The sequence below is a fragment of the Grampus griseus genome, assembly GCF_964374135.1.
Source record: "Grampus griseus genome assembly, chromosome: 14".
Classification (NCBI taxonomy): Eukaryota; Metazoa; Chordata; class Mammalia; order Artiodactyla; family Delphinidae; genus Grampus; species Grampus griseus.
The window spans coordinates 65,065,757-65,187,652 of record NC_139008.1 but is presented as its reverse complement, the minus strand read 5'-3'; the positions used below and the strand labels follow the sequence as shown (position 1 = coordinate 65,187,652).

Here is a 121,896-nt window from a genome sequence, read left to right as displayed (position 1 = left end):
TGGTTCCTCTAAGCTTCCAGAATGACTCATGAGCTCTAAACCCCAAGCAACTGGTTTATACCTCGGCTTATTCTGTGGCTTATAATTATTTCTGAGTCTGCCTTCCCCACTAAACTGAGTTCCTCCAAGGCACAGACTAAGTCTTACTCATCTTTGGGACCACAGTGCTGGCCTACAGTAAGCATTAAATATATGTTGGGTGGACTGAATGGGCAGAGGGAGAGGGGATGGGGAGGGAGACGTGGCTGGATCAATAATGTTGGGGGCTTAAGAGATCAATGGCTAATATGTCTTCTTCCCCTCCCAAGTCCAGAATGAACTGAAAAATAAGAGACAGACACATGGACATCAAAATGGGGGCTTTACCAGTATTTCTGATAAAGCGGATTGGAGAATGTAGCTTTTGCTTTTGGGCCAAATGGACTTAATAATATCCTCCCCCAAATAAACATCACGCCCCCCGCCCCCCAAAAAGGGGCAGACCTCTCTCCCTGGCAGGGACAGAACCTCCTGTGGAATTTTACAGTGTAGATCAATGGAGAATATGCTACTTCTGCCTACAGCAGAACCAAGAGTGAGAGAGAGAGAGAGAGAGAGAGAGAGAGAGAGAGACCCAGAAATATTTGAGCTCAGCTCCTTCCCTAAGCCACTAATCAGCTAAGCCATTCCCCTCCTCTGGGGAGGATGAAGCCTGTGAGGATTTAGGGAGTGGTCCTCTCACCCTTCCCCTCCAGGAGAGTGGAGTGGGAATTCTCTCCCCTTATGGAAACATGGGGAGTGGGGACAGGTCTCCCACTGTGGGATGGAATACGGTGGACGGATGGGTAGAGGGGGTGGAGGGAAGGACGTGGGGGAAAGGGTGAGACCCCATCGTTACAGTGTTACAGTGTAGACGCAGACACAGTCACCTTTCCAAAGCAGAATTCCAAAATCCTTATTCCTTGTGATCGTACTTGCCCAGTGCTCGTCTGTGTATGCAGAGTGGAGAGAGGACCTTGACTCCTGGGAGCTGGGATGAGAGGCCAAGTCTCAGAGCCACACTCCCCTGACATGGCCCAGGGCCATGTTCACCTTCAGGGCTGGCCTTTGGTCTGGAAGAGGCCAGAGACGGACCCGAAGGAGCTTCCATGGTGCTGCTTCGTTTGCCGTCAGGCCTTCACTGAGCCCCTGCCCCTTCATGGCTGGAGAAGCTCTAGATTCAGCAGGTACTGAGCTCCTCGTCCTCTCAGTCAGGCACTTGACACAGAGTAGTCCACGTGTTCCTCACAACCACCTGGTGAAGGAGGTGGTGTTGGTCCCATTTTACAGATTACGCCACCGTGACTCAGAGTTGTGATTGTTTGGCTCACCCATTAAGTTCCAGAGCCAGTGTGGCCTCCTGAAGGCCTGTGTGGCGCTCAAGAACAGCAAACCACACCACCTGGGTTGTTTCTGGGACTCCTGCTTTGGGCCACTCTGCCCGCGGGGGCCTGCTTCCTAAGTTATCCTAAAATACCGCTCGACGGTCTTGCCAACCTCTGGGCCTCAGCAAGGCCCTCTTCAGGGTGTGGCTCCAGACGGCTTTTCCGGCAGTCCTTTCCCTGCACTGCTGCTTGCAACACCTTCAGGAGGCAGGCCCCTGCCCCTCTAGTCCTCCAGCCTGGAACGCCCAGCCCTCCACCCTGCACGTCTCAAAATCTGTCTCATCCTTTAATACCCAGCTCGAGCCAGTCTCTGGGAATCCTCACGACTTGTGCCTGTGTCAGGCTCTTAGGTCACTTTGCCTTCATTCAAGGGATTTAGGCACACTCTGGCGCCCCTACTAGCCCTGGCTGCTCCTCCCAGGAATCCTGTCTCCCCTGACCCAGAGGTGCCACAGTAAAGGTGTGTGGCAGTGTTGGCATCAGAGCAGCCTGAAACTGAAGGGCTGCAGCCCAGCCTCTGCTCCCACCAGCCCCACACGACATTCACCTGCCCAGGTGCCACTCAGCTTCTAAGAAAGAACAGACAAGGCTAAATGGCCCCTAGGATAGCAGAATGATGCCAGGCAGGCGCCTGACACACCCCCTGGACAGGAAAATAATTTTCTTCCTCTTAATAACAGTTATTAAGGGGGCTGTGCCCGACCCACTGCATCCAGGGTCTGGGCTTAGCTATCTGTATGGCTCTCGTTACCCTGGGTCCCCACCCCTAGACTCAGCCCCAAGGCTAGGATATACTTGTCTGCCCTCCCATTGCCCTTTACCCACTCAGCCCATAGGACGGGTGGACAGTCCTGCAGCCCTGGGGGATTTCATTTGATTTATACGCTTTTATTATCAGGGTATCCAGGATCCCTCGGAGCCCTTTTCAACTCAGTCTTCCCATCCTTGCCCCTCTCAGCTGAGCTCCCTTGTACAGACACTTAGTACCACAGTCCAATGTTAGGGTCAAAGACCACCCCTGCCGCGCAGACATTCATGCATACAGATATGCACCCAGACACATACACGAGAACATACACAGATGCACATGCAGGTAAATATACACTGATGTGCAGCTAGATACTTGAAGACAGCCAAGCAGACACACAAACGTCACAAATAGACAGTATGTAATGTACACACGTGCCCAGGTATATAGTAATGCATAGGTATAGTGTACAGGCATACCTCATTTTATTGTACTTCACTATACAGTGCTTTGCAGATACTGCATTTTTTTTTTTTTACCAACTGAAGGTTTGTAGCAACCCTGAGTTCTCAGATGATGGCTAGCATTTTTTAGCAATAAAGTATTTTTTCATTATGGTATGTACATTGTTTTTTTAGACATAGTTCTATTGCACACTTAATAGACTATAGTATAGTGTAAACGTAACTTCTGTATGCACTGGGAAACCAAAAAAATTGTGTGATTCACTTTACTGAGATATCAATATTTGCTTTATTGCAGTGGTCTGGAACTGAACCCATAATATCTCTGAGGTGTTCCTGTCTATGCTGAGTTGAGCCACATGAAATTGTCAATATTCAGTGTTTTTTTTACTTAAAAAAATGGAATCTAATACAAATGTGGGCATGGACGGAAATATTAAAAAATACAGAGCCAACTTTGTACACCCATGTTCAGGCAGTATTATTCACAATAGCCAAAAGGTGGAAACAATCCAAGTGACTATCAGTGAGTGAATGGATAAACAATGTGGTATGTACACACAATGGAATATTATTCAGCCTTAAAAAGGAGGGAAATCCTGTCACATGCTTCAACATGAGTGAACCTGTATGCTAGGTGAAATATGCCAGTCACAAAAAAGACAAAGACTGTATGATTCCACTTACATGAGGTACCCAGAGTAGTCAAATTCACACTCAGAAAGTACAGTGGTGGCTATCAGGGGGTGAGGAGGGTACTTAGCCTTTCATAGGTACAGAGTTTCAGTTGGGAAAGATGAAAAAGTTCTGGGGATGGATGGTGGTGACGGTTGCACAGCAATATGAGTGTACTTAATACCACTGAACTGCACAGTTAAAAATGGTTAAGATGGTAAACTTTATGTTAATTAAAAATAATTTTTTAAAAGATCCAAAAATATGTACTGTCAGGTAGACATATACACACTGAGGGATAAACACAGGAACTCAGCAACACAGAAACATGACTCCTCCCCTCCCAGGAGTGCTTCTCTGACCCAGATATGGCTCTGTTCTCCCCCTAAACAAATCCAGAGATAAGGCCCTGACACCTCGGCTACCCCCGTGGCTTGTTACCCTCCCACAGACTGGCTCCACTTACTCCTCCCCCTGCCCCTCACGCAGCCTCCCCACGCCCAGGGAAGGGCCTCCTTAGAGTACCCGGGGCTCTGATCTCTGCCCCTGCCCCTCCTTGGCCCCTCTAGGATCCTCAGAGACAAAGCCCCATTCGTCTTTAGTCCCAGGGCCCAGCTTGACGCAGGGAGCCCCTAAATCCCCTCGCCAGCACCAGCCCCGCTGTGCATGCATTGGGCCCCAAGTGAAGCTTTGTGGGCATAGAGGAACCTGTGTCTGATCTGGACATGATCACAGATCAGTTAAAGCAAGTGCAGCCAGTACTAAACGGGGTCGTTGAGACATGGCATTAGGTCTTCTGCTGTCCCGGCCACCCTCATGGGACCTCGTCCCTCCACAGAGAGGTGGGGCTGGCACCCTTGTGACCACTTCTGCCCGGCCTGCCTTCCCAGCTAGCTGCCATCTGCTGAGCCCCCTTCTCCAGCGCAAAGCCTCACCCTGCTCCTGAGGACTCCGGGACTAAGGCCCTTGATGGGGGCAGAGAACGGAAACTGGCCTGCTGTTTGCCTCCGGACCATGCAGTGTGTCCCCCGATCCTCTCAACCAACTTTCTCACTAACCATTTACTACTCAGCCCCCGAGGAGGGGAGAAAGGCTGGGGTCTGGCGCCACCAGGTCAAGAGCTTCCCCAGAGCTGAGGGTGGTGGAAACGCAGACATCCGGAACAGAATTTTTCAGGGGTGGGACAGCATTTTTCACTGGGACTCCGGAAGGGCAGGGTTTGGAGGAAACTTGCTGGGAGCCTGGTGGGGATGCAGCAGGTGACGCTGCGGTGGCGGAGGGAGTGTGTGCTGAGTAAGGACCTTCCCTTTCCCCAGGCGGCGGGCGGGCGAGTCCCAACAGCAGGCGGACATGTGAGGCTGACCCAACAGGTTCCCGAGGCCGGGGGCAGCGGGGTGGAGCGTGGCTCTGACAAAGGGCAGGCGGGTGGGAGGCAGTTTCTGCTGGTATCTTCCTCCTGCTGCGGCCAGCCCGGGGTGCAGGCCATGGAGCCTGCTGGAGGGTGAGGGTAGCCGGTGGGCAGGCGTGTTCGGAGGCGCTGGGAGCTCAGGGCATGGCGGGGCCCCTGCGGTGCCGGGTGGAGGAGCTGAAGCAGCAGCGGTGGCGGGAGAGCTCATCGCGGGTGCTCCAGCACAGCGAGGCAGCCCGGCTGGCGGCCGATGCCCTCCTGGAGCGGGGAGAGGCTGCCTACCTGCGGGTCCTCTCCGAGGAACGGGAGCTGCCCTTCCTGAGCCCTCTGGATGTGGACTACATGACCAGCCATGCGCGCGGGGGCTCTGAGCTAGGCGAGGCCGTGGGGCCAGGGGCTGCCGGGCCTGACCCCCTCAGCCTGCTCTCCGAAGTCACCTCCGGCACTTACTTCCCCCTGGCCTCCGACGTAGACCCCCCGGACCTGGACTTGGGCTGGCCCGAGGTGCCACGGGCCACGGGCTTCAGGCCCACGCAGGCTGTGATCCACTTCCAGCGGAACAAAGCCAAGAGCATCAAGAACCTTCTGCATTTCCTCTTCAGCCAGGCCCGCACGGTAAGGGCCTTGTCTCTTCAGACATTCATTTCACAGATGTGGAAACTGAGGCCCAGGGAGGGGAAGTGTGGCCACACAGCAGCTTGGGGGCAGCATTGGGACGAGAACCTCTGCCCCCTATCACATCACAAGCTCCTAGAGTGTGGGCGTGTTTTATTTACCTTGGTAACCTCTTGGCACTCGAGGACATTATGAACACGCTTAGAACAGGGGATGGGTCTCAGGGACTCCACAAACACCCTGAAAACGCGTGCAAAGTGGTGTTCATTGCAGAGGGGGATCCTCTCTCTTTTGGGGGAGAGGGCCTATGGCCTTCATCAGATTCTCGAAAAGGTCTGTGATCCCCAAACTAAGAACCCCAACCTTGGTGAGCATCTGAGCCACCCCCTTGAGTTACAGAGGAGGAAACTGAGGCCAGAAAGGGACTGGGACTTACTCAGGAGTTCCAGTCAGTTGGTGAAATGGAACCCGGGGCTCAGGGAGAGGGAAAGGGCTCTAGACTCAGGCCCCGGGCCCCAGGCACAGCCCTGCCTCCTGACAAATGGTCCCAACCGCACCTCACTTTGTGCACTGTATCTCCACTGGCCTGAAGCAGGGGAAGGGGCACTGGTGCCTGGGCCTCAGCATGGCCTTGAGGGCTGGGCTTTTAGCTCTGCACCCAAAGGAAAGAGGAGCGGAAGCTGCTGGGCTCAAGGATGGGGAGCAGGGCTCAGGAGAAAGGGAAGCGGCAGAGCAGGTGGGGTGTTGGTACCTGGGAAGCCTTCAGCTACAGACTAGCACAGCCTCACTCCTGGAGGCCTGGCATCTGACTCAGGAGGCAGGGAGATGGATCAGATGACCCTAGGCAGAGTTTGGGGTGGCTTAGACTCAGTGCTCTTGCTAGGGGAGCAGCCCTGAGGGTACCTGCTGCAGATGTTAGGAGCCAGGATGCTGGCATCCTGCTGGTACCTCCAGAGCCTCCCTGGCAAGTCTACCTATGTCCCAGGCAGGGGAGGGCCAGACCCGACTGGCACAGGGAATGGGGTTATTAGTGAGATGGCTGCTGTCATCACCCCTGCCCTTTGATCTTTCTTGCTTGTCCTGTTCCCCTCACCTGTGGCCAGGCCTGTGCCATGGACTAGGGCATCCCTCAATGCTTTGGTTTCTCATCCTCCCGTCTAGACCCTCCACCTCTGGGTCAGGAGCCAAGCTTCCACTCTGGGCTGTCACTGACTCTCAGAGTGATCTTGGGAAGTGCTTCCTCCCCCTGTGGCCCAATGGCTTTGTTTGTTAAGGAGGCAGCAGGAGAGGAACATTTACTGAGCTTCTGTTGTGTGTTGAGTATTTTCACATTAAATTCCCCATAACTCTTGAGAGGTAGCTATCACTATCTCCATTTAGCAGATGAGGAAGTTGAGGCTCCCAGGGGTGAAGGAATTCGTCTAAGGTCATAGCACTAGGAAGTAGCAGAGTGCAGGTTCGAACCCAGCTCTGTCTGGCTCCAGAGCTGGAGTGCTTTGCTCCGCACCTCCTGCCTCTCAGCCTGGACTGGGAGAGGAGGTTCTCTTGGCAGATATTGCAAGCCCCGCCTCTCCACCGAGCAGAAAACTTGGTCCCAGTTGTAAGAGGTCACAGCAGATCTCTGCAGCTTCTCAGGGAAACAGGTGGGTCTAGCAAAGGGCACTGAAGACCCCAGTAACTGGCCTGCAGCTCTGATCCGTGAGAAGGGAGCCTCAGACAGACAGCCAGAGCTACAGCTTGAGCTAGTGGGGGGAGTGTGAGGTGCTAGCCTGGGAAGTGGGGTCTGGGTTTTGCTTCTGACTCTTTCCCCCTCTGGGCCTCAGTCTTCCCATCTGTAGAGTAGACCTTTAGACTGGTACAGCTGATCCACAGACCTCTTTGAGAATCAGATGACAGATAAACAAACCGTCCTTAGAAAAATGCACACAAAAACTTTCAAACAGCCTTCTGGGCTTCAAGACAGTGAAACCCCCCAGCTTCCAAGTCAGGAACCCCCAGGCTGGGTCACCACTAAAAGCCCTCCCAGTTCAGGTGTTCTCATGGGCTCTGGCCTCCTGCTTTTCAGTCCAGTGCTGTCTCCGGGGATCTAGCCTCTACCCCTGGCCTCGGCAGTGCCCCGGGCAGGGCTGAGCTCCCCCCCCCCCCCGCCAGGTGGTGGCTGTGGTAATGGACATCTTCACCGACATGGAGCTTCTGTGTGACCTCATGGAGGCCTCGGGCTGGCGTGGTGTCCCCGTCTACCTGCTTCTGGCCGAGGAACACCTGAGGCACTTCCTGGAGATGTGCTACAAGATGGACCTCAATGGAGGGCACCTACGGGTCAGCAAGGGACGGGGGCAGGAACTGAGGTGTGGAGTCAGGGAGGGCAGGAGAGTCAGTCGGGTGGTTCGTGAGCATGGGGGGTCAATGGGAGTGGGAGGCCGGGCTCTCCTATAGCTATTTTGGGTCAGAGACCCCAGGGGATTTAGACATGGCTTGAGCCCTGTCCTCTAAAGGTGATTCCCAACCTCCCTCCCTCCTTGGCCCAGAACATGCGTGTGCGGAGCACGTGTGGGAACACATACTGCAGCAAGGCAGGCCGCCGCTTCACGGGGCAGGCCCTGGAGAAGTTCGCCATCATTGACGGTGAGCAGGTGGTGGCAGGCAGCTACAGGTGAGCAAGTGGATGGCAGGGAGGGTGCCTGGGGCTGAGCCACCAGCTTGCGAGGGTGCCTGGGACCTGGCAGCTTTGAACTTTCCTTTCTTCATCCATCGCTTCCACCATGAACTGAGCAGCCGCCATGTGGCAGGCATGGTGCAGGGCCCAGGGGCCAGTGTGGGGAGCAAGACAGCCCTGGGCTGGGCCCTGGAGGAGCTCACTCTGTGGAAGGACTACTTTAATGCCCTTGGCATAGAAAATAACTCTTGCACCTCGGAATTGGAGGGACTTCAGGGAACCTGGCCCTTGGTCCATTTTACAGATGGGGAAGTTGAGGCTGAGATGTGAAACCACATGCCGAAGTCCACTAAGCTGAGCCAGGGCTAGAACAGACTCTGGAGTCAGAGCTCTGCCCCTCACTTGGGCCCTAGGGGTGCTGGTGGTTTTATCTTGCTCCCCTGTTTGTGACTCCTGCCTGGCCCCAAGGTCCTGCACTTTGCCTCCTGACCCTGACCCTCTGCCCCCAGCTTCACCTGGCTTTGCAGCCAGGCCCACACGAGCATGGTGCTGCAGCTGAGGGGCCGCATCGTGGAAGACTTTGACCGGGAGTTCCGCTGTCTTTATGCCGAGTCCCGGCCCGTGGAGGGCTTCTGCGGAGGTGAAGATCCCCTGTCTCCCAGGGTGCCGTGCCCTCCCCCAGTGGCCCGGTCCTTCGGGCCCAGCATCCCCAGCACCACGTCCTTGTCGTGCTCCAGCACCAGCCTCAGCAGCATCAAGTGCTCACCTCGCATGGGTCACTCCTCCTACCCAGCTCAGCCAAGAGGCGGCGGCTGCAGTGACATGGCTATGGGGTCCTCCTCCCCGGGCCCTGCCCGCTGTGAGGCCGATGGCCAGCCCTCCCTGCAGTGCCAGCTCTCAGACCCTAACCACGGCCCCCTGCTTGGGCCCTACAGGGCCAACCTGAGCAAGCTGGGGGCGTCCCCCTGGTCCCAGTCCTCCCCTGCCCTCAACCCCAATAGCACCAGCCCTGTGACCCTGGGAGGGGGGTCACCTCTGCTTGCTCACCCTCGCCCCCTCCTCTCCTTTCCCCGGGGCGTCTCAGCTCTGTCCCGGCTCCCAGAGAATGGTGTCACAGGAAGCCAGGAGCCTAGCCCCCCACGAGGCCGCTGGGTACCCGGCACAGCCCTGGAGGCAGTGGAGGAGAATAAGGTGTCTCTGAGTCAGAGCCATGGCCAGCTGGATCTCCTCGTCCCCTTCCCCAGGGCACGAGAAGCAGGGGGCCCTGATTCTGGGGTGACCCCCATCTCAGGCTCCCTTTGGCCTAGTGAGCAGGCCCCAGAGGACAGGAGGTTGGCCTCAAATCAGAGATACAACCAGCTGGATCTCCTGCCCCAGGCCCAGGATGCCAGGGGTCCCCCTGAGTCAGGTTCCCCCAGGCCTGGCAATCGGACCCCAGAGGACAAGAGGCTGTCCCCAAACCACAGCCATGGCCAACTGGACCTCCAGGTACAGTCCCCCAAGGCTGGGGGCTCCAGAGTGCCCCCTGAAGCCAACTCCTTGGCCAGGCCTGGCAAGCAGGGTAAAGAAGAACAACGGCAGACCCTGGGACACAGCCAGCTGGACCTCATCATGAAGTTTGGCCCATTCCGGGGTGAGGGGCCTGGGTCCAATGATCTCCCCAGACCGAGCCCTGGAAGAAAGCCTGGAGTGGACTCTGGGGATGAGAAGCGGCTGACTCTGGGCCACAGCCAGCTGGACCTCATCACCAAGTATCATCAGTTACAGGGCACCAGGCAGGGACCTGAGCCTGGCCTCCCCAGGGGCCCCACAGGTGGCCAGCGCAATGGCAGTAGCAGTGGCCTGTCTGGGGATGAGAAATGGCTGACCCTGGGCCACAGCAAACTGGACCTCATTATTCAGTACAACAAGTCCAAGTCCAAGCTGCTCCAAAGCCGCTTTCAGTTGTAGTCCTGCTCCCAGAAAGGACATGTCCATCCTCCATCCACTGTGACTCTAGATTGGCTCAGGTCCCAGACTCTGGGGTGGGAGCTCGAGCAGGGGCCTTATAGGGAGGAGAGGGAGTCTAGAGGTCCAGGTTAGACACTCCTTGGGCTTGGGATTCTTGCTCACACACGTACATGCACACATGTGGGGAAATGGAACCCACGGTTACTGGGAACCTGCCGTTTGTCACTGTGCTGAGCCCTTCTCACCAGTTACTTCTCATCCTTCATCCTCACAATACCCTACGAGATAGAGCTCTAGTAGGTGTACAGTTCTAGGATCATAGATATTATCTTCCCTATAATATAAATTTAGAAGCTGGGACCCAGCGAGTTTGATGACTTGCTTGGAATCAGGTCCGAGTAAGTGACAGGGGCTCAAATCTGTGTCTCTGACTCTTAATTTCTTAAGATCGTGTTTTTGCACAGACAGGACACAAAATATCAACAGTTCCCATGTCCCCATGCACACAAAATCCACATAATAAGAGAGATGCTCCAAATGCCTGCACAATATACACTGCACACTGACAGGTTTCACACCCACAAACTACACCCACAGATGCAGTCCATGTGATAAACGAAAACACTCAGGATTCTAGTTATAGGTACTCAATAAATGTCATTTGGGTAAATGAATCGTTACATTCGGTGCACACCGTAGACCCCTTAGGATCCACAGACCATAAATATGCACACAACCACACACACACACACACACACACACACACACACACACAGAGGCATGCATGCACCAACCAGTATCTTTTTGTACCTAAGCTGTGTACCCAGTCCTGTGCTGGACATGCCATAGGGTTGAGAAATGAATCAGACTCAGTCCCTGGGAGACAAGGATTCAATGCACAAACGACTGGTGTATCTAATTAAAGGCTAACCAGTGACAGAAGGTGGTAGAGAATGAAGGCCAGCAAATGGTGGTGATGATGGAGTGGTGAGAAAAGTTTCTTAGAGGAGGCAGCCTTTGAGCCAAGCCTTGAAGGGTGGGAAGGACTTGGATAGATGGAGGCGAGGGTTAGAGGAATTCCTGGTAGAGGGAACCAGCTGAAGAGAGACCATGGAGAGGACTGAATGAGTGGGTCTGAGATGAATCTGGGAGGATGGAGAGGACGTGGATACACACACACACACATACCAGCCTCATTTTGCTGAGTGTCCCTAGAAGTATAGGCTCTGTCAGATGTAGGTCCTTTTCCTGAGCTTGCGACCTGCCTGGGACAGTATACGTGATACAAATCAATAAAAGCAGACATGCTATGACCCAGCAGCAGCCTGGTGTATCCTGGAGAAGGCAGAGTTATGAAACTGCAGGTTGGGGACAGGGGAAGGGCACCATTCAGGCAAACTATGGAGAGGTCCTTGAAGGAGAGTGGACGGCTGCAGGAGGGCTGGGGGGTGGGGAGGAAAGGGGCTCCAAGCTTCCCTCTGTCCTCGCTGAAAGTGACATTCTGCGAGACCCTGGGGCTTTTGTACAAAATGGGGGCCAAGTTCATCCGTCCACCAGAGCAGGTCTCTTGACTGCCACCATCTGCGGGCGGGGCGGGGTCGGGGGTGGGGGAGGGAGGCAGAAAGTGGTTGCCCATCAGCCCCTACACCCTTGCCCACTCTGGACCCTCCCTGACACCCGGCTTCGTCCATCCTCTCCTCTCCAATACCTTCTTCAGCATGGTTTCCTTTCATCCTCTGGCCGCGCCTCCTTCTCCAGCCTCTGTCGTGGTCTTACTTCTCCGTGATGGACACCTTCTCCGTGGGTGACTTCATCCACCCCAGGCTTCAGCTCCACATCTCAGCCCTTCAGTCTCCCCTGGGCTCCAGATCCGGCCTGGGCATCTGTCCGACACCTCACTCTGTCCCTCACCTCTCCCACACCTGCTCTTCCTCCTCGGGCTTTACTTCAAGGTATAACTCCGTCTGGGACTTCCCTGACGGTCCAGTGGTTAAGACTTCCCGCTTCCAATGCAGGAGGCGCGGGTTCGATGCCTGGTGGGGGAACTAAGATATAACTCCATCATCAACCCATCTTCTGCGAGACATCCCTGGCTCCTCCATTCTGATGCCTCACATCCAACCAGCACAGGTCTGGGTCGATATTATCTCCTACAAAGCTCCTGACTGAATGAATAAATGAATGAATGCGAGCCTGCTGGAGGCGGGGCCAGGCGGGGTAGAGACAGGACCACTTGCAGCCATAGAGTGCTCCCAGAGGCTGGCGCTAGAGTGGTCGCATGCGCGGCAGCGTGCGCCGCGTTCTCTCGGAAGTCTCCCAGGGAGGAGGCGGAAACGGAAACCTACCGAGGGCCGAGGAGGCCTCTTGCGCGTGCGGAGGTTTCGTTTACGTGGTGAGCGGTTGTGGCGAGACACCGGCAGGGTTAGCTCCGGACGCCCTGGGTCGTGAGGGTTGGGGGCCGAAGGATTCGGGGCTGTCGTGTTTGGAGGGGCTAGGTGGGCGGGCCCCGAGGGCTGGGGGCCGAGAGGGGCGGGGTTGCGGCGGGGCCTGAGGCGCGGAGGCCGCGGGACCCGGACCCGGACCCAGGGTCGAAGCCGAAGCACCCTGTTCCGGGAGAGGATCCGCCGGCCCTGAGCTCCCTGTCCCGCAGCCCCTAGGCCTCATGGCGGTCCGAGCGTCGTTCGAGAACAACTGTGAGATCGGCTGCTTTGCTAAACTTACCAACACCTACTGCCTGGTGGCCATCGGAGGATCGGAGAACTTCTACAGGTGCGGCGGGAGCCCGGGGCCCGTGGGCAGTGTGTGGGTGGGTGGCTGGGAGGGGTACTTGGGAGTCTGGGGCTCGGGCAGAGGGAGGGTTCAGGCCCCCCAGCCCCGTGACCACCGAGTCCTTGTCCCTGCAGTGTGTTCGAGGGTGAGCTTGCTGATACCATCCCTGTGGTGCACGCCTCCATCGCCGGCTGCCGCATCATCGGGCGCATGTGTGTGGGTAAGCTAGCTGGAAGTCGCCGAGGGAGGAAATGGAGCCTCCCAGCGCCTTTAATTATACCCCTAGAAGGGACCCCGGGTGACCCAGGGATTTCTGGGCTTTCATCCATTATTTCCAGGGACTACAGAATCTCTCAGGCCTGTGCTGGACCCTAAGTGTCAACAGATCAGGGACAACCTCTGGCAAAGGCTTCTGGATCATTGTAATCACAAATAACATTAAGGGCTTTCACTTTTACCCTTGTTTCAGTCCTTGTTCACGAAGACCCTGGGAGGTCGGAATTATTGGCCTAATTTGACTGATGAGGAAGCTGAGACTCAAAGAACCCAAGTGACTCGCCCAGTTCCACACCTGGTGTGAGGGAAGATTGGATTGTCATCTCTCCCCGGCCACTGACTCTGGGCAAATTGCTTCCACTTTCGGAGCGTCTGTTTCTGCCTCTAAAAAATGACAAGCTGGGCTTCCCTGGTGGCGCAGTGGTTGAGAGTCCGCCTGCCGATGCAGGGGACACGGGTTCGTACCCCGGCCCGGGAAGATCCCACATGCCGCGGAGCGGCTGGGCCCGTGAGCCATGGCCGCTGAGCCTGTGCGTCCAGAGCCTGTGCTCCGCAACGGGAGAGGCCACAACAGTGAGAGGCCTGTGTACCACCAAAAAAAAAAAAATAATAATAATAATGACAAGCTAAGATTCTGGGGTGTACTGTTCAGTTACCCATTTTAATCTTCAGTTCCCTTTACCATGTGCCCCTATAGCCCTCAGCACGGTTGACTCTGGCCATTTGTCTTTTCTTTGAGCTGGATCTGTCTGCCTTTACTGCCTCCCCTTCTTTCTAGTTTTGCTCAAATAGGAGTTTGTTCCTTTATTTTTCATAAGCCTGATGATTTTGGACTCTTGAGTATTTTCTTATTCAGGCCGAACATTCTTATCCCTAACCATGACCTTTGGACTTGAAGCTAGTTCTTAGGTAACAAGGGAGATCTTAACCTGATCTTTGGTGGATTTTTTTTTTATGATGGGAGAAACTTATAGTTGAGAAGTTCAGAGTTGTGACCTTGCAGAATTAGGCAGAGGTTTAGTCATTGTTGTCACAAGATAACTGTGGTTCATTCATGTTGCCGTGTACTGTGTTTTGTGTAGGTATACCACGGTGTATTCATTCATTCTCTTGATAGTGGGTATTTGGGTAGTTTTCAGTTTGGTATGAGTATTGCTGCTATGTTTCTTAGTGAACAAATGTATGTATTTCTATTGGATATATAATACCTAGGAGAGGAATGGCTGGGTATTCAATGTAGTAGATGATGCCACATAATTATCTGAAGTGGTTGCCCAGTTTATACTCCTATTGGTTGCTCCATATATCTTTGCCAACACTTGGTATTGACATTCTTTTAAAAAATTTAGCCATTCTGGTAGGTGTGGAGTGTTACTTCAGTTTCTTAAAATGCAACTAATGCCCAAGAGCGCTTCCTGTTAGTCCTGGTTCCTCCTGGCTGATGATGGCGAATTGGGCAGGATGTGTTGGGACAAACTCCTAGGTCATCTCTGGCCTGCCCAGTGGCACTCCTGGTCCCCCGGGTGTTGTGTGGATCAGTGGTTTGGAGGACTGGGGTCTGGGTCTGAAGCTTTGCTGGGGAAGCTAATTGGGCTGGATTGTATCCCCAGCCCCCAGGGCTCAGCAGGCATCTTGTGTATTCATGGTCCGTCCTTGTCCCACCTTCCCTAATTTGGGTCTCCCCAGGGAACAGGCATGGTCTCCTGGTGCCCAGCAACGCCACCGACCAGGAGCTGCAGCACATTCGCAACTGCCTCCCAGACTCAGTGCAGATCCGGCGGGTGGAGGAGCGGCTCTCGGCCCTGGGCAATGTCACCACCTGCAATGACTACGTGGCCTTAGTCCACCCAGACCTGGACAGGGTGAGGCGGCCCAGGAGTCACAGGATATTAGCCGAGTCAGCGGTTAGCCACCATTCTTGCCCATCAGACAGGAATTAGGGGTATCTCTTGTGGTTTCTCTTTATACCTGGGCTCCTGCAGTTCAGACGTTGGTTGGAATAGTGAACAGAGGCCTTCCATGGTGTGATCAGTGTCAGAAAGAAGCTAGGGAGTGTATTAGTCCTTCAGAATCAGGGAGATTGACCCATCTGGTCTTGAAGCCAGGGCTAGGAGAGAAGATTGACAGGTGAACTCTTGCCTGTGGGTTAGAGGAAAGGAGGGTAATGTGGAGACCAGCCTCTGGCTCTTCAGGGCATGCATGGATATTAGGGGCTCCATAGCTGGTCTAGACTCTGCTCCAAGCTGTATTCCCTCCTTTTTCTGGGTGAAGCTTCCATATGCAGCTACATAGCAGAGGAGTGAGCTTAGGGAGTCATGCCCTGGGTGGGTCTGGTGTGGAGGCCCTGGGTTCTTTGATCTGCTTGTTCTGGGCGCTGAGCACAGTACCTTTGGCTGACAGGAAACAGAAGAAATCCTGGCTGATGTGCTAAAGGTGGAAGTCTTCAGACAGACAATAGCTGACCAGGTGCTGGTAGGAAGCTACTGTGTCTTCAGCAATCAGGGAGGGCTGGTGCATCCCAAGACTTCAATTGAAGACCAGGATGAGCTGTCCTCTCTCCTTCAGGTCCCCCTTGTGGTAAGCAGTCTTATTCTCTGAGCTCTGTCTCCTGCTGGAGCAGATCCCTTTGCCCAGTATTCGGGAATCTAGATTGTTACCTGTCACAGTTTGGGTTTGGGCTGAGGGTCAGGGAGAAGGGTTTGGGGAGAGTCCTCATGACTTTGGCTGTTGGTGCCATGATCCACACCGAGCCGTCCCTTGGCAGGCGGGCACTGTGAACCGAGGCAGCGAGGTGGTCGCCGCTGGGATGGTAGTGAACGACTGGTGTGCCTTCTGTGGCCTGGACACGACCAGCACAGAGCTGTCAGTGGTGGAGAGTGTTTTCAAGCTGAATGAAGCCCAGCCTAGCACCATTGCTACCAGCATGCGGGATTCCCTCATTGACAGGTATCTGGGCCTCTCTTCTTTGGAGGGGAGGGGAGGGGAGAGGAGGGAGATGCCACCTGTAATGGGAGCCACACTGTATTCATACTGGTAGGTTCTCCTTGCGTGTGAGGCCACATCTGCACACTGCTGAGCAAGCACAGGGTACAGTCCACAAGCCTTTCCTGAGTATCTGCCCACTGCCGTCTTTGAAGACACTGGCTCAGTATATCCCTTCTGTAGTCTGTCTTTTATTTTATCACTGACCACATTCTTTTGCAGTTTGTATTTGCCTGTGTGTCAGTGTCCCCAGCCAGTAGCCTGAGACAGGAAAGAGCTTTTTAATTGAAGGAAGGAGGGAAGGCTGCTTTTAGGAACTGAGGAGACCCAGGTGCCTAAGGGACTCGGGGGTATGGGGAATGCATCAGAATCGCCATCATCTGGACTTCGTGGGTTTAAAACAAGAGTGGGTTCTTGGGCCCTAACCCTGGAAGGTTCTGGGGTGTTAGGCTCTAGAATCTCTTCCTTTGGAAGAGCAGCAGGTGCTGGATATTTAGTGCCTCCCCCCCACCCCCCCATTTAGGATCCTTCTCAAGGCACGCCATACCCAGCTAGCACAGGAGTCTTTATGAGGATAGAAACCCCAAAGTAGAGCAGGTGTCCAGTAGCAGACTCCCTACTTAGCAGGGGCAGAATTTCCCTTCATTTTCCCTCCTTCATTCATTCAATTGCTTGATGTTCATTGAACCCTATGGACAAGACCCCATGTGGGATAGTCCGGCAGCTTAGTGCTACATCCTGCCTCTGAGAGGGACTTAGATTGTAGCAGGGGAGAGAAGATGTAGTGGCCATATATAAGTTAGCTACCTTCAAAGAAGAAGTAAAAGGTGCCTTCTGTGGTTTTGGAAGCTCCTGTGATACACTTTTCTGGAATCCAGGAAGGTTTTGGGGAGGACAGATCATTTAGTCTGGGCTTCAGGGAAATGAGTAGGTAATTGGAAATGCGAAGATAGGGTGGGGAAGCACTTCAAACAGAACCAGGGATGGGGAAGTGTGGAAGGTGTGAAGGGGAAAGGTTTTATTCCCAGTGTTGAGGACTCCGAATGCCCATGTCAAGAAGTTTTGACTGTAGGTGTTTTGACCTTTGTTTTATGTTCGGATACTTGTAACGTAGTTTCTTGCCTTCACCCCTCAGATACTGATTCCCTCAGTTTGGCGTGGGACCCAACCATGTGTGGCTGTTTTAATAATCTTTCCTAGGTGATTCTGATGAGGGCAGTTTGGAGACCACACTGACAAGCTCTGCTGTCAGCACTGGAGAGCAGTTGAAAGGGTCTGAATAGGAAAGTGGTACCAGTGGTTTTGTTATTTGTTCAACAACTTTTTTTGGAGCACCTACTATGTGCCAGACAGTAGTGATGGGGTGATGAATAGAATATACCCTTCCTCCCCTTTTGGAACATTGAACCTCATAAAGAAAACAGTACTTCCACAATTAACCATTTAATTAAAGAACAAAACAAAAAAAACTTCTTAGCAACCTAAGAACAGAAAGAAATTTCTGTAACCTGATAATTGTTACCTACTAAACTACAGCAAATGTATTTAATGGTGAAACTTCATAAACTGCCAGGCAGAGCTGCCTGCAGTCAGCAGCCCTGGTCAGCATTGCAGTTAAGATAAAGACGTGGGTGTTGGAAAAGAAGAGACAAAACTCATTAGCCTCCTTTGGTTTTGAACCTGTTTGAGTTTGAGGTGCCCATGAGACCTCACAAGGAAGGTGTCAGGTCGGGGATTAGAAATATGTACCTCAACTTCCCCAAAGTTCTTTCATTTCTTCTACTTAAGATTTTATGAGGAAAAGCCAATCCTAGGAAAACTAAGATAGAATCCAACTTTTTTAGTACTTTAAAGAGAAATAAAAACTTCAGATAACAAAAGAAAAACAAAGAAGAAATATGTACTTAAGGGAATTTCCCTGGTGGTCCGGTGGTTAGGACTTGGTGCTTTCACTGCCAAGGGCCTGTGTTCAGTCCCTGTTCGGGGAGCTAAGATCCCACAAGCCGTGAGGGGCAGCCGTAAAAAAGAAATACGTACTTCATGTTTATAATCGTGCACATGATTATCACCTCCAGGAAGAATGTTCTGGCCGCAGCCCTGCCACTAGAGGATTTGGGGCCTGGACCTGTCCCTTACCCTCTCTGAGCCACCTTGTTTCCTTGTCTAATGTCTGTTGGTCTTGACCTGTGAGGCTCTGATTTATGATCAGTAACGATTTGAATAAGTTATTGAGTTCACCCACCCGAGTGGAGGAGTTACTTTTAGTTTTTAAGCACTGAGAGTGCTAGACTGGATTTGTGACTTGTGGGAGCAGTGGAATCTGGAGGGGCCTCTGTGTGTGGCTCTTCGGGGCTGAGCTGGAACAGAGGTCCTGGGGTAAGGGTGGAGGCAAGCACCTTGAGAGTGGAGGGTGAGCTGTGCTCTGTGAAGTACCTACTGACAATGCTCCTTCTCTCTCTAGCCTCACCTGAGTCACCTTCCATACTCTTCATGGGCTCCTGGCTCTGGACTTTGGCTCCGTCTCCACGCCCCACCCAGTCTGTCCTGGATGCTGGCAGGGCCGTGGCAGAGAGCTCACCTGGACTCAGTGGCTGGACGCCCAGCCCTTCTTCTCCTGTGCCCATCTCCTGAATCTATAGTTACTGCAAAAACCTGCCACAGGTCCTATGGCTTCTGGCTGAGAGCTCTGTTGTCTGTGCCAACCCATTAAAGGGCAGCTTCTTCCGGCCATTCTGAATGTGTTATTTGGGGACCTCAGCCTGCACTCAGCCCCCCACCATTGTTCCGGGGGGAGGTGGGGTAGGATGCACACACACCTCTTAGTTCTACAGTCTCCCACTCCTCTCCCCCCATCACCAGATGGGCGGTTTCATCCCAGGACAAGAGGAGGCAGCACTCTCCACTGTACTTCTCCCATTTTCCACACAACTTCAGCCTCATACTTTTGGCTTCAAAGATGAGTCTGTTTCAACTCTCTCCTAGGCCAGTGTGAGGATCCTGAAGTGCTCTGGGGCACCTGGCTACAGGGCAGTCTTGTCCTCTTTCACCCAGGGTGGATGGAGGTTTGCTGGCCTGGCTGCTAGGTGCCCAGGACCGCCTCAGACCAATCTCGGTAGGCCCTTTCCTTTAGGGCCTTGGGTGGGTGCGGAGCCGGGCTGGAGAGGCGAGGGTAGCTGGGGCGGCTCCAAGCGTCTCAGAGTTGCTCGCGGGGCGGAGCCCCGGGGCTTCGGGCGGGTGTGGCCGGTTGCTGGTGGGTGGGTCGGGTTTGCTGGGCCCCGCCCCTGTGCCCTGAAACCTTCCTCGCTGGCGGTCAGAGGGCGGGGTTCGTGCGCCGTGGCGTCACAACGCCAGTCCTTGCTGACGGTGCTGCGCAGGCGAGCCGGAAGCGGAGGCCGGCTCTGGGATTCTCCTGACCGGCGGCTCGGGCGGTGCGAGGTGAGGGTCGGGCCCTGCCGGGGCGGGGGTGGCGTGCGGCCTGTCCCGTACCTGACGGGCCTCTCGTCCTGCAGAACATGGGAGCTCAGCTGAGCGGTGGCCAGGGCGCCGCGCAGCCGGTGCAGCCCGCGCAGCCGGTGCAGCCCGCGCAGCCCCAGCCCCAGCCCCAACCTCAGACCCACCCCCAACCCCAGCCCGCGGCGCCCGAGGGCCCTGTGCGGCCCTGGCCAGAGCCCGGAGCCTGGGGGCCGCTGGACGACGTGCGCTTCCTTATCGTCTGCACCTCCTGGTACTGACTCGTCGCTCTCCGCCCTTACCGCCCGCCGCCTCCCGTCATCCTGTACGCCTCTCCTGCTCGGGTCCTTGTCGTCTCTCCCCACCTTCCGCCACCCTGGAGACGCGCGGAGAGTCGGGGAGCTCGCTGGGGACTGGAAGGAAGCCTCCTCCGCAGCCTCGCCTTGGGACACCGTCTTGCCTCTGGCCCCTCCCGCTACCCCAGATTCGTTGGCTTCTCAGCCTGCACCCAGCCCAGCTCAGACCTTCGTGTTCATCCCCACCCCACAGTTTCTCCAGCCGTCTGGGTGCTGGGGCAGCCTTTCCTGTCACTGGCTTCCAGAACCAGGCCAGGGCTCTTGGTAAGAAGACCCCAAGGCTGCTGACCTAATCTCACCTCATTTTTCCCTGTTGCCAAGAACTGGGCTCTTGCTTTTGTCCTTGGTCATGGCACCATGTGCCTTGACTTGAGAAAAGACCTTGCCACAGTGAACCTGCCCATACCTCTCCTGGGAGGGGTTGCTCCGCCATCCTGGGTGCCACCCTGGCATTATCTGGCTGTTTTCCTGAGACCCCAGTAACCGAGGGCCTCCAGGGCCAGCCTTTTGGAGAGAGGGGGCATCTGATTTTGGGGCCGGCAGATGAGATGCATGGGGCACCTCCCAGACACCGCAAAGCACCCTGTCTCCCAGAAGCTTCTTAAGGCCACCCAGAACCTGATCCTTGTTCCCACATCCCAGGGAAATGACACACTCTGTATTTTTGTTTTATTTAGAAATGATTTAAAAAACATTATACAAAGGCTGATCAGTTTAAAATGTGACTGACACTGAAATGCTGTGATGTTCCCCAGGCTGAGGGGAAGCTGGGCTCTGGGGCTTCCAGTGCTTTGCCCCTCTGTCTGCCCTGTCCTGGGATGATGGACAAACGGATGACCACAAGGCAGGAGAATCCATGATTGGAAGGCTCCAGGCTGAGCCCTCTCTGGGCCTGGCCCTGCATCCCTCACATCTGCAGCCTGGGCTGCCTGCCTCCATCTCCTGCTCTTTCTCAGCTGACCTCGGTAGTACCAGGAGCCAGTGGGGAGCCTGGGGGGCCTAGAGCTTTCAAGAAGTGAGAGCACCAACCTGAGGAGTGGAGAGGGACCCGGAAGGGGAGAAGGGAGGCCAAGAAAAGATGGATAAAAGAGACACTTCTGATCTCATCTTGGACCCTAGAGGGGTCTAGCAAGCCCACTGGGTGGCCTGGGCAAGTAACAGCCTCTCTGTGCTTCATTTGCGGGCACAGTGAGAGTTACCCTTGGCCTCCCAGGGCCTGCATGAGTTACATGTGAGCGGACAGGGGTGAGCTAATAAAGTGCTTTGCAAAGTATAAAACACTGTACAAACCTATGAATCACTAATATCTCTGCAGTTGTTCCCCACCCGCCCCAGGGAGCCCGCCCTTGGCCAAAATGAGAAAAAACAGGATGATGACAGGGAACACAGTGGACCCATATAGGTGTCTCTGGGATGAGAGATTTTGCTCAAGACAGCTCCCAGAGTCCCTGTCTGCTACAGGTTAAGCAGACTCAAAGCCCAGAGGCCACGGGGTGGGGGCAAGGCCCATGCAGGCTCAGAGGCCCTGCCAGCACCCTGGAGACTGACGCCTCTGCTTGGATTTGGCAGGGAGCCGGTGGACATAGTTGAACCCATTGGTTTTGCCTCCGGCTCCGTAGTGACAAGCAGGGCTGCCTCTTACTGGGTTGGAGTGAGGCAAGCAGAGCCCTAGGAATTCCTGCCAGAGACAGTGAGGGGCGGGCCCCTAGGCTTGGGGTTGTTACCAGTTGTGGCTGCCCCTTTCCGAAGAGCAATGCAGGGTGATGGGCCCAGAGAGCTGGGTTAGCAGGGGCCAAGCTCATGGTATAAACACTGCTTCTGGGCTGAGAGATTGAAGTGGTCTCAGGGTAGCTAGGGGTGTGGGCTCTGAGCACTTCAGAAGGCTGCCCTGGGCCCCTTAACCCAAGGCCGTGAGAATGTTGGCCCAGAGCTATTTCCGTCTCACCTCACTAGTCAGGCTGAGTCCTCAGGCCACAACCGACAGGCTGGAGCAGGGCCAGGGACTTGGGGGATGGGGAGAGGAACGGGAGAGTGGAGGACAGCTACAAACTCAGATCAGCCTCCGAGATGGGGTCAGCTCCTGCTCCAGCCCTTCAGCCTCATTAGCGGGGCCCAGCTCCTGGCGTGTCTGGGCACTAGAGTGGCCTTAACAGCACCTTGGTCCTTATCGCTGGGGGGAGGGCTGGCCTCATCACCAAGACAGTCACCTCTAATTCACCTAAAGCCTCAAGCAGCCTTTGCAGAATGGGACTTTAAACAATAGTGACAGGACATTGAAATATTCACGACATGACAGCTGGGTCCTTGTCAGACCCAGCTGGGCCACAGCCCTGCCTGCAGCATGTGACCCTAAATCCTGGGTCTCGGGAGACCCTGACGTGTGGAGCAGGTTTCCTGAGGGATCTGCTGTTGCCAGCAGAGGAAACCTAGGCTTGTTGCCCACTGTGTCGGCAGCAGGGGTCCTGTAGCCTTGGAGGACGGTGGGGTAGGGGTGGGGGGACATCTGACCAGCAGGTGTTGGCAATGGGGGACCAGGACTGGTGGCATCTCCCAGATGGGGCTGAGACCGCTAGCGCTGGCTTCCCACAGAAGGTGCTGGGTCCAGCCAGGTACAGATGGCGCTGTGGTGCCTCGTGGACGCCACAGGGCGCAGTGACCACGGGCCTCCTCCTGGCATGGTCCCTGCCTCCTGATGGGGCCTGGCCTATTCCCTTGAGTAGGGAGCAGTTTACCCAGGACAGAAGGCTGGCAGCTGGGTGCCAGACACCCACCCTGGGGCACAGCTGCCATCACTCCCTGCCCCATGCTCAGCCTAGGCCAATGCACCACCACTTCGGCTACATGACCCCTGGCCTAGGGCCATGCTGGCCCCGGTGGGCAGTGGCCAGAGCTGCCCCTCAGACCCTGGTGAGGAAGGGCCTGGCTGGCCAGACCGAGTGGACAGAGAGGGCTCTGGGCTGCTCACACCCACTCCTGGACTGGCCGCTTATAGTAGGTGACAGGCTGAGGGCCTGCCTTGTTCTTGAACTGGAAGATGGTGTAGACCAGCACCAGGATGCAGAGGGACAGGATGCAGGGGATGACCACGGCCACTGCATTCACAGAGCCTGGCACGTCGTTGATGGTCACCATGATGTCCACATCGTCCTGGGGCAGCCGCCGCTCCTTGCGCCTCTCCACCTCCTTCTGGTTGCAGCCCATCCAGTCACGCAGGATGTTGCGCGGGTAGCCTGGCTCCACGCTTAGTTTCTGGTTGTCGAATTTCCAGTAGTCCCGGCCCTTGTAGAAGTAGGTGTAATCTGCAGAAACACGGCCCATCATCACCATCCCAGACACTTCCCTGCACCTGTTCTGCACCAGCGTGAGGGCCCAGGGTGCTGTGGCAGCGTGGAGGAGGGGCGCCTCTCCCACCTGGGAGGAGCCCAAGGGGAGCTCTGAAAGGCGGGTGGGCACGTGACGTGGTGGGGGCGTGTTGGAACTCTTGGAGGTAGGCATGCGGTGCCTTGCACACCCTGCAAGTGGTGTGGCTGGTCGTGGACGACCTGCCCAGCTGCAGAGAGGCACCTGGGACCTGGAGCAGCCCACCCTGTCATCTCAAAGGTGCTGGGAAGCCACTGAGGGGCTGGAAGTAGCATTGGTAAGCTCATTTTGTGCTTCCCAGACAGGACTCTTCTCAGCCCTGGGTCTCAGCTCTGCCATCCTGTGCCCATAGCCTCGCCCTTCCCCCATGTGAGTCAGATCAAGCCCCCAACTTAAGGCTTGGATGGCACTGTCTCCGTAGCTCTAGGGCTGAGCCAGCTCCTGCCTGAGCCAAGGGAGGCAGGGAGAAAGATTTCTCCCGTTGACGGAGGGCACCACCTCTTCGCAGTTATCATGGACTTTTTTTGGCTTGGCACACGTGACTGTGCAACACAGATTGCAGGGTCGCTGGGACCCTGCTGGGGGAGGGGCTGGAAGGAAAAGAGGCAGCAGGGCTTGGCAACCACCACAAGGCTTCCTGCAGCCACCTTATCGCCCCGCCAGTCCACAGACCCAGAGCAACTCACACTCTCCTATTGGCCGGCTCCCCACCTTGGCTGGGATTTTCATTGGCTGAAGTTCTTGATGTCACCTGTCTCTGAGGCTCCCCAGAAAGTGAGACCATGTGTGTAAAGCATCAGGTACACAGGAGAGCCACCAAATAGCAGCTCTGCCCCTGTGGCTGCTGGCTTTCTTACCGGTGACGTCTCCTTGGCGAGCCCTTCCTGACGACCCTCTCTCACATGGCCCTCTCCCTAGATGCTCTCTGGCAAATGCTTTCCCTTATTGCATTTGTTGCCACTTTGTTTTTTGCCTCTAGACTGCGAACCAGGGATGCAAGGCAAGTCTTGTTCTAAGCTCCATCCCCAGCCCTCCCACACAACCTGGCTCTCAGCAATTATTGTGGAGTAAATGAATGACACCTGACATTCCATAAAAACTAAAACACCCCAACAAGATAATAATGATGATAACAGCTAAAACTTAGTAAGCAGTGGAGGTGGGATATGAAACCAGCCAGGCTGGCTCCAGGGTCTGTGCTTTTGACCAGATGAGCAGAGATGGATTCAACAAATAGCCATGGATAGCCACTCTGCACCTGGTAAGTCCCAGCCCCTCTTCTTGAGAAGCTTCTAGTCCGGAGCAGGGAGAGGCTGTGAGTCAGCCTGGCCTCCAGGAGGAGCTTAGGAAATGTCTCATAATTAGAAAATGCTTCTCTCTTATCTTTAAGCCCTGTGAAAAAGCACCTTTGAACCACCACATCCATCATTTCAGATCTGTTACCTTGAGGGACTCCTAGAGTACACCTGAGGACCACTGTTTGAGAAATGCTGTCTGAGGGAATGAAGTCAGTCTATGAAAACATCTCTCAATTGCGAATGATCCCTACAGATGAGAAATTGTGACTTGGCCGCTGGTAAGAGAGGATTAATTTACTGTGTAAACATGGGTCGATATGAGGCACTTGTCTTTACCACCAGGCGGTGTTTCTCAAACCTGGATACCTTGAGAGTATGCCCGTGGGCCCCGGTGAGACCCACGTAAAATCAGACTCCCCCTCACAAAACCCAGCCGGTTTCTTACGTACATCCTTCCTTGCTGATGAAGGCCCCTTGGGGAGCCTGGGGGATGCCCTTCCACACGGTGATGGGCTTGGGATAGCCAGGGTCCGTGGCCCGCCGCTCCTCGCTGTAGCGCCAGTACCGCTCGCCTTTGAAAAAGTAGGTCTTGCCCACAGGTTCCCAGCGCAGAGCTGTGTCAATGCCTTCTCGGGGCAGACAGCTGCCCAGCTCCCCCAGGCTGTGGGGGTACCCAGGCTCCACCGTCACCTCCTTAAACACCCAGTACTTGTCACCTGTGGCCAAGAGGAACCCAGGATTAGCCTTCCTCAGTCATTCATGCTGGAGGTTGTGGATAGAGCCACTTGCCCATCATCCACTGGGACCAAAGTCACTCATGGAGCCAGTGTCAGGGGGAGACGGCCCTGGTCCTGCTTGATCCCTGTGGCGGAGGAGGCTGAGGCCTCTTGGCTCAGGCAGAGCTTAGGGGGCAAGAAGCCAGAATCCAGTCTCAGATCCTGGGCAGCTCGCCCCACGCTGCCCAGGCTCCGTGCCCCACCCTCTTTTCCTTTCGTGTGACTTGCTCCTTTTTCCTTTCCAGGTGACCTCAGCCTCTCACGGCTTCACACACACACTAGTACTCCCCCAACCTTCTACCAGTGACACCCAACTCTGAGGCTGCCGCTCTCCCAGTGGACCTGGGCACCAGGCCCAGGACCCTGATTGCCCACCGTCCTCTGGGCATTTCCAGGTCGGCTTCCGGAGTTCCTCCTCTCCACCCCAGGGGCTCCCTCCCTCACCACCTGTCTGCCTCCCAGTGTCCCCAAGAAGGTGGCATCACCCTCTCTTTCCTTCTCCTCTCAGCACTTAGCCTCTCACAAGGCCTTGTCAGCCTCCTAGCCTCACTGCTCCTCCCTGGTACAGGCCTTACAGACATCGCTCTCCTCAACTCCAGCAGCCGTCTCAGAAACGGCCTCCTGCCTCTGCCTGGATTGCCGCCTGCCCTCTGGCTCTCTGCTGCTCAGAAACAAACAGTGAACTTCCAGCATTGCCCTGATGGGTTAAGACCACAGTCCGGCCGGGCAGCCAGGGCTCCTCAGGACTCTCCCCTAAACTACCTTTCCAGGCCACTTCTCACAGCTCTCCGGTGGGGCTCCAGGGCTGTCTGGTGGGTCTTCTAAAGCCCTTTGAACTACTCCTTTGCCCATGCTGTTCCTTCCCCTTGGAATGCTTTTCTCACTCCTCACTATCTGAATCTTACTCTTCTGAGGCCTGGCCCAAGTCAAGATAATCGAAGTGAAACAACCTAGCACAGGGTGGGCCTGCCATACAGCTAGTTCCCCTCCTCCCCTGGCCTCTGCAGCCTGCGTGACCTCCCCCCCTCCAGGCTCTTACAGAACTCACAGGGTGGCCTTCCATGGAGCACTGGATGGTCTTCAGTTGTCTGCACCTCCCTATACTTTGTGGGGGTGAGGCTTGTCACCCCACCAACTTCGGCACATACAGACCCTCAGCAGTCACTCCCTGACTTAATTTCTCTGCCTGCAGGGATCTGTCCTGTCAGATGGCAGTGTTTCTGTTAGGGCTAGAAGGACCCTTGCAGCTCATCTGCCTCCCACCCTGCCTCTTCCAGTTTACAGGTGGAAAAAGGGGGTCCCGAGAAGGGCAGGAAAGCGTGCCAGGTCCTTCTGCACAGGCCACGTTACCTTTGAAGAAGACGAATCTTCCATCAGCCCTTTCATAGGCTGCGTCTATGCGGGCGGGCAGGCCTTTCCAGAACTGCTCGATCTGCATGGGGTAGCCCTCCTGTACCCGGTTATTGCGCAGGCGCCAGAACCAGCGATCCTGGGGGTTAAGGCAAGGAAAGAAAGGGGCATAGCCTTTGAACCCAGTGATCTCGGCCCTGGGGCTCAGGCCCCAACAAGCCAACACGTTCCCCTGGGCCCAGCCTTGCAACCCTCCCTGATGTCTGCTTCTATCTTTCAAAGCCCAATGAGGAAGATAAAATGCCCATCAACTCTCTTCACATAAGGGTCCTGATGGCTCTTGCTGCCCAAGGGGCCATGAGACAGAGCCAGCAGGCAGGCCTGGTGGGCAGAGGAGGCGTCGCGGGGAGCTGGAAGGGATGATGCAGGGCCCGGGATGACCACATGAGGGCAGCAGAGAGTCACCGACGTCAGCGGGGCCCCTCCCCAGGCTGGTGGGAAGCAGGGGTTGGTCACTGAGCCCGGGCAGAGTGCCCTCCTCACGGCTGGCTCCAGCCAGCAGGGTAAGGTCTGTGGGAAGCAAGCCGTGGAAATTCCCCCAAGCCCCGGGTGTGAATTCAGTTTCCTCCTCTTACAGTTGCGTGACCTGGGGCTCAGTACTTAAAGAGCCTCACCTGCAAACGGGGGTAATAGTGGGGGTCAGATGAGAGATTATAGGTGAAGTGCCTAGAACAGTACAGGGCACATAGTCAATGTTAAGTAAATAGCAGCTCAATAGGCCAAGAATGTGAAAAAAGCCCTCCTCCTCAAATTGGTGCCTGGTCCCACTGCAGCCCTGGTTGGTAGGCAGTCTGGGCGAGGCCTGTAACCTCCTAGGACCTCGGTTTTCTTATGTGTGAATGGGAATGATAAAACCCAGACTTGCTTAGGAACCGTTCAGTTGGAGGATCCAAGGGTGCAGAAGAATGAACATGATTCATAAAAATGGTACAGGGGCTTCCCTGGTGGCACAGTGGTTAAGAATCCGCCTGCCAATGCAGGGAACACGGGTTCAAGCCCTGGTCCGGGAAGATTCCACAGGCTGCGGAGCAACTAAGCCTGTGCACCACAACTACTGAGCCTACGCTCTAGAGCCCACGAGCCACAACTACTGAGCCCGCATGCCACAACTAGTGAAGCCCACGTGCCTAGAGCCCGTGCTCTGCAACAAGAGAAGCCACCACAATGAGAAGCCCGCGCATCGCAACAAAGAGTAGCCCCCGCTCACCGCAACTAGAGAAAGCTTGCGCGCAGCAACAAAGACCCAACGCAGCCAAAAAAAAAAAAGGTACAAAAGCTAGAAAAGTTTTTTTTAAGGTGTTTTACGAAGCACTTTCACATCCAGTTTTTTAAACCTTATTTTGACTTTCACAACTCCTGTTAAGTAGATCTGAGATACACAGAGTCTTAGGGAAGGCCAAGTGACTCTCCTTGAGCCACGCAGTGAGAGCAGGACTGGGGCTGACCCCTGTCGCCTGATTCTTGGTCAGAGCTCAAAGCTTGCTGGCGAGAATTCCACAAGGTGAGTGGGGCAGCTCTCCACAACCAGCCAGTGTGACAGAGACACGCTGTCAGCGGAGGGCCTCTTGTGCTGGTGGCCAGGAGTGTGGTCAGCAGGCAGTTTTCAACTGTCAACCTCGCTGGGGATGGCCTAGCTCCAGAGAGCTCCCCCAAGGTCATGCCCCCTCACCCACTGACTGAATAAAGTTTCAGCCATTTGGGGCCCAACACGGGACAACTCTGACGGGCCATTCTAGCTCCGGAACTCGCTGTGGGCGTGGCTGGGTCTGCAGTGGGTCTAGTTGCTGCTTATCTTCTCCTGCCCCATCGTGCTTCCCTCCCCTCCTTCCCACAGATGTGGATCCCAGAGGTGCTCCCTGGTCAAAATCTTGCATCCCAAACACTGTCCCAGAGCCTGCTTCCCTGAGAACCCAACTGCAACACACTGAGCAGGCTGCCACCCTGCAACCCATGGCTAGAGGGACAGGAACAGACCAGGGGACAAGATGTAGCCTGGCCAGCTTCCTGTCAGGCAGTCCTCTGAACCAGCCCTGGCAGGATCCGGAGACAGATGCAGCCACTGCTGTGCCAGCCCCTACTCCAAGCCAACATCTTCACAGCCATGACTCCTTTGATCTGCACACACCCTTCATTAGAGAAATGACCCTCCCAGCCCTCAGATGGAGAAACTGAGGTCCAGACAAGGGAGGTGACTTTCTCAGAGTCACAGAGTGGAGGCCGGTCTCCAGCACTTTTCCCCCACCGTTAACCCTCAGGAAGGGGCAGGGTCACCGCTTCCCGCCTCCCTCTTGGAAACAAGTCCATTCACCCAGCAGCACCAGGAAGAGACCTCATGACATGGCCACTGGGCTAGCTCCCCTCCAGGCCCCACAGCAGGCCTAATCCCAGAGCAGCAGCTCTCTCCCGCCCCAGGTGGGGGAAGGAGTGGAAGGGGAGCCCCGAGGTCCTACCTTAAACACAAACATCTCGCCCCGGAAGAGGGCCACCGTGTTGAAGTTGCCGTCACAGATGTTGGGTTTGGCGCCTGGTGTGGCTGGCCGGTCCCCCAGGGGCGGCCGAGGGGGCCTGGGCTGGCGCTCATGCTTCCTCTCAGACGGTGAGTGGATCCTGCGGACGGGGAGTGTGGGGAGGGGCCTTGTGGGCTCCAGGGGCTCTGCGGGGGGTCCTGGAGAGAGGGGCTGCATCTTAGAGAAGGGCCAGGCGTGCCCTGCCCCCTGCTGCCATTGCCTCATCCTCACCCGGGCAGCTCTGAGACAAGCCTGTCACACTCCAGCCTCCTGTCCCCCCCCCCCATTGTTTACTCCCCCAGTCTTTGAGAAAATCCATGAAAAGAGCCATTAAATGGGAACTCCCATCTTTCCACCCCCAAATCTGGTATCTTCTCTTTCTTCTCTCCTGTTACGAGAGAGGACATGTCCCTTCTTAGGCTCAGTGTCCCCTACCCTCTCTGTCTGCTCCCCCCATTCTTCATCCTGCTCCAGCATGGCCTCTGCCTCGTCACCCATTGAAACTGCTGTCAAGATCACCAATGACCTCCATGTTGCCAAATCCAACATTACTTGACCCAAACTTTGACGTCCATATGAATCATTCAGGGATCTTGATAAAATGCAGATTGTGACTCAGAGGGTCTGGGGTGGGGCCTTAGATTCTGTGTTTTTTCAAGCTCTCAGGTGATGCCAGAGTTACTGGTCTGAGGCCCACACTTTGAGTAGCAAGATCATACAAACACTTGCCTTGAAACACTCTTCTCTCTTTTCCAGAACCCTGCACTCTCTTGGTTTTCCTCCTACCTCGTGTACTGTTCCTTCTCAGCCTGCTTTGCTGGCGGCCTTTCCTCATCCACCCGGCTCTAAAGGTCGGCATGCCCCTGGGTCCTCTCCTCTCCCCTCCCCTCCCCTTCTCTGTCTGTCTGTCTGTCTCTGTCTCTCTCTGTCTTTCTCTCTCTATTTTGGTCCTAGGTCAGTGCTTCTCAACTTGGGCTGCATATTAGGATCACCTGGGGAACTTTTAAAACACCCTGAGGTTCAGAAGTCACCCCAGACCAATTAAAACCAAATTTCTGGGGGTGAAGGCTGGGTATCAGTATTTTTTTGTGTTTTTTTTGCGGTACGCGGGCCTCTCACTGTTGTGGCCTCGCCCGTTGCGGAGCACAGGCTCCGGACGCGCAGGCTCAGTGGCCATGACTCACGGGCCCAGCCGCTCCGCGGCATGTGGGATCCTCCCGGACCGGGGCACGAACCTGTGTCCCCTGCATCGGCAGGCGGACTCTCAACCACTGCGCCACCAGGGAAGCCCCAGTATTTTTTTTAAATTGAAATCCCAAGGTGATTCCAATGCACTGCCAAGTTGAGAATCACTACCCGAAGGGATCTCTTCCAGGTTCATGGCTTTAAAGACCTCCGTTCAAGCCGTCCCACAGAACGTTCTGTGATGACATACATGTCCTATGTACCTGCACTGTCCAATACAGGAGCCTCTAGCCACGCGTGGCTATTGAGCACTTGAAATGAGCGACTAGTTATTAGTGCGGCAGAAGAACTGAAGTTTTAATTTTATTTAATTCTAATTAATATAAATTTAAATAGCCACATGTGGCTAGTGGCTACCGTATTGAACACCAAAGATCCCAGATCAATATTCCAGCCCACATCTCTGAGCTACAGAGGTCAATCTATTGCTCCACAGTTACAAAAGCCAGAAACCTCACCCCTGTGTCTAATCTATCAGCAAATAGCGTCCATTTTATTTTCAAAAGACCTCCTAGTCCCCACTACCTGTCCAGTCCTCTGCTGCCTCACCTGTGGAGATCCTGCCCATCCTCCAGGCTTTGGGTGGGGCGACCTCCTCTGTGAGGTCCTCAGGGCCTCCAAGAAGAGCCCTCCTCCCGTACTCCACAGCCTGGGGGCTGTAGGGGCCGTGCCACATGGACATGCGTTTGCCGTAATAAACTGGTCTTCCCATCTCCACCGACTTGACGAGAACAAGAACTTCCCACACCGGTGTGAACAGAGAGTGGGGTGGCATGGTAGCAGGCCCCTCAAATCTTATCAAGATATCAGCCTAGTTTGTCTTTTTCTTGCTTAAGAAAAAAGCTCTGGTAATAATACTTATCCTATTGTATCACCATTACTTGGGCAGATGGGTGACTCTCTTGGCTAGAGGTGGGACCCCTTGAGAGGGAACCACAGGAGGTGAGAGGGAGGTGTGTGGAGGGGGGAGGCGGGTAGAGTAGGGGGAGTGGGAGGCTCTCTGTTCACTTTTGTCCCTCCCAGTTGCAGCTCAGACCCTCCCCTGGGTTTCCCAAGTGTGCAGGGAAGGAGGGGGGTGGGGGAGGAGCCTTGCAGACAGCAGTCAGAGGCCCAGGTCCCCAGCCGCCCCCCAACCCTCCGCCCCGACAGGCAGGCAGTCATGGCCCAGCCCAAGGAAGGAACGGTGGCCCCTCCCCCCTGCCACACACCGTAGATCTTCTGGATGCCCTGGAGATCATCCTGAGGCAGCTTGAAGTTGTGTGTCTCCATGTACTGGTAGAAGGGTGCCATGATGGCGCTGGGGTCGTTGGAGTGCTCCAGTCCCAGCGCGTGGCCCAGCTCATGCACGGCCACCAGGAAGAGGTCGTTCCCTGTGGAGGGGGAGATGGGGAGGTGCCCGGGGCACCCGCTCAGGTGTCAGTCAGTCCATCCATTACTTCAGCAAACACCTAGCATAAGCTTTGTGCCAGGCCCTGTCCCGGACACTGGGACATACACACCCCTACCTTCCAGAACTCTCCGTATAGTGGTGGATAGGGACAGAGAAACAAAATAAGTGAAATTAGTGTTCCAGGTGCTTCTACAGCTGTCTATAAGGGTCGAGTGAGGATTCCGAGGAAGGAGGAGTCATTTACGCTTGAAGGAAGATGTTCAGGGAAAGCTTCATGAAGGTGAAGCTTAAGGTGAGTCTAGAAAGATAAGAAGTTGGTCAGCAGAAAGGATTCAGTGGGAAGGAGAGGGAGAGGGGCGGAGGTGGCATTGCTGGCTGAGAGAAGGCTATGAACAACGTCCAGGGACAAGCAGTTTCATTCCACTTGGCTCCGGAACAAAGCAGGGGGGGAGGGCCAGAGGGAGATGAGGTCAGCCAGGCTGGCACGCAGGGCTTGTGATGCCATGCAAAGGAATTTGGATTGGCTTCTTGGCCAGTGGGGGGTTTAAGCAGGTTGGTGTCGGGGACGGGGGGGCTGGTGGTGACATGATGAAATCACTCTGGCTGCAGTTGGAAGAAGGATTAGGGGGTGATGAGACCAGAGGCAGGGGAATCAGTGGGGTTGGTCTGGAAGCCAGTATGAGGGTCCCGGTGAGAGATGAAAAGAGCCTGAGCTAAGGCAGAGGGGGTGTGACGGGCAGAGGGGAGTCCTGGGGGCGGCAGGCTGGCGGTCATCTTCAGAGACCCGGGGGCAGGAGGAGCCTTGGTCGTGCAGCAGCTCTCGGTCCTGAAAGGACTGAGCTATGGCCAAGATCAACGCAGGGATTCAAATGCGAGTGAAAACGAAAGGTCCAGGTACTGAAAGTGGGACACGGGATCCCGAGGGTGAAGCTGAGGCAGCAACACAGCAGAGTGGTCGTGAGCCTGGGCCCCTGAATAGGACAGGTCTCGTTCATTTCCAGCTCTACCCCAGTGAGCTTTGTGAATTCGGTCAGGTCTACCCTCTGAGCCCCAATTTCCTTATTTGCACAATGCGGAGGTCGTACCTACATCAGAGGGTTGTGTGAGGACCGGATAGGATAAGATGTGTGAAGGGCATGATGCTGCATGGCACCTGTTGTTACCATGCATAAGACAGGAGCTTGGTCCCTGGAACAAGCCCGTTGACCAAAAAGGAAGCACGAGGCACTTGGGGTCCCAGCAACCAGATCCTCTTAAAGCCAACTCCCCTGAACTTCTGGGTCAGGCCTGGGACAGGGCAAGGCCTGACTTCGAGGGGATTAAGCAGCCCTGGCTTTGGGGAAGAAATGAAGGGGCAGGGAGCTGAGCAGGCCGTCGAATCAACAGTCCTGACTCGTATTACGTCCAGTTATAGACTCCTGCTTGCCTTGACCTGTGGCATCTGAATGCCCCTTGAGCCCTGCCTCTGCTGCCCAGCGCTAATGCATGTCACAGTCCAGTCCTGCCACCTTGAAGTGCAGGGGGTGCTGCCAAGAGCCCAGGAGGTGGTCAGGAGTCCTCGTGCTCACTCTGGCCCCAGTGGCACTGGCCAAGCTGCCGTACCCCAGCCCGGCTGAGGGCCCCACGAGGGTCAGATGAGCCTGGGGATTGTGTCTGGCCTTCCTGGCTAAGGTCTTGGGAAGAGAGAATAGCCCTATGGGGCAGACTCAGTCACACACACATGCATGCCGGCCGCTCCGCGGACACCACCAGTACCTTCAGCGAAGGGTGGCTGGGCAAGATCAGGGGAAGTTTGGCCAAGAGCCTGGGGCTGGCCTTCTGCTGGGGCAGGGCAGGCTGGCATGAGGAGGCCAGGCCTCCCCCAGTTCCTTCCTCAGGTCCTGGCCCCTCTGGCAGCGGGGAAGGGTGAGCTCATCTCTGAGCTCCATCCCAAACAAAGGCGGCTGCTCGCGCCAATGGAAGGCAGCCCTGCTTCCTGGGGTCCGGTCCTGGCTCTGCTCCTGGCCCGTTCTGTGACCCGAGACAAGCTGTTTGGGCCTCTGTCTCCTGACTAGGCTCTTCCTCAGGGAGCATCCGCAGGGATTTCAGCTGAGAACCAGGGAGCAGGGCTCTGAGCGCCTGGCTAGACTCTAAACCTTTGTCCTCAGCCTGTGTCTATTACTCTGTAAGCCTCTGTGCTGGGTCTCTGCAGAGAACAGGAGTAAGCCCTTGAAGGAAAGGGGTCTGTGGGTTTGTTCCAGGGACCAAAAGGCAGAGGAGAGCTGGGGAGCTGGCATCCTACTGCACAGAAACCCAAGAGACCTGTTAAGTGGGGGCTGCTCTGGGGAGATGGAAGGAGAGTGTGGAGGGGCAGGAGAACTCCAGAAAAAGCAGAGGGATGGAGAAGACCCACATGCTTAATGGGCAGGAGGCTGGTAAGGGCTTCACCACCCAAGAGGATGAAAGGCAGAGAAGCAGAGTGGTCAGAAGTGTAGTCCCTGGGGGTCTGACTGCCGTGACTCCCAGCTCTGCCGTGTCCTAGCAGTGTGACATTTTAAATCTCTTCCTCTGTAAAATAAAGGGATTGATGCTACCTTCGTCATAAGAATGGGGTGAAGATTAATGAGGCAAGGTACAGAAAGCACTCACACCACCTCCAGGCACAGAACTATCACGGTTAATTAGCAAGTTCACGTTAAGCTATGTATGAAGGACCAGCATCCTCAACAGGGAGAGTTCCCTTGAGCTGGGAGCTCAAGTCCTTGGGCTTCCTAGCAAGCACCCAACAGTCTACTTGGCTACTCCAGTGTATCTTGCCTCTGCTTCATTTCCTTCTCTGGGGACCTCCATCTTTGGTGAGTCCCATCTCATTGACTCCTGAAACCCTCCCAAAGTTTACAACATTTCCTTTTGCCTCTATTCTTTTGCCAATGCTGTCCCCTCTACCTGGAATAACCTTACTCCTTCAAAGTTCAGCTGAATGCCACATCCTCCAGGGAGCCTTCCTCGATTTCCCTAACCAGCAATGACTGCTTCCTCCTATACACTTTCCCAGCAGTGTATCTGTATCATCTTTATGGCCCTGACCACTTTCCACCCTACATCATAGCCAGGAGCACACACTGTCTTCTGCTCCAGGACTATGAGCTCCTTGAGGGAAAGCTCTGTGCTGGACAAGCCAGGATGGAACAGTGCCAAATGTTCAGTATTTTTTCCAGGTGTTGTCTTTGGACCATCTGCAGCAGAACCAACTGGGGTGATTGTTAAAAATTCAGAGTCCTGGGTTTGACACAAGTAATGTCTTCTTTGGATGAGAGTCAGGACTTTGCTCTGGAAAACCAAGCATGAACTATCCAGACGCAGTTCATAACCCCAGCAATAGATTGCTAGGAACTGGGACGCAGCCATTGCCCTAGGATGGTTTTTGGAAGGACAGCAAAGGAACCAAGATCGATTGAGCACCTGTACATTATCTCGTTTAATTTCCACATAAACTCAGCGAGGGCGTGATGCAGCCTCCCGGGAATTTTTGTTTGTTGGCTTTCTTCTCTGTTCTTCTGCCGCTTACTGTGTGAACGTCTCAACCACTCAGAACTTTCCTTTCCTCACCACCCTGCCCAGTCTAGCTCCCAGGGTGGGGAGGAACCACTGTAGTAACTGTGGAAGGACTGTCCCCTGTGAAGGGCTGGTCCCCATGACGCTTCCCGTCTTGTCACCTTCCCCAGGGCTGGGCTCCCTCCCCAGCAGAGCTTAGTGAATTCTGCTGACTTCACTGCTTGACCCATTGGAAACGGATGAGGACACAGGGTGCCTGGGAGACTCCCCGAAATCAGCTTAAAGGTGTGGTGGGCCAGATCGCCCTTCTCACAGACTCCAAAGAAGTGGAGAATCAGAATCCCCTTTACATTCTAGTGGTTCTCCAGGAGAGCCTTTTCAACACACAGGTGGAGGGGATTCTGATTCAGGAGTTTGCGGTTAGGGCTTAGGCAACCTTTTTAAAATAAAGTCCCCCGAGGGAATTTTATAGTGGTTGGGTCAGGCTGACACACCTGAAGCAACTGCTCAAACTTCACGTCGCTAAGAGGGGGACGGCCTGTGTCACAAGTGCTTCCTAATGTGATGCAACAGGGGGGACCAGCACCACCTGGGAAGCATCCTCGCCAAAAAAGTCAATCCAGTCAGGCCTGTAGATCTACTCAGGCTACATGCAGAAGAGAGACATGGTAAAAGTGAACCTAAGTCAGACAGAGAAAGACAAATATCATATGATATTGCTTATATGTGGAATCTTAAAAAAAGCGTACAAATGAACTTATCTACAAAACAGACATAGTTATAGATGTAGAAAATAAACTTATGGTTACCATGCAGTAAGAAGGGGCGAGGGATAAATTGGAAGATTGGGATCGACATATACGCACTGCTATATATAAAATAGATAACTAATTTCTTCAACAGATATAGGGAGAAAAGAGAAGCAAGGTGACTGCTGTAAATGAAAAGGGCCTTAAGAAACGATGATGTGTGGATGCTCTCTGGATCCTGTTGCAAGCAAACAACCGTTTAAGACATTTTTGAGGTAATTTGGGAAAATGAACACTGGGTATTGGATTTTAAGAAATTATTGCTAATTTTGTCGCGTTGGTCATGATTTTGTGGTTGTGTTAAAGATAATCTGTTAGAGGTATGTAATGGACTATTTAGAGGTGAGACCTGAGATCTTCCTTAAAATACATCACCAAAAAACAAAGAGGGTCGGGGAGGGTAGATGAAACAGCACTGACGTAATGTTGATAACTGCTGAAGCAGGGTGATGGGTGCCTGGGGGCGTTCACATTATCATTCTCCCTACTTGGTAAGTTTAAAATTTTCTGTAATGGAAATTTAGAATAGAGAAGAAAGCTAATAAACAAAAAATTCCTGGGAGGCTGCGCTCACGCCCTCGCTGAGTTTATGTGGAAATTAAACGAGATAACATATAGGTGCTCAATCAATCTTGGTTCCTTTCCTCTCCTTCCAAAGGCCGTCCTATGGCAATGGCTGCCTTCCGGTTCCTAGCAGTCTATTGCTGGGGTTATGAGCTGCAACTGGATAGTTCTGCTTGGTTTTCCAGAGCAAAGTCCTGACTCTTTTTTTTCTTTTTCTTTTTTTTTTTTTCTAAAGTCCTGACTCTTGTCCAAAGAAGACATTAGCTATCTTGGAATTTCTATCTGAATTCTTGGTCATTCGTCAGGATGGGGTGGGACAGATGAGAGGGTGCTGGGATGGAGCCCATCCACAGGTCCCAGCTCCTTCCCACACACACCACCAGAAGTTCTCAGGATTTTGAGACTGGTCCAAGGTCTCCACCAGCAAGGAGCAGTTGTGGGAAGTGCACACCCAGGGCTGGGAAAGGCAGGGTAGAGGAGGAATGTCCTTAATAATTCATGTATCTCTATCAGGGCTATGACTGTTATCAGCTAACAGTGCCTGGCACATAACAGTGGCTCAAAAATGTTAGTTCTCCTCTCGTCACACTTTATCAGTTAGCACAGACAACCATTGGTTGACACTGATCCAAGAATAAGAACAAGATAAAGAATAGGTGTTCAGAAAACCAGGAAACACATCCAAGACATAAGGGAGAGGATTCCTGGGCTGAGGAAATGGAGCTAGATAGGAAAGAAGCCCAAAGAAGAGGGTGGGGGACAAAGAAAAATGGAGCAGTTTCATAACTTTGCCTAGGCTGAGCCTTCGCCACATCACCTCCTGAACCACCCTTTGACAGACAGGACAAGAGTCGTGATCCCTGATCCATGCAATGATATGAAATGCTTTTAAGGAGGCAGTCCCCACCTACAGACAGCAGACACAGCCTCAGAGGAAATGGGCCTTTAAAGGCTGCTCTCAGCCTGAAGCATCTCCAAGGAAAAAGAAGGCCTAGTGTTTCCCCAACTTGCCTAAGCTTAAGAATTGGAATTTCCAGGGGAAGGGCCTGGGAATCCATGTTTATAACAAGAACCTGGTTGATTCTTATGATCAGGCAAGTCAGGGAAACTCTGGGGATTAAGACAGTGTTTCTCAAGGTAATGGACGCCGGCCTCAGAAGCACTTGGGGAATTTATGAGACCATGTGCAGATTCCCAGACCTGAACCCAGAACCAGAGAATCAGAATAGCAAGAGGTTAGGGGCCTGGAGCCTGGAATCTGAATTCTTAAAAAAGGTTTCTAGGTGATTCTGTCGTGCCCTGCAGTTGGAGAGCCATGGAAACAGCATGGTAGCAAAGAGTATGGGCTCTGGAATCATCATGTCCGGGTTTGAAAACGTATTTCCCCATTCACCAACTGTGGGACCTTAGTAGGTTACTTACCGTTTCTCTACACCTCAGTTTACCTATCTGTAAAATGGGGATGATAATAACATATACATATTATACAGTATGTGGAAAACACTTGACATGGGCCTTAGAATATTAACATACTAATTCTAATCTATTATAATCTAAAATAGAATTGAATCGAATCCTCTGTCCCTCTTTCCTCCAGAGCCCTACTGCATTTTCTTGGTACTTCTGCTGTGTCCTTCAGTACAGTCTGCCTTGCGACAGGGTGACTTATGTATACATCTGTCTCCCCGACTCGACTCTGGACTTCCAAAGGGCAGAGACTGTGTCTTTTTTAAATGTTCAAACACGTGCATCATGTTCCATTAGAGTCGGAAGGGACTTTAGAAGTCACCTAATCCAGCCCCTCATCTGACAGATGAGGAGACTGAGGGTGAATGATGCGCCCCTCATCACATGGCCAGTGGTTGAACCACAGTCTGAGCCCTGGCACTGCTGCCTACCAGCTATGCCATCTGAGCCTCAAACTCTTCATCTTAAAAAAGGGCATAATGATGTGCAGTTGCCTACTTACTAAACAGTTGCCTTGCAAGTAAGTACTGATGAAGAGCTCTTGCAACCTGAGGAGTATTGTTACGATTACTGCAGACAGGATGCTAGAGTAATTACGGGGCCTATTATTCACTTGTGAGGTTGACATAAGGGAGAGAGTCTGTCATGTTTTCCCACAGCATGGCCTTTGAAGCCCTCATCAGTCAGGCCAGAGCCTACCACTTTCAGCTTTAAGCCTTTTAACCTTTTCCTCCAGCCTCTGATCCATTACTTTACCGTCTTATTCATGGCCTAGACTTTCCTCCTAACTCAGTCCAATTAGACCATTTACTAAGTGATCTGACCCATCTCCCTGGCCCTGGCCCTGATGGATCAACTGTTGAATATTATCAGAGACCACAGTTCCCACCCTCTTAGGGTCTTAGTTCTTGGACAAGAAGCTCTAGAAACCAGGAAACTCAACTGTGGTATCCTCCAAGCTCTTCCTCAGGGCTTCTTTCCCTGACAGCCAAGTAACCCCCTGTCCCCTCATGACCTTACCATCGTGGTTGGCATTTCCTAATGTCCATGGCTCGTCTGAATCAAAGTGAGTGTCTCCACCAATCCCTGGGCCAGGGAAGTAGGCATGAGCCAGGAATCCCCCTTCGCCATCAAACGGGGAGCTGTCTCCATGGAAGCCAGAAGCAAAGAAGATCATGATGTCGGCCTCCTTCCGGTCACTTTTGATTTCATGGTAGGGCACCTCTTCAAAGGTCAGCGGGGTCACCTTCTGCCACACATCGAAAGCCTGGCGAATAGCTTTCCGCGTGTCTAACTCACCCACCTTTGGGGTGTAGTTGTGAATGCTGGTGAGAGAGGGGAGGATTGATAGGGAGGAACAGACCAAGAATCAGAGACCAGCAGAGCTAAAAGGAACACCAGAGGCCATGTGGGCCTAGAATTCTGCTGAGGTACCTCAGGGGTTGATGAAGAGGTTGCGTGGGCAGGGCTCTGGGTCCCCACCCCTGCCTTTTTACTTAGTGTTTTTATATTTGATCTCTGAAAAAGCTTGTGTTGAATTTGTAGAAAAAAGATTAAGTTGTGCATGGCATTTCCTAAATTTTAAGTTTTTCTCCCAATACATAAAAATGTACATTTATAAAATTTATAAAAACACTTAAACAGGGACTTTCCTGGTGGTGCAGTGGTTAAGACTCCATGCTTCCAATGCAGGGTGCCCAGGTTTGATCCTTGGTCAGGGAACTAGATCTCACATGTCGCAACTAAGAGTTCACATGCCACAACTAAGGAGTCCGCCTGCCGCAACTAAGGAGCCCGCGAGCTGCAGCTAAGACCCAGCACAACCAAATAAATAAATTAAATAAATAAATATTTTTTAAAAACCCACTTAAACAGTGGAGAGTTTAAGTCAAATATCCTGTAAAAAAATCTTTGGCACCAACTACTACTGTTTGTGTACATAGAAGCTGGCATAGGGTGGCATGTGATTAAATCAGTTATAGGTTTAACTATGTAAGGTTACTGTATCCATATTGCATGGTTCTCCACGATGGCGCATCACTACTTCTGGCTGCTCTGCCCCAAGAACACCTGGGGCAAAGACTATTCACCCATTCTACAGGCAAGGAAACTGAAGCCCAGAGAGGTTGCGTGGTAGAAGTTCAGGTTAGAATTGGGTTAGAAGCCACTTCTAACTCTACTCTTGAGGAGACTCTAAGTCTATGCAGTTACTAACCCAGATTCTTCTTAAGTTTCCTCCTCTTGTCAGATTTCTGAAAACATCCTGTTCTGGTCTCTACAGCTTGTGAGCAGGAGAGTCCTTAGCTCAACCCAAAGGATCTTTGTCTCAGATCATACTCCTGAACCCAGGGATCCACCTGAGATGGAATCAGAGACTTGAGAGGTGCCAAAGAGGGCCCAGCTGAGCCTGCCCTATGCCTGGCCCCGACCCCACCCCCTCTGAATCCTGATGTCTGCGTCTGCTGTGATGGGTTCCTTCATCCCTGCCCTTGGTCACTGGGCTGACTTGGAGGCTGATCCTGCTTTGCCCAGACAGTCAAGGGATGATAACTGTTGCAATTCAGTTCCCAGCTCTTTATGCTCCTTAAGAAACAACTGGAACTCTGTGCTGGGAATCTCGGCTGAAGTCCATCAATCAGGCTAAGTGGGGAAGGGATCCAGGTCAGAGGGAGTGGGGTTTGGCAAGCAGCGGTAGGGAGGATGGGTTCAGCCATGGTTCTTTATCCCAGGTGAAAGTTACCGAACATACCCCACTTCCCGTAACTAAAAACTCTAGGAATCTGAACAGAGCATAACTCATGAGCCCCTAAAGGACCAAAGAAACCTGAAGCTGGAGACGTCGCATCCTCTGGACGCGACAAGGAGAACAAAGTCATGGGGTCTCAGAGCCTGGCCCTGATCGCAGACCCACCTACAGTGTGAGCCTCAGAAACTCAGGCCGGGGAAAATCAGAGTGAGGGTGGAGCCAAAGCCAAGGAGGAGGAGAGGGAGTTGAGGCACCTGTAGGTGATGTGCTTCTGCCGCCACTTCTGTCCTGTCAGGGCATAGCGCTTGTTTCTCCGCCTGCGGCTCAAGTGCGGGTGATCAGGGACGCCACATCGGGGTTTCTTCATCCACCTGGGCAGAGAGAGGACACACACACACACACACACACCAACACTGTGGTCCCTGGACACTCTAGGAAGGCACTGCAGCTCCCTGGTCCCAGGCTGAATGGCAACATGCACACTCCACCCAGACTCTGGGCCCCTGGCTCTGATGGGGTCCCCGAAAGGAACACGATCGACTGCTCGATTCATCACTTCATTCACTCCTAACTGCATAGGAAGAAGCGCTGCTGCATGAGAGACTGGGAGTCAGAAGACACGGGCTTGCTAGTTCCAGCTCCGTCACTAATCATAGGAGCCCGGGCAAGCGACTGAGTCAATGTGAGCCTCAGTTTCCTCATCGGCAACGTGAGAATTCTAGTTCTCGCTGGTCTTAGCTTGTGGGGAGCCTCCAAGGAGGGAATGCACGCGGAAATGCTCTGTAAGTGAAATTAGATCACATCACTCCCTGCTTTAAAACCTCCCAATGATCTCCCCAATCACCTAGAATAAAACTCAAACTCCTCACATTGGCCCACAGCCCCTGCGTGATCCGCGATCTAACCCCCACCTACGCGTGATGACACCGGCACCCCCTGCTTCCCCACAGGCACTCTGCTCCAGCTCCAGTGGCCTCCCTACTGTGCCTTGAACATGCTAAGATCATTCAGCTCAGGGTTTTGCATTTGCTGTGTCCTCTGCTTGCCATGCCCTTCTTCTTCACATGGTTTGTTCCCTTACTTCATGAAGGTCTCTGCTCAAATGTCACCCTCCAAGAGGACTTCCCTGCCACCCTCTCTAAAATAATTTCCCCCTCCCCGTCCCACCTCTGTCTGTTTATCCTGCTTAATTTTTCTTGATATTCTTTATCATTGCCTGAAATTACATCATATCTTAGCTTTTTGTTTATTCTTTGTCTCTCTTACCAGGTTCTAACTCCATAAGGACAGGAACCTTGCCTGTATCCCCAGTGCCAGCACAGTGCCTGACTCAGAAGGTGTTCAAGAATGATTTGTTGAATGAATGAATGAGAACTTTCCCATGGTAGAAAGGAATAGCTTGGAAGACAGTAAAGTCTCTTTCACTCCAGGTGTTCAAAAAGTGGCTGAACAGGACTTCCCTGGTGGCGCAGTGGTTAAGGGTCCACCTGCCAACGCAGGGGACACGGGTTCGAGCCCTAGTCTGGGAAGATCCCACATGCCGCGGAGCAACTGAGCCCATGTGCCACAACTACTGAAGCCCGTGCTCCTCAACAAGAGAAACCACCACAATGAGAAGCCCGCGCACCACAATAAAGAGCAGCTTCTGCTCACCGCAACTAGAGAAAGCCTGCGTGCAGCAACGAAGACCCAACACAGCCAAAAATAAAAATAAAGAAATAAAAAAGTGGCTGAACAACTGTAGGACTTGGAGTGTAATTATCCGCAGCACTTAACTACACTGTATTGTGATTTGAAATCTATTAGTCTGTTGTTTCTAGTAAATAGTAAATTCTTTGAGGACAGGAACTGTTTTGTATTCATCGTGTCCTTAGAAGCTAGCCCTGTGCTTGGAACTAAGTAAATCCTGATAACTGTTTGTTGTCAGGTTAAGTTGCATTAGGGAACAGTGAGCCTGGGACTTCATTGGGGATATAAAATAGGGGCCAGGATAGGAGATTTAAAAGATCACGGCTGATTGGAAGGGCCATCCTTGCATTTCATGTCTCTGTGCTGCCCTAATGACCAGCTCACGGAACTATAGATTGAGATCGCTGGGGGAAAAACAGTCTGGCCTTATTTGCAGTTGTTGAAAGCAGTTGCCTTTGGCAATAGAGAGAAAAGGAGACAGAGACTATTTTAACCAAATATTAAGGGACTTGAGGGACTTAACCAGGTCTTACACATTTTGTATGCTTTACATCACCTAGAATGTGCACACTCGGAAATCAATAACAAAAGACAAAATAATAACAATAACATGCATGGGTATAAATGTTTATCATTTTCACAGTGCTCACTTACTTTTTAAAAAAAAAATAAATTTGATTCTCAAAACAGCTCTGTGAGGTAATCAGAAATGATTGATCCCAATTTTACAGACGAGGGAAAAGGTACAGAGATAAATCGTGTAACTTGCAAACTATAGCAAACTGTGAGGCAGGACTGGGACTTCGTTGAATGAATGAATGAACTATTAATTAATGCAATTTGAGAAACAAAAGTTGGGGCTTTTCTTCTTTATTTTTCTTTTCTGTGCTTAGCACAAGTTTGGGTTAGAGGAACTATGTTTGTTGAATGAATGAAGGAGTGAATAATGTGTGACATTTCCCAAGGTAGGCACTCAAAAATAATATTTTAAAGCGCTAATCTAGCTTCCTTTCACTGACAGTCCCTGGGAAGAGACCCAGGAGGCACCTCCAGGAGGCTGAACTAGACCTGGAAGGGCCCCCAGGGAGGAAACAGGCCCAGAGAGAGGCAGCGATTGCCCAAGGTCACAGAGCTGGAGCCAAAACTAAGGTCTACAAGTTCTACCCGCAAACACCCTCCGCATCAGGTCTGGGATTAAGTGCAAGCACCTTCCTCCTTCCCAAGCCTCCAAAACAGCGTTCCCCGCCTTCCTACGAAGAGCTGGGGGGCAGAGCGGCAAGTGGGAAATGCCATCTTCCTCCCTCAGATCTTTCCCTCTGCCTCCTTCTCTTGCTGCCACCTGCCACTCTCTGAAGCCTGTCCAACAGGCCTGCGGCTTCTGGAACAGAGCGAAACCCAAGGCCAGGTGGTGCCTCAGCAGACACACCAGTGCTCCTGCCCCGGGATGCGCTGCCATGAGCCCTGCACAAAGCCCTCAAAATAACCTCCGCTTTGAAAGGCGGTCAGGCTCTCTTTGACCAGCTGGCTCTTGAGGCCACAGGGCCAAGGAGTCCACTGTACTCACAGTATCATAGGAGCGGTCAAATGTATTATCTCAGAATTTCACAATCTCACAATCAGAGAATTTGAGGAATAGAAAATGTTCATACAGAATTTTAGTATCATAAAACCCCAGACTCAGACTTCCCTGGTGGCACAGTGGTTAAGAATCTGCCTGCCAATGCAGGGGACACGGATTCGAGCCCTGGTCTGGGAAGATCCCACATGCCGTGGAGCAACTAAGCCCGTGCACCACAACTACTGAGCCTGCGCTCTAGAGCCTGCGAGCCACAGCTACTGAGCCTGTGTTCCACAACTACCGAAGCCCGCGTGCCTAGACCCTGTGCTCCACAACAAGAGAAGCCACCACAATGAGAAGCCCACACACCGCAACGAAGAGTAGCCCCCGCTCGCCACAACTAGAGAGAGCCCGCGCACAGCTACAACGAAGACCCAATGCAGCCAAAAAATAAATTAAAAAAAAAAAAAAAAAAAGAATCCGCCTTCCAATGCAGGGGATGCGGGTTCGATCCCTGGTCGGGGAACTAAGACCCCAAATATCGTGAGGCAACTAAGCCCACGCACCACAACTACTGCGCCCGCGCACCACAACGAAAAATCCCGTATGCTGCAACTAAGACCCGACACAAGCAAAAAACAAAACAAAACAAAAAACCCCCAGACTCACTAAATTTTAAAAGCTTAGAATAATGGAATCTAGAATTTAAGAGTCAAAAATCCAACACTTCCCCCACCCACCCCCGTGTAAATGAACAAGATGAGGCCCAGAGAGATGCTTATCTCAAGGAGTGACTCACCCAAGGGATGGATTGATCCTGGATCCACAATTGGCTAGATTTCCTGTTCTCCACCCACTGACTTCCCTGCATCCTCCCCCAGCCCCGCTCCTTCTTTCCACCTGAGCTCGGGCTCTTGCCCCTCCCCCACTGCTTGGGAAACTCACTCCAGCTCTTGGTCGTGCCTTCGTGGCAGCTATGGCTTTTCTTAAACAGCTTTAATAACTTTCATGGCTATTCCTTAAAAATATGTATAATATACTCAACTCTCTCCCATCTTAAACAAACAAAAATTCATCCCTCTCTAGCTCCAACCAGGGATTGAACCCCGGCCATGGCAGTGGATGCCCAGAATCCTAACCACTGGGCCATCAGGAAACTCCCACTGACCAGCTTCTTGAAAGTTGTCCCTACCTTTGTCATCTCCACTCCTCACCTCCCCTTCTCCCCACCGCAATCTGACTTTCCTGCCACCACTCCAGGGAGGTTTCAACGGCCAACCTCTTTGTTACTAAACTCAGCAGACACCTTTCAGTCTCCTGTTTGACCACCATGGCAGCCGACCCTGCTGACCATCCCCCTTCACGGCCATGGCATCCCCGCCCTGGGCTTCCTTCACCTCTCAGGCTGCTCCTTCTCGGCTTTTTTTTTTTTTGCGGTACGCGGGCCTCTCACTGCTGTGGCCTCTCCCGTTGCGGAGCACAGGCTCCGGACGCGCAGGCTCAGCGGCCATGGCTCACGGGCCCAGCCGCTCCACGGCACGTGGGATCTTCCCGGACCGGGGCACGAACCCGTGCGCCCTGCATCGGCAGGCGGACTCTCAACCACTGCGCCACCAGGGAAGCCCTCTCGGCTTATTTTGTGAGTTCCATCCCCAGCACTCTTCTCTCCCTCCTCTTTATCCTCTCCCTGAGTATAAAAACCATCCCTGTAGCTTGGCTTACTTGTCATTACCTCCTAAGTATCTCCCTGAACCTCAGTGTTTCCTTCTGAGTTCTAGACCAGGGTAGCTAGATGGTGTTTTTCACTAAATGGGGAGCCTCTGGAGGGCAGGGATCAAAGGACCAAGCCCAGTGCCTGGCACACGCAGGCATTCAGCAAATACTTGATAAATGTGAATAGTGGAATAAGACTTGCCAACTCATTATTATTCTAGAGTCTCTGTATCAAGTGAGATGTGGACATCTCAGGAATGCCAGAGGGGTGACTCACAGACCCACAAGTTATTAGTGTCAGAAGAGATTTAAGACCATCTATAACCAAACCCTTTATTGTGCTGATAAGGAAACTGAGACCCAGAAGGGTTAAGAGTCTTGTCCAAGGTCACACAGCAAGTTTACGGCAGAGCACATCCCCAGCTCACATAGGAAAGGGCACCTCGGGGTACTCCCTCCCAGGATGACACTGCAGGGGTAAAAGATAGGAAGGTAGGATGGGCATGGTATACAGATGAGGCCATGACAAATGTGAACCCAAATGTAAGTCTGGAAAGTTCAAAGGCACAATGTCCTATGCAAATCTTACTCGATTGTTGTCTGATCCAACACACCGGTGACTGGGATCCCGTAAAACTGCTGCATAGTGGCGACTGCTGACTGTAAGGCCTTCCCTGAGTGCAACGCAGATGCCCGTGAGTCATAGGGCAGCAGATAGCCGTATGACTTTAACCAGTTCTGAAAGACATGTGAAAAGAAAAGGATGCATTACGCGAGAGAAGGCTCTGTTCTACCTGGGCAGAGATTTGCCCTTGAAACCAGGGATCGTTTTACCTGAGGGACTTATGGACTCAGCCTCTGATTCCTGCCTCCTTCATTCCCTCCTGCAGACACTGTCAAATTAACCTCCAGAAAACCCAGCTCTTGTTGGCTGACTCTTCTGCTATAAAACTTTCACTGGATCTCTACTGACTGCAGAATAAAGATTAAATTGCATTCCAGGCTTTCCAGTACCCTGCCTCTTTACCATGTAGGTGTTTTCCACTGATATATGACTACACATGCAAGAGCACCAGAACAGTTCATTCTCGGAAGCAGTTGGCCTGATAAAACGCTGTGCCACCCAGAAACCCACTGTGTCCAAAGGCACAGTCTGCTGAAGAATCATGTTGTAGAATATTAATAGGCATGAGATTATCTGTGGTCTTTATTGCTAATCCCTCCAAATGAGCAAGCCATTATAAATAAATATAAACAAAATAAGCAAAACAATGTATTATTTAATTTAAATACGAGTACACAGATATATGCACAGAAAAAAGCCTAGAAGGGCGCACATAACATAATAATAGTGTGGTTATGTAAGAGAATTCTTTGTTTTTAGGGAATACATGCTGAAGTATTTCAGCTTACATAACGGTGCACAATGTCTGCAACTTTTTCTTCAACAGAATCAGGGGAAAAATAGAGAGAAAGAGGGAGAGGAGAGAGAGGGAGAAAAAACCCCACAAATATAGTTAAATGTTAGGAGTTGGGGAATGTGGGTGAAACGTATTCAGGAATTCTTTGTCCTATTCTTGAAAACTTTTCTGGAAGTCTAAAATAATGTCAAAATTTTTTTCAGTAAAAAAAGAATTAATTTGAATATCCTTTGTTATAATATCTTGGGGGACTTTTTTCTGTGCTTTTCTAAGTTTTATGCATGGAGTCATTTTTTTTAAAGAAGGAGAAAAACTTTAAAAGGGCAAAAGAGTCTGAAAGTAGCTTGGATGAAGAAGATCAAACAAACAATGAATCTGAAGGACAGCAAAGTAAAGATGATTATTTCCACCAACAAGCACGAGGGATGGAAATGGAAGAAATCACAGCACCAGGAAATATCTGTGGCACCAATTGGAAAATGGGGGAAATATCCACATATCTATGGAATCCGCAAGCATGTCCTATAAGGAGCACACCTACACACTGGTCTCTAAACCACACAGGACCTGCTGCTCTTCCTCAGAGGATTATCTTGAACATCAAGTAAGCTAATGAAGCAGACAGATCTTAGGAAGCTGGCTTATATCCTTCCCATCTATAGTTTTGTTTCTTGTTTCTATATGAACAGTCTTATTGTGGACGCATCTGTTACAAGTCAAATCAAACCATTTTGGGAAGGAGGCAGACCAGAAACTATAAACAAGTTGTTATTTATTTCATCCCAGGTGGCTATCACGTCTTTACTGCCTTGTGATGAAATCCATCTGACTGAGTAAAAACAGAAGAGTCATGGGACTTCCCTGGTGGTACAGTGGTTAAGACTCCACGCTCCCAATGCAGGGGGCCTGGGTTCAATCCCTGGCCTGGGAAATAGATCCCACATGCATGTCACAACTAAGAGTTTGCATGCCACAACTAAGGAGCCTGCCTGCTGCAGCTAAGGAGCCCATGAGCCACAACTAAGAAGCTTGCCTGCCACAACTAAGACTCAACCAACCAAATACATAAATAAATAAATATTTTTTAAAAACCCCAAAACAAAAGTCAGAATAATAAAGTCTTAAAACTTCCACAAGAGAGTGACAACCTTACATCTTTCATGTTTGAGATCCAAAACCTGTTTTTCATTCTAAATTTTGGCACAGGATTTCAATACTTCTTGCACTTTCCCAAACTTTGAATCTCTTTCATGCCTTTGTATGTTTCCCCCATCTGCCTGGCATATTTCTTTTTTTTTTTTTCCTAAAATTGACCATTGTAACCATTTTATTTAGTTTTTAGAAATGCTTTATTTATTTATTTATGGCTGTGTTGGGTCTTCGTTGCTGCACGCAGGCTTTCTCTAGTTGCGGCGAGCAGGGGCTACTCTTCATTGCAGTGCGCATGCTTCTCATTGCAGTGGCTTCTCTTGTGGAGCACGGGCTCTAGGCACGCGGGCTTCAGTAGTTGTGGCATGTGGGCTCAGTAGTTGTGTCTCTCAGGCTCTAGAGCACGGGCTCAGTAGTTGTGGCGCACATACTTAGTTGCTCTGCGGCATGTGGGATCTTCCCGGACCAGGGCTTGCACCCTTGTCCCCTGCATTGGCAGGCGGATTCTTAACCACTGTGCCATCAGGGAAGTCCCTATGCCTGGCATATTTCTAAGTTTGGCAAAAATCTTTCATTATTTTAAGGTTCAGTCCATAAATTACTCCCTCTGAAAGACTTGTCTCACTCCTCAGCCTGTTATTTTCTTCCTCTTCTGTGCTCCCTAAATCCCCTGTTACAGATGGTATAGCTCTTATAATATTAGGCTCTAATCATTACTTTATGTATCAGACTCTGAGCTCTGAGTTCCTCCAGGGAAGGGTCTGTGTTTTAATCATCTCTCTATATCCGGTGCCCAGGAAGTGCCTGACAAAGTAGCTGATCATTGTCTCCATTCAACAAACATTACTGGGCACTGACCACCTGCTGGGCACTGTGCATGGCTCTGGGGATACAACGATGAATAAGGAGCTCACAGACAAACAAGTAAACCCACCATGAAACTACAGCACTAACAATCAGGTGTGTAGAGGGTTCCATGGGAGAATGAAGGTGGGGGGCCTTATCCACATGGAGGGGTGGAGATCGGGAGCAAGGGGGAACTCAGGGGAGGCTTCCAGGTGGAGCTAAGTCTTGAAGGATTGCACAGCATGTGCAATTGCCTGGAGGTGTTGGGATGCATAGCACATTCTGAGCGGTATTTAAAATGGCTGGAACTTGCGGGAGAGGAGTGTGGTGATGAGTGGAGAGGATTGGAAAGGAGGAGAGTGGGGAGAGATGATTTGCCATTAATTATCTGTTCACAAAGTGGGCAACTTACAGAGAATCACTTGTGACTTGACTGTGGTCTCAGATCAGCCAAAAAGCTCATTTAAAGCATCTGGAAATGGACATGATAGGGCAACTGACAAGGTACCTGTCTATTCATCCAGCTCCAGTTCCTATTCCCAGGTCAGTTATGTCATCAAAGCATTAAGTTCCTGCACAGTATTCCTCAGCCCCTCCCAGCCAGCATGCCACATTCCGTTCTTTCTTTACAGAAACTTCAATGAAGAATTGTTGGGTTGAATAAACAGAGCGGTATAGTGGGAAAGAGGCACACAGTCCTGAGATGGAATCCCGACTTCACCACTTGCCAGCTGTGTGACTTTGGACAAACTGAGCTTCAGTTTCCTTCTTTGTAAAATGGAAACAATGACCTTCCTCCACAGGATTGCCGTTAAGGTGAAATGATCAAATGTACCTGACATATAATTACTCGAAAGTGATTCGTTTGTTATTCCTTTGGACGGTGTCTCTGTTACCTTTTGTAAAATCAACGTGGAAAACATGGCCTTTGACTCCTTCCCTGCCTTTTGAAATCTAGTCATCCTGCCCTCCCCCTGGACCAAGAGCCAGTCCTCGTGGGTCCTATGGAGGGTAGTGCATCTGTCACAGTCAAGCCTACCTGCTCTCGGGTGACCTATGGGCATGAACATCTCTCACACGGCACTGGGAACACTGCATTCAGAGAGATGACAGCTGACTTGAATTGTTCTCTTCGCCCTGTCGCTCAGCTTTATTGGGACCAAACACAATCACTTTCTATCAAGCTTTAGCTTGAGGAAAATGGTTTCCCTACAGGAGATTCTGCATACTTTCTGGTTTCAGAAAATGCACACTGGGTAACCCAGTGGTTTTCCATTTTTGGCCTTTCTGCCAGAAATCTTTCAGTCAAATTTATAGCATAAGTGTTGAACACGGTGATGCTTGGAAGTAGCTATTACTTTTTTCATCTTTCCAACCACCAAGTTATGTTTCATCCTTAAAAAATCTTACTTAAAAACATTGCTTCACTCTGTAAACTGCCTCAAACCCTTCCAAAAAGAGGTGTGGTACAAACTAAAATCCAATACCTCCCTATCTGTGGACTCAGTTCTCTTGAAATCCAATTAGGATGAATTACAGCATTTGGGAAATGGCTGGGGAAATTTCGACAGATAATTCTGACAAACCAGTCAACGGACCGAGTATTTTTTGAGCACCTACCTCCAAGCTAGTATGGAATTTAAGGATCTTCTTCCCTCCTGCCCTCATTACTACATATGGTAGGAGATAGGGAACAGGGAATTTTTGGCATAAACTCTCTTCAGCCTTCTAAAACTTTGGGGAATTGAAAGCAGCTCTTCCTCTGTAAAGGGCAACCTGGTTTACCCAGCTCCTTTTTTTGGATACTCAAGCAAGGAGCATCTCAAAGCCAATCAGGATCCATTACGAAGTTCTCAGCAGTGTCAGGAGTTAGGATCTAAGGACTCAGGTCTTAGGCAAATGTCTAGTTCAGGGCCAAACATTGGAATGCATCAGCCTTCTCTGGGTTCTGCTTCCCTCCCAAGTTCACTGGGAGCTCAGGGGCAGAGCCTTAAGAGGGGAAATGGGAGGGGGAGGAACTGGTCAAAGGACAGCTCTAAGCCAGGGAACAGGGCATTGAGACTGGACCTGGGCTGTGCGTGAGTGCGTGTGTGTGTGCGTGCGTGCGTGCGTGCGTGCGTGTGTGTGTGTTACAGGGTGGGAGGCTAAGGACTATGCATTAGGGACCAGACAGTTCCAACTTCTGCTGCTTAACCCTGTCTCTGCCATTCACCTGCTCTGTGACCCAGGCAATCCTCTGACTTCTCTGAGCAGAAGCTCCTAATGTTGAAGGAAGTCTTCTACACTCCAGTAGTCCCCAGTCCAGAACATTCCCTGCCCTTTCACACTTCCAGGCTGTTCCTGCTGCCAACAGAGCCCATTCTCTTTATGCATGTTAGCAAACTTATCCTTCAAAATCTAGCTGAAATGTCATCTCCTTTGGAAAACCTTCCTTAACTCTCCCTGGCAGAGCTAGGGGGCACCCTCTTTACTCCTGCAGTGCTTACTTCTCTAAACATTGCTCTAAACGTAACTACCATGGTGTATCACACCTGTTGGTTGATATGTTTTCCCCACTAGATTGAGTTCCCAAGGAGCAGAGACTGTCATATTTATTTTTATATCTGCTACAGTACTTAGCACAGTGTCTGGCATAATAAATAATCACTGAATGAATGAGTGAGTGAAGGAAGGAAGGAATGAGTGAACAAACAGTTGGTCTAGGAGGTACTGTCTGGGTACCAACGAAGGGATTTCATCTTGGGAAGGTTTAATGAGTCATACACATGAAAGTACCAAACACAATCCTTGGTATCTATTAGGGACTGAAAAAACCGTTTTTGCTGAAATTAAGTGTTTTGTGGTTTGACTTCTTTGCCTGATGAGGCAAGAGGCTCCATTGTCCCATTTGAAAAAAGATAAAATCCACTAAAGGTAAAAAAAAAAAGCCCCATTCAGTTTTAAACAGAATGACCTACCTTTCGTCTTTTTACACCTGGATCCATTAATCAATCACCAGCCGTGTCAGAATTCTAACCTTTACAGATCAGTTAACCAACTCTAAGATGTCTGTCACCCTTTAAGTGCTGAAAAAGGTGTAAACCCAGAGGAAAGTGAGAAAGATCTCAGAGTGCGAGCAGGGACCAAAATAGCTGGGCTGAACCGAAGATGGAGAGACTACCAACAACACCGCGTGATTGGTCCGCTGGCCAGAAGGCGGGATTTTGGTTCCCGAGAAGCCGAAGCTGAGATGTTTAGCTGCAGTGGCAGGCAAAGGAGAGAGCGGAGAATAACAAGGAGAAAAAAAGTGGCCCGAAGAGGGAAGAGAGCGGCAGACAGCAGAGGCGGTGGTGAGATTAGAAGTGTCAATGGAGGCGGCAAGTAGCAGATCAACTGGTGTGCTGCCGTTTGCTCTTGGAAAACAGATATGGCCATGGGGGAGGAGAGAGATGGATCGGTCAAAACAGCGTCTCCTGGGGCTGTTCAGGAGCATTGCATCTGGTTGGATGTGAACCCAAACCATACTGTAGAGGCCTGGAGAAGGAGCAGGGGAATGATTAGGATCTGGTGTTTGGTCAGGAATCCAGTGGGTCTGAAGGTAATGTCAGAAAGGCCAGAGGCAAGTCTACAAAGAAGGGACAGGCAGGAAGGTGTTAAATTTGGAAGCATGGGCTGGAATGAGAAAGAAAGAATCAAAGATCTTGATCAAAGAGTCTGGGCAGCTGAGGTCATAATCTAGGGTGACAATGTGAGTAACAGGAACAAGGCATCGACCTCAACATGCATGGGAAGTCCAAGTCCAGTTCTAGAGGGACAGCGACAAGCTAGAGCATGACTAAGGGAGAGTGGCCAGGAGAGGGAGGGAGTCATTCATAGGAACCATAGCCCACAAGGAAAGATGAGGGATGTTTAGGCTGGAGAAGGGAGGACTGCAGGGGACGTGACTGTCTTCAAAAAGCCAAATGGCTGTGGATGAAGGAGACTGGCAGACGGCCAAGCTAAGACCAGCACAGGAGATCACAGGACATAGATCTTGACTCACTCAAATAAACAGCTTTTTAACAGAGATGTTCTAATTATAGTAACAAGGATATAGCTACTATTATTAGAACTCCTACTATATACCTGGCACTGTGCCAGGCAGTCTAGACTGCAACGACCCCACAAGGTAGGAATTATGATCCCCCGTTTGCAGTTGAAGAAACTGAGGTTCAGAAAGTTTAAATAATCATCCAGAGCCACAAAGCTAGTAAGTAGCAGGATTCAAACCCAGTTGTCTCTGAAACCAGAGACCAGTGTCAGACCACTGGACAGGCATCCCTTTCCCCTCGCAGGACTTTCTATAGCTCACACTCCTTTCTGTACCTTATCTCAGATCACCGTGAGCTCAATACCCTTCTGCTGTGATTCCTACGCCAGGCTTCGGCACCACCCCCCACCCAGTTATCAAACCAGAGGCTTCATATGACACACGTCTCCCCGCTCTCCTTGGTCCACATTGTCTTTTACCAAAGAACTATAGGCTCTACCTCCTAAACATCGAATCTGTTTCTGTCTATTCATTCAATAAGTATTTATTGAGGACCTACTATGATGTCCAGGCACTGTGGGCTAGGCTCTGGGATAGAACATCGAACAAAAACACTCTCCTTACTTTCTAGTTACAGTCTAATGGACGAACCATTTTGCAATAAGTGCTATGAAAAATAAAGTAGGGTAAGGAGATGGAGAGTGATGGGACAACTTTTTTATTGAGAATGGTCAGGGGATGTCTCTGAGGAAGTCATATCTGAGCAAGAGACCTGAAGGAGGCGAGAGAGTTCCAGGAAGAGGGAACAGAAAGTGTAAATACCCTGAGGCAGCTTCAAAGTCTTCCCGTCAAGAGCATTTGAGGGAGGGGGAAACCGGAGGTATTAGTCATAGGGTACAAAATTTCAGTTACACGAGATTAATAAGTCCTGGAGAGCTACTGTATGGCATAGTGCCCATAGTCAACAATACTGTATTATACACTTAAAACATTTGCTAAAAGGGCAGGCATTAAGTTCTTAGCACAAGGTGATGATGATGGTGGTGGTGGTGATGATGAAGATAGAAATAAAGAGGGCAGGAGGAAACTTTTGGTGGGGATGGATTTGTTTATGATATAGATTGTGGTGATGGTTTCACAGGTGTAGACTTAGCTCCAAACTCATTACGTTGTACGCAGTAAATATGTGCAGCTTTTTGTATGTCAATTATACCTCAATAAAGTAGTTTTAAAAAAACCAAGAGGCTTTATGATATGGTCCCTGACTACCTCTGCAGCCTCCTTTACCACTCCCCACCTAGCACTCTGTGTTCTAATTCTTCCAGACCCTGACATACATAGTTCCTTCTGTCTAGATCACGCTCCTCTCTCTTTCTCTGGGGAAGCCTTCCTTGACCCCTTAACTCAGGAGTTCCTTCTACATCCCTGGTCAGTACCCATCCTTCTCCTTATCACAATTCTTATCACACAGCGTTGAAGTGGAATTGCTTGTCTCCTCTGCTTGACTACACAATGCCCGAGGGCGGGGCCCATAGTCTTGTCTTCTTCACTATTGTATCCCCACACCTAGCACAGGGCCAGCATAGATACCTCTTTATTGAATAAAACAAGTTGAAGTGCTCAGGGAGAGGATGAGTCATTGCTGGTCAAAATTTGCTATAGAACAGAGTTTCTCAATCCCGGCACTACTGGTATTTTGGGCCAGATAATTCTGTTGTACAGGGCTGTCCGGTGCATCGTAGGACATTTAGCAGCGTCCCTGGCTTCTACAACAAGATGCCAACAGCACCACCCCCTCAGCTGTGACAACCAGAAATGTCTCCATTGGCCAAAGAGTTCCCTCGACGGTGGGCAAAATTATCCTATGTTGAGAACCACTATTATAAAGGGATTCCCATATAGGGCTGCCTTGAATATTCTCTAAGGGTCCTTTCAACCCTGAATTCTGCACTAGGCATTTAGGGAAAGCACTAGGCATTCAGTCGATAGCCTCCTAGGATGGGGCTCAGAAAGAGAGCTGGTTTCCTTATCTGAGCAGGTGGACATGAATGGTAGTGAGGTGTGGAGAGCAGTGAGGAGCGAGGCAGCTTGAGAGGACATTTAGGGTATGGATAAGAGTACACGCTCTGGAGACACACCGTGCTGGGCTCAAATCCTAACTCTCCCATTTACTTGTTACACAACCCTCAGCAAATTATTCAGCCTGGCTACTGCTCACATCAAGCTCCATCTGCATGATGTCCTTAGCATGTGCCCCGTGGAGTGGTTGCAAAGATTAAATAACATAATACGTGGTATTGAGTGCTCAGTAAAAGATAGCAATAATAATGGCTGTTATTTTCCTGATAGGTGACAAACAACTCTAAAGCCCTCACTGCACTGCAGCCCCAAACACTGAGGCTGTGTTTCTCACTGGGCAGTCCTTGTGCATCATGGGCTGTCAGCATCACCTCATCCAATGAACTTGTTAAAAGTACGTATTCCCAAACGTGAATTTAGACCTACAAAATCAGACCCTCTGAGGTTGGGAACTGGGAATCTGCATTTTGGGGGGATTTTTTTTTTTTTTTTTTTTGCGGTACACGGGCCTCTCACTGTTGTGGCCTCTCCCGTTGTGGAGCACAGGCTCCGGACGCGCAGGCTCAGCGGCCATGGCTCACGGGCCAGCCGCTCCGCGGCATGTGGGATCTTCCTGAACAGGGCCACGAACCGGTGTCCCCTGCTTCGGCAGGCGGACTCTCAATCACTGCGCCACCAGGGAAGCCTGGAATCTGCGTTTTTAAAAAGAGAGCACCTAAAGTGATTCTGTTGCCTACTAAAGTTTGAGAACCACCGCAGTAAGGACAGCTGGGAGTTGATGACCCTGTGCCACGAAGAATGGGCATGTTGTGTTCAGTATCACCTCTGATTTGCTAGGCCAGGAAGCATGTTGCCATTTAGGAAAGCCTTCTATTAAAGTTGGCTCAAAAGCCAGCCCCTGCCCTCTGTGCCTCGGCTCTGCTCTCATCCCTGGGTCCTTCACCTGCCTGTCTCCTCAGCCAGCCCTTACAAGTGGGTTTTGGCCTCAGTTTCCCTGGCTGGCACTCAGGTCCTAAACTGAGATTGTAAGGACACTAATCTGTTTCTCAGGACCTCAGGTTCCCTGCCTGGTTCTCAGTGTCCTCCGGAGAGTGAGACTCTAGTCCCTACACACCTGGGAGCTGAGTGAGGTTGTATCTGAAAAGACAGGTCACTTGGGACCCAGATGCCACCACATGCCAAATATTACTTAACTCTGCTCCTTCCAGCTGAGTGTCCTTGGGCAAATGACCTAACTTCTTTAAGCCATCATTTTTATTCATCCGTTACATAGAGGATATTAAAAGAAGGGTTGTTAGGAGGATTCAGTAAGATGATGATTCAGTAAGATTCAGTACTAGCTGAAATTATGGCCCTTCAAAGATGTCCACATCCTAATTCCTGAAACCTGCTATGTTGCCTTACATGGCAAAGGAGACTTTACAGGTATGATTAAATTAAGGATCTTCAGGTGGGGAGATTAGCCTGGCTCATCCAGGTGGTCTCAGTGTAATCACAACGGTCCTTATAAGAGGGAGGCAGGACATCAGAGTCAGAGATGGAGACGTCAAGACAGAAGCAGATGTCAGAGTAATGCCATTGTCGAAAGGGGGCCACAAGCCAAGGAATGCGGGCGGCCTCTAGAAGCTGGAAAAGGCAAGGTACGAATTCTCCCCTGCAGCCTCAAGAAATAATGCAGCCCTGCTGACACCTTGATTTTAGTCCCTTTAGTCCCATTTCAAACTTCAGACTGTAAGATAATATTAAATAAGAACTAATAAATTTCAGAACTGTAAGAAAATAAATTTTTTATTGTTATAGGCCCCAAAGCTTGTGGTAATTTGTTTCAGTAGCAGTAAGAAGCTAACAGATGAATGTAAAGCATTTAGCAGATCCTGGCACATAGTAAGCATTCTCACAATGTTATTGTCTGTATTTTTCTCCCACACTCTTCAGCAGTACATGGACCACCACCTTTGGTCATTACTGCTGGACCAAATCACTGTGTCCTTTGGTGACTCCTCAGAAATCAGCCTTATCACTGTGGCAGTTCCCTCCAACTCCTGTCCCACCAACACCCCACTTCCTCCTCCACCCACCGAACTGAGGTCTCAGCCTTGCTGCTGAACCCACCTGAGTTATAACTAATTTTTTAAAACTTCAAACGTGAAGGCCTAACCATGGAGGTATCTAGAAAATGCACTCATCAACAAATACTTAGGGATCATCTAATTTAACACGCTTATTTTGCGGAAGAGAAAAATAAAACTCAGGGAGAAATGACTTATCCAAAGTCACAGAGCAAGTTAGTGGAGGAGCTGAAAACGGAGGCTAGTGTCCCTGCCTCCCAGGGAGGGTTCTCTCTGCCGTGCTACACCCTCCACGCTAGCTCTGGTTTGCCTCCAAAGGCTGTGTCTTTTTAAATTTTTCGTCTTTTCCCACTCACAGCCAGTCTAAAAAGGGCCCTCAGGATCGCCCACAAATCCCAACTTAGCTTCTTGACAAACACCTTAATGGCACGGCATTGCCTCTTGGCTGCCACCATCTCTCGAGTGGGTGGAAAGTGCACCAGCGGGAATTCCCTGGCGCTCTGCACAGTGTCCTTGGCCCACTCCCAGGAGGCCACCACAAGCCAGACAATCACCATGCCCAGGGAGGTGGTACATTTGGGGTTTTGGATCAGCCAGAAAGTGGGATGTCTGAGTTTCCCAATTCTGGGGAGGCTTCCTCCCATGGCCAGGAGGGTAGCCATGCGCACATTCACTCTCTGAGAAGCGAGGCGCCTTAGTCTTCCTTGCCCTTTCCGGTGCCTTCCTGCAAATCTGCCATCATTTTCTGTCCGACGGGGCTTAACTTATTGATGAGTTTTAGAAGAGGGAAGAAGGAAGACAGAGACCGTGGTCAGGCCTTAGTTTCTCAACTGAAATATGCAGATGGCTGAAGTAGACAACCTCTCAGTAATTATATAAAGTTCTATTACTTTAGCTTAATTGGATTGAGCGTGGAGCTGATCCTCACGGCCAGTCTTAGAGTCTAAGCTCCTCAGCATAGCGCTCGGCAAGCCTCACGGTCTGACGCCAATGCACCTTTCTAGTCTTTCCCTCCGACGTGTATGCCCCACCCTTCTATTCCCTACCCCAAGTGCCCCCTCCTCTAGCTACTGATCTGCTTCTGTTGCCTGAAAACAGCCTGCAAGTTCCTTCCTCTCTGCCTTTTTTCATTCCCTCTCCCTAGAAGGCCTTTCCCACATGGATACTGGCCTCTCCCTGATGAACTAATAGATAAATTTCCTCTGAAATGCAACTGGAATGTCACCTCACCTGGGAGGACTATCTCAAGGTTAAATGGACTTCCTCTGTGCTCCCATATGCACCCCTTACTTACAGCATCTTTCATAGTACATTATCAATAGTGGTTTCCATGCCTGTCTCTCCTACTGAGCTCTTCCTCGTGGAGCTTACAGCCTGGAGGGGAAGGGAAACATGGAAAGACAAAATGTTTCATTCGAACGGTGATAAGCAAAGGAAAAGGAGAAGGTGCTGGGAAAGAAAGTGTGTGACAGGAGATCTAGGCTGTGACGTCAGGGATGGCCTCCCAGAGGATGTGACATCTCAGCTGAGACCTGTGTATGAGCAGAAGAGGTGAAGGTGAAGGTCAGATAATGAGTGTCCCAGGAAAAGAATAGCTTATTGAATTCCTGAGATGGGAAGGAGCCTACTTATTAAGAAAAGACAAAGAAGGCCAGGGCAGCTGGAGTTGACTGAGAAGCTGGTATAAAAGGGAGCAGAGAGGTGGGGAGGACTCGGTGATGCAGGGGCTCAGAGGCCTGATTAAGCAGCCTGGGGGGTTGCTGGGTACGAGGGGCTTGTGACACTATTTGTTCTACTTTTGTGTGTGTTTGAAATTTTTCCATAATAAAAATTGAGAAGTGGCCATAGTATTGTAATATTAGTTTAGCCTTTACCTTAAAAGCCATTTTAAGCAAGGTGAGAGTGGGAGTCACATACCAGATTTTTTTGTTTAAAAATTAAAAAAAATTAAATATTATAAGCATTCAGAAAGGCATAAAACTAATTTTTAAAAAACCCTTGGATAGGGGCTTCCCTGGTGGCGCAGTGGTTGAGAATCTGCCTGCCAATGCAGGGGACATGGGTTCGAGCCCTGGTCTGGGAAGATCCCACATGCCGTGGAGCAACTAAGCCCGTGAGCCACAACTACTGAGCCTGCGCATCTGGAGCCTGTGCTCCACAACAAGAGAGGCCGCGATAGTGAGAGGCCCGCGCACCGCGATGAAGAGTGGCCCCCGCTTGCCACAAGAGAAAGCCCTTCCACAGAAACGAAGACCCAACACAGCCAAAAATAAAAACAACAACAACAACAAAAAAACCTTGGATAATCACCAACCGGCTTTGTTAAATCTTGACTTTTGCCATATTTGCTTCAGATACAACTGGCCCCTGCGTAGATTTATTTATTTATTTAAATTTATTTATTTATTTATTTTTTACTGGAGTAAAATTGCCTTACAATGTTGTGTTAGTTTCTGCCACACAGTGAAGTGAATCAGCCATACGCATACACACATCCCCTCCCTCTTGGACCTCCCTCCCACCCACGCCCTCCACTCCACCCATCTAGGTCGTCACAGAGCACCTAGATTTATTTTTAAAAGGTCACTCTGGCTGCCGTGGGAAGAAGGATTAGAGGCAGGCAAGAGAGGCGGATCAGGTGGGAAGTTTCTGGAATCCAGGTGAGACAGGATGGAAGTTTAGACTAAAGTAGAGGCAACAGTGGTGAAGAGAAGCGGCCACAGGGAAGATCTGTTCAGGAGGTGGAAGTGCTGGGCTGGCGGCTGATTCTACTGAGGCAGGTGAGAGGAAGACCAGCTGAAGAGCTGATGGCTCTTTCTGGTCCAGTGCTTTTGGGGCACAGAGAATGGTATGCATGTGAGCGTTTGTGGTACAGAAGGGAGTTTTAAAATTATTATTGCTGGGACTTCCCTGGTGGTCCAGTGGGTAAGACTGCGCTCCCAGTGCAGGGGGTCCAGGTTCGATCCCTCATTGGGGAACTAATTCCTGCATGCCGCAACCGAGAGTCTGCGTGCTGCAACAAACATCCCACGTGCCACAACTAAAGATCCCACGTGCTGCAACTAAGACCTGGCGTAGCAAAATAAATAAATAAATGTAAAAAATTATTGCTAACAGAGTTGCTAATAATTATGCCTTGCTTTTCTCTACCTACTTTGCTATAAGAACGTGTCTGATTTTTGAGAAAATATTATCTTTTATAAATGTGGCTTTGCTGTTATCCTATAGATCATCAAAGCCTAGTTCCAAGTTGCCCTTGAAAATGAATGCATGGAGTAATGATGAAGAAAAACCAGGGAAGGACTTGAACGAAATTGATCCTGAGGGCCAGTGAAACCAAATGATTTGTTCCAGAATTGCTCAGCTGGGGAGGGCCAGAGCTGGGGTGCACAACTTTTATCCACACACTAGAACAGGTATACAGACCTGAGTTGTGTGAAGAAAGCTAAAAGCGCCCAGGGCATCAGCCAGCTCCCAGAACAACTCAGAACAGGCCTCGGTGCCTCCGTCCCCTCAACACGGCTCTGAGAATCTGAACAGGTCACTTCTCTGCTCAGAAACCTTTCATGATTCCTCTCAGTCTTTGGACAAAAGCCAATTTCACAGTCTGCTCTCAGCCTCCCTTTCCAGCCTCTTCTCAAACACTCTTACTGGAAATAGCAATAACTCAAGGCCTCAGGCACATCAAATCCTCTACCATTTCCTAAATACGCCCTGCACGTGTGTGGATCCTTGGTTCATGTCTTCCTTCCCTCTGGGCTGCCCCACTCACCGTTCTTTGTCCGTTTCCTCCCTCAAAGGTTCATCTTCGATACCAACCTTCTTCCTAGAACATTCCCTAACTTCCCCAACCCCACCTCCTCCCCCTTTGGTGCTTCCCCAGACCTTTAAACCTCTAGCATACATTGATTTTTCTTCAAAACAGGTACGGACTTTTGCGTGCCAAGCACTATGAAGGAAGTTGGTGGGGGACACAGATAATACAATCGATTTTAAAATATTTATCAAGTATCTAGAAGGTGCCAGGCACTGTGCTAGGTCCTGAGGAGTCATTGGCTGCAGTCTATTAAGAATTGCTTCCTCTAATTTTGAGTCTAAACTATACCATATCATAAGGCTAGGTTTAATCTCTAAGATTAATCTCTCTGGTACAACTATAATTTACATTTATTTGCTCTAAAACTACCTCTTTCAATGACCGGCGTGGGATATACCTGAAAGTGGAGGAGATTAGCTAAAAGGCTATTACAATAATCCAGAATAGGACAGTTTCATATATAGGGAAAACCTCAGATCTAGGACAGAAAACCCAGCTTCTGGTCCTTGCTTTACTGTTTATTAGCTCCATATGGGTCTCTGGACAATGTGTGGACAAGCCACATCATCTCTCTGAGTCTCCGTTTCCTCCTCTATAAAATGAGGACAATATCTTCCTAGTCCACCTCATGGTGTTGTTGCTAGGATCAAGTGGGGCCAGGCACATGAAAGCATCTGGAAAATGCAAAGTGCTTTACAGACATGAGGCTATTAATGTGATAGGAAAAACCATAGTAGTAATAAGAGAAAATGATTTAAAAATGCAGCAGAGTAGACTCAGGTTAGGTAAAAGGAAGAACTTCCTAAGAGTGAGAATTTTTTTTCAGACAAGAATGAAGACATATTGGAGGCCATGATCACATTGAAATACAGTTTTGGCTTGGGAGTCTGTTAGTGCTTCTTAATAGGCCTACCCCACCCCTAAACTCATTTAGGGCTCTAACTTTCCTTGACTACAGGTGCAAACTGAGGAACTTTCTCCATCTGCCCAGAGCAGACCCCTCAAAACCAGTCTACAGAGCAGGAATCCATTAAGCCCTGGGTCCTGGAGTCACACTCTGTCACTCATGTGGCCTGTGCTGATTGCCTTGTCTCTTTCTGCCTATACTGACCTTCCTCAGAATCAAATTGGAAGTTAGGAGGGCCAAAAATCTATTTATGGGGCATTCTACTCAGCTAATAATAAGAGAAAGAGATGCTTTAAATAAACCAAACACAGGAAGCCAATTAGAGAATCAGTGGGACCCCTCAATGTGCAAAATACAAAAGAAAGACTCAAGAAAGCAAAGGAGAAAACAGATTGAACAAATTTTTTGGGGGGCTTTGTCTTTTGGTAATAAAAGATCAGAAATATGAAATCAAAGACAAAGACAGTGAAAACGCTTTCAACCAAGAAGTCAGGAAACCAGGGAAAAGTTCTAGTTCTGAATCACCTACTGTCAGGCTTAGTGACCTTGGGCAACTCACTTATGGCAATTTACAAAGTATCTGTTAAGTGCGCTTACTTAGGGATCTCTAAGGTCACCCGTACCCTAGTTCTAACCCATACATTAACACTAACCCGTACCCTAACACGTACCCTAACCCTAACCCGTTGTCGTACCCTAACCTGTACCCTAAACCGTACCTCTCAATTCCTCTCTATTGTATATCACTACCACTTGATGACAGCCTATATGAAAGAACTCAAGGGTGTCATTGTGGAACCACTGACAAGCAGAATATCCTCTATTTTCATTGAAGGAAGGACAGGCAGGCAATGAGTTTTATCCCTAAGAAGGGTTTTAGAAGGCACCTTGAGACCACATGCCCATGAGTGTCTATTTCAGATGCATGTAACTTTTTGGCCTAAAGGATGAAGAGAAGAATCATTGGATGCTTTCTGAGTAATTAACAACGAACATTGAGAGTTGAGGACTGTGCTGGATCTAAAACCATAAAGCACTTTGGTTGGGGAAGGCCCTGCCTAAGAACCACAACCCTTTTCCTGAAAATAATGTTTAAGTATTAAAAAAAAAATTAAATGACAAGCTGGCTGGAGCTGCCTCAACGTGCTCTTCTGAGAAGAGAGAAATAAATGCCTAGAGAAGTCAGGGAGAGTTTCCTAGAGAGGCAGGGCTTGAGCTGGAACTTTAAGAAAGGAGGCAGATGGATGGGGGGAGGTACAGCATGTGTAAATGTCCAGGGAAACATGGGGAGCTTATCTTAGGATAAAGGAGAGACAAGCTTGTCTGGAGTAAGGATGTGTATGGATGAGCAGGGGGAAAGGCAGCTTCTAGTGAGGCGGTAGGGTGGAGTCAGACTGCAGAGGCCTTAAAAGACAGAGAGAGGACTAAGCAACGTTATCTTCTCGCTGAAAAGCATCAATATTTCTATAAGGTTTCAATCACGTGATCCATTAGGATTCAATGAGGGGATAATAGTGTGCAAATTGTCCACAGAAGGAGTGGATATAATTATCTTTCAGAAAGTTTTGGACAATATATTAGAAATGGAAAATGGAGATACCATGGAACTGAGGGTGATGAGGGCCTGAGAACTCAGAGAGAAAATGGTAGAAGGAAATAAACAATAGAAGGCAATAAATTAATAGGTGGAAATAAATAAATAGATGGAGCTGGTCACGTCTCTAAATGAAAGGAGATTAAGAATGCAGGGGTCCCCAAGAGACCATGCTGGGATCCGTCTGATTTCAATTTTTTATCAGTGATCCAGAAGACGTAGAGCAAAGTGAAAATTTCAGGAGCGCAGATCATACTAAGCCCTTTCAGGTAGGGACATGCTCTGCCAAAGGAGAGAGAGAGAGAGAGGGAGGGGGAGAGAGAGAGAGAGAGAGCTGAAGGAAGGTACTGAGTGGGACACAAAATGGAAGCTAAATGTCAACGTGGGAAGTGTAAGGTAACAATGTACTCCGGTAAGGATAATACACAGATAGGGTGCTGTGCTCCAGGCTATCAGTTTTGACCCAGGAAAGGGATCGGGGATCTACTGCGGATTGTTTCCTAAAGGCAGTGTCCTAATGTGTTGGGATCAGGAAGGCTGACAAAAAGATAGGCAGAAGCAGGAAGGGACCTAAAAATCAAAGAGGAAATCATCCTCCTTTGTGTAAGATGACAAGGTCCCATATCTGGGGAGAATGGTCAGGTTGACATCCATTGAAAGTTAGGAGCCAACGATATCTAGAAAAGGATAATTAAAATGATTCACGAGGATGAATGTGACTATTCTAGAGGTGGCCTATTATAAGGGGGAAACAAGTATGAAAAGACAAAGGCTGAGAGAGGTGGAATAATCAAAGCCTATAAAACTGATAAAGATAAGGAGTGGGTAGCTTTACCTTCTCTCCCAATCCTAACATATTCAAACAAAAAGCCTCCTCTTAATGCTTGAAATATCATAGGAATACAAGGGTTTCAGAGTTGAGATCATTTAGCCCTATCTCTTTGTATTAGAGACGGTAAAATTCAGGCTTAGAGAGGGCAAGGAAATGGCTCAAGGTCACAGAAGCCACCAGGAGCCAAGGTAGGATTAGAAGCCCAGGCCTCCTAAATCCCAGGCTAGGGTCTTTCAGCCTCACCCTGTGCATTCAGGGAGACTAAAGGAATCCTACTTTTTATAGGGTATAAACTCATGAAATGCATTACTCTGAGAGGAAATAAAGCTGAAAACACAAACAAGCTAGGGAAAGTTTTCACTAAAAGTCAACAGCAATTATAAGGCATTTGGAAGAAAACTACCAGCAGGACTAGAGACTTTCTACACACCCTAATTTGGGGGGGATCATGTACCCCTCTGAGAGTCTGAAGAAATCGAGGGATCCTCTCCAAGAAAAACCCATTTGCACATACAAACACAATTTTACACAAGATTTCAGACTCCCTGAGTCCCATGCCCAGTTAAGAATTCCTGTTCTGACAGATTCTTCTGAACAAATAGATTGCTTCAACAAACACACTCCATCTCTTACAATAAGTGAGGCAATCACTCTGATATTCCTCAGCAAAAAAAACACTGTCTCAACATCACTTATCAGAATTGCAGACCTGTGGGTTGCAAGAGACCAGAGATATTACCTAGTCTAACTGCCCCCCGCCCCCCTTGTGTGACATAGGATAATATCATGGTTAAATATGTGGAGACTACAGTCAGCCTGCCTAGGTTAGAATCCCAACTCCATTACTCACTAGCTGTGTGATCTTGGGCAAGTTACTTAGTTCTGTGAGTCTGTATCCTCATCTGTAAAATGAGGAAAATAATTACAAATATCTCGTAGCGTAGTTACGAGGATTAAACGCGATAATCCACATAAAACTCAGCACCAGGCCTGGCACATAGTGAGTGCTCAGTCGATGCTAGCTGGCATTATTGTTATTATTATGCTTGTATCCAGGCAGGTATTATGCATGCATGCATCCAGTCCCCTCCTGGAGCTTTTGCTTGCACATGTCTGCGATGAGCAGCTCCGATTGTTACAAACTTCTTCTCATGTTGAGCGAAATTCGCCTTCTTGCGACCCTTACCCCCACCCCCGTTGGCCCTAGTTCTGTCCTGCGGGGCCACGCAGAGCAAGGCCGTCCTTCCTCCACGTGACAGCCCTTCAGATACGAAGACAGTGATCGAGTCCTTCCCCCGTCCCCTGCCGCCCTCCCTGCCCCCCGCTCCCCCCCGCCCTGTCCTCTCGTCTCCAGCTTGAACATCCTCGGGTCCTTCTCCCAAACCACAACAGACTGGCTGCGCTTACTATTTACTCCCAGGCGTTGTACGGCTTCCCTCACACATAGTCAGGCAGGCCACACGCCACACCGCCACAGTTCCGACCCTCCCGCTCCGCCCCCGCCCGCTGCCCCTGTCCGCGGTGCTGAAGCGGCTCCGGGCCCCCGCGGGCCTGGCGCGGCCCTTCCCAGCCCCCGCCCTGGGCCGCTAGGTCCCGGCGCGGACCCCCGGCACTCCACCTCTGCGCCCCGGGCGGCCGGCGCGGCCCGGCCCAGGCCCGGCCCCGGCGCCGCCCCCCGCCCTGCCCGGAGGTCCCGAGCCCCCGCCCCGGCCCGGCGCGCCAGCCCCACCTGCCCGGCGAAGGGCGCCTCCGCCTCGGCCGCCCGCGCCGCCCGGTCCCCGGCCCCCGCCGCCGCCGCCGCCGCCGCCGCCCGCGCGGCGCCCGGGAGGCAGCAGAGCGCGGGCAGCAGCAGCAGCAGCCGCTCCGGGGCCCGCCAGAGGCTCCAGCGCGGGGCCAGGCCTGGCGGCGGCGGCGACAGCCCCGGCGCGGCGCGGCCGCCCCGGCTCTTCGGCATCCCGGCGGCGGGGCCCGGCCGCCCGGCTGCGATGGCGGCGGCGGCGGCGGCGGCGGCGGCTCCGGCCGGGTCCTCCCGCTGCAGCCGCTGCGGAGCCGCCGAGTCACCGCGCCGCGGACACGCGCCCGGCCCGCCTGTCTTCGCCGCCGCCGCCGCCGCCGCCTCGGCAGCCAGCGCGCCCCCGCCTCCGCGCGCCGCGCCCTGGCGGGGGACGGCCAGGGGCGCGGGGGCAGCACCCAGGCGGGACCCGCGGAGCCGGCGGCTCCGGCCCAGCCCGGAGACACTGGCCGAGGAACGACCCTGGGGTGGGAGTCGCAGAGGCCAAAAGACCCGCTCTGGAGGCAGGGTCCAAAGGGGTGGAACTGGAGGAGGGGGGCCTGAGTGGCAGCCCAGGGGGAGGGGGAAGAAGCTAAATAAATAATCCTAGAAATAGAACCACGCCGCGGCTCTGGGAGAGGATATCCGGGGTTGGGGGTCCGAAGCCAAAGGCATAGTCCTGGGGTAGAGGGTCTGAGGCGGGACACTGCAGGAGGGGGTCTGGGCCTGGGGGAGGGGAATGAGGACCTGCCCTGGGGTAATGGTGAGGTTGGAGGGAATGAGCTGAAGAAATAGTCCTGGAGGAGAGAGTCTGAGAGGGTGGCAGTGGAGAAGGGAGGGCAGGGAGGGTGAGAAACTAAAGAATAAACCCAAGGAGCATTCCAGGGGGGTAGCCCTGGAGACAACAGGTAAAATTAAGGTGAAGCTCGTTCTCTTACCCCCAGAGGGAGAGACATCAACCAGTTGGGAAGATCATTTTTCATCCAAAACAACCCATATTTATTGAACACTTTCTATATATATGTAGGGCTCTGGGCTACTTGGGATACAAAAAAAGAAAAAAAAAGAAAAAAAAAAAGAGGCTAATTCCCTGAAGTGTAGATGTTTACAGCTTGGTGAGAAAACATAAGTACAAAGAAACACCAAGTGTCAAAAAGCATACAGGCAGGTGCTCCAGGGATCAGAGGAGGCTTGATGGGGGACTGGAGAAGTCAGGACAGGCAGTAGGGGTTGGGTGGCGGCAACTCCAGCTAAGCCTTGAAGGAAAGGCCAGATTTAGACAAGGGAAGGGGAATGGAGAGGGCATGATGTCAGGTAGGAAGATGAGGGTGTATATGTGTACAAGACATGGCTGGGGCAGTAGATCTGTTTCTCTGAAGCACAGTGTTCCCATAGGAAAGTGCTGGGATGTAGGGAAATAGTCTAAGACTGTAAACCCTAGGAAAATGAATTTGGGTTATGTTCTGAAGGGAAATGGGAGTGGTTGTGATTGAAGGTTTTTTTGAGCAAGATGGTGTGTGGAAAATGATGTTTTATGGTTACCTGGTAATTTGGAGGTGTGGAAAGGGAACAGGCTTTAGAGTCAGATCTATGTTCAAATCTCTTGGCTCTGTTCATTTTTATAAAATGATGCTGATATTACTGCATAAGGTTGCTGTAAGGTTGAAGTGCTTAGCACTTAATAGATGTTCCATATTAGTTCCCCTCCCAGTATATAGAATAATGACCAGAGGAGGCAAAGAGATTAGTTGGGAGATTGCTGCAACCTTCTGCATACAAGGAAATGATGATAACAAACATAATTAGCATTTATTGAATGTCTACTATGTATCGAGCACTGGGTTAAGCCCTTTACTGTATTATATCTCATTTAACCACGACTCATAAGTGGCAGAACTGAAGCAATCTGACCTCAGAACCCAATTTTGGTTTTTAAGGGTGGGAGGGAAAAAAAAGAGCCAAATTTAAGACACATTGGGCAAAGAAGAAGAGGGAAAGGAGTTTGGAGTAACGGCAAGTCCAGAAAGATGGGTGGTGGTGTCTTCACAGAAATGGCGTTGTCATAAGGAGGAACCAGCTTGAGGGAATTGACAAAGGCTTTGCTTTTAGGCTTGCTGAGCTTGAGGTGACCACAAGATCCCTGAGATGGGTACAGCAATGAGTTCAGAGGAGGATGGAGAATAGGTATTTTGGAAACATTCAGGTCAATATGATAGCTGAAACTGAAAGATAGGAGTAGGAAAGAGCAAAAGCCTGAGGGCCCCCTGTTGAGACATGTTCAGTTTAAAGAGTGGTCAAAACGATCGAGGAATCAGGGTTATGGAGTATACAGGAAGGGGGAGAAACGTTTCAAGGAGAGGGAGAGGGATTGGCAGTGTCAGGGAAATCAGAGATGGAAGAGTGCATCCACACCATTGAATTGAACAGCTCACAGTCTAGGAGGGAGACAGACATAAGCAAATCATTTTGGTTACGTGATAAATTATGACAGTGATGAGAACGAAGTGTTATGGAAACATTGAGGAAAGAGCAATAAACTGCTCAAAGTTAGAAGATTTGAGGGAGGGTATATTCCAGAAGGAGGAAATAGTACATTCAAAGAGTGAAAGGAAGCAGACTGGACTAAGCATCTAAGAATAAGATCTGTCTTATTCATATCCTTACTCCTAATGCCAAATGCTCATTGAACTGCTAATGAGAATGTAAGGCTCAAGTGGTAGTGGCCATGAGCCAGCTACCAAAGGTGGTAGATGTGAGTGGCTGTAGGTAATTGATGATAAAGAAGGAAGAGGTTGGATGCTTATAAAATGTAACCCTAAGGTAGGTCCCTAGTAGGAAAAATCTAGAGAGCATTGTAAAGCCAGCCGAAGAGGAGGTTTAGCAGGCTTCAGAGTAACAGCCTAAGATGGAATCACTAGGGCGCTGACTTCTCTTTTCTCCTCTTCCAGGGAAAAAGCACTGGACTTAGAGTCAGAAACCTGGATTCAACATTGGCTGTCACTAATTTGTAGTGCATCTTTGGGCAAGTCGTTTCATCTCTTTGAGGCTTGGTTTCCTCATTTGTAAAGTAAAACTAATGACTCTGCCCTCTCCACTTCATGGGGAGGATCATGTGAATGCTTGGGATTCACTTTGTAAACTATATAGTTAACTGAGCCGATGTTAGGAAAAAGTTAGGTATTGATAATCTTATCAAGAATCATTATTTATATCAGTGCCAGAGCTCCCTGTAGGGAAACTGGAACCCCCTCTTCCCTTTACCTCCTCTCTTATTTCTTTATTCAACAAATATTTATGAAATATCTTTTGGGTGTTAGCTGGGCTGGGGGATATAAAGGAGATTAAGTTATAGTTGCTTCCTTTAGAAAGATAGTCATTTGGGGAGATAGACACTTAAATAGACACCAAGAAGATAACGTAGTATGTGCTATAAGAGAGAAGAGAAAACTATTATGGCAGTAGAGAGGAGGGAACAACTGTCTAGAGCTGTCAGGAGGTGAGATGGGCCTTGAATGACCAGCGGGGATTTGCTGGGTAGAGTGAGAAGGGAACTATATACACAAAGGTGTGGATATATATGAATGCCACGCTAAGGAGTTTGGACTTCATGTTCTAAGCCAGCAGTTCTCAAAGTGTGGTCCTGACCCTTTTAGTGGGTCTGTGAGATCAAAACTATTTTCCTAATAATACTAAGACATTATTTTTTTAACTCTCATTTTCTTATGAGTAGACTGTGTGATTGTCCAGAGGTTTTATGACATGTCACGACAGATTGACTGCAGAAGTAGACATAAGAAGACAGCTATCTTCTGTTTTTTTTTTTTTTTTTTTGCGGTACGCGGGCCTCTCACTGTTGTGACCTCTCGCGTTGTGGAGCACAGGCTCTGGACGTGCAGGCTCAGTGACCATGGCTCACGGGCCCAGCCACTCCGTGGCATGTGGGATCTTCCTGGACCGGGGCACGAACCCGTGTCCCCTGCATCGGCAGGCAGACTCTCAACCACTGCGCCACCAGGGAAGCCCTATTTTTTTTCTTTTTTTTGAGATTTGTGGGAGTTTTCTTTTTAAAAAAATTTAATTAATTAATTTATTTTTGCCTGCATTGGGTCTTTGTTGCTGCACATGGGCTTTCTCTAGTTGTGGTGAGCGGGGGCTACTCTTTGTTGTGGTGCGCGGGCTTCTCACTGCAGTGGTTTCTCTTGTTGCAGAGCGTGGTCTCTAGGTGTGTGGGCTTCAGTAGCTGTAGCACACGGGCTCAGTAGTTGTGGCTCACCAGCTCTAGAGCGCAGGCTCAGTGGTTGTGGTGCACGGGCTTAGTTTCTCCGTGGCATGTGGGATCTTCCCGGACCAGGGCTCGAACCCATGTCTCCTGCATTGGCAGGCGGATTCTTAACCATTGCGCCACCAGTGAAGCCCTATCTTCTATTAAGTCAGACTTTAAACAGGTTTTCAAGACTGTAAAACAATACCACTCTTCTCACTAAATTTTTTGTTTTGTTTTGGAAAATATAGTTATTTTTCATAAAAATGTTATTTATGTTGATGCATTTATCATTTTAAATGAATTAATATGTAAATATTTTTAAATGTCCTAGCTTTGATTTTTAGTGTGGTAATTGTCAATAGATATAATCTACATATTCTAGGTGCTGGGATAGAGCAGTCAACAAATCAAATCAAACGCCCCACTTTCATGGAACTTATACTAGGTGTGACAGAAAACAAGCAAAATAATTAATATATATAGTATGTTAAATAGTAACAGCTGTTGAGAAAAGCAGGGAACTAGGATATGAAAGCTGAAAGCTGTGTGTGTGTGTGTGTGTGTGTGTGTGTGTAATTTTGGATCGAATAACCAGGGAAAACCTCAGTAAGAAGGCGTGTTTTCAGTAAAGAACTGAAGGAACAAGAAGGGAGTGGATCATGCAGCCATCTGAGAGAAATGAATTCAGAAGAGGGAACAGCAAGTGAAAACGTTCTGGGACAAGAGCATGCCCGGGAGGTTTGAGGAGCATCTTGGAGACCAGTGTTGTTGGAGTGGAAGAAGGTTGAGGGTATTAGAAGATGAGGGTTATGGAGGGAAGGGGTGCTCTCCCTGAGAGAGAAAGACAATAGAAGCTTTTGAGAACTGAAGAGACATCTTCTGACTTACCTTTAACAGAAGCACTTTGGTTGCTGCTGAGAACAAGTGAAAAGTCATAAGCAGAAAGCCCAGCTAGGAGGCTATTGCAGTAATCCATCAGGTGCAAGATGATGGTGGCTTGGACCCAAGTCCAAGTGGGGATAGTGAGATGTAGTTGGATTCTTAATAGATTTTGAAAGTAGTGTTGACCAAACATACAATATGGGATATGAGGTACTAGAAAAAGAAGGGACTTCCCTGGTGACACAGTGGTTGAGAATCCGCCTGCCAATGCAGGGGACACAGGTTCAAGCCCTGGTCTGGGAGGATCCCACATGCGGTAGAGCAACTAAGCCCATGCACCACAATTACTGAAGCCCGCACACTCTAGGGCCCGTGTGCCGCAACTACTGAGCCTGCGTGCTGCAACTACTGAAGCCCGCACGCCTAGAGCCCGTGCTCCGCAACAAGAGAAGCCACTGCAATGAGAAGCCCGCGCACCGCAACGAAGAGTAGCCCCCACTAGCCGCAACTAGAGAAAGCCCGCACAGCCAAAAATAAAAATAAATAAAATAAGTAAATTTTTATAAAAGAGAGAAAACGTGAATAGAGGAGAGTGAAGTTCTGATTTGGGGTCTGAAAGGAAGTATAGATGGGAGGCTGGAGAGCACGATCCAGTTCAGGAAGACTTCTTGATTTCTCTCCTTCCTCTGAATTCCTATTACAGCAGCTGACATTTAATGAGGGCTTATTATGTGCAAAGCAATTTATCTTTGTTACATCACTTAATCTTCACAGTTATCCTATGAGACAGATTCCAAAGAAAGGGTGAGAGGAGAAGCTATTTACCCAATGATACACCTAGAAAACGGCAAAAGTGGGAATAAAGCCCAAGTGTCTGACACTAAAGTTTATGTCCTTATCTGCTTGTTCTTTTGTTCATTCATTAATCACCTCAAAAATTCTATAAACATTATTAAGCAGCCATTCTGGAAGGTACTGTGGCAAGTGAGACTGTCTTCAGGGAAAAGAGCTAAGACCTGAGCACACATAAGATGTGACAAATAACCACAACACATTACAACATCCTATAGGATTTCAGAGGGAGTGAAGTCACTCTGGCTGGGGAAAATCAGAGATCAAGGAAGGCTTCCAAAAGGAATAGCATTTGAGATGAGCCTATCTAACCAAGTAATATGTTTAAAACTAATTGTTTTATATGCAATATACACTGAACATTACCGCACATGTGTTTAAAAGTTATAAGCAATGGAAGACTGTGAAGTTTTAATTGGCAGAAAATAGGGGTGAAGGCATGGAGGAAGGAAAGGGTCTGATTGTTCAGGATGTAGAGAAGCCCCAGTTCAATTCCCTGCCTCTGTGTCAGAATCCAGCCTCAAATGACTCCAAGGTATTTTCCACTTAGATTTTTTTTCCTTTAAGAACATCCTCAAAGTGATGTGCATTCAATAAAACACACTCAGTCATTTAAGAAAATGACAAAGTATTTTATGAACTGTTAGGAAATTATTTCCAAAATGTGATGTTAAATGAAAAAAAGGAAGGTGCAGAATACTGGTTATGGTATGCTACTATTTACGCAATAATGGGAAGAAAAGAGTGTGTGTGTGTGTGTGTGTGTGCGCGCGCGTGTGTGTGCATTTACTTGTTTACATGTCAAATATGGAAGGATACCCAGGGCACCCGGAGAGGAACTATGTGGCTTGAGGACAGGGTGAGAGCTCCCTGTGTACCTCTATGACTTTTTAACCATGTGAATATATTATCTATTAAAAAAATACATAAATATAAGTTGAACTTTTGAAAAAGTAAGTGTATTAGTCTCTAAAGGAAATTCCCTGAAAAGAGGGCATTTATTACGGTATGATATAAGCAAAAGCAGTTCACTTAGGTGGGCAGTTTCAAAAATTCAGGCCTTCATTTGTTTGGCAAAAAAAAATACCAGAAATAAAGTAAAAAAAAAAACAACCAGTAAAATATTTATTATTAATTTTCTTAACGTAAGACAGCTGTTTAGAAACCATGAAGCAAAGGACCTATTACCCAGTTCAAAAATGACAAAGGATAAAATGGGCTTCATGTAAACGGAAATATGGACTTATATTCTTTGTTCTAAAGTCCGACCTTATTTGTAATCAAAGAAAGGCAAATTGGAACAATGAGCTATTGCTTTCTCACCCACGAGACTGCAAATATCAAAAAGTTGAATATTACAGAGTGTTAAAGAGGGCACGATTAAACTACTTTGAGAAGGGATATAAACTGGTAGACTTGCTTTGGAGCACAAATTAGCCATGCCTTTCAACCTTGAAAATGAGCGTAACTTTGACTCATCAATTCTAATTTTGAGAATTTATCCTAGACAGATAATCTTTGCATATGTACACAGACAGATGTACAAAATAATTCACTGCAGCATTCTTTGTAATTACAAAAGATCAAAATCGACCTAAATATTTTCCAACTGGGGAAACTGCTACATCTAAACAGAGAAACACTAGGTAGGTGTTGAAAAGAACAGTGTGCATCTATATTACTGTTATGACAAGATTAATTTATCCCCCTCATTATCTCCTATTTGGGCTACAGTGTCCTGACAGGTTTCCCTGCCTTTATCTTGCCCCCTCGCAGGACCTGCTATGTAATTTGCAGGCCCAGTGCAAAATGAAATTTCAGGGCCCCTTGTTTAAAAAATATTACGAATTCCAAGATGGTGACAGCAGAGCATTAAAACAAGTGCGGGGACCCTTCTAAGTGCAAGGCCCTGTGTGACTGCCGAGGTCACATGCCCATGAAGCTGGCTTTGTTCTTGGAGTGCCAACTTAGACACTGGCTGCCGAAGTGGCATGCTGCTTCCTCCGCCTCCCACATCCTTCCCCCACCATCTGATGTACTACATGCCTGTCAAGAAATAACTCAAATGCTTTGGGAAGTTTTCTTTGACCCTCTCACCCAAGACACTCTTTCTTCAGTGCTCCTCTAGATCTTGCCCATCGTTTTATTAACTCTTTATTACAGTGTATTATGATGATTTGTTTAAAAATCTGTCCCTGTAAGCTTCTCAAAGTCTTGGCCTATGGGTTATGCTTGTTTGCTTATTCGAGTAACCCTAGAACCTCCTACATTGCTGAGGACCTGGGAGTTGAGAGAATGAATGAATTGGAGTGGATCTGTTTGGGTGGGTGTGTTAAATAATCAGTTATTTTGCTTCATGGTTACACCTCACCTTTATGTTGCTAAATTGGATTGGACTCTAATTTCACTGAGGCCAGCAAGCCCTGATGGCTAGCTCTTGATTCTAAGAGCCGTGATATAGTTTCAGATGGTCCCCTGGAGCGGTAGGAGATGCCTGAACCTGAAAGCCTTTGGAGTATCCCCCAAGCCACCTATCCCTATCTCTGCATCTCCTTATACCCTTCAGGCATTTAAAAACAGGGGTTTGATTTCATCAGGTCCAGCTGACCCCATCAGTCAGTTCCAGATTCCAGGAACCTGGCAGTAGTTTCAGATTGCCTCTAATCCTTTGCAACACTGGCTTTCAAATGGAGGTATGCGATACCCCTATGGTGTAGGAAGACTTTCTATGGGGTTCTCATGTACTGATCATTTTAAGGGCATTAATTTCCAGGTCCTCAACTTCCATATGCATTCTACCTGAGAAAGTTCCTGGAGTTGAGGCTCCAAGCTGGCTTTTCTTTCATAATTGTAATTCTTCTAATCTTCATAAGAAAGTCATATCCTGGGTCAACATGAATCTTACTGCGGTAATCTATTGCCTGAGGCAATTAAAAATACATTTATTGCATGGGGCAATAGAAAATACTGGAAGTGAATTCAAAAAGATACATGCACCCCATGTTCATTGCAGCACTATTTACAATAGCCAAGACATGGAAGCAACCTAAATGTCCATTGACAGAGGAATGGATAAAGAAGATGTGGTACAGATATAAAATGGAATATCACTCAGCCATAAAAAAGAACGAAATAATGCCATTTGCAGCAACATGGATGGACCTAGAGATTATCATACCAAGTGAAGCCAGTCAGACAAAGACAAATATCTTATGATACCACTTATATGTGGAATCTAATAAAAAATGATACAAATGAACTTATTTACAAAACAGAAAGACTCACAGATCTCAAAATCAAATTTATGGTTACCAAAGGGGAAACATGGGGGAAGTAATAAATTAGGAGATTGGGATTAACATATATACACTACTATATGTAAAATAGATGGCTAATAAGGACCTGCTGTAAAGCACAGGGAACTCTACTCAATATTCTGTAATAATCTGTATGGGAAAAGAATCTGAAAAAGAGTGGAGATATGTATATAAAACTGATTCACTTGGCTGTACACCTGAAACTAACACATTATAAGTCAACTGTACTGCAATAAAAATTTTAAAATAAAATAAAATAGTCTGAGAAAGAAAAAATAATACTGGAAGTGACAAAGAAACAATTAAAAATACCAGTTTCAGGGAAACATCCTTTTTTAATTGAAGCATAATGACCTACAACACTATGCTAGTTTCAGGGGCACAGCATAGTAATTTGATATTTCTATATATTACAAAATGGTCACCACAATAAGTCTAGTTACCATCTGTCACCATACAAGGTTATTACAATATTATTGACTATATTCCCTATGTGGTACATTTCATCTCTGTGAATCATTTATTTTGTAACTGGAAGTTTGTACTTCTTAATTTTCCTCACCTATTTCACTCATCCCCACACCCCCCTCCCTTCTAGCAACCACCTGTTTGTTCTCTGTATCTCTGAGTCTGTTTCTGTTTTGTTATGTTTGTTCATTTGTTTTGTTTTTAGATTCCACATATAACTGAAATCATACGGTATTTGTCTTTCTCTGTCCGACATTTCACTTAGCATAATACCCTGTAGGTCCGTCCATCCATGTTGTCACAAATGGCAAGATTTCATTCTTTTTATGGCTGAGTAATATCCCATTGTATATATACACATCTTCTTTATCCATTCATCTATCGATGGACACTTAGGTTGCTTCCTTATCTTGGCTATTGCAAATAATCCTGCTATGTATATATCTTTTTGAATTAGTGTCTTTGTTTTCTTCAGAAAAATACTCAGAAGTGGAATTCCTGGATCACATGGTTGTTCTATTTTTAACTTTTTGAGAACTTCCACACTGTTTTCCACAGTGGCTGTACCAATTTACATTCCCACCAACAGTTCATGAAGATTCTCTTTTCTCCACACCCTCACCAACACTTGTTATTTGTTGTCTTTTTGAGGATGGCCATTCGGGCAGGTGTGAGGTGATATCTCATTGTGGTTTTGATTTGCATTTCCTGATGATTAGTGATGTTGAGCATCTTTTCATGTGTCTGCTGGCCATCTGTATGTCTTCTTTGGGAAAATGTGTATTCAGGTCTTCTGCCCATTTTTAAATTGAGTTGTTTGTTTTCTCTGATATTGAGTTGCAGGAGTTCTTGGTATATTTTAACCCCTAATCAGATATATCATTTGCAAATATCTTCTCTCATTCAGTAGACTGCCTTTTCATTTTGTTGATAGTTTTCAGGGAAATATCTTTTAATTTTGGGGTTACATCATCTATGAAAATTTTTTGGGTCGTATGTGAAAAAAATAGTATGAAGACCACTGGTCCAAGACAACACACTATGGTAGCCTCTGGAGGTTTCTCTAGGAGATCCTGGGCTTCTCAAGCACTAGGCCTCTACAACTGGACTTCAATTTTACTAGGAGAGTCAGGTAAATAATTTTTACTTGATTTTTTAAAAAGTGTATTTATTTATTTATTTGTTTAATTTGTACTTGATTACTTTATAACTTCCATTACAGTTGACAGTCTCCCTCTTATTATTTTTTTATATTTTTATTTATTTTATTTATTTTTATTTTTGGCTGTGTTGGGTCTTTGTTGCTGCGCACGGGCTTTTCTCTAGTTGCGGCGAGCGGAGGCTACTCTTTGTTATGGTGTGCGGGCTTCTCATTGCGGTGGCTTCTCTTGTTGCGGAGCATGGGCTCTAGGTGCACAGGCTTCAGTAGTTGTGGCACATGGGCTTAGTTGCTCTGTGGCATGTCGGATTTTCCTGGACCAGGGATTGAACCTGTGTCCCCTGCACTGGCAGGCGGATTCTTAAACACTGCGCCACCAGGGAAGTCCCGACAGTCTCCCTCTTAAAACACACTCTTCCCTTGGCTTTTATCACACTCTTATTTTCCTTTCAACCTCTCTGGCCCCTCATTCTAACTTTCCTTTTCTAGTCCCATCTCTTCCAATTGACCTTTTAAATTCAAGAGCTTCTCATGGCAGTTATAAGCCCTCTTCTCTTTCTGTGTTTTTTTTTTTTTCTGCCTTTGGTTATTTTTATTTCTAGCAATTTACGTTAACAAACAAGTCTTTCTTCATTGTTTTTCCTTGAAAGTAATACTTTAAACGAATGCCAATGGGCATTGAGTGGTTTTCTCCAGACTCATAATCCAGCCACTAGAAACACTTTTCCTTCCTCTTCTTTTCTGACAAAGAGATTTCATCCATTCACCACAATTTTATTTAAAAAAAATTTTTAATTAAAAAAAAATTGGGGGGGCTTCCCTGGTGGCGCAGTGGTTGAGAGTCCGCCTGCCCATGCAGGGGACACGGGTTCGTGCCCCGGTCCGGGAGGATCCCACATGCCGTGGAGCGGCTGGGCCCGTGAGCCATGGCCGCTGAGCCTGTGCGTCCAGAGCCTGTGCTCCACAACGGGAGAGGCCACAACAGTGAGAGGCCCGCATACCGCAAGAAAAAAAAAATTTTTTTTTGGCTGCATCAGGTCTTAGTTGTGCACGTGGGATCTTCTTTGTGGTGTGGGCTTCTCTCTAGTTGTGGCGCACAGGCTCCAGGGCATGTGGGCTCTGTAGTTGTGGCACGCTGGTTCCAGAGCACGTGAGCTCAGTAGTTGTGGTGCACGGGCTTAGTGGGATCCTAGTTCCGCGACCAGGGATCGAACCCACATCCCCTGCATTGTAAGGTGGATTCTTTACCACTGGGCCACCAGGGAAGTCCCCATTAATCACAATTTTAAATACCACCTGCATCCCAACAACTCCCAAATTTCTATCTCTAGCCTAGGACCTTGCTCCCAAACTCCTAAATCCAATTACTTATTCCATATCTATACCTAAAGGTCCCACAGAATTTACAAACTGAAAAAAACCAAAGCCAAGCTCATGTTCTTCCCAGTCAGAGTCTCATCTTCTGCTAGGCTTCCCCAGCTGAGTCACAGTATTCCTTCTGCCCAGTTCATGCCAGAGGCCTGGGAGGCATCTCTGATACCTCCTTAACCTGCTCCATAGCCAATAAATAATCTATTCCTATAGATTACACTTCATGCAAAATTCCCCTAAGCCTGCAGACTAGACTACATATACCCCTATTCTATACCCTCATATAGCACCTTGTACTTCTAGTACTCATCCAAATTGTAATTATGTAATTATTTATGTAATTATCTCTCCCCCCTCTACATCACAAGCTCCATAAGCACAAGAACCATGCTTGTCTTTTTTCTGGCACATAGTAGGATCTCAATAAATATTTGTTAAATTAACAAATATAAACCCTCAGATTGTATTGATAGAAACTGTGTGTTGTGTCTGCAGTTTAGTGCCTAATGCTATGTGCACAGTAGGGGGCAGCAGAGTATAGATAATGGAAAAAGTCCACTTCAGTATTGAAAGGGTGACTTCAGGTAAATGATTTAATTTTTCTGAGACTCTATTTCCTTCCTCGGAAATCAGGGCTAATTCTCCTCCCTGTGGATCAAAAAAAATAAGCAGATATAAAAGGGCTTTAGTGCAAACAGAAGAGAGTATTATTGGAGTCAGTTATGATAAACATTTGTTGAATAAATGGAGGCAGAGGAAGAGGATCTTGGTTATCTTATGGATCAGATGTGAGCCGAGAGTTGACAGACTCATAAGAGATGAAATGAAAGCTCAAGGAAGAGACTGGCCTAAGTCCATAGCCCGCGGGAGGCAAAGCTGTTATCACAGTGTGTTCTTGGCAGGCTTGTATCTCTGCTCTCTGATCACTGCCCTCCCACCTCCACCTCTCGCCTCTGGTGCCCTATCATTGTCTTGAGCTGCAGGCCTTTCTTTCCCTTTGCTCCCATCAAAGCACGTCTGTCCTGTGTCCCAGCCCCTCAGAGGCCTACTCATTGCCATCCACGATGACAGCCAGTTCACCCAATAAATGGGTCCCTGCTAACGTGCTAATGGCAGATAGTGTGTAATTTTACCACTCCCAATAATAGGAGTTGGACCTTCTTGAGACAGAATAACCTACTCAAAAAAGAATAAATTTCAAGTGATGAAGTTTTAGGTTCTATGGAATAAAAGAAAATGGAAAGTTAACTGGGATTAAGGCAGACTTAATCTTGGTCTCAAGAAAAATAATTGTACAAATACAAAATCTGTTAGATATGACTTGATATGAAAAGAAAACCTTCTTTAAAAATTCATAAATACATCCATCCATATAATATATGTATATGTATCTGTATATACAACTTAATTGTAATTTATATCAGTACAATTGACTTTTTGGTGTATAGTTCTGTGAGTTTTGCACTGTCATGTAACCACCACAATAAAAATACAGAATGGTTCATCATTCCCTAAAAATTTCCATGTATTAACCCTTTGTAGTCAAAACCTTCTCCCACCCTTAAGCCCTGGCCACACTGATGTTCTCTCTATCCTGTGGTCCAGTTTACCAAGATTTCCTTTTATGAATTTGGTTTAATGTTGCATTTAAGAATTCTGTCTAACGTAAGGTGACAAAGATTTTTCTCCTTTGCTTCCTTCTAAAAGTTTCGTAGGTTTACATTTAGGTCCAAGATGCATTTCAACTAAGTTTTTAAAATAGAAAGTGTAAGATATAGGTCAAGGTTTACATTTTTGCATAGGAATGTCCAGTTACTCTAGTATCATTTGTTGAAAAGACAATCTTTCCCATTGCACTTTTGTAAAATAATCAATGGGCCATTTTTGTGTCAATCTATTTCTGGACTCCCTGTTCTGCTCCATCGATCTATGCATCTGTCCTTTCACCAGTACTATGCTATCTTTATCAATGTAGTGGTATTTCTCCACCAGTGTTCTACTTTTCCAAAATTGTTTTAGCATTCTAGTTTCTTTGTCTTTCTGTATAAATTTTAGAATCAACTTATTGATATCTACAAAAACTTCTGGGATTTTGATTGGGATTGTAGTGAATCTGCATATCAATTTAGGGAGAACTGATGTCTTAACAGAATTGAGGCTTCCAATCGGTGAACATGTTATATCGCTTTGATTTCCTTCATCGGTGCGTTGTAGTTTTTCAGCATAAAGACCCATCACATATTTTGTTTTATTTATCCCTAAGACTTTCATTATTTTGGTGCAACTGTTAATTATTATTTATTTAATTTTGTTTTCCAATTGTTCGTTGTCAGTATATAGAAATACAATTGATTTTTATATTATGACTTGTATCCTGTGACTTTGCCAAACTCATTAATTAGTTTTAGGAATTTTTTGTAGATTTAATAGAATTTTCCATATAGGCAATTATGTTGGCTACTAATAGAGAGTTTTATTTCTTCCTTTCCAATCCATATGTCTTTTTCCCCCCTTGCATTGTTGCATTAGTTAGAATTTTCTGGATAATATTGAATACACAAGACTGAGCATCCTTTTGTGTTCCCAATATTAGGGAGAAATCATTCAGTCTTTAGGTATGATGCCCTTTTTGTAGATGTCCTTTTTTTAGGTTAAGGAAGTTATCTTCTGTTCCTAGTTTGTTGAGAAACTTTATCATGAATAGATATTGAATTCTGTTAATGTGTTTTCTTCATCAGTTGAGATTAACATGTATTTTTTTCTGCTTTAGTCTGTCAATATGGTTAATTACATTAATTGATTTTTGAATGTTGTATCAACATTGAATTACCTGGAATAAATTCCAATTGGTAGTGAAGTATTATCCTTTTTATATGTTTCTGGATTCCATTTGCTAATAATCTGTTGAGAATTTTTAGTCTACGCTCATGTGGAATATTGGTCTGTAGTTTCCTCGTAGTGTTTTTTTTTTCTCATTTTGGTGTCAGGATAATGCTGGCCTCATAAAATGAGTTGCAAAGTGTCCCTCCATTTCTATTTTCTGGGGGAGTTTGTGTAGAACTAGTATTATTTCTTCCTTAAGTGTTTGGTAGAATTTGCCAGTGAAACTCTGGGCCTGGAATTTTCTTCATTAGGAAGGTTTTAAACTATGAATTCAATTTTCTTTAATATTGTCCCACAGGTCCCAAAACTCTGTTCATTAAAAAAAAGATGTTTTTTTTTTCCTCTGTGATCTTCAGATTGATCGGTCTTCAAGTTTGCTCATTCATTCCTCTGTCATCTCTATTCTACTAATGAGTCCCTCTAGTAATTTTTTTTTCTTCATATAATTTCCATTTTGTTCTTATTTTATTTTTTGGTTCTCTACTGAGAACTTCTACCTTTCTATCATTTCAAAGGTGTTTACTTTTACTTCATGGAGGATGGTTAAATAGCTTTAAAATCTTTGTCAGGTAATCTCAATATCTGGGTCGTTTTAGGATTAGCATTTGCTTATTTTGCTTTCCTTTGAAGACTGGTCATATTTTTCTGGTTCTTGGTATGTTAAGTAATTTTGGATTTATCCTGGCCGTCTTGAATATTATATTGTGGGACTTTTAAAAAAATTAATTAATTAATTAATGTTTGGCAGCATTGGGTCTTCGTTGCTGCGTGCAGGCTATCTCTAGTTGCAGGGAGCGGGGCTACTCGTCATTGCAGTGCGCTGGCTTCTCATTGCGGAGGCTTCTCTTGTTGCAGAGCACGGGCTCTAGGCACGCGGGCTTTAGTAGTTGTGGCACACAGGCGCAGTAGTTGTGGCTTTGACTGTAGAGTGCAGACTCACTAGTTGTGGCGCATGGGCTTAGTTTTTCTGCGGCATGTGGGATCTTCCCGGACCAGGGCTCGAACCCGTGTCCCCTGCATTGGCAGGTGGATTCTTAACCACTGTGCCACCAGGGAAGTCCATATTGTGGGACTTTGAGGTCTACTAAATCTTCTGGATGTTGATTTTTTTTTTTTTTTTTTTTTTTTTTTTTTTTTTTTGCGGTACGTGGGCCTCTCACTGTTGTGGCCTCTCCCGTTGCGGAGCACAGGCTCCGGACGCGCAGGCTCAGCGGCCATGGCTCACGGGCCCAGCCTCTCCGTGGCATGTGGGATCTTCCCGGACCGGGGCACGAACCCGTGTCCCCTGCATCGGCAGGCGGACTCAACCACTGCGCCACCAGGGAAGCCCGATTATTTTTATATTAACAATCAAATCAACATAATTAGTTTCAGACTACAAGTTCTGTCTCACCTTCTATGGGTGGTGGTTCCAGTGTCAGTTCGTTTTCAGAGTTTTTCCTTAGCTATTTGGACCTGACCCTGTCATGTGCTGCTCAGGGGTTGGTCTGGGACTTAGGTGATGGTTTATATCATAGTTCATTTTCCAAAGCCCTTACTAAGCTTAGGTATGTTCTGCTACTTGGGGATGAGCCCAGAATTTCTGTTGGTTCATGCACAGAATTAAAGGGTCCCCCTTCTCCTGCTCCCTCCTCCCTGGGATTTCTCCCTCACTCTGGCTCCCAGAGGCCCCTTTTTCTGAATCCTCTGTCTAGAAAGTTGGGGTTCTCTCAGAGCTTTAGCCTTCCATCCTGTCACACAGTTCCATATGACTCAGCCCACCTCTGGGGTGAACTAGCAAGAGAAAAGAGGAAAAACAGGTGGGGGATTCCCTCCATAGTCTCCACAGTTTTAACCACATTTTCTAGTTTCTATATTTGGTGCGTTGACACCTAGGGCCTTGCTGCTCCTTCAAGGGTTAGCTGATTCCTAGAAATAGGAAATGACTCTCTCTCCCGTGTGCCATTCGTATGCAAATTAACCAATACTGAGGCCCTACCTCAGAATCACCTCTGGGCCCCTAAATCCTAGAGGCCCTGAAATTATTCAAACTAATCTATCCTAAACTTGCTTACCCGTTCTCCCTCATTCCTTCCCTCCAAAACCACTTTAAAGACATCCCTCCAGGTCCTCTCTCTGCCTGCAGTGGACCTCAGTATTCTCTCTGTGGCCCCAGTGGCCATCTTTTCTATGACAATCATCTCCTGATCTGTTGGCCTCACCATACCTGAATAAAAATAAAATCTACATTGAAAAACATTCACACGCAAAACTCAAAATGGATTAAAGACCTAAATGTAAGACCAAAAACCATAAAACTAGAAGAGAATATAGGTAGAACACTCGTTAACATAAATCATAGCTGTATTTTTTTGGATCTGTGTCCTAAGGCAAAGGAAGCAAAAGCAAAAATAAACAAATGAGACCTAAGTAAACTTAAAAGGTTTTGCACAGCTAAGGAAACCACTGACAAAACAAAAGACAACCTACTAAATGGAAGAAAATATTTGCAAATGATATGACCAATAAGGGGTTAATATCCAAAATATATAAACAGCTCATACTACTCAACATCAAAAAAACCAAACAACCTGATTTAAAAATGGGCAGAAGACCTGAATACACATTTTTCCAAGGAAGACACACAGATGGCCAACAGGCACATGAAAAGGTGCTCAATATCGTTAATCATCAGAGAAATGCAAATCAAAACCACAATGACGTATCACCTCACACCTGCCAGAATGGCTATCATCAAAAAGACCACAAATAACAAATGTTGGTGAGGATGTGGAGAAAAGGGAACTCTTGTACACTGTTTGTGGGCATGTAAATTGGTGCAGACACTGTGAAAATGGAGGTTTCTCAAAAAACTAAAAATAGAGCTACCATATAATCCAGCAGTTCCACTCCTGGGTATATATCCAAAGAAAACAAAAACATTAATTTGAAAAGATAAATGCACCCCAATGTTCATACCAGCATTATTTACAACTGCCAAGATACAGAAGCAACCCAAGTGTCCATCAACAGATGAATGGATAAAGATGTGGTATGTATATACAACGGAATACTACTCAGACATAAAAAAGGAATGAAATTTTTCCATTTGCAACAACATGGATGGACTTGCAGTGTATCATGCTTAGTGAAATCAAAGACCAATACTACATGATATCACTTATAAGTAGAATCTACAAATAAAACAAACTAGTGACTATAACAAAACAGAAACAGGCTCACAGATATAGAGAACAAACAAGTTACCAGTTGAATAAGGGAAGGGGAAATGGACAAGATAGGGATAGGGGATTAAGAGTTACAAACTACTATGTATAAAATGAATAAGGGGCTTCCCTGGTGGCGCAGTGGTTGAGAGTCCGCCTGCCGATGCAGGGGACATGGGTTCGTGCCCCAGTCCAGGAAGATCCCACATGCCGCGGAGCGGCTGGGCCCGTGAGCCGTGGCTGCTGAGCCTGCGTGTCCGGAGACTGTGCTCCACAACGAGAGAGGCCACAACAGTGAGAGGCCCACACACCGCCAAAAAAAAAAAAAAAAAAAATGAATAAGCTACAAGGATATATTGTACAGCACAGGAAGTATAGCCAATATTTTATAATAACTATAAATGGAGTATAACCTTTAAAAATTATGAATCACTATGTTGTACACCCAAAACATATAGCATTGTAAATCAACTACCCTTCAATTAAAAAAAAGAAAAAGAAAATCCACACAACAGTGGTCTCTTTTCCAGATCCTCTGTCTAAAAATGGGTTTTCTCCAGAGTTTTAGGTGGCCATACTGACAACACCACTCCCATAGCAGTGCAGGGACTGGGAAAAGAAAAAAATAGGGATTCTCCCCACACTCTCCAGCTCAAAATGTCTCCTCTTCCGATCCTCTGGACAGAAAGATGGGGTTATCTTAGTGGTTTTTTTGTCTGCACCTGCTGCAGAGTTCCCAGATTTGACCCACCCTCGGGTGAAAGCCAGGGGTAAAGGAGAAAAAGGTCCCAACCAAACACCACTAGGAAATTCACCACTGCCAAAGTGGGCATTCTTCAAGTTTTGACTTCCTTCCCTGATCTGTCCGCTATTATTAACTTTTCAGAGTCTTCAGACTGTTTTTGTTTTGTTTTGTTTCATATTTTTGGTCCGAGATTTTTAGCTGTCATCAGTGAGAGAGAAAGGCAGTAATGGGCTTACTCCTTTTGGCCAGTGCCAGAAGTAAAAACCAGATATTTTGATTAGTAATAAGTTCGATTGTACTGTTGGAGAGAAAACACTGTATACAAAACCCAGAAAGTAATAGTTTCATTGGATAAAGATGATGCACTAGTCAAATGCTACCTATAGAACTATTGTCCAGTTCACACTTGCACTCTTCCAATCTCCAAGATGATTGTGTCACACCTCTCTTTCCAAGCCACCACCATCACTGTGTCCCTCTAACGCTCAGATGAAAATTGTGCTTCCTAATTCTCTGGGAAAACAGTTTCCACATCTACTGATCTATTAGTATCTCTACCCATTTGCTCTGTCTCCCCTCCAGTTACTATGAGTGAACTGTCTATGCTCCCAGCCAAGTCAGTTTCTCCATCTGTGCCTTAGATTCCATCCTCTTTCACCTCCTCAAGGACACAACTCCAGTGACCGTCCTTTTTCCTGCATCATCAAAATTTCCCTCCCGATTGATTATTCCTGTAAGTGTACAAACATGCTACATTATCCACCTTCTCAAAAGAAAAAAACTTGTTTTTTTTTAATAGGAGATGGAGCAATCTGCTCTCTCTTTTTAAAAAATTAATTATTTATTTATTTTTGGCTGCATTGAGTCTTCATTGCTGTGCGTGGGCTTTCTCTAGTTGCAGTGAGTGCGGGGTACTCTTCGTTGCGGTGTGTGGACTTCTCATTGCGGTGGTTTCTCTTGTTGCAGAGCACGGGCTCTAGGTGCACAGGCTTCAGTAGTTGTGGCTCGGCTCTAGTTGTGGCACACGGGCTTAGTTACTCTGCGGCATATGGGATCTTCCCAGACCAGGGCTCGAACCTGTGTCCCCTGCATTGGCAGGTGGATTCTTAACCACTGCGCCACCAGGGAAGTCCCCCCCAAAACTTCTTTTTACTCCACAGCCTCTTTTAGATACTTAATCCCACACCTCTAATACCCTTAGTTAATACTCTATTTTATATCCTACTTCTCTGCTCCCCTATGAAACAAGCCAACTACTCAAAAGAGTTATTTATACTCTTTGCCTCAAATTAGTTTCCCCACTTTCTTTCTTAATCCCACTCCAATCAGGCTTTTTGTCCATCCCACCACCCAAATTGCTCTTACCAAGTCACCAGTGACCTCCATCAACAATCCATCCTCAATCCGTACCTTAGTCCACCTCCAGGAACATCTGCTACTGTTGATCACTTCCCCCTTGGAACCTTTCTCACCTGGCTGCTGAGATGCCACCCTCTCTTGGTTCTCTTCATTCCTCCCTGGCCACTTCTCACATTTCTTTGATGGCTTCCCCTCCATCCCAATCATTAGAAGTTGGGGCTCCCCCAGGGTGTAGTCCTTGGGTGTTTTCTCGGTCTTCACTATACCTTAGGTGATCCCATCCAGCTTCATTGGTTTATGCATCATCTATATGGTGAGCTCCCATATTTAGGTTCCAGCCTAGACTTCTTCCCTGAACTTCAGACTTGCATACCATCTACCTGTCAGCATTTCTGCTTGGATGGAAATACTAATAAGTAGCATTACAATACCAATAAGTATCTGATTAAGTATCAAACTTAATGTATAAAAATTGATGTATTTCCCACAAAAACGTGCTACTCCTATAGCTTCCCCCTTTCAATAAATGATAACTCTGGCCTCCAGTTGCCCAGACCAAAAACTTCAGGGTTCTATCTTTTTAACAGAGGCTTTATTGAAACATAATACTAATATAGAAAAGTACACAAATTATAAATGTATAAGTCAATAAATGTTCACAAAATGAGCACATTTATATAGTCAGCACTAGATCAATAAACAGACGATTACCCCAGAAGCACTCATGTCCCCCTTCTAATCAAGGGTAACCAATATCCTGACTTCTTACAGCACCATAGGTAAGTTCTATGTATCTTTGAAATTTAATAATTGGAATCATTTAGTAAATACTTTATGTGTGTCTGGCTTCATTTGCTCAGCATTATATTTTTGAGATGAATTCAGTGTAAGCATGTAATTTAAGTTTGTTTTTTTAAAATTTAACTTAATTAATTTTTTTATACAGCAGGTCCTTATTAGTCATCAATTTTATACACATCAGTGTATACATGTCAACCCCAATCACCCAATTCATCACACCACCACCCCTGCCCCGCCGTGGCTTTCCCCCCTTGGTGACCATACGTTTGTTCTCTACATCTGTGTCTCAATTTCTGTCCTGCAAACTGGTTCATCTGTACCATTTTTCTAGGTTCCACATATATGTGTTAATATACGATATTTATTTTTCTCTTTCTGACTTACTTCACTCTGTATGACAGTCTCTAGATCCATCCACGTCTCTACAAATGACCCAATTTCATTCCTTTTTATGGCTGAGTAGTATTCCATCGTATATATGTACCACATCTGCTTTATCCATTTGCCTGTCGATGGGCATTTAGGTTGCTTCCATGACCTGGCTATTGTAAATAATGCTGCAGTGAACATGGGGGTGCATGTGTCTTTTTGAATTATGGCTTTCTCTGGGTATATGCCCAGGAGTGGGATTGCTGGGTCATACGGTAATTCTATTTTTAGTTTTTTAAGGAACCTCCATGCCGTTCTCCATAGTGGCTGTATCAATTTACATTCCCACCAACAGTGCAAGAGGGTTCCCTTTTCTTCACACCCTCTCCAGCATTTGTTACTTGTAGATTTTCTGATGATGCCATTCTAACTGGTGTGAGGTGATACCTCATTGTAGTTTTGATTTGCATTTCTCTAATAATTAGTGATGTTGAGCAGCTTTTCATGTGCTTCTTGGCCATCAGTATATCTCCTTTGGAGAAATGTCTATTTAGGTCTTCTGCCCATTTTTGGACTGGGTTGTTTGTTTCATTAATATTGAGCTGCATGAGCTGTTTATATATTTTGGAGATAAATCCTTTGTCTGTTGAGTCCTTTGCAAATATTTTCTCCCAATCTGAGGGTTGTCTTTTCATCTTGTTTATGGTTTCCTTTGCTGTGCAAAAGCTTTTAAGTTTCATCAGGTCCATTTGTTTATTTTTGTTTTTATTTCCATTACTCTAGGAGGTGGATCAAAAAAGATCTTGCTGTGATTTATGTCAAAGAGTGTTCTTCCTGTGTTTTCCTCTAAGAGTTTTATAGTGTCCGGTCTTACATTAAGGTCTCGAATCCATTTTGAGTTTATTTTTGTGTACGGTGTTAGGGAGTGTTCTAATTTCATTCTTTTACATGTAGCTGTCCAGTTTTCCCAGCACCACTTATTGAAGAGACTGTCTTTTCTCCATTGTATATCCTTGCCTCCTTTGTCATAGATTAGTTGACCATAGGTGTGTGGGTTCATCTCTGGGCTTTCTATCTTTTTCCATTGATCTATGTTTCTGTTTTTGTGCCAGTACCATATTGTTTTGATTACTGTAGCTTTGTAGTATAGTCTGAAGCCAGGGAGTCTGATTCCTCCAGCTCCGTTTTTTTCCCTCAAGACTGCTTTGGCTATTCAGGGTCTTTTGTGTCTCCATACAAATTTTAAGATTTTTTGTTCTAGTTCCGTAAAATATGCCATTGGAAATTTGATAGGAATTGCATTGAATCTGTAGATTGCTTTGGGTAGTATACTCATTTTCACAATATTGATTCTTCCAATCCAAGAACATGGTATATCTCTCCATCTGTTTGTATCATCTTTAATTTCTTTCATCAGTGTCTTATAATTTTCTGCATACACGTCTTTTGTCTCCCTAGGTAGGTTTATTCCTAGGTATTTTATTCTTTTTGTTGCAATGGTAAATGAGAGTGTTTCCATAACTTCTCTTTCAGATTTTTCATCATTAGTGTATAGGAATGCAAGAGATTTCTGTGCATTAATTTTGTATCCTGCAACTTTACCAAATTCATTGATGAGCTCTAGTAGTTTTCTGGTGGCATCTTTAGGATTCTCTATGTATAGTATCATGTCATCTGCAAACAGTGATAGCTTTACTTCTTCTTTTCCAGTTTGTATTCCTTTTATTTCTTTTTCTTCTCTGACTGCCATGGCTGGGACTTCCAAAACTATGTTGAATAATAGTGGTGAGAGTGGACATCTTTGTCTTGTTCCTGATCTTAGAGGAAATGCTTTCAGTTTTTCACCATTGAGAATGATGCTTGCTGTGGGTTTGTCGTATATAGCTTTTATTATGTTGAGGTAGGTTCCCTCTATGCCCACTTTCTGGAGAATGTTTATCATAAATGGATGTTGAATTTTGTCAAAAGCTTTTTCTGCATCTATTGAGATGATCATATGGTTTTTATTCTTCAATTTGTTAATATGGTGTATCACGTTGATTGATTTGTGTACATTGAAGAATCCTTGCATCTCTGGGATAAATCCCACTTGATCATGGTGTATGATCCTTTTAATGGATTCTGTTGGATTCTATTTGCTAGTATTTTGTTGAGGATTTTTGCATCTATGTTCATCAGTGATATTGGTCTGTAATTTTCTTTTTCTTTTTCTTTCTTTCTTTTGTTTGTTTGTTTTTTTTTTTTTTTGCGGTATGCAGGCCTCTCACTGTTGTGGCCTCTCCCGTTGCGAAGCACAGGCTCCGGACGTGCAGGCCAAGCGGCCATGGCTCACGGTCCCAGCCGCTCCGCGGCATGTGGGATCTTCCCGGACCAGAACACGAACTCGCGTCCCCTACATCGGCAGGCAGACTCTCAGCCACTGCGCCACCAGGGAAGCCCATGTAACTTTCTTTTCTTGTAGTATATTTGTCTGGTTTGGGTATCAGGGTGAAGGTTGCCTCATAGAATGAGTTTGGGAGTGTTCCTTCCTCTGCAATTTTTTGGAAGAGTTTGAGAAGGATGGGTGTTAACTCTTCTCTAAATGTTTGATAGAATTCACCTGTGAAGCCATCTGATATGAGTATTACTACTCCAGCTATCTGGTCCTGGACTTTTGTTTGTTGGAAGATTTTTAATCACAGTTTCAATTTCATTACTTGTGATTGGTCTGTTCATATTCTCTATTTCTTCCTGGTTCAGTCTTGGGTGGTTATAACTTTCTAAGAATTTGTCCATTTTTTCCAGGTTGTCCATTTTATTGGCATAGAGTTGCTTGCAGTTGTCTCTTAGGATGCTTTGTATTTCTGCGGTGTCTGTTGTAACTTCCCCTTTTTCATTTCTAATTTTATTGATTTGAGTCCTCTCCCTTTTTTCTTGATGAGTCTGGCTAATGGTTTATCAATTTTGTTTCTCTTCTCAAAGAACCAGCTTTTAGTTTTATTGATCTTTGCTATTCTTTTCTTTGTTTCTGTTTCATTTATTTCTGCTCTGATCTTTATGATTTCTTTCCTTCTGCTAACTTTGGGTTTTGCTTGTTCTTCTTTCCCTAGTTCCTTCAGGTGTAATGTTAGACTTTTTATTTGAGATTTTTCTTGTTTCTTGAGGTAGGCTTGTTTAGCTATAAACTTCCCTCTTAGAACTGCTTTTGCTGCATCCCATAGGTTTTGGATCGTCGTGTTTTCATTGTCATTCATCTCTAGGTAGTTTTTGATTTCCTCTTTGATTTCTTCAGTGATCGCTTGGTTATTTAGTAAAATATTGTTTAGCCTCCATGTGTTTGTGTTTTTTACGTTTTTTTCCCTGTAATTGATTTCTATTCTCATAGTGTTGTGGTCAGAAAAGATGCTTGATATGATTTCAGTGTTCTTAAATTTACTAAGGCTTGATTTGTGACCCAAGGTGTGGTCTATCCTGGAGAATGTTCCGTGTGCAGTTGAGAAGAACGTGTAATCTGCTGTTTTTCGATGGAATGTCCTATAAATATCTATAAACCTATATGGTCTATTGTGTCATTTAAAGCTTGTTTTTCCTTATTAATTTTCTGTCTGGATGATCTGTCCATTGGTGTAAGTGAGGTTTTAAAGTCCCCCACTATTATTGTGTTACTGTCAATTTCCTCTTTTATAGCTGTTAGCAGTTGCCTTATGTATTGAAGTGCTCCTATATTGGGTGCATATATATTTATAATTGTTATATCTTCTTCTTGGATGGATCCCTTGATCATTATGTAGTGTCCTTCCTTGTCTCTTGTAACATTCTTTATTTTAAAGTCTACTTTATCTGATATGAGTGTTGCTACTCCAGCTTTCTTTTGATTTCCATTTGCATGGAATATCTTTTTCCATCCCCTCACTTTCAGTCTGTATGTGTCCCTAGGTCTGAAGTTGGTCTCTTGTAGACAGCATATATATGGTGTATCCATATATATGTATATATGTATCCATTCAGCAAGCCTGTGTCCTTTGGTTGGAGCATTTAATCCATGCACATTTAAGGTAATTATCGATATGTATGTTCCTATGACCATTTTCTTAATCGTTTTGGGTTTGTTTTTGTAGGTCCTTTTCTTCTCTTGTGTTTCCCACTTAGAGAAGTTCCTTTAGCATTTGTTGTGGAGCTGGCTTGGTGGTGCTGAATTCTCTTAGCTTTTGCTTGTCTGTAAAGCTTTTGATTTCTCCATCGAATCTAAATGAGATCCTTGCCAGGTAGAGTACTCTTGGTTGTAGGTTTTTCCCTTTCATCACTTTAAGTATATCATGCCACTCCCTTCTGGCTTGTAGAGTTTCTGCTGAGAAATCAGCTGTTAACCTTATGGGAGTCCCCTTGTATGTTATTTGTCATTTTTCCCTTGCTGCTTTCAATAATTTTTCTTTGTCTTTAATTTTTGCCAATTTGATTACTGTGTGTCTTGGCATGTTTCTCCTGGGTTTATCCTGTATGGGACTCTCTGTGCTTCCTGGACTCGGGTGGCTATTTCCTTTCCCATGTTAGGGAAGTTTTCCACTATAATCTCTTCAAATATTTTCTCTGGTACTTTCTCTCTCTCTTCTCCTTCTGGGACCCCTATAATGTGAATGTTGTTGCATTCAATGTTGTCCCAGAGGTCTTTTAAGCTGTCTTCATTTCTTTTCATTCTTTTTTCTTTATTCTGTTCTGCAGCAGTGAATTCCACCATTCTGTCTTCCAGATCACTTATCCGTTCTTCTGCCTCAGTTATTTTGCTATTGATTCCTTTTAGTGTATTTTTCATTTCAATTATTGTATTGTTCATCTCTGTTTGCTTGTTCTTTAATTCTTCTAGGTCTTTGTTAAATATTTCTTGCATCTTCTCGATCTATGCCTCCATTCTTTTTCCGAGGTCCTGGATCATCTTCACTATCATTATTCTGAATTCTTTTTCTGGAAGGTGTCCTATCTCCACTTCATTTAGTTTTTTTTCTGGGGTTTTATCTTGTTCCGTCATCTGGTACATAGCCCTCTGTCTTTTCATCTTGTCTGTCTTTCTATGAATGTGGTTTTTGTTCCACAGGCTGCAGGATTGTAGTTCTTCTTGCTTCTGCTGTCTGCCCTCTGATGGATGAGGCTATCTAAGAGGCTTGTGCAAGTTTCCTGATGCGAGGGATTGATGGTGGGTAGAGCTGGGTGTTGCTCTGGTGGGCAGAGCTCAGTAAAACTTTAATCCACTTGTCTGCTGATGGGTGGGGCTGGGTCCCCTCCCTGTTGGTTGTTTGGCCTGAGGGGACCCAACACTGGAGTCTACCGGGGCTCTTTGGTGGGGCTAATGGTGGACTCTGGGAGGGCTCACACCAAGGGGTACTTCCCAGAACTTCTGCTGCCAGTGTCCTTGTCCTCACAGTGAGACAGAGCCACCCCCCGCCTCTGCAGGAGACCCCCCAACACTAGCAGGTAGGTCTGGTTCAGTCTCTATGGGGTCACTGCTCCTTCCCCTGGGTCCCAATGTGCACACTACTTTGTGTGTGCCCTCCAAGAGTGGAGTCTCTGTTTCCCCCAGTCCTGTTGAAGTCCTGCAATCACATCCCACTAGCCTTCAAAGTCTGATTCTCTAGGAATTCCTCCTCCCTTTGCCGGACCCCCAGGTTTGGAAGCCTGACGTGGGGCTCAGAACCTTCACTCCAGTGGGTGGACTTCTGTGGTATAAGAGTTCTCCAGTTTGTGGATCACCCACCCAGCAGTATGGGATTTGATTTTACTGTGATTGCACCCCTCCTACTGTCTCATTGTGGCTTCACCTTTGTCTTTGGATGTGGGGTATCTTTTTTGGTGAGTTCCAGTGTCTTCCTGTCAATGATATTGTTCAGCAGTTAGTTGTGATTTCAGTGTTCTCTCAAGAGGGAGTGAGAGCCCGTCCTTCTACTCCGCCATCTTGAACAAATCACCATAATTTAAGTTTATTCATTTTCATCATTGTATATTCTACTTTGTAAATATGGCATAATCTTTTCAATCATTCTATTGTTTTTTTCTCTCATTTATTTTTTAGCCGTGCCATGTGGGATCTTAGTTCCCCCAGCAAGGAACAAACATGCGCCCCCTGCACTGGAAGCACAGAGCCTTAACCACTGGACCGCCAGTGAAGTCCCCGCAATCATTCTATTCTTGACAGCTGTTTGGGTAGTGTCCAGTTTGGGGCTATTACAGATAATGCTGCTATGACTAAACATATGTGTGTTTTTCAATGGATATATGTAAGCATTTCTATTAGGAATATACCTAGGAGGGATATATTCACCTTTAGTAGATGCTATCAGTTTTCCAAACTGGTTGTACCAGTTTACATTACCCACGGCAGAGTAGTAGGGGTCTAGTTGTTCTATAGCCTCACCAATACTGTTTTTCCCTCCCTCCTCTCTCCTTCCCTTCCTCCCTAGTCTTGTCTTTTTCTTTTTAACTATTCTGGTAGGTAAGTAGTGGCATCATATTGTGGCTTTAATTTTCATTTCTTAGAGTCACTTTTTTATTCCTCTATTTCTCTCATACCTACATGCAATCTGTCAGCAAATTCTATCAGCTCTATCTTCATAATATATCCAACATCAGTGTACTTTCACCATCTCTACTGCAAACACCCTGGTCCACACCACCATCATTTTTCACCCATATTATTATAGTAGCCTCGTAAGAGGAATGTATGTGTCCTTGGGGCTCCCTGAGTGTGTCTTTGCCCCTGAGCCCTATTTCCCCTATGGTAGCCACAGTGATGCTCTTCAAACAAAAATCAGATCACATCACTCCTCTTCTCAAAAGCCTCCCATGGCTTCCCACCTCACTTAGAATAAAAATCAAAGGAGTTATAATTGGCCTACAAGGCCCTAAGGGATGAGCGTCCTGCTACTTCTCTCTCCTTTGCCCAACCATATACTATAGATAAACGATCCTCCTCGTTAATCAAATAAACCAAGCTTACTCTCGGGACTTTTGCATTTGTTCTGTCTACTTAGATTAGATTGTTCTTCCCATGGCCATGTGATGTTTCATTCTCTCTCTTCCTTCAGATCCCTGCTCACCTGTCATCCTATTTTAGAGGCCTGCCCTGACTGTGCTGTATAAAACAGCAACTCACCACACCCTGGCACTCGTTATCCCTTTATTACTGTCCCTCACCTCCTTTACTTTTCCACATAGCACTTATTATCACTGACATTTTAAAACTTTACTTGTTTACTGTCTTTCTCTCCCAGTAGACAGTAAGTTCTATGAGGACAGACACTTCATTTTGTTCTCTGCTATAGTCCCAGGTCCTCAAATGGTGTCTGAAACATAGTAGACACTCAATAAATATTTTTGGAATAAACTCATATAAATTGAAAAGTTGTGATAAGTCCAGAAGAATAATACTGGGATACTGAAAAGCCACATCACATAAGGAACCCTTGAGGGAGCCAGAGATGTTTAACCTAAAGAAGAGACTATTTGGGGGACAGGATCACTGTCTTCAAAAGTATGCCGGGCTGTCACATGTGGTTTTGGAGGTCAGAACATGGACCTGACCCATTTGAATACTTCTAGTGACAGGGAGCTCACTATTTTGTGAAGCTGCCAGTTCTGTTATTGGATTGCTCTGTTAGAAAGTTACTATACTGAACTAACATTTCTCTGTGACTTCCTCTTATTCATTAATCTGTTCTCCGGAGCTTCCAGACCAAATATCCTTCCCTCTTCACCTCTAACTGGATGAAATGAGACACCAATAGGGGAAATTCACTGGCATCCCAGTGGTTAGGACTTCAGGCTCTCACTGCCAAGGGCTGGGGAATCGGTCCCTGGTCGGGGAACTAAGATCCCACATGTTGCGTGGCGTGGCCAAAAAAACAAAAGAGAGAGAGAGAGAGAGAGAACACCAACACGTATGCCTGAGGAAATTTAAAAAACAAAGTAAAACAAAAAAAATGACATGACTTTTGTTTTGCAGAAAGAAATACATATACTGAAAAATGGGAGGCTTGAAAAAATCAAGGGTGTTGTTGCTTGCTGTAAGTGGGAAGGTATTGTGAAGTTGTGAGAGGAAAGACAAAGAAGAAAGATGATTGATGGCTCGGGAGAGGAATCTTGGGGAAAAGGTCAGAAATATCTAAAGGAGAATTTGATTAAGTTTCTGCTGTATGGGGCAGGCATGATGAACCTTTTTACTAGGCTCTCCATTAAGTAATCAGTAAAATATTCCTGCATTGTAGAGTTGGATCTATTTTGGGGGGGAATATGTAGAAGTCTTGAGCCTGGTGAGTGTGGAGCCAGGCTGAAGCTGCTCATGAGAGGGCCATCATATGCAGGTCCACATACATCAGTCCTTCAGCCAGATGAGGGGAGATCAGAGGAAACAGAGTTTTGGATTCTGTGGAAATGAGGTTTGGATACTGGAAATGAGAATACTAACATCTGCCAGGAAATGAGAAGAATAACATCTGCTAGGAAATGAAGATAATACTTGCCCTTCTTTCCTAATAAACTTGTTTGCCAGATCAACAAAAATTTCAACAAGATAATAGAATAAAAATATTTCGGTAATGATAAAATTATATATAAAAGGGATTATTATTATTAAAGTTAGTGGAAGACTGGATGAAATCACTTCCTTTCTCAAAAATTGTCCATTTATTTATTCATCTAGTCATTGTTGTCTATCTTTTAAATCTCTGGCACTCTTCTAGATCCCTGGCACTCTTGTAGATACTAAGGCTACAATGATGAACAAGGGTTTTTATTTCCCTAGAGAAGGAACTAGTTAACTACTGCCTGTAGAATTAAGTATCACTTCTTAGCATTGCATTCTTTTTTTTTAATTGGCCACACCACGCGGTATGTGAGATCTTTATTTTTTTAATTCATTTTTATTTATTTACTTATTTATTTTGGGCTGTGTTCGGTCTTCGTTGCTGTGTGTGAGCTTTCTCTAGTTGCAGTGAGCGGGGGCTACTCTTTGTTGCAGTGCGTGGGCTTCTCTTTGTGGTGGCTTCTCTTGTTGTGGAGCACGGGCTCTAGGTGCGTGGGCTTCAGTAGTTGTGGCACGTGGTCTCAGTAGTTGTGGCTCGCGAGCTCTAGAGCACAGGCTCAGTAGTTGTGGTGCATGGGCTTAGTTGCTCTGCGGTATGTGGGATCTTCCAGGATCAGGGGTCGAACCCGTGTCCCCTGCATTGGCAGGCGGGTTCTTAACCACTGCGCCACCAGGGAAGCCCCAGTATGTGGGATCTTAGTTCCCCGACCAGGGAATCGAACCCTTGCCCCCTGCAGTAGAAGCACGGCGTCTTAACCACTGGACTGCCAGGGAAGTCCCCAGCATGGCATTCTTAATCTGGTACTCAAATGACCCATTTTATCTCCCATTTCCTTACGTAAACTATACTCAGAGCAGCCACAGAGTATAGTTGATTTACAATGCTGTGTTAGTTGCTGGTATACAGCAAAGTGATTCAGTTATATATATATATGTATATATGTATAATGGAAAAGAATATGAAAAAGAATATAAATATATATGTTCTTTTTCATATTCTTTTCCATTATATGTTATTACAAGATATTGAATATAGTTCCCTGTGCTATATGCTAGGACGTTGCTGTTTATCTATTTTATACATAGTAGTTTGTATCTGCTAAACCCAAACTCCTAATTTATCCCTCTCCCCCCTCCCCACCCCGCTTCTCCATAAGTTTGTTTTCTATGTCTGTGAGTCTGTTTCTGTTTTGTAGATAAGTTCATTTGTGTCATATTTTAGATTCCACATAAAAGTGATATCGCGTGATATTTGTATTTCTCTGTCTGACTTACTTAGTATGATAACCTCTAGGTACATCCATGTTGCTGCAAATGGCATTATTTCATTCTTTTTTTATGGCTGAGTAGTATTCGTGTGTATACCACAGCTTCCTTTTTTATATAAATTTATTTATTTTATTTTATTTATTTTATTTTTGGCTGCGTTGAATCTTTGTTGCTGCACGCAGGCTTTTCTCTGGTTACAACAAGTGGGGGCTACTCTTCCTTGTGGTGCGCGGGCTCTAGGCGCGCAGGCTTCAGTAGTTTTGGCTCGCGGGCTCTAGAGTGCAGGCTCAGTAGTTGTGGTGCACGGGCTTAGTTGCTCCACGGCATGTGGGATCTTCCCGGACCAGGTCTTGGACCCGTGTCCCCTGCATTGGCAGGTGGATTCTTAACCACTGCACCACCAGCGAAGCCCTACCACATCTTCTTTATCCATTCATCTGTAAATGGACATTTAGGTTGCTTCCATGTCTTGTCTATTGTGAATAGTGCTATGAGTATTGGGTTGCATATACCTTTTCGAGTTAGGTTTTCTCTGGATATATGCCCAGGAGTGGGATTGCTGGATCATATGGAATTCTATTTTTAGTTTTTTAAGGAACCTCCATACTGTTTTCCATAGTGGCTGCACCAATTTATATTCCCACCAACATTGTAGGCGTGTTCCCTTTTCTCCACACCCTCGCCAGCCTTTATTATTTGTAGACTTTTTTTTGTGTGTGTGTGCAGTGCGCGGGCTTCTCACTGTTGTGGCCTCTCCCGTTGCCGAGCACAGGCTCCGGACGCGCAGGCTCAACGGCCATGGCTCACGGACCCAGCCCCTCCGCGGCATGTGGGATCTTCCCAGACCGGGGCACGAACCCGTGTCCCCTGCATCGGCAGGCAGACTCTCAACCACTGCGCCACCAGGGAAGCCCATTTGTAGACTTTTTAATGATGGCCATTCTGCTGAGTGTGAGGTGATACCTCATCGTAGTTTTGATTTGCATTTCTCTGATAATTATTAGCGAAGTTGAGCATCTTTTCACGTGCCCACTGGCCATCTGTATGTCTTCTTTGGAGAAATGTTTATTTAGAGCTTCAGCCCCTTTTTTGATTGGGTTGTTTGTTATTTTGTTGTTATTGAGTTGTGTGAGCTGTTTGTATATTTTGGAAACTAAGCCCTTGTCAGTCACACATTTTGCAGATATTTTCTCCCAGTCTGTAGGTTGTCTTTTCGTTTGTTTATGGTTTCCTTTGCTGTCTTTTCATTTGTTTATGGTTTCCTAAGCAAAAACTTATAAGTTTGATTAGGTCCCATTTGTTTAGTTCCACTTTTATTTCAGTTGCTTTGGGAGACTGACCTAAGAAAACGTTGCTATGACTTAGGTCAGAGAATGTTTGCCCATGTTCTCTTACAGAAGTTTTAAGGTATCCTGTCTTATATTTAAGTGTTTAAGCCATTTTGAGTTTATTTTTGTGAATGGTGTGAAGGAGTATTCTAACTTCATTGATTTGCATGTGGCTGTCCAGCTTTCCCAACACCACTTACTGAAGAAACTGCCTTTTCTCCATTGTATCTTCTTGGCTGCTTTGGCAAAGATTAGTTGACCATAGGTGAGTGGGTTTATTTCTGGGCTCTCTATTCTGTTCCATTGATCCATAAAAACATACATATTGAACTGAATTAAAAGGATGGGGAAAAAAAAAAGGATGGGGAAGACAGTAAGCCAAGCTACCCAGAAGGAGGCTTTTAGAATACGTTAGGGAGTCACTTGTTTACATTTATTCCAGATTTGTTTACTTCTTGTGAAAACTCAAATTTGGCCTCCAGTAGTCTGGCTATTGGCAGGTAGGCATAAGCCAAACATTCTGCAGTTGTCTGGGAAGAATAATGGGACTTCTAGAACTCTTACATTTGCCCAAAGGCCAGCTGTCTGGACTTAGGAACTTAGAATCCTAGTTATCAGAGCTGGAAAGTATCTTAGAAAGTATAAGCTCCCTTTCAGAGAGGCACTGACTTAGCCAAGGTCACACAGCTATGAACAAATATTCACATGTGTAAGCATAGGCAATGAACCTTCCATTCATTCTCTACTCGGTGTAGAACCTTCTAGAAATGAGGATCATATTGGCTCTGTAGAAGGTCAGAGTTACTGATCCCATTGTTTTTCTGACGCTTTACCTCTCCTTCTTCGGAATGTGAATAAGAACTTTAAGAAAATCCCTGCAAGTAATCCCATTACTTCTACAGCTTATGACTCCCACCACCTTTCACAGCATGGTATAGCAGCATTAGCTCAGGGTTAAAAGTCAGAAGTCCCAAGTTCTAGTGCTAGTTGCTACACCAGATAACTGTGGAACCTTGGACAAGCAGCTTAGTCTCTCCCAGATTCAATTTTACCATCAGGTCAAGAATATATGATGTAGGGCTTCCCTGGTGGCCCAGTGGTTAAAAATCCGCCTGCCAATGCAGGGGACATGGGTTCGAGCCCTGATCTGGGAAGATTCCATATGCTGCAGAGCTACTAAGCCCATGAACCACAGCTACTGAGCCTGCACTCTAGAGCCCGTGAGCCACAACTACTGAGCCCACGTCCGGGAAGATCCCACATGCCGTGGAGCAACTAAGCTCGCGAGCCACAACTACTGAGCCCACGTGCCACAACTACTGAAGCCCGTGGGCCTAGAGCCCGTGCTCCGCAACAAGAGAAGCCACCGCAATGAGAAGCCTGCGCACCGCAACAAAGAGTAGACCCCGTTTGCAGCAACTAGAGAAAACCCGCGAGTAGCAATGAAGACCCAATGCAGCCAAAAATAAATAATAAATAAAATAAATACATAAATACATAAAATTCTAAAAAAAAATAAATAAAGTTGAAATGACTCCTTGATCCATGGGCTACAGAATGGCTGTTGTGTCAGCAGGCATGAAAATAACATTAATCTCAATTAAAAAAAAGAGAGTCAACAAGCAGAGTATATTAAAAAAAAATGACATTAATCTCACTGTCCATCTCCATCAGAGCTCTTGGGTGACCAGGTGCATTAATGAGCAGTAACATTTTGAAAGGAGTCTTTTTTTTTTTCCTGAGCAATAGGTCTTAACAGTGGGCTTGAAATATTCAGTAAACCTCGTTGTAAACAGATATGCTGTCATCCAGGCTTTGTTGTTCTATCATAGAGCACAGGCAGAGTAGGTTTAGCATAATTCGTAAGGGCCCTTGGATTTTCAGGATGGTAAATGACTACGTCTTCGATTTAAAATTACCAGGTGAGGGCTTCCCTGGTGGCGCAGTGGTTGAGAGTCCGCCTGCCGATGCAGGGGACACAGGTTCGTGCCCCGGTCCGGGAAGATCTCACATGCCATGGAGCGGCTGGGCCCGTGAGCCATGGCCACTGAGCCTGTGCGTCCGGAGCCTGTGCTCCGCAATGGGAGAGGCCACAACAGTGAGAGGCCCGCGTACCACAAAAAAAAACAAAAAAAACCCCCCCAAAAAACCAAACAAACAAAAATAAATAAATAAATAAAATTACCAGGTGCATTAGGCCCTAACGAGAGTCAGCCTGTCTTTTGAAGCTTTAAAGCCAAGCATTGACTTCTCCCCTCTAGCTATGACAGCCCTAGACGGCATCTTCCAATATAAAGTTGTATCATCTAACATGGAAAATCTGTTGTTTAGTGTAGCTACCTTCATTAATTGTCTTAGCTACATCTTCTGGATAACTTGTTGCAGCTTCTACATCAGCACTGGTAGCTTTACTTGCACTTTTATGTTGCAGAGATGGCTTCCCTCCTCAACCTCATGAACTAACATTTGCTAGCTTCAAACTTTTCTTCTGTAGTTCCTCACCTCTCTCAGCCTTCATAGAATTGAAGATAGTTAGGGATTTACTCTGGATGAGGCTTTGGCTCAAGGGAACATTGTGGCTGGTTTGGTCATCTCTCCAGAACAAACTTTCTCCATATCAGCAATAAGGCTGTTTCACTTCCTTATCGTTCATGTGCTACTGGAGTAGTGCTTTTAATTTCCTTCAGGAACTTTTCCTTTGTATTCACAACTTAGCTAACTGTTTGGTACAAGAGGTCTAGCTCTCAGCCTATTTTGGCTTTCAATATGCTTTCCTCACTAAGCTTAATTTCTAGGTTTTGATTTAAAGTGAGAGACATGAAACTTTTCCTTTCACTTGAACAGTTAGAAGTGTTAGAACACTTAGAATCCACTGTAGGATTATTATTGGCCTAATTTCAATGTTGTTGTGTCTCAGGGAATAGGGAGGCCCAAGGAGAGGGTGTGAGACAGAGGAACAGTCGGTTGGTGGAGCATTCAGAACACACACAACATTTAGTAAGTTCGCCATCTTATATGAATATAGTTCATGAAGTCCCCAAACAATTACAATAGTAACATCAAAGATCACTGATCACAGATCACCATAATAGATGTAATAATAATGAAAAAGTTGAAATACTGTAAGAAGTACCAAAATGAGACACAGAGACAGGAGGTAAGCAAACGCCATTGGAAAAATGGCTCTGATAGACTTAATCAATGCAGGTTTGCCACAAACCTTCAGTTTGTAAAAACTGCAATATCTGTGAGGTGCAATAAAGCAAAACACAATAAAACAAGGTACACCTGTATTGAGATATAATTCACATACCATAAAATTAATCCATTTAAAGTATGCAGTTCAATGTTTTAACTATATTGTGCATCCATGATCACAGTCTAAGTTTAGGATATTTTCATCACCCCCAAAATAACCCTGTGTCCTTTAGCAGTCACTTTCTATCACCACCTCCTCCTCCCAGCACTAGGCACCACTAATCTACTTTCTATATCTATGGATTTCCTATTCTGGACATTTCATGTAAATGGAATCATACAAGATGTGGTTCTTTGTGACTGGCTTCTTTCATTTATTGTAATGTTTTAAAGGCTCATTCATGTTGTAGCATGTATCAATACTTCATTCATGTTTATGCTTGCAGAGTATTCTATTGTAGAAATATACCATAATTTGTTTATCCATTCATCAATTGATAGGTATTTGGATTGTTTCCACCCTTTGGCTGTTATGAATAGCGCTGCTATGAACATTCATGTACAAGTATCTGTGTAGACATGTTTTCAGTTCTCTTGAGTACATACCAGGAATGGAATTGCTGAGTCAATTGGTAAATCTGCGTTTAACTTTTTGGGAACTGTCAAATGTTTTCCGAAGTGGCTGTACCGTTTTACATTTCCACCAGCAATATCATAGGGTTCCACTTTCTCCACGACCTCACCAACACTTGTTTATTGTCTATCGTTTTTAATTTTAGCCATTTTTGATGGTGTGAAGTGGTATCTCATTATAGTCTTGATTTACATTTCCTTAATGACTAATGGTGTTGAGCCTCTTTTCATGTGCTTTTGACTACTGGTATATATTCTTTAATAAATGCCTATTCAAATCCTTTGCCTGTTTTTAAATTGGGTTATCTGTCTTTTTATTTTTGTGTTGTAAGAACTTTTTATATATTCTCAGTACTAGATTCTTATGAGATATATGATTTCCAAATATGTTCTTCTATTCTGTGGGATATGTTTTCACTTTGATAGTTTCCTGTGAAGCATCAAAGTATTTTATTTTGAAGAATTGCAATTTATCTATTTTTTTTCTTTTGTTGCTTGTACTTTTTTATCATATCTAAGAAACCATTGCCTAATCTAAGGGCAGTATTTACACTTACGTTTTCTTCTAAGAGTTTTATGACTTTAGATCTTATATTTAGTACTTTGATCCATTTTGAGTTAATTTGTGTTTAGAGCGTGAGGTTGGGATCCCAACTTCATTCTTTTGCATGTTGATATACAGTTGTCCCAGCACCATTTGTTGAAAAAATTATTCCTTCTCCATTGAATTACTTTAGCAAATTGTAGGAAATCAATTGACCACAACATAAGGGTTTATTTCTGGAGTCTCAGTCTTTTTCCACTGATCTATATATCTCTTGTTATGCCAGTAGAACACTGTGTTGATGATTGTAGCTTTGTAGTCAGTTTTTAAGTCAAGAAGTGTGAGTCCTCAACTTTTTTCAAGATATTCTTGGGAGCTATTTTGGGTCCCTTGCACTTCCATATGAATTTTAATAGGGACTGCATTGAATCTGTAGATTAGTTTGGGTAATACTGCTGCCTTAACATATTAAGTCTCTGACCAAGGAATGCAGGATTTGTTAATTTATTTAGGTCTTCTTTAATTTCTTTCAATAAGGATTTGTAGTTTTCAGTGTGTAGATCTTATGCTCCTTTTGTTAAATTTATTCTTAAGTATTTTATTCTTTTTCATGCTATTATAAATAGATTTCTTAATTTCATTATTGGATGGTTTATTGCTAGTGCATAGAAATACAAATGTTTTTTATCAATATTTTATTTTTTAAAATATTATTTTATTTTATATTGGGGTATATTTGATTTACAATGTTGTGTTAGTTTTGGGTGTACAGAAAAATGATTTAGTTATACATATACATAGTATCTATTCTTTTTCAGATTCTTTTCCCTACAATTGGTTTTTATATACTGATCTTGTATCCTGCAACATTGCTAAACTTGTTTATTAGCTCTAATTGTTGTTTTAGTACATTCTTTAGGATTTTCCATATATAAAATCATGTCATTTCTGAATAGATAAACTTTTATTTATTCCCTTCTAATACAGGTGCCTTTTATCTTGCCTGATTTTACTCTTGCCTGATTGCTCAGGCTAGAACCTCAAGTACAATGTTGAAAAAAAAGTAGGGAGAGCAGAAATTCTTGTCTTGTTTCTGATTTTAGGGAAAAGGTTAAGTATGCTGTAAGCTGTGGGTTTTTCTGTAGATAACATTTATCAGGTTGAATAAGTTCCCTTCTGTTTCTAGTTTGTTGAGTGTTTTTATCATACAGGGTATTGGATTATAACAAATGCTTTTTCTGCATCTATTGAGATGATCATGTTGATTTTGTCCTTTATTTTATTGATATGGTGTATTACACTGAGTGATTTTTATAATTGAGCCAAGTTTGCATCCCTGGTATAAATCTCCCTTGTTCACGGTATATCATCCTTTTTATATGTTGTTGGATTCAATTTGTTAGAATTTGTTGAGGATTTTCGTGTCTATAAGATATTTGTAGTTGTCTTATAATCTATCTATATGGTTTTGGTCTCAGATTAATACTGGCCTCATAGAATGACCTGGAGAGTGTTCCCTTTTCTGTTTTTCGGAAGAGTTTATCAAGGATTAATGTTAATTCTTCTTTAAATGTGGTGGAATTCACCAGTGAATTAATTTGGGCCTGGGCTTTTCTTTGTGGGAAGTTAAAAATTACTAACTCAACATCTTTACTTGTTATAAGTTTATTTAGATTTTCGATTTCTTCTTAGTCTGTGTTAATTGTTTGTGTTTCTCTAGGAATTTGTCAGTTTCATCAACGTTGTCTGATTTGTTGGCATACAGTTGTTTGTAGTATTCCTTATAATCATTTTTATTTCTGTAATGATATTTGTAATTTGATCTTCTCTCTTTTTTTCTTGATAAGTCTAGCTAAAGTTTTGTCAGATTTGTTTATCGTGGGCTTCCCTGGTGGCGCAGTGGTTGAGAGTCCGCCTGCCGATGCAGGGGACACGGGTTCGTGCCCCGGTCTGGGAGGATCCCACATGCCGCAGAGCGGCTGGGCCCGTGAGCCATGCCTGCTCCGCAGCGGGAGAGGCCACAACAGTGAGAGGCCCACGTACCATAAAAAAATAAATAAATAAAATTAAAAAAAATAAAATATGCTTTTAAAATTGGTAAATCTAAAGCACAGTTGGGTGAAGAGAAGTGGTAGGGAAAAAAATTTGAAAAGTAAGATGGGGCCAGATATTACAAGGCCTTGACAGTCATTTTGCAGATTCTGAATTTAGCTCAATAAATACGGGAAATTTGAAAAACAGAACAGTGACATGATCAGAACTATATATTTTTATTGCCATGTAGAGGATTAGAGAAATTAGAGACCAGGAGAAAAATGAGGAAGAGCTATTGCCATGGTCCAGTCAAAAGACTGATAGACTTTCTCAATTTGGAGACAGACAGAGAGAGAGATTGTCAATCACAGGTTGGGCTTTCTGGAAGCAGATGCCAAGACAGGGTTTGAGGTGCAAGATATTATTAACTAGGGGGAGGAAGCAGGATGGAATAGAGGAAGAAATCAGACTGTAGTGTAGATCCAACAAAGACCCAGCCAACCTGGTGAGGAGCTCTGGAATGAACACAGCTCATCAGAAATACAGTGGGTCAGAATGGCTGAACCTGTATACCCCCTGCTTCGTTCAGGCACTGGATGAAGACAGCCCCAGGATGAGCATGACCTTGTGCAGGACTGTTCTCTGTGGGTGAGGCAGACCCTGAAGGAACTGAAGCAGCTAGAGGCTATCTGCTGACTATACTTCCTGTAGCTGAATAGCACGTCTTTCCTTTGGAAGGCAGAACTGGGTGGTACACCTCTGTGCCTACCAGAGAGAAAGAGATGAATTATGACATCTTGAACAAAAGCAATAGAGTGGAAAGGAGGGAGACGATTCTACAGATATTGTATTTTATAGGTTGGGATAAAAAGGGAGTAAATAAAGGTTAACAGTGAGGTCTCTATATTGATGTGATTTGATGGTAATTCTGTTTAACTGAGAGTAATCAGAATAGGGAGACCAGGTTTGGGGAGACAGATATGGCATTTCATTTTGAACATGTTGACTCTGAAATGTCTGCAAAATATTAAGGTACAGATGATTTTCAAGAAGCAAGGCAAATGGGGGGGTCTGGAGGTCAGCAGCAAAGGCTATATTTATTGAGTATATATATATATATTACCTTATATTATCTCATTTAATACTCATAATGCCTCTATGAGATAGGTATTGTTTTTATTATACCCTTTTAGTATATTTTATTATACCTTTTGTTTATGAAGAAACTAAGACTTGAAGAAGTTAAATGCCTGGCTCATAGAGGTAAAACTCGAGCCTGTCTTATGACAAAACACATGCTCTCAAAGACACCATGACATTGTTTCCCCATGGAAACCACCACATAGAGACAGTATTTGAAGTCATGGAAGTTAGTAGGTCACCAGAAAGGGTACAGTTTAAAGGGGAACAAAAGGAGCCAAAAAAAGGAATTCTAAGGAAGTCAACATTTCAAAGGTGAATTGAGGAAGATGACATAGGCAAAGGGATTGATTGAGCAGCCAAAACACTTTTTAAAGATGAGAAGTATGCTATCTCAGAAGTTGGGGTAAAAAGAGAGCCCTAGTCCACAAAGTGAAATGTTGCAGATATCATGGAAGATGAAGGTTTCACAATTAGAGGTCATTGATTATCTTAGACCAGTTTACAGAGAAGTCAGATTGCAGTGGGTTGAAGAGAGAATGGGTGGTGAGGAAGTAGAAGCAAAGGGTATAGGCTACTTTCCCCAAAGTTTTGCAAAGTAGAGGAAATAATAATGCTGTATACACAAGTAAGGAATTTTATTAATGTTATTAATTGATTAATTAATAATTCCTTGCTCCCATATTACTTCGATTGCACACTTCCATCATTTCTCTGGTTATTTCTACCTCTATTGTATAATACCAGTGTCCCTTCCCAAGTCTAACATACCCGGAAGCACTGAATGTTGGTTGTTTGGGTTGTGGATGATTTGTTTTATTTGGTTATGTGTTTTGAACGCCTCAGGTGATTCTGTCTTTGGAAGATGGGTGGGCCACAGACCACCTCCGTTGCCCCAACTCCGTCATCTGTTTTCCACAAACATAGATAAGCATTCACTTCCGCAGACCAGTTCAGCAAAGGTGCCAGTTCTTAGGTTCTTAGCAAACCAACTACCCTGTCTGCCTAGGCTCCTCCCCTCCCCTCCCTCAAACTCTTGGTGGGCGGGTCTCGGAGAAGAAATGAGCTGCCATTCTAAATCTTCTGGAGTATAATGTCCCAGATGGGGAATCTGTACAGTTTTGCAGTGAGCTGAGATCTTCCTTTGCCAGGCCCCATCAGTCTAGCTCTTTTTCAGAGAGGGCTGGAGAGTAATTAACACCGCTGCCGTCCACCTGTGCACAAGAAGATGCCTACAGCCACTCCAGTGATGATGAAACAGCCCACCAGGATGCCCAGGACCAGCGAAGTGTAGGAGCGGCCTACTTGGCTTCCTGCAGAACACGCGGAGAGTTAGCGTGAAGAACATACCCCCAAGGAGTCCATGGTTTGAATCAAACCCCAAGGGATTCCTTCCCCAAAGGAAGCGGGGCGGGGAGGGCTAGTTCACCAATTTACGGAAGGTGTGTGTACTCTGTCCCAAACCGCCAGCCTTGGGCCTTCTGTTGCTCAAGGTATCCATCCTTCAGGTCCACGCATTTGCCTGGAACCCACCCAACACACAGGACCCTCCCCGATCCCACCATACCTTTCGAGCTGTTCCCGGTGATGTGTTTCTGCACGTACTGCACACAGGTGTCCTGCAGAAATTCCCTCAGTTCGTACCGAGTACGATTGTACTTGTTGAGCTGCTCCAGGGCGTAGGTGACCACACTGGAAGATGCCTGAGGCCCTGCCGTCCATGAGGCTGTCTTCGGTTGAAAACTCATAAAGGAGCTCCCATTCACAGCCACTTCGAAGAAGACACGGGCTTTCAAGTCCTCAGGAGGCAGCTCACATCCCAGGAAGCAGCGAATGGTCAGAGGAACTGTAGATGGGGGATTCAGGGTCAGGGGGCTATGTGGAAGGGTGTCAGGTGTCGGGGCATGTCCGCCAGGGGGAAGTGAGCTTTCAGGGTGCAGGGTGGATCAGGGACAGGGCCTCTTAACAGGGGCTACCCCGAGGTCATGCCAGCAGGAAGAGGGCCTGACGGACAGTACAGTACGTCAGCTAGGACACCCACTCTTCTCCAGCCTCCATCTCCCACCCAGCAATCAGCAAAGGCAAAAAGACCACGCCCGGCGAGGACACCCATCCCAGAACTTGGCCCCGCCCGGTTCTTCCACAGACCCTCCCCCCAGTTAGGTCCCGCCCATAGGCCGCGCCTCCCACCTCAAGGGCCCACCCTCGCCAGCCCCCGCCCCTGCGTGCGTCACTCACAGGCCACGCCCCGCTCGTGGTGCACCACCTGCACCAGGCCCAGGAACTCCTGCAGGTAGCGATTCACACTGTTCTTTGTGAGAGCCCAGCTCTCGGGCTCCTGCAAGGGCTGCAGCTGTTGGATCGAGACGTTGTTGCCCGGGCCTTCCAGAACGTGCGTCAGGACCCCCCCGAGCGTCGCGTTGCCCCGGTGCCACACTTGAGAGGGGTTGCGGAAGTAGGAGACCTGGATCATGTGGAGGTACCGCGGGCCTGGGGGCAGGAGTCAGCGCGTCGGGCCCAGGCCGGCGTGGGAGGGGTCGGCGTGTAACCCGAGATAATAACTCCCCACCCAGAGGTCGGCCGCCCACCTTCTTGGCCCTTCCTAAACCATAAAGTGCCCTCCCACCCTTCCTTCCATTTGACGCTCTCAGGAACCCTGCCAGGAAGGCAGGACAGGGGTTATTATCTTTGTTTTTACAGATGAGGAAACTGAGGCTAGAAGTGCAGGAGCCACTTGCCCCAGGATAATCCAGACGGTCAGTGGAAGAGCCACTCTGGTCTGCTTTCTCTCTCTCACCCCTTCCTCCCCACCCCCCCATTTCCGGTTGGTTAACAAATCCTGACCTACAGTGAAGTCCCAATTCCATCTCCTGTTCTCTGTCTCCTCTGCCACTGCCCCACTTCAGGCCTCAGTGGTTCTCATCTGTCCTGGAGTAGTAACTTCCTTCCTCATCCCCCCCTCCACTCATCTTTCAGTGTCACCCCTTCTAATCTGCCCTCCACCTGGCCCAGAAATAAGATTATGTCCTTCTGCTTAAAAATCCTCCAGGGACACAGTCCCCTATCAACAACAACAATAGTAATAGCCATTAAGTGCTTATTATGACCTGGGCACTGTACTTTACATGCATCATTATCCTATTTGTGCTTTCCTTCCATTAACTTGATGTAGTCGCTACTATTACTAACCCCAGTCCATGTGGAAAACAGGTGAAAGTGGCATAGCAGAGTCAAGGTTAGCATGCAGGCAGTCTGAGCCCAGCACTCTTAGCCACTCAACTATACTGTCTCCAAATAGGATATCTGTCCGTAGAATCAAGTCCAAAGTCTTTAGCCTGACATTCAAGGCTGCCGGAGACTGGGCCCCACCTGCCTTTTTTGTCCTCTTCCCTGTGCTTAGATAGTACCTCAAAGTATTTGGAGTCCGTCATGCTGCCTTTCAGGTGACATGTGAATAGCATGCCAGGGTTGCTGTGCCTCCTGGCAAACTTCTGTTCATGCTTTAAGACCCAGCTGTTGCCCTCTCCTTGAAGAAGTTTTCCTAATGCTTCTCTTTATCCTCTCAGATACAGTGGGTCAGTTTCAGCGATCCCATATTCTGCATAACTGTCTCCAAACACACAGGCTTCCATTCCTCTAGGCTATGGAATCATGTCTGGTTATCTCTGCCTCCTACACCCACTAAGGGCCTGGCATGGAGTTGGTGCCCAGAGAATGTCTGAGGGGAATGAGCCTGGCGATGTAAATCTCCTTGGGGACATGTGTCTTGTCCACGTTTGCATCTGAGAAGTTGTGCTCTGTGTCTGCAGATGTGAACGAGTATTTCTGTGTGGGTCACCCCCAGACAAGGTTCTTAACTGCTTTGACCAGTCTCCTCCTTTGTAAAATGGAGATAATAATATCACCCACCTTGTAAAGATTTTGTGGGAGTGAAATGAGTCAATACACGTATTAAGCATAGTGAGCACTGATTGAATACTGGTTATTATTTGCTCTCTCTCTGAGGGGGAGACTGAAGCTACAGAGGCTGTGGGAGAGGGGAGACGAGGCCCCTGTGCAATTACAGTGCAAGGCAGTAACTCCCCTTCCCTGCTTAAATGGAGCCACTGTGGCAGCCTGATCCTTCACAAGTTCTCCCATCAACCGCAGCTTGTCTCTCCCCCGGATTTCCCCTCACCAGCCTGCCCCCAGTCTTCCTCCACCTTATCTAGTCTCCTCTTCTGCCTCACAGGTCTCAGCCCCAGTCTTTCCCCAAGTCTCCTGTCAGTTCTCCCAGTGTCTCTCATTCCTTCCATCTCTTGTCTCATCCCTAAGTCTCTTCCCATCTTCCCTAAACTCACCTCCATCCACCATCACCCTCAGACCTCCCTCTCCAGACTTCGCCCCATCTTTCCTCTCTCCCCATGGCTAATTCTCTCACCCTTTCTACAAGCCCCTTTCCCATTTTTCCAGTCTTGTTTCCCCCCAGCCTCCTGCATCTCCCCCTTCCCAGGGGCTGAACTATGCTTCCTCACCTTGGCTTTGGGACACGAACCAGTCCCCAGGACCTGCCTGCCTGCTGGAGAGATCCAGCCGGCTGCAGACACAGACACTGTGGGATAAGCTCCCCTCTGGTCTTGCCTGTGTACCCAGACAGGCTGAGAGTCTCCAGAACCATCCCGGGGCACGAGATGTGCCCTCGACTCACCATCTGAGGCTTCCTGGCTACAGAGGGCCCAGCAGGGCAGGAGCAGTAGTGGCAGCAGGGGCAGCAGTGTTGTCAACATCCTGTAGCTGAGGTTCTCGACCCCACCTGGGCTCTTGGCTCTGGCAGGCTGGGAGCTCCGGCTGACTGCAGCCTAGGGGAAAAAGAAGTGAGGACTGTCTGGGAGGGGAGGAGACTGGACGGAGGAGGCTGGAAGGTGGCCAGGGCATGGGAAGAGAAAGAGGTCGGCAGGCTTATAAACTGTTATTCTTACCCAGTCACATTTCCTACTAGGAGGCGGGCCTCTCTCTTTCCCTCCCTCTGCCCCACCCTGAATCACACTCTCCTGCCTGCAGGGACCTGCCTTTTCCCTTTTCCCTGGGCAACTTCTGAGGAACAGGGAGCGGAAAAGGGGGAGAAGGGCCAGAGAGAAGTCCTGCCTTCGCTGAGTCAGGGGGTGGGGCATCAACTTAGAGCAGATTCTAGGATGTTGAGATCAGCATGTTCCTGGTGGGGAAACTGAGGCCCAGAGAGATGTAAGGAATTAAAAAAAAAATAAAAGAATGACATAGAACAGTATAAAAGTTTTCAGTGCATCACCCTTAATAAGGGTAAACATTATTTCATGAAATATTTGTTCAGTTGTATATGTGTGTGTGTTGGTTCTGTGTGTGTATATTTCTATGGTGGATATTGGGTAGCAGTGTGAAGTTTATTTCTTACTCTAGGAAGCAAGTAGAAAAATTTGAAAGTCACTCTCCCAAACTATGTTAATCTATACTGTGGGATACTATGCAGTTGTTAAAAAAAAACCCTTTCTGCCCAATGCCCACTCTGTTTTCATCATATTACTTAGCACTACCTGAAATGATTTTACTTATTCATTTACATGTTTATTGTCTGAATGTCCCATCAGGATGTAAGCTCCATGAGGATAGAGGCTGTCCATCTTATTTGCTACTGTGCCTGGAACAGTGCACATCATAAATAATAGCATAATAAATAATAAATGTCAGCTAATGGATGACTCAGTGAGATAGTGATTATATGCCTAAATCACCAAGAGTAAGTTACAGAATATTATGTACAGTTTAGAACCGTTTATGTGCCAGCCACGCACACAACAACTAAACAACCTATTTCTTTATGCGAGTAAAGGAATCTGGAAAGATGTACACCAAATATAGCAGTAGTTCATCTCCAGGGAGGGGCCTGAGAGTAAGTGTGTGTGTGTGTGTGTGTGTGTGTGTGTGTGTGTGTGTGTGTGTGTGTGTGTGTGTGTGTTTGGTGTATGCGTTAGGGGTGACAATCTTGTGAAAGGCTTTCTCTATTTTGTGAAGGATTTTATCACTCTATCTGTATTGTTTGAAAATTTTGCATCTAGAATGTGATCATATATCTCTTGTTGGATTAAAACTAGAAGTTTAAGTAACAGATTGTGGTAGAAGACACATTATGAACTGATGTGTTGACATGAGACACTGATAAATGAAAAAAGGAACTGCAGAACGATTTATATAGTAAACGATACATATAGTAAAATTCCATCTATTTTTAGTTTAAAATTTTTACTTCTGTCCAAGTAATCCATATTTAATCCCATTCTTATATTTAAAAAAAACTTTATTTGTGTATCTATGTATTTATATATGCATAGGGAAAATGCCTGGAAGGGTACTGTCAGTAGAGATTACCTCTGGGGAATGGGATTAGATAAAGGGCTGAGGGGGGACTTTAACTTTTTATTTTATACACTGTTTCTTGGAGGGAGAGTAGATGTCGTAGTAGAATTGGGGCAAACCCTAGGCACATACCAGACTCCCAGTCTCTGAGCTGAAAATATGCAAGAGTGTCCATACTTACCTCTCAGTTGTTATAAACCAGCATAGAAATAACAAAGTTTTTTCCAGTTCGTCAAAGTGGTCTAGTTAGAAGGAGAATGGGGGCCTTGTTTTCCTGGACTGGGACTCAGGAAAGCAAAAGGACTTAAATCACTGCCAATTATATTGTCTTGCCTTTTGTAAAAAAAAATTATGAAATAATTCATATTTGAAGAATTAATTCACGCTTGAATTTTATTACAAACATACAAGGCCCCACTACTCGGCACAAGAAATACAATATTACCAATATAATTGCAGCCCCCTCTGTACTCCTCCCCAACTGCATCTCTCTCCCCCGTGCCCCACCACCAAAGTAACCACTAATCAGAATTTGCTGTTTTTTATATCCTTACATTTCTGTATACTTGCACAATATATGCATATATCCTTAAGTAATATATAGTGGTATTTTGCATAAGTTGAGCTTTATAGAAATAGTATTGAAGTGCTTTTTTTACCTGACATATTAATGATTCATTCACGTTGCCCTGTGTAGGTCCATTAATTTCCACTGCTCTGTAATATGCCGTCTTATGACTATACCACAATTTATTTATCCATTCTCCTGTTGTTAGACATTACAGTCTTTTTTCCAGGTTTTTGCTGTTATAAACAGTGCTGGTATGAATGTTCTTATAAACATTTTCTTGTGCATGGGTGGGAGAGTTTTTGTAGGTGCAAACCTGGGAGTAGCATTGCTGAGTCATAGGGTATATGCATACCTTCAATTTTACTAGATATTGCCACACTGATTTACAAAAAGGTTGGGCCAATTTACACCCCAGCAGTGTGTGAGAATTCCCTAGCTCTACTTCCTTGCTAGCCATTGACGTCAGATGGTTGGATGTAAAATGGCACTTTGTTTTGGTTTTACTTTGCTTTATCTGATTCCTGGTGAGTTTGTGCATTTTTGCTTTGCCTTTTTTCTCCCTTGGGGGCTTAGAAGGGTACTTTGGGATGGAGGGTAATAAAGCATATGATTGAACCAACTGAGAGCTGTGAGTCTTTGATCTAAGCAGATAGGGCCTGGGTCACTGGGGTTAAGGTGGATCCACACCAATATGCACAGAGCTAATTACAGAGAGATCTTTCCCACCAAGCTAAGATCTGTCATGGACAGAAGTGGCAGCAGCTACAGCTGTTTCCCAAGCACCCTCCTCACACACCAGTGTCCTGAAAATTAAATAGGAGAGACAACAATTATTATAGGTAACATTTATCGTGGCTAGGAACAGCGTTAAGCTCTTTACACAAATAATCTCACATTCATATGCCAGCCCTACCAGGTGGGTTTCATTAACATCATTTTACTAATGAAACTGAGGCTTTGAGAGGGTAAGTGACTTACCTAAGGTCATAGAGCAAAAGCTAAAATCTGAACTCACATCTCTCTGATGCCAAAGTTTGTGAATTTAACCACCACATAGTATCTCAAAAATTTGAGGAGATAACTCTCCATCAGTATATTTTTGAACACATACTTCCAACATGCTTGAATATTTATGTATAATATAAAATGTGCCAAAAATTTATGCTAAGTGCTACACCTTATCGCTTCCTCTGGGGCAGATAGCACCAGGCTCGTTGTCTCCATGTGACTGATTGGATAATTAAAGGACAGAAGGTGTAATTAACGTGCCCAGGGTCACAGAGTTGAGAAGTTCAGAGCAGAGATTGGAACTCAAAGAGGATGGGTGTATGGGGTTGGGTACAGGGAGAACAAAGAGAGTACTGGGGCTGGGGAAGCTGGTAAGTGGGGGCAGCTTAAGGGGTGTCCCCATTCCCTTTCTAAAGCCAGGGGTGAGGGTTGGAGGCAGAGCCTCTGCTGCATCTGGCCTGGGTGGCTGAGGGGCAGAAAACCACTGAGCAGAGTGGGCACAGGGCCAGCTGCTGGGATTTGACTACGGCCTAAAGAATGAAGGTCCTGTTGAGTAAAGGAAGCAAGTGGTAGCATTTCCCACTGCAGAGCGCACATGTGGGGGGTAGATAAGGGAGACAGGAAGCTGAGCAGGGGCCAGTGCCGGTGCAGCCCCAGTAGGTGAGGAGAGGCCCTGCCAGGTCCGTAGGAGCTAGGCTGAGCTGGGGACTGGCAGAGTGCCCGGCGGGACTTCGCAGGACCAGCCCTCTCCCTCCCTGTTAGCTACTGAAGAGAGGCAGTTGAAGCAACCAGGCCCAACTCGGATAACAACACATAACAGCGGAGTGTGGTCCCTTCAGAGATCACCTACCCCTTAGGATGTGAAGTAATAACAATAACATGTATTGAGAGCTTACAATGTGCTAAGCATGGTATTAAGTCAGCAGAGTACTTGTGTTTTATTCTCACTAGTGCCCTATGAAAAGTAGGAAGACATAGCCATTACTCCCGTTTTACAGTTGAGGACACAGAGGCATAGAACAGTTACTTGACCTGCTGGAAGACACCCAACTAGTAAAGACAGATCTCAAATCCAAGTGACTTGTATCCCAAATATGTTTTCTTAACTATCAGGCCATCCTGAAAGAGTAAATGAGATGACTCGTACAAAGTGCCAGAACACAGTACGTATTCAATAGGTGGGAGAGAGAAGAAAGAAACTTGGTTTTGGGGGCAGCAAACAGAACTGACTGTGCCACAGGAAGAATGGAGGGCAGACATTAAGTAGGATTTCCTGAAGGAGAGGCAAAGGAATAGATATGAATCTTCCTCAAGATTTCCCCCTGTAGGAAGGGGAAGGGTGAGCTGTGACAGGGCGAGAGAGAGTCATGGACATATATACACTGACCAGCGTGGGGTAGATAGCTAGTGGGAAGCAGCCGCATGGCACAGGGATATCGGCTCAGTGCTTTGTGACCGCCTGGAGGGGTGGGATAGGGAGGGTGGGAGGGAGGGAGACGCAAGAGGGAAGAGATGTGGGAACATATGTATATGTACAACTGATTCACTTTGTTATAAAGCAGAAACTAACACACCATCGTAAAGCAATTACACCCCAATAAAGATGTTAAAAAAAAAAAAGATTTTCCCCTGTACACACTCACACACCCCAAAAGAAGCCCCTAAAGTAGGATGATTCCAGCTCCTGCCTGCCTAGCAAGTGGTGGGAGCCTGGCATTCCTGGCTTGGTACCTGTTTATCTTTCCAGCCTTATCTTTCCAAGTATTCCAGTCTCAGCCAAACCTGCTCCTTCTGGTTTCCTGAACACAGAGCACACAAATGTTATCTTTTCACTTTCTTTATCTTATCTTTAGATAAACAGAAATTCCTAATTTTAAGATGGTCAACTTTATCGTCTTTTCTGTTAGTTCATGCTATTTGTTCCTTGTTTGAGAAATCCTTCCCTACTCTGGGATCACGAAGATATTCTCCTATTTATTTTCAAAAGCTTTATACTTTTGTCTTTCACCTTTAGGTGTATGGTGGGAAATAGAGGTCAAGATTAGTTTCCTTCTACCTCAACATAATAAAGGCCATATACGGCAAACCCACAGCAAACATCATTCTCAATGGTGAAAAACTGAAAGCCTTTCCTCTAAGATTAGGAACAAGACAAAGATGTCCACTCTCACCACTATTATTCAACATAGTTTTGGAAGTCCTAGCTGTGGCAATCAGGGAAGAAAAAGAAATAAAAGGAATACAAATTGTAAAAGAAGAAGTAAAACTGTCACTGTTTGCAGATGACATGATACAATACATAGACAATCCTAAAGATGCCACCAGAAAACTACTAGAGCTAATCAATGAATTTGGTAAAGTTGCAGGATACAAAATTAATGCACAGAAATCTCTTGTATTCCTATACGCTAACAACAAAAGATCAGAAAGAGAAATTAAGGAAACTCCCATTCACTACTGCAACAAAAAGAATAAAATACCTAGGAATAAACCTACCTAAGGAGGTAAAAGACCTATACTCAGAAAACTATAAAACACTGATGAAAGAAATCAAAGATGACACAAACAAATGGAGAGATATACCATGTTCTTGGATTGGAAGAATCAATATTGTGAAAATGACTATACCCCCAAAACAATCTATAGATTCAGTGCAATTCCTATCAAATTACCAATGGCATTTTTTACAGAGCTAGAACAAAAAAATCTTAAAATTTGTATGGAGACACAAAAGACCCTGAATAGCCAAAGCAATCTTTGTTTGTTTGTTTTTTGCGATACGCGGGCCTCTCACTGTTGTGGCCTCTCCCGTTGCGGAGCACAGGCTCCGGACGCACAGACTCAGCGGCCGTGGCTCACGGGCCCAGCCGCTCCGCAGCATGTGGGATCTTCCCGGACCGGGGCACGAACCCGTGTCCCCTGCATCGGCAGGCGGACTCTCAACCACTGCGCCACCAGGGAAGCCCTTTTTTTTTAATGTATTTATTTTATTTATTTATTTTTGGCTGGGTTGGGTCTTTGTTGCTGCGTGCGGGCTTTCTCTAGTTGCGGTGAGTGGAGGCTACTCTTTGTTGCGGTGCATGGGCTTCTCATTGTGGTGGCTTCTCTTGTAGCAGAGCAGGGGCTCTAGGTACATGGGTTTCAGTAGCTGCGGCACGCAGCCTCCATAGTTGTGGTGCACAGGCTTAGTTGCTCTGCAGCATGTGGGATCTTCCCAGACCAGGGATCGAACCCGTGTCCCCTGCATTGGCAGGCAGATTCTCAACCATTGCGCCACCAGGGAAGCCCAAGCCAAAGCAATCTTGAGGGAAAAAAATGGAGCTGGAGGAATCAGACTCCCTGACTTCAGACTATACTACAAAGCTACAGTAATCAAGACAATATGGTACTGGCACAAAAACCGAAATATAGATCAATGGAACAGGATAGAAAGCCCAGAGATAAACCGATACACCTATGGTCAACTAATCTATGACAAAGGAGGCAAGGATATACAATGGAGAAAAGTCTCTTCAATAAGTGGTGCTGGGAAAACTGGACAGCTACATGTAAAAGAATGAAATTAGAACACTCCCTAACACCATACACAAAAATAAACTCCAAATGGTTTAAAGACCTAAATGTAAGACCAGAGACTATAAAACTCTTAGAGGAAAACATAGGCAGAACACTCTTTGACATAAATCACAGCAAGATCTTTTTTGACCCACCTCCTAGAGTAATTGAAATAAAACCAAAAGTAAACAAATGGGACCTAATGAAACTTCAAAGCTTTTGCAGAGCAAAGGAACCCATAAACAAGATGAAAAGTCAACCCTCAGAATGGGAGAAAATATGTGAACTAATCAATAGACAAAGGATTAATCTCCAAAATATATAAACAGCTCATGCAGCTCAATATTAAACAAACAACCCAATCCAAAAATGGGCAGAAGACCTAAATAGACATTTCTCCAAAGAAGACATACAGATGGTCGAGAAGCACATGAAAAGTTGCTCAATATCACTAGTTATTAGAGAAATGCAAATCAAAACTACAATGAGGTATCACCTCACACCGGTTAGAATGGCTATCATCAGAAAATCTACAAACAACAAATGCTGGAGAGGGTGTGGAGAAAAGGGAACCCTCTTGCACTGTTGGTGGGAATGTAAATTGATGCAGCCACTATGGAGAACAGTGTGGAGGTTCCTCAAAAAACTAAAAATAGAATTACCATATGACCCAGCAATCCCACTACTGGGCATATACCCAGAGAAATCCATTATTCAAAAAAGACACATGTACCCCAATGTTCATTGCAGCACTATTTAAAATAGCCAGGTCATGTAAGCAACCTAAATGTCCATCAACAGGCGAATGGATAAAGAAGTTGTGGTATATATATACAATGGACTATTACTCAGCCATAAAAAGGAACGAAATTGGGTCATTTGTAGAGACATGGATGGACCTAGAGACTGTCATACAGAGTGAAGTAAGTCAGAAAGAGAAAAACAAATATTGTATATTAACGCATATATGTGGAATCTAGAAGAATGGTACAGACGAACCAGTTTGCAAGGCAGAAATAGAGACACAGATGTAGAGAACAAATGTTTGGACACCAAGGGGTGAAAGTGGGGTGGTGGTGGTGTTGGGATGAATTGGGAGATTGGGATTGACATATATACACTAATATGTATAAATAGATAACTAGTAAGAACCTGCTATATAAAAATAAATAAATTAAATTAAAAAAAAAAAGAAAAGATTAGTTTCCCTTATGTGGATAGCCCATTGTCCCAGCACCACTTCTTGAAAGTCTGCCCTTCCTTACTGATCTGCAGTGACATCTCTGACTTATAGTAAATGTGTTTCATTTCAGTGGCCTATTCTTCTCTCCCTGCACCAATGTCACAGTCTCTCAATTAGTATAGACTTATAATATATCTTCATTTCTTGCATATCAAGTCTTCCCACCTTGTTCTTCAATAGTGTCTTGTTTTTTGTTTTTTGCCACACCACACAGCCTGCGGAATTCTAGTTCCCCGACCAGGGATCAAATCTGGGCCCTCGGTAGTGAAAGCAGGAGTCCTAACCACTGGGCCACCAGGGAATTCCCATGTCTTGGCTATTTTTGAGTCTTGAATTTCTATACATAAATTTTAGAATCATTTTGTCAAGTTGTTGGGATTTTAGTTGGTATTGCATTTAATGTGTTAATGGCTTTGGGGAAAATTGACATCTTTACAATATTGAATTGTCCAACGCATGATAGAGTATATCTCTTCATTTATTTCTATTTCTATCTCCTCTGGTGTCTCCCAGAGTTACATGAGTTTCTTTCTAGACATCTTGCCCATCCTTTGTTAGATTTTTTTCCCTAGGTCCTTCATATTTTAAAATGTTATTGACAATGGTAATTACAAGAAATTTCATGTTCTGTTTATTGCTGGTATATAGAGATACTGATAATTTTATTGCATTGATTTTGTATCTAGAAACCTTAACTATTTTATTTATTTCAGTAATTATTTGTAGATTCTTTTGATTTTCTATATGCATAGTCACATCATTAGTAGATAGTGATAGTTTTATTCCTTCCTTTCGTTTTTATAGTTTCTTTTTCTTAACTTATTGTTCTGGCTCTGATCTCTAGTACAATGTTGAATAGAAATGATAGAAAATATAAGTGAGTATTCTTTTCATTTTCCTGGCTTAAAAAGGAAAGCTTTGGGCTTCCCTGGTGGCGCAGTGGTTGAGAGTCTGCCTGCCGATGCAGGGGACGCGGGTTTGTGCCCCGGTTCGGGAGGATCCCGCGTGCCGCGGAGCGGCTGGGCCCGTGAGCCATGGCCGCTGGGCCTGCGCGTCCGGAGCCTGTGCTCCGCAGCGGGAGAGGCCACAACAGTGAGAGACCCGCGTCCCGAATAAAAAAAAAAAAAAAAGGAAAGCTTTTATGATGTTTGCTATATTGAAAAAAAACCAGATACCGTTTATTGGAGTAAGGAAGAATCTTTTTTTCTTTAGGAAGATTATTTTTATTCCCAGTTTGCTGAGTTTTTAACATAAATGTTTCGAGTTTTTTAAATCCTTTATCATCATCTAATGAAATGATCATATGATTTTCCATCTTTAATTTGTTAATCTGGCAAATGCATTGTTTCTAGTGTTAAACTAACCTTGCGCTGTTGAAGACAATTCTTCATGAGGTATTATCCTTGTTATATATATTTTACTCTCCTGCTGTTTTTCTCTAGACCTCTCCATGTCCTCTCCATTCCTTCAAAGCCCTGCTGGGATACCACTTCCTTTTGAAAGCCTTGCAGGATGACCCCAGCTATATTTGACTTCTCACTCTACTCACAAAACCAATGGAACATTGCCTCCCCTGGTAGCTTCATTGTAGCTATATTGTCACCTTCTATCCCCTTCTCTCCTGGACTGTAACCCCCTGGAAGGCATCTTTGTGTTCTCTTCTCAGCCTGCTTCCTCCTCCCAGGACCCAGAGCAGAGGTGGTATTGAGTGTAACACCAAGGATGAGGCCATGGGCTCTGGGGTGAAGCTGCCTGGGCTCACATCTCAGCTTGGCCACTTGCTAGCTGTGGGATATAGGGCATGCCACCTGGCCTCCCTGAGCCCATCAGTTAAATAGGAAGAATAATAATACCTGTCTCATAGAGTTGTGGTGAGAATGAAATGATATAAGTGAACCACTTAGTACAGATCCGGGCACGTGGTATTTTTGCTATCTTAGTCTATATCACGTAGAGGACTGGGGTTGGGGAGCATGAGGGGGATCGAGCTTATGAGAGTAGAGTCCTCTAACTTAGCCTGGGAGTCAGAGAAGGCTTCTTGGAAGAGGTGATGCCTAAGGTGGTCCTGCAGGGCAAATGAAGGATGGCAGTGGGGGAAGGGCAGAAGGTGTGGGGAAGAGTTCTTTCAGATAGAGGGAGAAGAAGGTGCAAAAGAATGTAATATGAGAGGAGAAAGAATATAACATGCTTTAGAAATTAGTAGTACTTAAGTGTGGCCAAAACGGAATAGGTGGGCAGCGGGGAGGGCAAAGTGATATGAAGAGGTAAGTAGGAGTCCGATGAAGAGTCTGTCATACTATACTAAGGAATGGAGACTTTATCTTCAGATAATTCTCACCCCCTTTTTGGCGCACCTAATACCTATTAGAGTAGGTGTCTCTTACTCCAGGAAGCCTTCCCTGATGTCACGCAAATCTGTGTTGGATATTCCCTCTGTTCTACCGTAGCCCTCTCCCCTCGTCACAGCTAAC

The 121,896-nt window shown here is 46.9% G+C and overlaps 5 protein-coding genes across 6 annotated transcripts; 3 read left to right on the top strand and 2 right to left on the bottom strand.

Moving 5' to 3' along the window:
• Positions 1-4,842: 4,842 nt before the first annotated feature.
• FAM83C (family with sequence similarity 83 member C) lies at positions 4,843-9,919 on the top strand (the record flags this gene model as incomplete). The annotated part of the gene is given in 5 exon segments (XM_082671465.1): positions 4,843-5,313; positions 7,379-7,445; positions 7,448-7,632; positions 7,842-7,966; positions 8,479-9,919. Coding segments are annotated over 5 exon segments (2,289 nt in total).
• A 2,319-nt stretch (positions 9,920-12,238) lies between these two features.
• On the top strand, positions 12,239-18,674 carry EIF6 (eukaryotic translation initiation factor 6). Of its 2 annotated transcripts, none has more exons than XM_082671306.1 (7): positions 12,239-12,311; positions 12,570-12,688; positions 12,823-12,908; positions 14,651-14,826; positions 15,365-15,541; positions 15,729-15,910; positions 18,408-18,674. In XM_082671306.1, the coding sequence occupies exons 2-7, from the start codon at positions 12,582-12,584 to the stop codon at positions 18,415-18,417; spliced, it is 738 nt and encodes a 245-aa protein (XP_082527432.1). In that variant the 5' UTR covers positions 12,239-12,311; positions 12,570-12,581; the 3' UTR covers positions 18,418-18,674. The 2 variants fall into 2 exon arrangements, with proteins under 2 accessions (XP_082527432.1, XP_082527431.1); XM_082671305.1 differs by having other exon boundaries at positions 12,239-12,340.
• A 639-nt stretch (positions 18,675-19,313) lies between these two features.
• On the top strand, positions 19,314-21,005 carry MMP24OS (MMP24 opposite strand). The gene is made up of 2 exons (XM_082671080.1): positions 19,314-19,381; positions 19,456-21,005. The coding sequence occupies exon 2, from the start codon at positions 19,459-19,461 to the stop codon at positions 19,675-19,677; it is 219 nt and encodes a 72-aa protein (XP_082527206.1). The 5' UTR covers positions 19,314-19,381; positions 19,456-19,458; the 3' UTR covers positions 19,678-21,005.
• A 1,708-nt stretch (positions 21,006-22,713) lies between these two features.
• MMP24 (matrix metallopeptidase 24) lies at positions 22,714-66,495 on the bottom strand (the record flags this gene model as incomplete). Its single annotated transcript, XM_082670998.1, has 9 exons — positions 22,714-23,051; positions 24,860-25,126; positions 26,537-26,675; positions 29,047-29,261; positions 31,557-31,718; positions 39,133-39,437; positions 41,113-41,229; positions 46,408-46,556; positions 66,271-66,495. The coding sequence occupies 9 exons, from the start codon at positions 66,493-66,495 to the stop codon at positions 22,714-22,716; spliced, it is 1,917 nt and encodes a 638-aa protein (XP_082527124.1).
• Positions 66,496-107,305: 40,810 nt separating this feature from the next.
• Positions 107,306-111,602, bottom strand: PROCR (protein C receptor). Its single transcript, XM_082671304.1, has 4 exons — positions 111,370-111,602; positions 108,921-109,172; positions 108,250-108,528; positions 107,306-107,995 (listed from the first exon to the last, which is right to left on the bottom strand). The coding sequence occupies exons 1-4, from the start codon at positions 111,446-111,448 to the stop codon at positions 107,877-107,879; spliced, it is 729 nt and encodes a 242-aa protein (XP_082527430.1). The 5' UTR covers positions 111,449-111,602; the 3' UTR covers positions 107,306-107,876.
• Positions 111,603-121,896: the final 10,294 nt, after the last annotated feature.

What these genes read in the sequence shown, in the direction of transcription:
- EIF6 (XM_082671306.1), top strand. Translation starts at nt 12,582, where the DNA reads ATGGCGGTCCGAGCGTCGTTCGAGAACAACTGTGAGATCGGCTGCTTT. An exon ending in GGATCGGAGAACTTCTACAG is followed by an intron (nt 12,689 to 12,822) that starts GTGCGGCGGGAG and finishes TTGTCCCTGCAG; the next exon opens with TGTGTTCGAGGGTGAGCTTG. An exon ending in TCCACCCAGACCTGGACAGG is followed by an intron (nt 14,827 to 15,364) that starts GTGAGGCGGCCC and finishes TTTGGCTGACAG; the next exon opens with GAAACAGAAGAAATCCTGGC.
- MMP24OS (XM_082671080.1), top strand. Translation starts at nt 19,459, where the DNA reads ATGGGAGCTCAGCTGAGCGGTGGCCAGGGCGCCGCGCAGCCGGTGCAG.
- PROCR (XM_082671304.1), bottom strand. Translation starts at nt 111,448, where the DNA reads ATGTTGACAACACTGCTGCCCCTGCTGCCACTACTGCTCCTGCCCTGC. An exon ending in TAGCCAGGAAGCCTCAGATG is followed by an intron (nt 109,173 to 111,369) that starts GTGAGTCGAGGG and finishes TCCTGCCCCCAG; the next exon opens with GCCCGCGGTACCTCCACATG. An exon ending in CACCGGGAACAGCTCGAAAG is followed by an intron (nt 107,996 to 108,249) that starts GTATGGTGGGAT and finishes CGTGTTCTGCAG; the next exon opens with GAAGCCAAGTAGGCCGCTCC.